General features: G+C 45.7%; 2 protein-coding genes and 4 long non-coding RNA genes across 9 annotated transcripts; 3 read left to right on the top strand and 3 right to left on the bottom strand.

The window, feature by feature from the left end:
* Nucleotides 1-67: 67 nt before the first annotated feature.
* On the bottom strand, nt 68-15,330 carry LOC148118427 (uncharacterized). Of its 2 annotated transcripts, XR_015735970.1 has the most exons (3): nt 14,771-15,330; nt 1,058-1,124; nt 68-263 (listed from the first exon to the last, which is right to left on the bottom strand). It is a non-coding gene; the product is annotated as an uncharacterized LOC148118427 (long non-coding RNA). The 2 variants fall into 2 exon arrangements; XR_015735969.1 differs by lacking the exon at nt 1,058-1,124.
* Nucleotides 15,331-25,972: 10,642 nt separating this feature from the next.
* On the top strand, nt 25,973-28,362 carry LOC148118426 (uncharacterized). The gene is made up of 3 exons (XR_015735901.1): nt 25,973-26,156; nt 27,879-27,945; nt 28,198-28,362. It is a non-coding gene; the product is annotated as an uncharacterized LOC148118426 (long non-coding RNA).
* A 17,583-nt stretch (nt 28,363-45,945) lies between these two features.
* On the top strand, nt 45,946-60,124 carry LOC148118425 (uncharacterized). Of its 3 annotated transcripts, XR_015735941.1 has the most exons (4): nt 45,946-46,077; nt 49,941-55,511; nt 55,897-56,092; nt 59,748-60,124. XR_015735941.1 is itself a non-coding variant. In XM_087900255.1 (3 exons), exons 2-3 carry the CDS (start codon nt 49,984-49,986, stop codon nt 55,928-55,930), a joined length of 5,562 nt encoding a protein of 1,853 aa, XP_087756381.1. In that variant the 5' UTR covers nt 45,946-46,077; nt 49,941-49,983; the 3' UTR covers nt 55,931-60,110. The 3 variants fall into 3 exon arrangements, 2 of the variants coding, with proteins under 2 accessions (XP_087756381.1, XP_087756382.1); XM_087900255.1 differs by having other exon boundaries at nt 55,897-60,110; XM_087900256.1 differs by lacking the exon at nt 45,946-46,077 and having other exon boundaries at nt 49,943-55,511; nt 55,897-60,111.
* Nucleotides 60,125-69,158: 9,034 nt separating this feature from the next.
* On the bottom strand, nt 69,159-89,421 carry LOC148118424 (NEDD4-binding protein 1-like). The gene is made up of 6 exons (XM_087900633.1): nt 89,392-89,421; nt 88,235-88,653; nt 78,006-78,136; nt 76,419-76,515; nt 71,723-71,830; nt 69,159-69,930 (listed from the first exon to the last, which is right to left on the bottom strand). The coding sequence occupies exons 1-6, from the start codon at nt 89,419-89,421 to the stop codon at nt 69,573-69,575; spliced, it is 1,143 nt and encodes a 380-aa protein (XP_087756759.1). The 3' UTR covers nt 69,159-69,572.
* A 10,121-nt stretch (nt 89,422-99,542) lies between these two features.
* Nucleotides 99,543-122,196, bottom strand: LOC148118423 (uncharacterized). Its single transcript, XR_015735979.1, has 4 exons — nt 121,903-122,196; nt 121,669-121,722; nt 101,989-102,117; nt 99,543-99,737 (listed from the first exon to the last, which is right to left on the bottom strand). It is a non-coding gene; the product is annotated as an uncharacterized LOC148118423 (long non-coding RNA).
* A 17,581-nt stretch (nt 122,197-139,777) lies between these two features.
* LOC148118422 (uncharacterized) lies at nt 139,778-142,420 on the top strand. The gene is made up of 3 exons (XR_015736024.1): nt 139,778-140,214; nt 141,937-142,003; nt 142,256-142,420. It is a non-coding gene; the product is annotated as an uncharacterized LOC148118422 (long non-coding RNA).
* The last annotated feature ends 1,255 nt before the right edge of the window (nt 142,421-143,675 follow it).

Genomic DNA, 143,675 nt, shown 5'->3' with positions numbered 1-143,675 from the left:
GTACAACACACACAGCACACCCAGTCCCTCAGTCAGCTCTCATTATTACAGAAATTGGGGAGTAATCTTTTTTTTAAAATATTTATTTATTTGCTCATTATGTATACAGTATTCTTTCTTCAGTCCAGAAGAGGGCACCAGGCCTCATTACAGATGGTTGTGAGCCACCATGTGGTTGCTGGGAATTGAACTCAGGACCTTTGGAAGAACAGGCAATGCTCTTAATCTCTGAGCCATCTCTCCAGCCTGGGAAGTAATCTTAACTGTAGGGAGGATAAGAAAGAAGGTGGAGGGATTAAACCTAGCTTGGTGTACACAGTCTCAAAATAAATAAACAAAAATTAGAAAGTGCTAAAGCTGTAGCCCAGTGCTGTGTGTTTGCCTAGTAAGCCAGTAATGGTCCTGGACTCCATCCCTGGCACGACACTTAATAAATACACAGGAGAATGAGTGTGCACTGATCATATGCCAGCAGGCCTTCTGCAGGAGCACCTGTCGAACCCAGTACCTGCTGAACATTGTAAGAATAGCTCCATGCTCCCATGGATACAGCTGAATATGGTATTGGGTTTTTTCTTTTTCTCTTTTGAGTGTGTGTGTGTCTTTCTCTGTTGTCCAAATTGGATTAGAATTCACTCACATAGCACAGGCTGGCCCAGAATTTACAGTAATCCTACTGCTTCAGTCTCTCCAATGCTGCTGCTGGGATTGCATGCCCACCTCTACCATGCCAGGTTTTATATTGTGCTCTTTTTATAACTAACCATAATAAGACCAATAATATTCTCCCAGAATAAGAATTTCCAGACCACACTTTCTCTCTATTGAGACTTGCTTCCTGAGGAAGGTCTAACAAAAGTAGAGCAACCTTGCCTGGGGGACCCAGTTCTGGAGTGACTGCCTTCTCACAGCCTCCCCACCCCCATCAAACCTGGTCCAGTTCTTAAGATTCCCACCAGCTCATGTTACACAATAGGAGGAATGATATCAAATATTATTATTTATCTTCACATATAGTCTAGGCTGGTCTTGAACTCCCTTTATAGTTCAGACTGACCTTGAACACTTGGCCTCCTGCCTCTGCCTCAAGTTCTGGAATTACAGGCTTGTATCACCAAGCACACCTTCAGAGTTTCAAAAAGACATTAATTAGTATGTGTGAGCATTTTGCCCACATAAATGCGTGTGTCTGGTGCAGTTAGAGGTCGGAAGGGAGTGTCAGATCCCCTGGAGCTGGAGTTACAGATGGTTGCAAACCACTGTGTCATACTGGGGCTCGAACTCAGGTCCTCTGTCACTCTTGTATCACTTGCTCTTAACTACTGAGCTATCTCTCCAGCCCCCATCTTCAGATCCTACTTTCAAATCTGATGCAAAAGATTAAAAGAATGCTTGCTGAGTGTTTGTTACATGTCAGGAAGGTAGGGAGCCATGGATCAGAAAATAACTCCAAGGCAGACCCAGTGGTGGAGGCACCAGGCAGCCACCACCAAGAGGAAGTGCCCAGAAGGGTCAGGAAGGGAAGGTGCTGTTCCTCAGGAGCAGGGAGGAATGGTCCTTGGTGTTTCTGCTTTGGCCCTGCAGTGCTAGACAAGCACTCTGCCACGGAGGGCATTCCGCACCCAACTCTGGTCTCTGTATTACTTTAATCACTGTCAGATTATTCTGCAGAGCCACAGATTGTCAGCACTGTTCAGCACCTCACATGGTTCTTAAGTCACTTCACTGATTTGCATTCAAATGCAAACTCCTGCCAGTAGGTGTTAGCCTGAGCCCAGGTCTCTGTGAAACCCACTAACCAGGGAGAAGGTTTACATTTTTAGGTGGTTAGGAAAAATTAGTCATGACACATGAAAATTACCTTAAGGGACAAATTTTCCTGCTCATTAGTAAAGTTTTACTTTGACACGGCCATGCCCACTCATTTGCATATTGTCCACACACTCTGGCATTTACTACAATAGCAGAGTGAAGTGCTGGCTTTCCTGGACCACACACCGCGCCTTAACTAAATATTTACTCTCTTGCTCTTTATAGAAAGCCCGCCACCCTCTGCTAGAGTAAACACATTGACACAAGCCTTTGAAACTTATCATTTGTCATAAATGGCTAGTAAACTAGAAAAGGCAAGTTTAAAACCAAAGTACAGGTCAGTAGTAACCAGAAAAGATAATTCCCAAAGGAAAGCAACACAGAGGTGCATCCTATAGCGAGGCCTTGGGAAACACTGTTGAGCTCCTCAGGGCAGCACTTTGGCTGGGTCAGCTTCTTTATATGGGCTGCTGAGAGCAGGAACTATCAGTAACAAAGCAGTTCCCCGACTAACGTGAACAAGGTTAAGGACTTTCCACACAGAGTGCTGTTCCATCCTCCAGACACTTGGCTTGACTGATGTAAGAAGGCTCAGAGGGCTGAAGCAGCTTCCTCAGAGTCACAGCAGTGGAAACAGACACCTTCAGGATATTTACCAGGTTTTGGAATCAACTTAAACCTAAGCCCGCCATAATTTGACATACCATGACACCTGTATGGCACCAAGCTGTAAAACCCATTCTCAATCTGTCCTAAAAACACTCCATTGGCCGGTCCTGGGCAGGAGAGTTGCACACACCGAGTCCTGCTGTATTGTGATTCATCTGTATGAGCTGAGCAGAAAAGATGTGGTGCCATCTAGGGACGCAGAAACAGATTTGCTTTCTCCTTCAATTAAAGAATTAAGTCTTGGGGAGTCCTGGCAAAACCATCTATGATAGTGGGGGAAAATGGAATCCCCTCTGAGGGTTCTTTGTTTAATTAATTAAAAAATATTAAGAATATAGACTCAAATGGAAGCTGAAGAACAGTTTATTAGTGGTTAAGAGGAAATCCCAAAAGCAAGCAAGCTCTTAGGGAAGCAGAGAAGAAGAAAGGAATGGAGAAGCTAAGCCAAAATGGAGGGCAGCTACATGGTTGCAGATGTCACACAGCCAGGAAAAGGGAGCTTGAGAAAGAACAAGGATGCCCACCCATACACCCATAACCACCATAACATACTCATTGGCCCAGTGCTCAACCCATCAAAGAGTAGAGCCTCCGAAGGGCTAGTTAGGGAGTTTAAAAACATGTGGGTTCTGGACAGCCTCATAAACAAAAAGAAGAAAGGGAATTGTCATGTTCTTCTGAATCAAAAGTCAGGAAGTCTGGCTGATCCAACTGAGCCTCCCAGAAATGCAAAAGAGCAGGGAAGTTATCCAAACAGTGGTGGCGGCACAAAAATATGCTTATTAATAAGACAGGCATGTGAGAGGAGGACCTGGGATTAAAACTTATGGGAAAATACTTTATTAAATTTGTGAGGATATGGGTTTAAGATCAAGCACAGCAGAACAGATGTATAGGGTGAAGGAAAGTTCAAAAAACCAAACGTTGTGAATCTCATTGACTGGGAATGGTGATGAGGTTCGGGGAAGAAATTGAGATGTGGCTTGTGAATGTTCTGTGGGTTGTTCATGAGTGTTCTGTGGGGTGTTCTTGAGTGTTTTCTGGGATGTTTGGGTAAAGAACTGGAGCAGCAGACAGGAGGCAACTGCGGAGTGGAAGTTGAGAGAATAGTATGCTTAGGGGTATCTTCTGCCTAGAGCAGATGTTTAAGTCACAGCAGGAGCCTTTGATGCTGAATGTCCTCCCATGGTATGTTAGAAATTCTTAGTGCCTAGCCTAGTGCTGCTGGGAGGTAGTGAAAGCTTTACCAAAAGGGCCTAGTTGAGGGTCTTTCGGTTATTGACATTGTGCTCTTGAAGGGCATGGCATAGGGCACCTCCTCTTGATCTCCATTACTTTCTGGCCATAAGAAGAGAGGCCTTACCCCCCTTCAGACACCTCTACTGTAGTGTGCTGACTCACTACAGACCCTGTGCTAAACGGATTGTAGACTGAAACATCCAAAACTGTGAGCAAAAAGGACCACAACATAGCCTGATGACACATCTCCCTGGACGGCTGTCCTGGCAGGCCCTCCCCTCACACCCATCTTCATCCTCCATCTGCCTGTCTCCCATAGGTATCCCTGAAAGGTCAAGGCTTAGCAGACATGTTAGCTCCTCTGTGAAGGTCTCCAGGTAGAAGTTTGTCCCATGGCCTCACAGTGCCAAGTTCAGATGGTTACCATGGTACCCACATCACTGTTTTCATGTTATTTTCTTCCATCACAGGACTTTCAGGATTAGGTACCAAACAGGACTGCACACTACATTGCTATGAGATAAGTGTTTGTGGACAAGTCATGATATCAGCATTGAAGATGGCCCTAAAAGAAAGGTATTTTGGCCAGAATTTACTTTTAAATACAGACTGTCTTTGTATTCCCTGTGTGTCCAGGGCATGGAGATCTTGCTTTGTAAGCTCAGTGGCCTCTGACTCACAGTTCTCTGCTCTCTACCTCTTGGATTTCGGGGTCATGATGTACAACACTACCTCCAGCCAGGGGACCAACTTTGAAGATGCTTTGTCATAGGATCTGAGCTCTAGCAGGGATGCCTGGTGGCCCTTGAGATCACACTCCGGTAACCACAGTTGCGCTAGCAATCAGAACCCCAGGGACACACTGCAGATGCCTGTCCTCTGCTCTTGCTCTGGTTTGAGCTGAGTCCCTCCCGGAAGCCATTTGCAGCTAATAGCATCACCAAGAGATGCCCTGTGTTTGCTTCAGTTCAGCAGGGGTTTTCTCAGCTGGCAAATCCTGCTGGGTTTTGCAGTCTCAATTTCGAGAAGCTCCTGGGAAGGCTCCTTGCCTCTCCTGTGACCTCTTCTGGCTTGGCTCAAGGTCTGTGGGAGGGAGGACTTCTGATTCTCATCTAAAGGCCAGGGAAGGCAGGAGTGGGGCTCACATCTGAAATCTTGTCTCTGCCTAAGTGGACGTTCTCAAACCATGTCCCCATACCACCTCCTCCCACAGACTGACATCATTGTCAGTGTCTCCACTTTGTAACAAATATTTTGAAAACTCCTTTATTTTTCTGAAGCCAAATGAGTACATAAGTGACCTAGTGTCGTGTGGCAGTTTGAAGGTAATTGGCCCCCATAAGCTCCTATGGAGTGGCACAATTAGGAGGTGTGACCTTGTTGAAGGAAAGTGTGTCACTGTGAGGGTAGACTGTGAGGCCTCAGAAATCAAGCTAAGCCCAGGATTTGACAGACTCCTTCTGTTTTTGCCTTCCCCAGCACCATGTCTGCCTGCACGTCACCATGTCCCACCATGATGATAATGAACAAAACCTTTGATCTCTAAGCCACCTCAGTGAAATGCTTTCCTTCAAAGAGCTGCTGTGGTCATGGTGTCTCGTCACAGCAATAGTAAGTAAGGCAAGAACTAAACCAGTTTTCCCTCTGAAATCACAATTAACACAAACGACTTCTGTAAGTCGCAAGGTGTGGGGCCTGGGATGAAGCCCAGTGGTAGAGCAAGGCCCTGGGGTCAATCTCCAACATGACAAGAAATGTGGGATTTGTTCTTCCTGTTTCCCTGAGCCCAGTCCGTTCTAGCACCATCCCATGTGGAGAGCTCAATACTTGATGCCCCTACCTCCTGCTACAGCTCATGGCCCCCGGGGAGACTCGTCTAGCAGTTTATTGTACAGAAGATGATGGAGAAGTGCCCAGGACGAGGCACATGTGAGGGACACACACCTTCCAGGCCCTGTGAAATGACCATCGGGAAAGGCTTCCATGTGCTGAGCCATCCCAACTCACCCTGTGATAGGTTTTTAAAGAACTTAATAACACTTATCTGTACATGTGTGGATAGGTTGTGTACATGTGTGTGGGGGTCAGAGGACCACTTGGAAGAGTTGGTTCTCTCTTCACCATGTGGGTCTCTGGGATTTGACTCAGACTTGGTGGCAGCAAGCACTTTACCCATCTTTGTGTGGGCTGACTGCTTACGTTGTTGGTCACTGGTGATCAATTGATTTTCAGCTCCTCCCCATCCTTCGAGGTTTCAAATCCTAAACCACCAACACGCTTAGCTCTTCCAGGTGACCCCTCCTACCGTAAAGGTGTATACAATAGCTCATAGCACAGGGCCAACTCACAGTCTAAAAGGCTCATCACTCTCCTTTACCATGGACAGACCAGGAAGTTGGAAGATAATCTATATATCATAGTATTACAGAAACATAAAAGAAATCCATAATAACATAACACAAAATAGCATGTTTTTAATATGTAAATGCCCTAAATCCCCAGTGGAATCAATGGAGTCAGGGTTTTTGTCTTGGTATGTTTATTCTAAATGTGTGTGTTCTTTTTTATATGATTTTTTTAAAAAAATTTACATGCTTTAGTATTTTGCCAAGGTTTCATGTTCCCTGGAACTGGAGTTACAAACAGTTGTGAGCTGTCATGTGGTTGCTGGGAATTGAACCTTGGTCCTCTGGAAGAGCAGTCAGTGCTCCTAACTGCTGAGTCATCTCTCCAGCTCCTGTTATGTCATCTTTCTTTTTATTTCTTTTTTTCTGTTATTTATTTTGTCCTTCTGTGGTAAGGTCTTGCTGTGGCACTCTGACTGGCATGGAACTTTCTGAATGCGTAGGCTGGCCCTGAGTCCCTGGTCCTGCTGCTTCAGGCGGCAAAGTCCTAGGATTATAACTGTATTCTCCACCCTGGCCTAGCTTCTTTTAAAAATATTTTTTAACTGGAAAATACAAGTTACTTATGTTTGTCTTATACAGTGTTTTCAAAACATATGTACACCTTGGCACTTCTAAATCTAGATAACTAACATGTATATTTCCTCAATTTCTTTTTGCTGTTGTTGCAACATAATTTTTTCTTTTACTTCTTTGAAGTGGGACCATGATCCATAGCTCAGGTTAGCTTTGAACTCTCAGGAACCCTTCTATCTCAGTCTGTGACCTGATGATAAGTCAGATATCATGAACTAAATCCAGTGTGGTGGTACATACCTATCATCCCAACACCTGAAAGGTAGAGGCAGGAAAATGAAGAATTTGAGGGCAGCTTTGGCTTAACAGCAAGTTCAAAACCAGCCTGGGCTATATAATGGACCCTGTATCAAAAACAAACAAACAAACAAACAGAAAACACCAAAAATTACCATAAACTATATTGCCGTCATTGTTCTAATGTTCTAAACTCTCATGGTGAAGTACTGAATCGGACACATTACAGTGGTCCTTTGCATCCATGGATTCTGCCTCTGAGAGGAACAGAGTGTCCTGGTGCAGGCCTATATTCCCAGTACTTGGGAGGGTGAGGCAGGGGGATCTTGAGTTCAGGGTGAGCCTGGAATACACCAGCAAGACCCTGTTTTAAAGAAAAATTTGGTGTTCATTTGTAACACAGAGTTACATAAAATGCATCATCAAACAGAGCTGTTAGGAAGAGCATAACCTGAGGTTGCAGAAGCAGGCAAAAGTGTGACCAGAAGAAATCTCTCCATAACCTGTAGGGCTGGAGGGCAGCTTGCAGAAGGGGTGCTGTCCCCAACCCTGATGTGGCAGAACCCAGACAAAAAGAGATCGCTGTGACAAGACAAAATCTGCCCCATTCCTTCCCCAGGGCGTTTTCAACCTCCTACTGATAAATAGCTTGCAGAGAAGCTGGGTCAGGGAGAGAAAGTACCCTAAGCCCTGAAGGCCGGCTCTCCAATACCTGTCCCCGACTTGTGCCATAAAATGAACCCCAGCTCAGTGCCTACCTCAGCCAACTCTGTCCTGTGGAACTCAGTGGTCCCTGTTTCCCCACGGCCTCTGGCAAACACCCAGGGGTCTACACAGTTCTTTCCAAAGCAGCTCTGATTTTATTTTGTTTTTTAAAAAATGGAGTAATCAACATTTGGGAAGCATTTACTGTGCACCAGGCCCTGCTTGTGTGGTGTTTATCTCTAGAGAGCACACCAAACCTCATGACCACCACCAAGTATCCCATCCCACAGATAATGAGAAGGCTGAAGGCTCTTCTGATTTCTCGCTCGAGCCTGAGACCCACCTGGCTCTTCCTGTCACACCACAGTGCACTCTCCTAAGCCTGGGGCCCACCTATCTCTGCCTCTTCACACCACAGTGCACTCTCCTGAGCCTGGAGCCCACCTGTCTCTGCCTCTTCACACCACAGTATTCTCTCCTGAGCCTGGGACCCACCTGCCTCAGCCTGTTCACACCACAGTGCCCTTTCCATGGGTGATTTCTTTGAAAAAGAATTGTGGTGGGAAAGCACAGCCTGAGGGAGGTCACCTCGGCAGGGCCTGACTCATTTGACCAGCAGAGTTTGGATAAGACCAGAGTAGTGTAACCTCCACAGAGTGGCCTGAAAGATTGGTCTACAAGAATAATTCAAACAATCAATCATTGCAAGAAAGAGCAAGAATACTGAAAAGCAAAAAAAAAAAAAAAAAAAAAAAAAGAAGAAGAATTTAAAAAACAAACTGTTGTGGACACTATCGGAATCCAAATGGAGGTCTCTCAGAAGACTAAAATCAGAACTACCTCATGACCCACTTCCTGGACATACACCTGAAAGAGCCTAAGCCTAGCACCTAGTCCTAATCAAATACCTCCATCTAACCCCTCCCCTCAGGACTCAGGGAATTTGTGGAAGAGGAGGCAGAAAGAGTGTAGGAGCCGGTGGGGATGGAAGACACCAGGGAAACAAACCTAGACAAAACAGGACCAACACTTAGGAACTCACAGGCTGTGGCAGCAAGCAAAGGGCCTGCATGGCGCTATGGCAGGTGGCGTCCTAGTCCTGAGAGGCCTCGTGGACACTGGCCCCTATCCCTAATCTAGATGTTATCTCCAACTGATAACTGCCATGAAGGAAAAGTTAGTTTTGTGGGCTGGAGAGATGGCTCAGCAGTTAAGAGCATTGCTCTTCTTCCAAAGGTCCTGAGTTCAATTCCCAGCAACCACATGGTGGCTCACAACCATCTGTAATGAGGTCTGGTGCCCTCTTCTGGCCTGCAGACATACACGCAGATAGAATATTATATACATAATAAATATATAAATATTTTTTAAAAAGTTAGTTTTGTCTGGTGGAGTCTCACTGGGTATAAAATCCACTCTTGGGGGCAGGCCCTATGCCTAGCAGTAGATGGCCAAGATAAAACAGACTCAGTGAGATTTTTGCAGGGTGTTCTTTGTCTCATAATGCTTTGCCTGGGCTTTTTCTTGGTGTTGTTTGAATTTACAGGTCTTTTAATTATATATTTTTGTTTCTGATTTTGTTTTTTAATGAGATTTCTGTGTGAAATGTGTCTCTGAACTGTTTCTTGTAGTTTCTCTTTGATGTTTTTGTTTGTTTGTTACTCTGGTTTGCTTGTTTATAATTTAACTTAACTATTTGTTTGAGACAGGAGCTCACCCTGTAGCTCTGGCTGTCCTGGAACTCACTCTGTAGAGCAGGCTGGCTTTGAACTCACAGAGATCTGCCTGCCTCTGCCTCTGCCTCTGCCTCTGGAGAGCTGGGATAAAAGGCATGGCTTTCTACTGTCCAGCTTGATATCACTTTCATAAATTTTTTAATTGATTTTTATTGAGCTCTACATTTTTCTCTGCTCCCCTCCAGTTCTCTCCACTCCCCTTCAACCCTCTCCCATGGTCCCCATGCTCCCAATTTCCTCAGGAGATCTTGTCTTTTTCTACTTCCCATGTAGATTAGAGTTATGTATGTCTCTCTTAGGATCCTCATTATTGTCTAGGTTCTCTGGAATTGTGATTTGTAGGCTGGTTTACTTTTCTCTATGTTTCAAAATGACCAAAGAGTGAGTACATGTGATGATTGTCTTTCTGGGTCTGGGTTACCTCACTCAAAATGATGTTTTCTAGCTCCATCCATTTTCCTGCAAATTTCAAGATGTCATTAATTTTCTTTGCTGTGTAGTACTCCATTGTGTAAGTGTACCACCATTTCCTTATCCATTCCTTGGTTGAGGGGCTTTTATGTCACTTTCATAAATTTTTTTCTTAATTGTGTGGTGGGGAGGTGAATGTGTCAAGGCTCCTGTGTGGAGGAGAGGGGACCATGTTGTGGAATTGGTTCTCCCTTTCACCACGGTGTTGTCTCTCAGGATCAAACTCAGGTCTCCAGGTTTGTGTGGCAAGCACTTTTCCATGCTGAGCCTTCTCCTGGGCCCATTATCTCTTTAATTTCCAGCCATCACAGTGGGAGGCCAGCTGATGTTTAATTATGCCCATTTATTTAGAAGGAGGCCCAAGATTGAAGAGTTCCTCCTCTCTCTGGGGCCTGCCAGGCACAATCAGCTCACTCCAAGCAAGTGGTTTCTCAGAACAGCCACTGGCTGTTGACTGAGACCTCTGGCTCCAGAAGACAGACAAGGATGTGGGCAGAGCCCCAGACAGCTGCCGGGGCTGGTTCTGCACAGCACTCTAGGGATTCCCTTCCATGGCGCCAATAAGCCTGCTTGGTCTCTTAGCAACGGTTGGTGGCCTCAACAATAAAGGGGTTTTGAGAGCCAGGATGGATAGTATTTCAGAGCTTCTACAGTCTTAGAAGAGATTACTCTTTTCTCTTGCCAGGAGATGCCCTTGAAACCAGGGTGGGCCTTGTGGAGCACAGGCAAGTGCTAGGCTTTGGAGCGCTCTCCACATCCCTGGCTTTAATGGACCTTGTTCAATCTCTAGGCCTGAGCTCTGAACACACAGAGACATTGTCTTCTCATGGTCCTCCTTCTCCAGCAAGAGGGCTCAGGCATTCCCTGAATTCTGATCCACCAAGGATGCTAGCGTGTGCCAAGTATCTACTATCCGGGATGGGGGGTTGACCTCAGAGCTTGGATGTGTCTGCAAAGTCATCCATCATCCAGGCTTAAAGGTCCCATTGCAGGACCTGTCACCCAAGATGAAATGTTTCCATCTTCTCCTGCCTCTGACCTGCCCGAAAGGAGCTGAGGCTTATGGGAAAGCAGACAGACTTCTTAGGATGGGTGTGTGTTGACTAGATGTTTGTCAACTTGACACAAGTTAGAGTCCTGTGGGAAGAAAACTTAACTGAGAAAATGTCTCCATAAGGTCAGCCTTGTAGCAAGCCTAGTGGGCATTCCGTGATCTCATGACTGATTTGGTCAGGCCTGGCCCATGAGAGCTGTGCAACCCTTGGGAAGGTGGCCCTGGTGTGCATAAGAGAGCAGGCTGAGCAAGCCATGGGGAGCAAGCCAGCAAGCAACATTTCTCCTTGGCTTCTGTATCAATTCCTGCCTCTGGGTTTCTGCCTGGAGTTTCTGCCCTGACTTCCCTTCTTGATCAGTGAGATAAAATAAACCCTCTTCTTGAATCGGGATCGGGAAAAGATGCTCTCTTACCTCCTAGGGGCTGACAATGCACAGGGAAAGTTGTAGTGATACTTTGTGTTTTAACAAATCAAGCTTGCATGAAGATCAGAGGACAGAGCTAAGCCTCTAGAGGCCAGGCAGTGCTGGCACACTTTTAATCCCAGGACTCAGGAGACAGAGAGAGGCAGATGGATGTCTGTTAGTTCAAGGCTACCCTGGGCTACATGAAAACAGTCCAGTCTATAAGAGAAACAGAGCTCACACAAAGGTGATTCTAGCACTTGGGATCCCACGCCTTTTATCCTAGCACTAGGGATGTGGAGACAGGACTGATATGGCTGGGCAGAGAGAGGAATATAAGGCAGGAGGAGACGGGATCAAGGCATTCAGTCAGGAAGTCTGAGGTGCAGTCTGAAGAGGGTAGAAAATACAAATTACCTTTGAAACCAAAGATCCCAGTGAGCCAGTGGAAACACTGTCCTTCCTTTTATCTTTTGTGAAAACACTTCTTTTTCTTCACTGCACAGCCCAGACTGGCCTTGAACTCCTGATCCTCCTGCCCTAGCCTTTTAAGTGTTGTGACAATACTTCTTTAACCTGGGAAAAAGGCTGCCTTCCTTGTTGTCCTTAGCAGGTAATGTGACAGACGTTTCAGAGTGTGCTGAGCAAGTCACAAGAAGCAAACCAGGAAGCAGCACTCCTCCATGGCCTCTGCTACATAGGTTCTTCCCCTGCTCGAGTTCCTGCCCCGACTTCTCTCAGCGATGAACTGTTAACTCTGCCTCAGTTAAAAACTGGTCATTCAGTGGTTGAGTTGGCATCACAGACCCTAAAGCCTGAGCAGAGCAATTAGCATGGCCCCTGGGCAGAGGTGACATGAAAAGTTCCACATTCTGTAAGGGAAACAACAGCTGGTCAGTCCAGAGTGACAGAGAACAAAGAAATAGCTCTGAATCTGTGGGAATGTGATCTTTTCTCCAGCAGTGCTGGTTGGCAGGGCCAGGTCCTCTGCCTGCTGTGCTCTGTCAGTTCTGAGAAGCACAGCACAGTCCCTTACACCTCCACAGAGTTCAGAGGGGTTCAGGTGTGGAGTTGGAATGGGGACAGATGTTCTGTGTCAGAGGTCATGGTGTGTTCCCACCATGCTGTATCCACATGTCCATGTTGTCAAGGGTTTCCTTCCCAGCCCCAGGAAACTTGGACACAATCCACTTAACAGTTTTACACTGGGTGGAGTGACAGAGGCAGGAGAATTGCCAGTTTAAGGTCAGCCTGGGCTCTGGAATGAGACACCGTTGTACCCCTTCTTTCCACCCAAGCCCTTCATGATCTGCCATTGGACAGCCAATAATGATAACTACCCATGGCCAATAAACATGTTTAAAAGCATGGACTAGAAGAGATAGGAATAGCACCACAGACTGGACACTCGGCATCACGTCCACGCTGCTGTTGTCACTCGGAGTGTTTGTATCACCGTGTTTGACAAGTGAACAGAAGGCTTGTTCGTCTTTGTAAATTAGAAGTTGGTTGCTCCAGGGCTGTGGCAGTCAGGGGCAGGAACAGAAGCTTCCATTAAGACTATTCCCAAACCTATACAAACATTTAACAGCCTTTACTATATTGATTGACTAGTTGATCTTGCAAAAGCACAGAATGACAGGTAGCCTTAGACATTTCCTTTATCTTCCTGATCTGAATCAGCTAGATTCCTCCATTATTTTCTTCACCTAATAGGACGGGACAGCCTCCGAGTTCCCAACAACCCCTGTCTAGGTTAGTTCCTCTGACTTCCTTTCTGAGCCTTTCATACCATATTGCAAAGGGGCTGTTTGAATAAAATGGTCCAAGGCAAGTGGTGAAGTGGGGGTGTGATTAGAAACTCCAGGGGAAAATGTGAATAAAAAGTCATTTAAACGATTTTCAGTCTCTACAGTGAAAGTATAAATAAAAAGATGCTGTTGATTAAATTTCAACCTTTAGAATCTATAGTTAGGGATAGAACTTGGTTGTAGAGCACTTGCCCATCAGGCGAATCTTTGTGAGTTCAAGGCCAGCCTGGTCTACAAAGTGAATTTCAGAACAGCCTCTAAATCTACACAGAGAAATCCTGTTTTGAAAGAGAAAAAAAAGATTTATTTTATGTGTATGAGTGTTTGTCCATATGTCTTGCACACTGCACATGCCTGGTGTCCTCAAAGGTCAGAAGAGAGCATCAGATCCTATGGATCTGGAGAGACAGACAGGTATGAACTACCATGTGGGTGCTCGAAATTGAACCCAGGTCCTCTCAAGAGCAGTCATTCCTCTTAAACATGGAGCCATCTCTCCAGCACCCAGCTTACAAGGTGACAAGCATCCTGTTTCTATCCCGTTCCTGCTTTCTGTCTAGTGTGTTTGAGTGATGTGGGGAGCAGCTTTTCTGTAATAGAAAGAAGATACCTATGCACGAAATAGCTAACCCACTAAGGACAGCAGAGACGAAAGAGAGAAAGCCTGAGTGCTTCTCCGAGGTTTCTGACAGCTGAACTAACAATAAAAGGACTTATTAAGTAACAGAAATAGCACCAGTGTAAACCCTGTGGTCAGGTTTCTGTAATTTGAGAGCAAAGCAATCACAAGTCCTGAAGTTACAAGCATAATGAAAAGAGGAAGCGAAAACAGGCATTTTATCCTGGGCCGGTTAGTGTTAGCAGCTTGACACAACCCAGGCATACCCCAGAAGAGGGGACCTCCACTAAGGAACTGCCTCCAGCAGATCTTCAGCAGGACTTGGGTGCTGTCTCATGCCCTCTGCATTCCTTGCAGAACCAGAACCTGACCCTTCCTCCCTGAGACTTCTTCTCTGCTTCCTGCTCCAGGACCGAGAGGGATCCCGTTCTGAGCCCACTCAACACTTGCCCGCAGCATCAGGCCCTCAGCATCAGGCTTTGAATCTGGAAGGCACAGACTCTCGGTGCAGATGCCATGCCTGAGACGCATGGGGCTCACAGTCTTACTTTTCACACTGGCCTACAGAATGAGGGGCCAAGAAGCAAGTGTCTGTGGGCAGCTGCCAGTGGGCAGGCTCATCTGTTCCTTTGCTAGCATCTGCCAAGAGCAGTTTCCCTTCCCTAGAGTTCAATCTTAGAACTGAAGCCAGGGGATTGTCCAGAGTCTGGTGCTCATCTCTGCCTTACCCTGGCATACAGTAAACCAAACACCCATACAAAACTTAAAAAAAAAAAAAAGGAGAACACCCAGTTCAGTTCAGGCCTGTCTTATATACCTTTTGTACAACACACACCTTGGCTTGCTAGCTGACAGTGGACTGGGCACTCGCACATCAATCATTAATAACGAATATGCCCAACAGACATGTCTACAGGGCAATCTGGAGGAGGCAACCCCTCCCTTGAGGCTCCCTTTTCCCAGGTGAGACCATTTTGTATGAAGTTGACAAATTAACCAGCACAATACCTCCCTTTCCCCCACAAGTCATACCTGATTCATCCCCGATCCTGCAGGACCAGGAAGGCATTGGTGGCTAGGTGGGCTCCTTTGGAGAAAGCAGCACCCATGGGTCAGGGTTGTTCTCTCAGGAGGACCATGTCTTGTTTGCCCAGACATCTCCCAGACATTTGGTCTGGGGTTTTCCAGGTGAATTTCCCACTGTCTCACTCTCTGAACACTGCACTGTCCCCAGCTCCACGGGGCAGGTGATGGGAAATCGCCCCACCTGATTCCTTGTCCTTTCAGGGACAGAAACACCTGCGTTCCACTCCGATTTCCTTCCATTCTGTAAGTGGAGACCAGGGACTCTCCAGTTAGGCTTCCCACCCCTCAGGACCCAGAAAACTGCTTCTTCCATCCCAACTGGCCAGGTGGGAGGTGGGTTGACTTCCAGAAACCCAGGTGTCTCCTGTGACCCTCCTATCTTAGTGCTGGCTTCTCATTATCCTTCCCTGTCATGGTGACTCAAGCGTGTCCCAGAATCAGCAGGGGTGGCTGTTCCAGCAGGGCCTCGTAATGCTGACTGTGAAGAATCAGGTGCCTCAACCCCACCTTCTCTAGCTTGGGTATTCTCAATGCTCTCAGCCTGCAGCTCTGGGACCATCACATGACACACGTGGATGATTAACTAGCACTTTGCTTCACCGAGAAATTAGACACGTTGTGTAAGAGCTCCTCGGGCTCTGCATTTCAGTGCGCATGAAACACATTCAGTTCTTGTTCACACTTGAACTTCCCGGAAGATACCTCGTCATGAATTTGCAGAATACTTCACATATAAAACTTGAAGCATTTGTGGTGCTAAGCATTTGAATAAGGATTCCTCAGCCCAAGTGTCCTTCCTCTTTTTCCTCTGGGATATTTGTGACCATCATATTGACTTAAGCAAATAGAATCAGCTAAGAACTATTTAGTGAGCACCTGCTATGTGTCGAGGACTCTTGCTTTCAGCTGTTCACCTACATTTGTGAGCAGAGATGAATAGAAAATGGATTTGTTCTTGTGGCCCTTGTTGCGCACCCTCCCCCACCCCGCTCCACACCTCTGTCAAAGAGGTTTCCAGTGGCCATAACCCTCTTTTATACAATGACTTTCACTGCTCCCCACTTTCTTAGGCTACAGTCCAAATTACATTGCATGAGTGAGCAGCTCTTCTTGATCATGTTGACTTTTGAGAGTGTCGTTTCTTCTGTGGCATCTCCTCCCCAAATGGTACCTGAGATTCCTGACTCCTCATCTGTGTCCTAGATGTGGCGGTGACAATAAGGAAGCTCTGTGCTGAGTAGGTGGACCCCATAGGTGCTCCAGGGAGCCAGCCAGCCAGAGTCCTTGGGGATTATGCCAAGGCATAAGGGGGTGTTAGTGTGTAGGTGAAGTAGGTATTCTGTCCCAGTCTGCAGCTCAGGTCAGAGGCAGGCAGAGGGCAGATGGTCCAGGGTGGGACTTGACACCCAATATCAAACATGCAAAAACCATTAAACATTCCCAGCACCTTTTGGCCTCTTGATCCATGCACAACCTTGTAGTATCTGCCTCTCCCCACTCCATTCTTGATCCACGCTCAGCCCGGCACGTCCACTTCCCTTTACAGGAGCCTGGTCAGGGGCCATAAGATGCTGCAGAGTAGGAGGCTGAAGCCTATGAAGTCTCGTGTGGAAGTGAGGGTGGGGTGCTTCCAGGAATAGCTGAGGTAAGGGTCCTCTGTGGGAGTGATGGAGACCAGTCCTCTACTAACATAAGCTTAGACTCCTATCTATCCATCTGTCTGTCTGTCTGTCTGTCTATCTATCTATCTATCTATCTATCTTTCTCCATAAGACAATCATTTCTCATTTTACATATCTATCCCAGTTCCCACTCTCTTCTCTCCTCCTGCTCACCCCACCTTTCCACCACCCCACCCCTAACCACTCCTCAGAGAGGATTAGTTTTCCCATGTGGAGTCAACATAGTGTGACACATCTCTCTGAGGCAGGACAAAGGCTCTCCCCTAAGCAAGGTATTCCTCCAAAAAGCATGTACTCCAGAAAGGTAATTCGAACACTAGGGATAAATCCTAGTCCCACTGCCAGTGGTCACACAGACTGTCCAAAGCATATGACTGTCACCCACATTCAGAGGGCCTAGCTTGCTTCCCCCATTATCACTCCATAGCCAGTAAGCTTCTACTTGCTCAGGTCAACAGTTTCTGTGGGTATCATGGTCTTGACCCCTTTGCTCTTTCCTCTCTATGACTGCACTCTGGGAGCTTGGCCCAGTGCTTAGCTGTGGATTTCTGCATCTGCTTCCATCAGTAGCTCGATGAAGATGTATGATGACAATTAAGGTAGTCATCAATCTGATTACAGGGGAAGGCCAGTTCAGGCACCCTCTCCACTATTGCTTAGGATCTTAGCTGGAATCATTCTTGTGGATTTCTGGGAATTTCTCTGGTGCCATGTGTCACAGTAGCCCCAAATAGGTCCCTCATTCAAGATTATTGTGGGAAGTTCTTCTATATAAGTGTTCTCTTTATTGGTTAATGAATAAAGCTGTTTTGACCAATGGCTCAGCAGAGTAAAGTCAGGCAGGAAATCTGAACAGAGATATAGAAAGAGAGTAGGTGGAGTCAAGGAGCTGCCATGTAGCTGCTGAAGGAGACAGACACCCTTTACCAGTAAGCCACACCTTTACCAGTAAGCCACAACCTTGTGGTGATGCACAGATTAAAAGAGATGGGTTAATTCAACGTGTAAGAGCTAACTAGAAATATGCCTGAGACTTGGGCAAGCAGTGTTGCAATTAATATAGTTTTGTGTGATTATTCAGGTCTAAGCAGTAGGGAAAAGAATGAGGAGCCTCCATCTAGACAAGCTATCTCTTTCATTGCTCTCCCTCTCTGTCCTTCCCCCAACTTTTCCATCCCTTTCCCTTATGTTATCCTCCTCCCTCCCCTTCTCCCCTGCCCCTGCCCTTCTGCTCTCCCTTCTACCCACTCCCCATGTTCCCATTTTTTTTTAGGAGATCTTGTCTATTTCCCAATCCCAGAAGGATCCATATATGTATCTCTTAGGGTTCTCCTTATTACATAGCTTTTCTGGGGTCATGGATTATAGGCTGGTTGTCCTTTGCTTTACATCTAATATTCACTTATGAGTGAGTACATAGTATAACCTGAAGATTTGAAAGGAAGAAAAAAGGATGGAGCTGGGCATGGTGGCTATGTTCATAATCCCAACATGAGGGAGGATGAGACAGATATATACTGAGTTCCAGGCCAGCCTACACTGCACACTAAGTTTCAGGCTACAGAGTGACTCCACAATAGGGGGGAAAATGGAGATGACTATATTATATGAAGAGGGACAATGGTACCAGGAAACAAAAAGTGAGAGCTGTCCCTCCTGTCTTCTAATCCTCTCTAGTCCTGAGATTAAAGTTATGCATCACTACTACCTGGTTTCTATGACAAGTTAGTGTGGCTCTGGGATTAAAGGTGTGTGTTATTGCTGCCTGGTCTGTAAGGCTGTCCAGTGTGGCTATTTTACATTTCTGATCCTCAGGCAATTTTTATTTATTAAAATACAAATGCAATGATACTACTTTCACCTTTTTTTCTAAAATAAAAAGAAGGCTATAATTAATATAGGAGAAAATATATACAATAAGTACAATAACTATATACAATATATACAGGCAATAAATACATCATGAACATCTAATTCATTTGCATTTGACAAATTCAGAGAAAATACTGTATATCTATCCTATCTTGAGGAGTCCATGTTCATGTACCTAATTTACTTTCTATCATAACTTGCTTTTGCATCAGGTAAACAAAGAAAACTATAGCTATCTAGTCTTCAGCTCCCTAAGAGACCCAAGAATGAAATAATATTAACTGAGTAAGCAGGAAGTGTAAGCAAGGAACTTCACAAAAAGTGTAATGACAGAAACAACTGGCTACCTGAACACTCACCCAAAGTTTCTCTGCAATGTTGGGGCACTCCATCTTCAGTATGCAAACCTAGTGTATCTGACAGATTTTTCTGTGAAGAGGACATTCTGAAGGGCTGTTCCTCCTTGTCTTGGCCATGTTTGACAGTCACATTCTTTTGTGTCTTGCTTGTCCAATTAGGACAGCGTATTGTCAGTAGTTGAGGCAAGGGTATTTTCTTACCCATTCTTTGTGGCTTACTTTTACCACAAAGAAAGCAATTCCCATTATCTTCTCTGAAGTATATTGGTACTGCCAGGACCTGGTATGTCTCATTGTCATAAAAAAGAAGAATCTAGGTTATTAAAACAATTAAATGCCATATTCTGTAGATCTCTGAAGTGTTTAAAGTTGACTTGTCTATCTACATATATCTTTGTTTCACCGTGAAAACATACCTAATGTGACTACAAGTTCAATAATACTAAGTGACTAACTACTAGCCTATATTTTCTCATGATCCTAAACAGTTAGTAATAATAATTTTCAAGTACTATAAATTAGCATTAAATTTTAAAATGCATAATAAATGTAAATTTTATAGGTACAATACCTTGAACAATATTAGAAATGTATGTATAGTATATTTTAACAAAATTAATCTCAAATTTGTATAAATATACAAAATTTGTATATAATATACAAAAGTTCAATCCAATGTAAAACATTTAAAACTAATAATTGCCTTTTAAAAGAAGACTTAATAATCTACTTTTTTATCAAATTGTGATTGTGTCTATATTCTCCCTTTTGCTTTTCAGAGTAGATTAAACAATCAACCCTTTTATCTTATTCTATCTATAATATCCATAATCCATTGAATGACCAAAAACCACCCACTGCACCTTCTGGCAATGTGGGCATGGTATTCTTAAAGTTACTTTCTGATTTCTGGGGGTGATAATATTGTTATGGGATCCTGGTAGAAAAATTTTGGTTAATTGTCAAGTCCTAAGAGGGGTAGTTGTATCCTTTTTTTGTCCAGTCTATGCATATTCGGAAAATGCAGGGCTTGTCTCAAGTCCTTGCTAGAGTACTCTGTGAGGCTGAATTATTTCATTTAGCTACTTCAAAATTGTTCTGAGCAGTTTGTAGTTTAAAGCTGATCATTAAGTGGTGCTGTCAGTTGAATGGCATATGAACCAGTCATATGAACCAAGTGGAATCATTGTGGAATCATCTTCTTCCTGGAGACGTCAAAAGTTACTGTAGGAGAATTTATTGTGAACTATGTAAAACTTGAACATTATTTATATCAAAATTGAAAGTTTGAATTTCAGTAGATATATATTCAAAGAAAGGGACCATAGATATGAAACTAGGTATGGGGTGAAGTAAAAGTTGTGAAAGCAGAATTTTGAAAGCCTTAGTCCCTAGAACTTTATCTTCCTTCTTTTCCATAGCAGATGGCTCCTGATATGAGACAGAAACTCTGAAGTTTTCTTCTAACAACAGGATCAGATTTAGAGGAGAGTCACCGTCCAACTCCAAAGCCAGCTTTGATTTTTAAGTGAGTTGCAACTACCATTGTATTGACAAGTAGGGAGATATGTAAGTCTAGGTAGTGAGATTTTACCCTGTTAAGGATATTGGTATCATAAATCAGAGTTCTCCTTGCTTGTTGACTCTTTCTGGATAGCCATCTTTTCTTCTTTAGGCCTCAGATGTCCAGGGTCTCTTGACTTTTGGAAGATGGGTATTTTCTTGAACAGACAAGAACAGAATCCTACTCCAACCCTTATGAGGTTTCCTTACAACCTGTGGATTGTCATCTCTGTGGATGAGCTGTCATTTCTCTTTCTCAAAAGGTTTCTTTTTTTCAAACTGAAGCTTGATTAATTTTGATGGTATCCATAGCTTTTCTTTTCTTATGGAAACAAGAGCAAAACTCCTTCCCCAGTATAGCACATCTCCTGGTTTCTATTCTGGGATCAACACATCCTTAAAATACTCTAATTGATTTAATTCAGAATCTTTTTCTATTCCCCTGTGTCTCTCTGCAGTCATTGTTCCTTTCTCATTAGCATTAAGAAAACTCAAGTTTAATAAAGCATTATACAGTCCATTTCTGGAAGTCTTTATCATCCCTTTCTGTTTGTTTAACATATCTTTTATAGTTTGATTTGCTCTTTCTATAACTGCCTGACCTGTAGGATTGTGTGGTATACCTGTAACATGCTTCGTATTATAATAAGGAAAAAGCCTTTTCCTTTTCTTAGAGACATATGCTGGAGCATTGTCTGCCTTTACATGTACAGGTATACCCATGATGGCCACAACTTCTAGTAAATGTGAGATTACAGAACCATTCTTTTCTGAACTCAAAGCAGTTGTCAATTGAAAACCTGAATAAGTATCAATGGTGTGGTGTACATATCTTACTTTTCCAAATTCTACAAAATGGAACACATTCTTCTACCATATTTCATACTTTGAGTACCCTTTAGGTGTTTCATTCCTTTGAGTACTGTTTTGGTGTTTGGTTGTATAAAGAACAAGTAGGATATCTCCTTATAGTTTCTTTGGCTTGTTGTCATGTAATGGAAAAGTCCTTTTTTTTAAACCTTTCAAATTGACATGATTTTTTTCGTAAACTTCTGAGGCCTTCAGCATATTTTCAATCAATAATTGATCAATTTTTGCATTACCTTGTGCTAGAGGACAGGGAAGACCCATATGGCATTGGATATGTGTTATGTATATGGGATGAAGACTATCCTGATTATATCTTGAACTTGAATAAATAATAAAGTTGTTTCTGTTTCTTCTGGTATCAATTCAGCAGTTTCAATATGCAAAAGAACTCTTTCTGCATATTGAGAATCAGTAACTATGTTGAGAGGATTTTAAAACCCCTTACTACCATTAGAATGGCATATAATTCTGACTTTTGGACAGAACCATAAGGGCTTTGTTTCACTTTACTTAAATCTTCTGATTTGTAACCTGACCTTCCTGTTATATTTGTATCAGTATAGTATGTAGGGGCTCTAGTTATTGGTTTTTCTCATACAATGTGAGAAAGGACCAAATTAGTTCTCTTTATAAGTCAAATTCTCTCACTTTTGGGATAGTTGTTATTAATCTCTCCCAAGAAATTAGTACAAGTTCTTTGCCAAGGTTCACTTTCTTCCAGTAATTTGTTAATTTCGTCATTAGTAAAAAACACTATAATTTCTGCTGTATCTCTACCTGCTAATTGATGAAGTCTCAATTTTCACTTTATAATTAATTCAGAGAATTTTTCCACCTAAGTTTTAAATTTTTTACTCAGTTAATGTGGTGAAAGACTCATTCTAAGATAATATCTTCTGTCTGTATTAAAGTTTTTGTAGGGGAATATTTGGAGGGAAATATGACCAGAGTGCATTTAAGATTCAGATCATATGATTCATATCTACCTTCTGTAATTCCTCTTGAATCAAAGTCAAGTCTCTCTTGGCTTCATCTGATAAATCCCTGGGGCTATTTCAGTATTAGTCACCATCTAAGTTTTGTTCAAATGAATTAGTTGATCAGGTTTTATCCCAGTAATGGGCTAAAGATTGGAAATGTCTCCTAGCGATGTTTGAAAGTCATTAGCACTCTGCAATTAGTCTCTCCTAATTTGCAATTTTTGTGTACTAATTTTCTAGAAATATATGTTATAACCTAGATAATTGACAGAATCTCTGTATTTTTCAGGAACATTTTGTAATTCTCAACAAGGTAAAACTTTCTTTTTTTAAAGATATATTAATTTATTATGTATACAGTGTTCTGTCTGTCTGTATGTTTGCTGGCCAGAAGAGGGCACCAGATCTCATTACAGATGGCTGTGAGCCACCATGTGGTTGCTGGGAATTGAACTCAAGACTTCTGGAAGAGCAGTCAGTGCTCTTAACCTCTGAGCCATCTCTCCAGCTCCCAAAACTTTCTTCTTCAAACATTTTTTTTTCTACATTTGAATCAAGTAGCAAAATGTCATCCATGCAATGTTAAATTAACTATAGATTCAGGAACTTGCTTGTATATTATTTCCAATGGCTGACTTAAAAATATTAGCACAGGGTGTGACTAATTAACATTCCTTGTGTCAGAACCTTCTATTGATATCTATTAGCAGGCTGAGAATTATTATAAGTAGGCGTTGTTAAGCCAATTTTTTCTCTGCCCTTTTCTGGTATAGGTATAGTGAAGAAACAATCTTTAAATCTATAACAGTAAGAGGTCATCCTTTAGAAAATAAGGAAAGCAAAGAAATTTCAGATTGCAGAGGGCCCACTGGTTGAATCACCTTAGTTACAGCATAAAAAAAATAGCATCTTAAATTTTCAGGCAAATGGATGGATCTAGAAAACATCATATTGAGTGAGATAAACCAGACCCAGAAAGACAAATATAAAATGTACTTATTATAAGTGACTTTTAGACATAAAGCAAAGCAAAACCAGGCTACAATTTACAATCCCAGACAACCTAGACAACAAAGAGAGACATACATGGATCAATCTGCATAGGAATTAGAAAAGGACAAGATATCTTGAGTAAACATGGAGCATGAGAATCAAGGGAAAGGGGAGGAGAGGAGAGGAGAGGAAAGGAGAGGACTGGAGAAAAATGTAAAGCTCAGTAATAAGAATTTAAAAAGTTTCTCATTCTTGACTCTTAACAAACCATTTCTTTAAAGGTATAATATGAATTATCAAACTGATAGAAGCTATGGCTAAGAACGTTTAAGTCCAGGTAGGTCATATACCTCTCCCAAAATTCCATCCACGAAAGAAACGAGAGGTTATTAAATTCTTGAATGGAGATATTATCTGGCATTATCTTAGAAGTGGATTACAAATTGAAAAACATTATAGTTAGCAGATGACTTGCCTCTGTTAAGATTCTGGTTTAGTTGAGAATTTTAAGGTGTAACAATGATGTGAGCCAGAAAAATCAGTGGAGTTTCTAAGCAGAGCTCAAAACCAAACTGAACAGAATTTTGTTAGACACAGGGAAGCCATGCAGCAGTTGCACATGGGTCACAGACGTCAGGAGAAACCCTGGTAGCCATATGGGAGGCATAGGCATGTGGGGATGGGGTGAAGCCATGGGACCGCAGGAGCCACAGGATGCTGTGGCGGGGAGGACTGCCAAGGTGTGGGAAGCTGTGTGGTGCCCTGTGGACTGGTGGCAAGGACTGGTGTGGCAGGAGAGGAAGCTAAGCTGGGGCAGATGGGAGCTGGGACGCTAGTGCTTCTCTGGAACCCAGGTGTCTGGGTCTGGGTTCCAGTTCTTGAGCTGGAATTCCAATCCCAGTTTTGGCCTGGACTGGTGGCTAAATGCCCTCAGGCAAACGGCTTTTTTGTAAATTCATGCCCCAAAAGTTAGGTGCCAAGTAAAGCACAATTAATAAAAACTCAGAGATAAAAATTGGGATTCAACCTGAAAGGTCAGAAAAGTAAATCATCCAGTCACTGGCTCTTACCTCTACCTCAGTCGGAAGTGGTGATCCTGCCTCCAGGAATCTGGAGATTCTCAGCTGAGACTAGAGCATCGCCTCCCCTTTGATAATCCTCTAGTTCTGGGATTAGGGGTGTGCACTACTACTGCCTAATTTCTATGGCAAACAAGTGTAGTTACTGGGATTAAAGGCATGTGCTATTGCTGCCTTGTCTGTAAGACTGGCAGTGTGGCTATTTTACTTTTCTGATCCTCAGGCAAATTTGATTTATTAAAATACGAAATGCCACTACAGCGAGAGACACACCGAGAGAATTGCTATATTGGAAATGGCACAGAGAGAGAGAGAGAGAGAGAGAGAGAGAGAGAGAGAGAGAGACTAGAGTAGTTGTGGTGTCAGAGAGGGGACATGTTTTAAGAACAGAAAGGGCCAGGCCAAACAGGCTACAGTGAATTCAGCCTTGTTGCTGAATGGGAGATGAGGCAGCTGAACAGAGGGGGTGCTGTAGAGTATAGGCTGCCTGCCTTCCTGCCTTGTCTCTGCTTTCTCATCAGTAGAAATGTGAGCAAGTAGCCTTGGAACCCTCCCAACAAAGCTAGAGCTATTGCATGGCCATGTCTGCTCTGCCACGATTGACTTTAGCCAGTGAATCAGCCAGGATACCGCCGCCCTTAAATTGCTTTGTTAGGAGTTTGGAGACAGCAACAAAGAAAGAAACTGGCACAGTGGGACCTGAGTCAGGGTGGGCAGATTCAGGCTAAGGGATCCCAGCTTTCTGCTCCTCTGGGCCCAGGATGCCCTGCGAAAGTCTACCCAGTTGTTATGGCTTGCCAGGTGTGTCTGTTTGTGTCTGAGCTTTGTGGCTATTTCCTGTTTCCTCCCTCCCTCCCTGTCAGCCCCTGTCAGCCTTCTTCCTCCCTTTTACTTCATGTTTAACCATGTAGAGATGTGGGGGCACATGCATGATGTGGGTGCATCCTCAGGACTATCAGTGGTGCTGGTAGGAGAGGATGGGGAGTAGGAAAGTAGTGGGGTCTGACATGGGTTCTGGGAACTGAATTCAGGTCCTCTGTGAGCACACACGCTCCTTGCCACTGAACCATTTCTCCAGTCAAAAGAACAAGAGTTTTTCTTTAAGGTACAAAACTAAAAACCTCTAGGGGCTGGAGAGACGGTTCAGTGATTAAGTGTGCTTGCCTCTCTTGTAGAGAACCAGGTTCAGTTTCCAGCACCCACATGGCTGCTCCCAACCACCTGTAACTCCAGTTCCAGGTAATCCAAAGCCATCTTCTGACCTCCTTGGGCACCAGACATATGCATGGTGTCCATATATATGTGCAGGCAAAACACTTATAAAATAAAATTTTAAAAATATAAAAAACTTCTAAGAAAAATAAATTAAAAATATCTAAACTATTGCTATTTCTGAAATGACAGTCTTTCTATGATCACTTGTTTTTACCAAAAAAATGTGCATTTTTTGAGGTTAATACTTTGTTTTTGTGGATTCATTTAGATTTGCAGAAGGTTTGCTGAGCTGGCATTGTTTCCCACGAGCCCTCCTGCATTCTCTTTCCTGTGCTCAACAATCGAGGCTACTAACCACCAATATCATACAGGTTTCTCCAAGGCCCTTCTGTTCTAGGGTGCTGACGTATGTCTAGACAGCGTGTGTCCTGCAGCTCCTCATTACTGCTGCCTGAAGGACACAGCCCTACCGTGTGTGTGTATGTGTGTGTGTGTGTGTGTGTGTGTGTGTGTGTGTTTTAAGTTGTTGTTTGAAACAGGGTCTTGATTTGAAATCCAGCATGGCCTTGAACTCTGTATTATCCTGACTTAGTCTCTGAGCTATCATGACCTTTCACCCTCTTTTACAGTTTTTTTTAATCAACTTTGATACAAGCAACAGTCATCTGGGAAGAGGGAACCTCACTTGAGAAAAATGCCCTCATCAGTTTGGCCTGTAGGTAAGTTTGTGAGGACATCTTCTTGATTAATCACTGATGTGGGAAGGTCCATCCCACGGCGGATGGTGCCACCCGTGGGCAGATAGCCCTGGGTTCTGTCAGAAAACAGGCTGAGAGAGCTGGGGAAGTAAGCAGAAAGTATGGCTTCTGCCTTAGTTCTTTAGCGCCTGCTCTGACTTCATGAGGAACTGTAATCTCTATGTTGAAATGAATGCATTTTGCCCCAAGTAGCTTTTGCTCATGGTGTTTATCCCAACACTAGGAAGCAACTAATACAACGTGCTTGTCTTGATGATCTTCCTCACCCTGGGAAAAGCTCCTGCATATCATTGACAAGGGCAGGGTTTCTCATCATTTTGCTGGGGTGGAACAAAACCTCCTCTCTCCAGAAAAAAGGAACCTAGTAGAGGGGACAACCCAGATCTAAGTTCCCCTGGAGAGAGGGCTTATCTGTCCTTCCCCTACCTACCAGACCTGGCAGTGTTTAAGGCGGCAGAGCTGCCAAGTTGGGGTCCCTGGGGTAGCCACCACCTTCAGGCTTCTTTCCTAAAAGGTTCAAATTCATAGCTAATCATGGCTGATTGATAACAATGTGCATTGCCCTCGGAGATGACAAAGGACCATTCTTCATGTCACAGTGCCTTATCGTACAGTGCTGGGCAGTGCCTGGGCCAGCGTCAGCAGCCCTGGGTGGCACCAACACCATGCCCATTCCACAGCCTAGGAAGTAATGAAACAGACTGACTCAGGTCCTGTCCCGATGCCATCACAAGCTCCCACTCTTACTATGGCCTGCCTTGCATTATCTTCTAGCCCCGAGTCTCCTGTGTACAAATGAGGAAATCAGAGCCCTAGAGGGCCTGCTGTCAGTCCTCTCTGAGGGGTTTTGATCAACTTGACACAGCCCAGAAGGACCTGGGAAGAGAGCTTTGATGAGGGATTGTCTAAATTGGGTTAGCCTGTGGCTATGCCGGTGAAAGCTGGTCTTAATTAAATTATCTGTTTGGAAAGACCCAGCTCACCAAGAGAGTCCTGACTGTATGCAGAAATCAAGCAGAGAATAGGTAAGCAAGCCAGCTAGCTGAGCAGGGAGCATGCATGCATTCGTTTCTCACTACTCTTAACTGTGGAAGTGATGTGACCAGCTGCGTCATGTTCCTGTCATTGTGACTCCTCACCATGGTGGACGACGGCCAGTTGAAATAAACCCTTTCTCTCCTAAGGTGCTTTGTTAGTATATATATATACACATGTGTGTGTGTGTGTGTGTGTGTGTGTGTGTGTGTGTGTGTGTGTGTATAATCATAGTAACAGAAATGAAATGGCAATAATGGTTCAGCATAGGTCAGTGATGGGTTACATGTGATGGGTAACCAGCTCAAGCAGATGGTAACCACATACAGGTCTGTATAGACAGAGCCTTTTCCCAGCACTGGGGCCCTGGACCCCAGTCCCTTAGCTTCCTGCAAACGTGTGGCCAGACCTCCCAGAGAAACATCAGCAGGGTGTGAGGACCACACAGCTCCTCACAGGGCACTGGACAGCCAATAGCTTGGAGCCTGCATGACGCAGGAGGCCAGGCACAGCAGAGGAGCCTGTAAAGTCACCAACTTCCCTTTTACAAGGAGGAGGCCCCAGTTCCCACTATGAAGCTCTTCTTTCTGTTTTGAGCTGTTCTACCTCTTGGCAAAGAGATTGACTAAGTCCTGCCTTTTCCTTCAGACTTAGTTCAGTGTCCTCGACCACACAGAATGGGAGGAGCTTCAACCACCTCTCTTGTGATGCTCAGGTGAGTGCCCTCTACCCACAAGCAGCCTCAAGATCAGTTCACCCACTATCCAGCTGTTGATGTGAAATCAGACATACCCCCATAGGCTCACATTCTGAACACTAGTTCTCCAGTAGTAAACACTATGGCTCCTCTATGGAACTTTAGGAGGCAGAAGTCGGTTGTCTTAATCAATGTTCCATTGCTGTGAAGAGACACCATGGCCACAGCAACTCTTATAATGGAAAATATTAAATTGGGGCTGGCTTCCAGGTTCATCATGACAGGAAGTATAGCGGCGTGTGGGCAGGCATGATGCTGGAGAGTAGCCGAGAGTTCTCTATCAAGATCTGCAGCCAGGAAGCAGAAAGAGATACTTCCTCCAACAAGGACACACCTTCTAATCCAATGGTTCTCAACGTTTGGACTGTGACCCCTTTGCAAGTAAGTGTAATATACACAAAAGTTAAAACAAATGAGAAAAGAGTGGCTGGGTGGTGGTGGCACATGCCTTTAATCCCAGCACTCAGGAGGCAGAGGCAGGTGGATCTCTGAGTTCAAGGCCAGCCTGGTCTACAGAGCAAGTTCCAAGACAGTCAGGACTGTTACATAGAGAAAATCTGTCTGAAATACATAAATGTGTGTGTGTGTGTGTGTGTGTGTGTGTGTGTGTGTGTGTATACACACACATATATATGTATGTATGTGTATAGATAGATAGATAGATAGATAGATAGATAGATAGATAGAGGCACCTAATTCCTGCTCCCTGTGATAAGAACAGCCTCTGCCACAAGCCCCTGCCCCTGTGAGCCAAACTGCCTTCTGGTGTCTCCTTTGCCATAACAATCAAAACTCCCCTTCCCTTAGGTTGTGCCTGCAGGCACTCTGCTCACAACACAGGACAGGAAGCAATGGGCCAGCCCAGCCCAGCCAGCCCACTGTCCCAGCCTGAGCTCTTCCACCCCCTTCCTTCCCTTTGCTGCTGTCCCACTCTTTGTGGCTTGCAATGTAGTTTCCTGAGAATTCAGCAAAGAATCGCTGCAGAGGAAGGTAGATGGTCATGCGTGTGCCACCACCCAGGGACTTGTATCCTTAGATGAATGGGAAATTGCAGGTCGGGCCTGGTACCCAATGTCTGTAACCCTGGAGGTAGGGAGGTGGAAGAAGGAGAATGAGCGGTTCGAGGTCAGCCTACTCTATATAATGAGTTCCAGGACAGCCAACTCTACATAGTGAGACCTCGTCTCAAAAATAAAATAAAATGCATGCAAAAGATTGGGAGATTTGGACATAAAGATTTTAGAGAGGGAAGATGCTCTGAGGCTGGTAAAAGGGGAGGAGAGAGGACAGTTCAGGAGAGCCGCTTAGAGCAGATCCCTGCCTTACTGGGACACCCTGTTCCTGCCCAGGGACACCCTGCAGACTCCAGCCACCACTGTCAAGCTTTTGGCCAGTGCTCAGGATGAAGAAGTAACAAAAGAAAGGATGAAGAATCATTGCTTTGTGGGGGCTCGCACCTTGGGTGGGGGCAGATAATGTCACGTGGTGGTGAGACCTCGGACTGAAGCAACAGGCCCCTGACTTTTGTCACCTCTGTCCAGTGAGTCCTTTCTGCCTCCCCAGGAAAGGCCTCTTCCACCCTAAACAGGACTCTGCTCACACCTGCTGTGCTCTGAATGGGGGTGGCTCCATGCAGGCACCAGGGAGATCTTGGAAGGAAGCTTCCTCCCCTCAGCTCTCCTGAACCCCTGAGCCTAGCAGCCCCTCTCTCTTCTCCAGCCACCTGCTCACCCCTCACAAGCCCTGCCTTCTGCAGCCTGTCTCCTGCCCTCTCAGGCTGCAGGGCCCTTTCCTCTCTGAGGCAGGGCCTCACATCTTGTCTCTTTCTTGATTTCTCTACCTGGCCCCACTTCTTTTTTCTTCTTTTTCCCCTTTCCTGGGAACGTTTTCAAATTAGAGGGAAGTCACACTACTAACGCAATGAGTACTTGGATGTCTTTCATCTGAACTCCCAGCTGTCAGTGCGCTGCCATTTTCCATATCCCGGTGTGTCTGCAGGTTGATGGACTTTATTTGAGGAGTCATTGGAGATTAGGTTAAAGCCTTGTGAGTCATCACCTCTCATTCCAGCTGTGTTTGCTAAGAACAGGACATTCTCGTACAAAGTTACCATTTAGATGTTAATGGCAGAGATTCATTGACACGCTATTCTTTATATAAAATACAGTCCTATTTTAATACCACAGTTGCCCCTATAATGTCCCCTTTGCATTCTTCTTTTCTGACCCAGGAGTCAGCCTAGGAATACACAGAGCTATGAATCAGCCCAGCTTCCTCCAGAGCCACTGCCCCCAGGCTGTCACTCACTGAGGTCCTGTCCTTGTTTCAATCACCAATCTGCTAGGCAGCTCCTGGCCCCTCCAGCCTTCTTTTGGCTCCTTTACTCCTTTTCTCCTTCCTGTGTTGGCACCAGTCCAGGAAAGAGCCTCTGGTTTATCTCCTTTCCCAGTGCCATGCCTACCAGAGTCTATGGGGAAACACCCTTGCCTGGATCTCAACTGTGGCTCCTCCCATCCCCTGCCCAGTTTCTGCTTTTGAGACCATTGTGTTACAAGATGCCCTCAAGGCTTCACTGTCATTCTGGAGAATCTATCTGCCTGGGTGCTGTCAGAATGCCTGGCTCACCATATACCCAGTGGAAGGAAGCATGTGTGTGGTACCCATTAGAGTTCATAGATCAGGATGATATGGGAAATCAGCTCCTGGATGTCCCTTCCCCAGTCTGATGCTCCCAGGTCTGATGGAGACCAGGCCTCAGATTAATAACACAAGGAGCCAGGCTGTCTGGGACTGCTGGACATACCTATGATGCCAGCACTTTGCCTGAGATCGATCCTACCCACCTTGTCCAGTCATTCCATGAACCTGAGCATCTCCCCTAAGTTTGGCCAGCTAATAACACTTCCCCCTAACTTGCTACACTAGAAGTGTCCCCCAAAGCTCTGCTGGGTTTGGGTGTCTGAGGCTTCTGTCAACCCATAGCAGGAAGGACCAACTGCCTGTGGAGCACTGTTGACATCAGATTCCTAAGTAACATCAGGGTCCCATTTAGCAGCAGAATGTTGAAAAGCAGGGCTGGTCATCAGCCAGCATCTAGTTGGAGGGGCGGGGCCACCACTCCCTTTCCAGGGTGATAGAATTACCTGGGCCTCTGAAGGCCTGCCCAGTTCCCAGAAGAAATCCCTTGGAAGGGGAGGGAAGTCACTTCTGCTGGCAGGGCAATATTGAGTTCTCCGAAGACCCATCCCTGCCTGCCTCTCAGGTTTTCCAAAACAATAGAATGGGTGCTTCTCAGACATGATGGCAGAGGGCGAGGGGGCGCTCTGCCTGCTTGTACTTAGAGTTGAGAGTAGAGCCTCCACCCAGCACAAAAGGCCAGGCAAACACAGCTGTCTGTCACTCACCAGCACACTGGGCACAGATGGACCAACCATTTGCCTACTAGGTCAGAGTGCAATGGAGCTACGGCCCACCCTGTGCCTCCCTGTCCTCAGACTCTAGAACAGTCCCTGCTCTCTGTTAGAGCGAGGCCAGCAGGATCCCTGTAGTCTCTAGGAAAAATGTCTATACCTAGCACCCACATGAGCAGCTTGCGAGGACAAGCAAGTGTCCGGGAAAAGCATATTGGATTTTGTTCCAAAAGGATGTATGGAAAGACAAGAAAAAGCACCCTTTGCCTGAAAGCAGAGCCTGGCGACTGAAGCTAAACAAAGCAAGCTCCACCTGGGCAGTGGCTGTCTGCCTGCTGCTGATGCAGTAACTGCCAGGCCAACCCAGCAGGGATGCTGCTGTGACTACAGGTTCATGCACAAGGAATCAAAAGAGCAGATATGGAGTAGATCTCAGGGACCAGACAGGTCACCTTCCCTCTACTGTTGGGGAAACTGAGGTCCCAACGCACTGGGACACATGACAAGATGATTTCGTGAGTCATGTAGGTTGGAGATTCTCCAGGCTGCAGAGGTCAGACCTGTGAGCTCCTTTAAGGTCAGGGGAAGTTGAGTGACATCTTCAGACAGAAGTCCTCAGAGAGGTGCTGACTGTGAGATGGCACCCATTGGTTGGACTTCACTGAGCAGCAAGCTAGGAGAAGGCAGACCTAGCACAAGGAGCCAGCTCCAGAAAGATGGGAAAATCTGGAACACCCTAGCCTAGCATGTGAAGGTAGCTAACCTGTGCATGGCAAGGGTCGAGGTATTCTTTCTTTGATAGCCCGTACAGTACTGCTCTGACGCAGAGATACTGTCTTCTTGTGACTTTCTTTGTCTAATCAGGAGTCTTACCAGGATAATTTGCTGGAAGGTAGGGCCCATATAAGGGGTGTGGGTGGCAAGGCCATGGTATCCTTGAATGACCCACAGGCACAAAGAGCCTTGACAAGTATCTTAGGGTTTCTATTGCTGTGAAGAGACAACATGACCATCGCAACTCTTATAAAGGAAACCATTTGATTGGGGGCTGGCTTACAGTTTCAGAGGTTTCGTCCATTATCATCATGATGGGACATGGCAGTGTGCAGACAAACATGGTGCTGGAGAAGGAGGTGAGAGTTCTACATCTTGATCCATAGGCAGCAGAAGCATCTGTGTCCCATTGTCCATATTTGAGTTTCTAAGACGTTACAGTCTACTCCCACAGTGATGCACTTCCTCCAACAGGGTCACACCTCCTAATAGTTCCATCCTCTGTGGGCTAAACACTCTAACACTTGAGTCTATGGGGGCCATACCTATTCAAAGCACAATAAATATTTAGAATGGTCCTCTCTACTCATGACAAATAGGGGCTCCAGACAATTGAATTTGATTTAGAAAAAGCAAGAAATGTGTCCACTGCAACCCTTTAACAGTCAAGACTCCTTGGGGGAGTCTAGGCTTGACAGACACTTTTACAAACATCCTTCAACAAATCACACAGTTTTTAGTTTTTAGGGGTTCTGGGGGGCAGCTTTTGCACATACACTCATGCTACCTCCATCACACCCCGCCTTTCTTGGTGCCTTCCTCATGCCAGTAAATGTCTCAGGCTCCTTTTTCTGTTCTCGGGCTATGTGGGGTGTGCTACTAGGAGGAAATCTATTTGGTTGGCTTCCATGGTATGGTCCACGTAGTCCAACCATGGCTGTCTCACCATGGAAACTCCAAGAATCTGGTAGTCATCATTTGCAAGGCTAGATGTCTCCTCTGTCCCAGGCTGGCATTTTGGAAGCCTGAAAAGGTTTATTCCAATCTTAGTGAAGGAATGCCATAGCAATAGGGTGTATGAACTTGACAGAAGGCGTGAAGGCATGCAGGCAAAGATCAGCTTCCTTCTTCCATCTTCTTTTCTATAGGCTGCCACCAGGAGGCGTGGCCCAGATTTAGAGTCTGTCTTTCAGTCTCAAATGATACACATTTAGGGTGAGTCTTCCCACTTCACACGATCCAATCAAGAGTGATCTCTCATAGGTGTGCCCAGATGCTGGGGCTTTAGATGATTCCAGATGGAGTCCAGTTGACAAGCAAGACGAGCCATCACAAACCCACCTCTTACCAGTTTGTCACAATTTCATCCCTTAATGTTAAGTTCAATTTCCAAATGTAAACAATATCCAGGGCCTAGTTATGCCAAACATGATATAACTATCAGACATACAGCTGGAAATGCAAGATATACCTTAGAATAGGTAGCAATGTATCTTGAGGGACATTCTATTAGTATCTCAGCTTAAATATGATAACTACCAGTATCATCTCAATTGATTCTACATTACAAGATAGAGACATGAAAGAAACAAAACACAAATATCTGCACAAACACATTTTTAATTTTGTTTTGTTCTGTTTTTTTGTTTTTTTCAGATGGGGTTTCTCTGTGTAGCCCTGGCTGTCCTGCCTCCCCAGGGCTGGGATTAAAGGCATGCACCATCAACATCTGGCACTAAACATTCTTAACAAAATATGACAGAAATGCTCATGTTAATTATAGTTCTCATTTCTGTAACTGGTCACATGGCCTTAGCTGATATAAGTAACTTACTCTCCTACCCATTCTGTGTTTCCTCCACCACAAATAAGAATTTAGGTAGGTCTTGGTTCTTCTCATGGAGGAGTGACCCATACCTTCATTCCTGAAGGGTCTGTGCCCTTTGTCATCCTGCCTGGATTAGGTTGTGGTCATTTCCCGTTGACTTTCATCACAGGACACGGTAGCACCGAGAGATGCCCTAGGGATCTCCTGCACTCCAGACATAATCTTCCTTTTCTCCATTGTGAAGAAGCAATCCAATTTCTCCTTGGTAATCTGTCATCCCTCCCAATGCTGTCTTCCCTTTCTTAGCATTTTGGCTAAGAACATCAAAGGCATCAGAAACCTAAAATGATAAGGGGGAAGTCTGAGCTCCCAAAACTTCTAAGCTACCAGAACTTAAGACCTCAGGAACAGGAAGCAAATAATTTTCTAGTGGGTAGTTAGGAGTGATAATGAGTGGAACAATTCCCATTTCCACCCCTGGGTTCCTGGACTCATGGATCCTGGCTATGGGAGAAAGCATAGGGTAGGAGTACTTTCTCCTCGGGGCTGCTAGCTCCCAAATAATGATACAGAGACTTATTATCAATATAATAATACTATATTATTTCAGCCCTAGCTTAGCCTTGTTCCTAAATAGTTCTTTTAATTTAAATTAACCTAACAAGGGAGCAACTACTGAGGGAGTAGGCCTGAGCCAGAAACATCTGCAGGACCAGGTCCAAACCAGGGACCTCTGCAGGAGGGGGCCCAGGCCAGGGACATCTATGGAAACAAGTCTGAGCCAGCTACCTCAGCCTGAGCAGGCCCCAGGCAGCAACCTCCACAGGAGCAGGTACAAGGGGCCACTATTGAGGAAACAACCCCAAACCAGAGTCCTATATCAGACTGGGCATGAGTCAGCAACCTCAGAGGTAGCAGGCCTGAGCTAGCAATATCTCCTTGAGCAGGCCAGAACCGGCTACCTCTTCCAGAGTAGGCCCAAGACAGCAACCTCAGCAGAAACAGCCCCAAGCAAACAATCTCCATGGGAGCAGACTCAAACAACCCCTGGTATTGCAGAGCCACCACTGAGTGACCTCCAGGAACACAGAGTGACCAACGGTTTGACTGGAACCATGGCCCTGACTGCAACACGAGGAGCAACAATTGGAGCCTTGGATTCACTGGCACCTGGAAGATTGGTCACCAGAGACACAGACAGCCCCAACTACACCAATCAGACGAAAAGATGGCTGGACAAGGTAAGAGCACACACCAGACCACACACCCAGCACTCAGTCAGGCTAAACTCCATGTCTTTTCCACTAGCATTATACTGAAACACTTCAATATCATTAAATATTCTTCCACACTGTAATTTTAAATACCCTCCTAGCACTTGGTTATGTGAATATATAATGATTCACTTCACGAATCTGCTATGGTCAAGTTCAAATTTTAAATCTTTGTCTTTTAAAAATCATACTAGGATTCAGGTGTGATGACACACTCCTGGAATCTCACACTTATGAGGCCTGAGCAGGATGATTTCAGGTTGTAGGGCAGCCTTGATTTGAGAGCGACATCTGTCTTCAAAACCACGAGCAGCCGCAGAGTGTCGAAGTCGTGCGGGAATTATGATCATTTTCACTAAAATTTTTATTAGAAACTTTCCTAGAAGAGGAATAAATCAAAGAGTACAATGTTGCACATCTTCAGATAAATACCACCCAATTATTTTCAGAAAGATGTGGCTGATGTATGTCTTTGCACCATATGACTGTGTTCTCAAACTCTGATTGCTACTAGAATTCATCAGAAAGCTTAAAAAATTATTGTGATAAAGTAGGTGAAACTGAACATTTATCAGTTTAAATACTTTTCAGCTCATAGCTCTTAGAGGCATTAAATAGAATCTTAATGCTGTGCAACCATCACCAATTCCATATCTAGAACTGATTCAGTGTCCCGTGCAGGAAATCTATGTCCGCAAAACAAAGAGAAGGATTAAAATTTTCTTCTAGTTTTCCCAAGCTCGATTTACCAGCTCTTTCTCTTTGGAGTATTCTCTTTTTGTTGCCTTGTTTTGTTTTATAATGCTTTTAAAGATTTGTTTTTATGTCATGTATGTGTGTATTTACATGTGTATATGTGTGTCTGTGTGTGATTTGTCAACACGGGACAGAGGAAGTCTTACAGGCAGTTATGAAACCATCTGTGTAAGAGAAGCAAGGGTTCTTAATTGCTGAATCATCTCTGCAGACCCTTGTTTTGAAACTTTTGAGTCAGGGTTTCATGTAGCTCAGGCTGGCCTGAATTTGCTATGTCGCTGAGGCTGGCCTTGAAATCCGTATCCTCCATCCACTCCTGAGTGCTGTGATTGTAGACGTGTGGCTTTGTGTGGCCTTTATGTTGTTCTTGGAAGTATGTGGTGTTCTCATTGGTTCTCCGAAGGGGGGCCATTCAGAGATGAGTCATTCTTGGTTATGTTTCTGGTTATCTGTGTCAAAGAACTCTGTTCACTGTACGTGTGTCTCATATACTACCACTAAAGCAGAAAGACATTTTCCTTAGTGAGGTGGTAGAGAAGCTGGCAGAGTCTGCCTGGAAGAAGGCAGTAGCCTACAAAGAAGCAGGTCTTTCTATTTCCACATGCTTGGCTGGACTATGTTAACTTTGCCTTCTCCATCACTGTTTTATTAGGTTCAGAAGTCTAAGTCTCGGGTATGCAGGGCTGGTTCTTGATGTTATGTGGTTTGCTTGGATCTTGCCTATGGCAGGACCCACAGGAAGGCTTATAGCAAAAGTCTCCAGAGAGCTTTTAGATCCTCTAGCTGGAGGAGGCTCAGGAGAAGGCAGGGGCATGGTATCTGAGGAAGTGGATACCAGGTAGAAATCAGGCTGCTGTTGGGAAGTGGAAATGAATTGGAGCCCAGCAAATGCTGGCATCCAGCACCTAAGAGCAAAGAACGGGAATTCAGTGGCATTCAGGCTCCTGAACCTTGTGTGTGTTGGTTAGTTGCTATATGGTGGTTTAATATTTTTCAAATGTTAAAATGGTAGCAGCCACTTCCTCCTGTCTTCCCCCTCCCTCTTCTGCCCTCTTTATTTCTCCCACCAAATATACACACCAAAATAATATTGCTTTGCAGAGATTGCATGTCTGAAGCGAATGAGCCTTTGTGTGGACAAAGGATCACAGCGTGCATCTCCAAACTTTTCACCTTCTGTTTACTGAGGTGCCAACAGACTGTGAACATGCCTTCAGCTGCCGTTGGTTGACTTTCCAGTGGCTGGACCTTTGCCCAATTGAAAGTCACACTGTAGAAACTTCTCTAGGCCATGCTGTGGGGGATCTGGGTGCTGAAGAAAGCATTCTGTGCAGGTGCTTTCTTTGTGCTGAATGCGTATGTATATATTGTTACATATACATATTAATATCTGGACGAAACAAATTCCAAGGTCACTTATTAAACTAGTTCATACACATGTCACAGGAAAGAGGGCAGCATTTGCCTGGGTGTGGTCTGTGGGCATTGAGGAATACGGATGTATTTGGACAGATATTTTCATGATCTGCCTTGCGAGTGCCCTGTCCTCCCTGCTATGTCGTTCGTGCTGGGGATGGGTGGAGCAGCAATAACTATACTAATGATAGAGGACTCCACCTGGGGAAGGTACTCGTGTGTGCCACAAGCTACATCTCCTTAGCCAGGTTCTAGTAGCTCCAGATTTGAATAGGACAGAGTACCAGACTGTTTCAGAGGCTATGAACTTAAATGTGGGTGAGGTGAAAATCTGGCTCCTCTCACACTCGTTTCCCTACGTGTCCCCTGGCTTCATTAGAAGTGCTCACTTTTTAGTCAGGCTGCTGGGCTGATAGAGGAAGCATCAGGGTGCTGCTTACCACCTGTCTGCTTGTTCCTTCTGGCTCCAGGGGACCCGATGGCGTCTCCAGACTGGGGACTTTGCAGTTCTATGTAATGCCTTGCCTACTCCATGTCCTTAGTATCTGCTGGCCTTGTGTCACCAGATAAGTGCAATCGTAGAAGTTTCTCAGGGTCTCAAGCTCTTGTAAGCTGTTATGCAGGTGCCCTGGAAAAGGCACTCTCTCGCTAGAGGCCCGCGCTCCACACTCCCGTGGAAAGCGACAAGCTTGACGCGAAGCACATGGGATGGACCGTCCCCTCTTTGTCCCACCCGAGTCCTCCATGCTCCAGCCACACGACCCTTTCCAAAGCTCATCCCCTCCGTGAGTGTTTCTCTCCACATAACATCTGCATCTCTGCCCGCTAACCCTAACACTTATGACTCCCGAGACTCATCTGCCACATCCTGACATCTCAGTAGATGGAGTCTCAGTGGCTGGAGGCTGAAGTCAGCACAGCTGCTGGGTGGTGGTGAGAGCCACAGAAGGAAGAAGCTACATAGCAACACTGGCGTAGAGCCTGCATGCTCAGCAGTGTGGTCCACTCGCTTGCTCATGAAGCTACTTGGGCATTTTCTTCATTGTTGTCGTTTGCTTAGTGAGAAGCAAGACTCAGGTAGTTTGAAAGATGCCCGATGATCACTCCTTCTTTTCTTCCCATTCTGTTACTTACTTTTGGCAGAGTTGTAACTTAAATTCTTTAATCATAAAAGTTCCAGGATAGCAAGGACTGTTTACAGAGAAACCCTCTCCTGAAAAAGCAAAGGAAGCTTGTGAGAGAGAGATGTCCGTTCACTGCTTGCTGGGCAAGCATGAATTCTGATTTCCTGTCTTCCTCCTCTTTGTTGGCAAACAGGAATGGTGACATATGCTTGGAATCCACCACTGGTAAAGCAGCCATCTGCTGATTACTGGGTCTCGCTGTCAATGGCACCAGCCTAGCAGATTCACCGAGACCTGATATTATTGAGTGACCTGTGTCAAAAAAAAAAAAAAACCAAGGTGAATGTAACCAGTCTAGCAGAAACCATGAGATCTGATATAAATGAGTGACCTGTGTCAAATAAACAAGGTGAATGTGTCTTAGGAACAAACAGGTTTTCCTGTGGCTTCCACATGCATATATACTAAAGGAATGTATATGTACACACAGACACAAGTACATCCACACACATGTAAGAAAAATCTCAGATACACACAGAGGGGGAGACTGAGAGAGTGGCAGAGAGGAGGGAGAGAGAATGGAGAGAGAGTCATAAAAGATCAATTGAACTTTTGTGGTCTGATTGGTGTGTTTCAAAATGTTTTGATTTTTGATTCGTTAAGTCAGGGCTACTGGCCTAGGCTGAATTTGAATGAAGGCCCTCTGTACCTCATGGTGACCTCAAACATTTCATTCTGCCTCTACTGCCAAGCGCTGACATTACATGGATTGACCTCCCCCTTCATTTCTCCAGTGCTACAAATCTGTATCAGATACTGTAGCGTGCTGGGGCACTACTCTATGACTAAGGTGATTCTGAAATCATTCTACAAATTTCATAGAGAGGGGTAGGACATGGAGGTCGTCTGGATTGCACTGTCCAACAACTGCTTTTAAATAATCACTCAGGCCTGGAGGTGGTGGCTCACACCTTTAATCCCAGCACTCAGGAGGCTGAGGCAAGCAGAGCTCCATGAGTGTGAGGCCAGTCCCAGCTTCAAGAGCTAGTTCCAGGACAGTTAGGAGTGTTACACAGAGATATCCTGTCTCAGAAAACAGATCATCATCATCCTCTTCATCATCACTCAGAAGGTCATACTGATTACAAAATTTTGGCCTATATCTCTGGCATATTATTAAGTAATGAATACATGTCACTCCTTTGATCTGCCTGCAGATGTCACAGTCTTGTCTGCATGCAGGGACAGATGCAGGTCAGGTGCAAGGCTTGAGAGCAGAGATCAGGTGACATGATCAATTAGAGCAAATGTAAGGCAACAACAAAAGATTCTATAAAAAACCCTGGACCCAGGAGGAGGGAACAGTTTCCTCTCAGTGTCCCCCCCTCCCTGTCTTCTTCATCTGGAGCTTGCTTTGCACTTGAACTTTCAGTCTCGGCATCTATAACTTGTGACTCTCCACTTCCTAAAAATTCCTGCGTTTCTAGGGTTTCACACACACATACACATACACATATGTTTGTATATTTATGTGGAATAAACGGGGATTTATTGTGTGGGATTCTGTGTGTGTGGGATTCTGTGTGTGTGTGTGTGTGTGTGTGTGTGTGTATATATATATATATATATATATATATATATATATATAGAGAGAGAGAGAGAGAGAGAGAGAGAGAGAGAGAGAGAGATTCATTCTGTAAGTTCTCTTACTGTGGAGAACGCTGACTAATGCAGATTTTGGCACCAGAAGTGCTTTTAGAGCAGCAGAAGGATAAGGGTGACTCTTTCAAGTATCTGGAATAGGCTTTCCCATTTGCCAACAGCTACAGCTAATGAATCCTCTCCTGGGAGCTCAGAGAGAACTGAGAGCCTATGGTGAGGACACAAACTTCCGGAGAAGAATGCCATCCATTCTCCTGATCACCAGTTGTGAACAGGAATGCATCTGGTGGCTCTGTATGGGAAACTTTGGACAGTTTGTGCAAGATAAGGAAAGTGATGATGCTGGTCAGTTGCTCTCAGCATCTCTGGGTAAATTAAGAAAGGATAGGAGCGAGCTTGGTTTTAACCAAGGTCTAGCTTCTCAGCACATGTTGAAGGACAACAATGGATTTAGTGATAAGATCGACAGGCTCCAGTATAAAAGGAAACAGTATAAAAGGTTCTAAGTGTGCTGTGGAAGAGAATCTTTCCAGCAGCCATAGACCTCAAGCTACAGAAAATCAAAGAGCAGCCCATATTAAAATGTCGGCTGAACTACAGCAAATATTCAAGTCCCAGCATCAGACAGTATAGCAGTTAGGCAAGGGTATTAATTGGTAAAGTATGGGATCCTGGGACTTGAGATGTGGATGTGTAGGAGGACTCTATTAGAGTTGAGAGTTGTGAACTCTCAGGCTCTCAAGGGTTAATCCCTCCTGAGGGGGTAATCGGTCCACCCTCATTCCCCCTTGAAATGTTATCATTGTCACCTGTGATTGAGGAAGTTCATTCTTCATTGTCTTCTAAACCAGCTGTGAAGGAAATGTCAGGCACCACATACTGAGGCCCCTCAGGGCCACCAATAGCTGCCTCTAGACCTATAACCTGACTTAAGGAACAGTAGGCTGGTAAGGGGAGGTGGAAAGTGTAGTTCATGACACTGGGCCCGTGATCATGGAATCTACTGGTCTCACAATGTTCTCCGCTATCCTGCAGGAGCTGACCTGATGAAAGATAGAATGGTCTTTTGAAGACATAGTTCCAGTGTCGATTAGATGGCAGCAGCATGGAGGGGAAGGGCAGGGTTTTCTAGAAGGTGCTATATGCTTTGAATCAGCATCCAGTATAGGGAACAGTTTCTCCTATAGACAGGATCCATAGGTCTAGGAGTCAAGGCAGGATGGAAAAGGCAATATGTACAATCATTATACCCTAGTGACTCCCTAGGAAAAAATTTCCTTCCTGTTCCCACAACCTTAAGTTTTGCTGATCTGGAAATGTTGGCATCATATTGGGGAGCACTCCTGCCAGGAGCCACAGCAAGCCTTCAATTGAGCTGGAAGCCCAGAATTCCCCTGGCCACTATGGACTTCTACTGACCTTAAAACAACAGGCTATAACTGGTTTCCTGCCCAAAAAGGTGAGAACAGATGTGTTTAATAGCCTGGTAACCTTTGGGCTACCTATGTGGCCGAGACTACACCAGCTCCTCACCCAGACCTTCCTCTCACTTGTTTTCTTAGTTAATCTATAGAATCCATCTTTATAGAAGATGGCATTTGTACCTAACACAGAGTTTTGATGTGGCCATGTTCTTTAGCTTTGCTGTGCACATGAGATTGAGTGAATTACCACCAGGAAACTTCACCAAATTGTGCTGTGCTTAAAAATGCCTCAAATAAACTACTTGACATCAGACTTGAAGTTTCAACCACCATCGGACTGTTACCCTGCTGCCCGTGGTGTTTGCAGAGATCCACACTACGTGGCTGCATTAAAATCATATCAGGTAGATCAGGCCCAAGGACATACCAGACACTCCAGGTTGTGGAAAGGGCACAACTCCCTCACATGGGCTTCATAAAATGATGCCCCCTCTGACTGCAGTGGCAGGAGGTGGGGCACAGCTTAGTGGTAGAGCCCTAGCCTGTCATGTGTGAGAACTTGGGTTCGATTCCTCATGATCCAAAATAGTAAAACCCTTTGACAGCAAACAAAAACACTGCAATGGCATGACGGCACACCACCTACCATCTGATGCTGTGTGTGCAAGAACTGAGGACTCCCTGTTCTGCTCTTTCCCTCACTACTGACAGAGCTTACTTGATGGACCTGGACCTGACTCACTACTGTTCCATGCTCCTTGACCCATTTCTTGCTGTGGACTTGGTTCAGACTTTTCATCTCACAGATGAATTCTGCATCTTCATTCTGAAACCTGATTCCAGGAGCAGTTCCACTGTATTCCTTCCTTACATTGTGGATCCACGTTCCCAGCACACTGTTGAAACCCTTGCTCTCTGAAATGGCTTTCTTTCCTTAACCTGTCTGTATGTGGAGAGATATGCAGCTGCATTTACAGTGTGATGTCTGATGGGAATTAATATTAGCAACTCAAAAGGAAATAAAGTCAGGTAGTGGGGTGCACACCTTTAATCCCAGCACTTGGCTGCCAGTGGCTGGCAGAACTCTGTGAGTTTGAGTCCAGCCTGGTCCACATAGCTAGTTCCAAAATAGCCAGGGCTGCATAGAGAGATTCTGTCTCAAAGTAAATAAATAAAAAGAAACAAAAAGTTTGGGAATCAAGAACCAAAATTTGCCTTGGCCAAACTGCCAAGGTAGGCAGACTTATACAAACTGCCATCATTAAAACTGCTCAGCCTTACAGCTTTAGTGTTATTCAATACATGCTGACATGGAGGAAAGATGCGAGCACATTCTGCTGTGAGAGGTCACAGGACTGACTGATGGGTCTCAGCAGAGTCTCCTCTTGGCCAGAACAAAGCCAAAATGAAGACACCAGGATGGAAGTGAGGGAAGAAGGACCTATCACCTGCAGCAGGAAGGAGAAGCAAGGCATCATCTCTACAGCCAGGCTCTCTCAAACCAAAGAACAGGTGTGAATTTATAGGGAGGCCGCACTTGTTCCTATGGGGAGCGTGCATTCCTGCACATGCTCAGTCTGTGCTACAAAGCTTTATCTGGAAATAAAAGGCCACCCATCATTGACACAGTGACTACCCTTGAAGGTTCAGACTCTGCGTGGCTACTAACAGTGTGAAGCCAGTGAAGCTTCATGAGACCTTGTTTCCAAACCAAAGTATAGGAGCTGGTTATATAGTTCCATCTGGAGAGGCTCTCAGCTTCCTGACTGTGGATGCAATGTGAGAGGCTGCCTTCAGCTCCCACTGCCATGGCAGACTCTACCCTCCAACCTCCTCAAGTCACTGTTGTCTCAGCAACAGGAAATAACTAACACACCACATTGCTGTGTTGAACATGGGGTTTCCGATGTTTCTGAAGATTTGGTGGCCGAGGACAACACCTTGTGTTATCGATCTCTCAGGTATAAAGAAACGTCAACATTAGCACCTCAGCTCTCATCCTAAAGGGAATAAGAGATGGTTTATTCTGGAGTCATTTAGAGTGAGCATGGCCCAGGAACACAAATTTAGGTTACCCAAAATTCCATGTTCCAATGTGGAAGCCTTTTCACAGGATTTGTGCAGTTTTACACAACAAAGACAATCGTAAGTCAAGGCAGCTTCAATACATTTGTGGGCACACCAGAGCGGCAGGTCCATCGAGAAGTGGGGAGTGGTATTCTACAGGCGAACAGGCGATCTGACAACATTCTTAGAGCTTTGATTTGGAGAAGCTAATGTTCTGCTAAGTTAATATCTTCAAGGAGGTTTTTATTTATTGTCATGAGGTGCTAGTTTCGATAGAGCGACAGCTGGGTGGTGGAGGCAGACACCTTTAATCCGAGCATTCAGGAAGCAGAGGAAGGTGGATCTACAGAGTTCCAGGCCAGCCTGGTCTACAGGGTGAATTCCAGGACAGCCCAGGATAGGCAACCAAACCCTGTGCGCTTTGAAAAGTCAAAAAAAAAAAAGAAAAGAAAAGGGAAGGAAGACAAGAAGAAACTTAGATACTGAGTGTGGCAAGGAGCTAGAACTAGCACAAGGTAAAGTAATTAGCCTCTGGACCTATCAAATTCAAACCTCTGCACAGTATTGAAATTCTACCTAGTCTGACTGGCTCTTCAGACACAGCACAGACTCCTTCCAGGAGCGTTGTTGTTGTTGTTGTTGTTCACAGCCAGACAGCATCTTTTCAGACATTTTTGTTCACACAAACTAAGTGAACTATTTTTTTCATAATGCAAAGTAAATTAAACGAGGTATGGGGAAGTATACCTGGAATAACAGCAGCACACAGGAGGTAGAGGCAGGAGGATTCCCATGAGTTCAGTGCCAGCTTTGGATATGATATACTTCTGATAGCCACATGCTGCAAACACATACACACATAGGAACTCACACACACATATACATAGGAACATATACATAGGAACAGACACACATGCACATAGCAACACACATACACATAGGAACATACATACATACACTAGGAACACACACAGAGTACTAAAAATAATAATTAAGTGAATTTAGAAAACAATGCCAGGCATGGAATCGCGCCTGCAGTATAAGGAGTTGGGAAACAAAGGCAGGAGGATCAAAGGTTCCAGGCTAGTTTTGTCTACGTGGTAAATCTGACACCAGCATGGGCTACATAAAACCCTGAACCCTCCCATTTTGTGGGGAGCAGAGTCGATGTTGACCTTTTTCCATGATTCAGAGTTGCAACAAGGGGTCTATCTTCCACCTTCTGAGTATTTGGACATGACCTGCTCTTCCTCCCCTATGAGTGCCCAGGTCTGTCTGTTCCGGGTTCTCCCTTAACAGCCTTCTCTCACCCGGTGTGTGCTTATGCTGCTGGGATAAGAAAGCATTGCTGAATCCAAAGCTGTGGAAATGTATTAAAATGTTTTGCTTTCCTTTTTTAGACAGGGTCTCATGGAGCTCATGTTGTTCTTAACAGATGTCTAGGGATGACCTTGAACTTCTGATCCTCCTGCCTTCACCCCCATATGGTAAGATTACCATGTGTGCCAACATGCCTGGCGTGCACTCCAAGTGCTAACCGGGCCCAGCCCTGCTGAGCTGATGGGATCAGGCTGTATGGTCATAGTCCAGGATGCCTGGAGTGTGATACAGGTAGAGAATAAAGCTCCCAGCTTGTAGAGGAGATAAGTACCAAGCAGTCACCTGATCTGCTTATTATATATTTCTCATTCTATAAAGGAGCAATGCAGAAGGTAAACCTAGGCCACCAGGCAACACAGTCAGCTCTCTACCCCTGAAATGTCAGTCACTAACATGATAGAAAACTAACTTGGAACTGTCACCCTCAACAGTTTAAGCTTTTAGGGATCTTGACTCAGGATGAACCAGGATTTGTGGTTTTGACACAGAAAAGAATTTCAGGAGTGGCCTAGATGGCAAGGATATTTCAATAGGCTCGAGGGTGAGGAGATGTCTATGCAGAGAAAGCAGTCGCCTGAGGCCCTGCTGCCAGTGCCACCAGTTGAGCCCACCACCCTGCTGTTCTGATCCTCTGCAAGCCTGAGTCAAATAACTTCTACCTCCCTTATACTGAGTCTTGGCATTGATGTGGGAGGAGCCATGAGCAAAGAACTCCAAAGCTATGCTGACTTCTGGTCAACTGTGATTGGCGCATGGCTCCGTGACCTCACAAGGAACCATTGTGATGTATGAGAGAGACCCACCTATATAATTAGGCACCAGCTGGGCCTAGACCTTGTTCTTAGGCTGCAGTGAAACCGTTGGTTGGGTGCAGAGAACTTTACTCTAGATTTTTTTTTATAGATTTTATAGATTTTGATTTTTATTGTGCGTCTTTGGAAGTGAACATCTGTGACCACCACTGACCTGAACATCGTGAGTGTGCCTCCCAGTGGGGGCGGGTTTGTGTCTGAATTTTGACTGACTTGGCTTAGATTTAGTTCGCACCTCCTTCAGTTTATTTCCTCATCAACCATTTTCTGTTATTCTCTACACATTCATCTTTGACATTTCATACATTGGTTTATTTCTTTACCTAACTTTTGTTAAGTTAGCTGTAAAAGATAAGGGATTTGATTCGGTAGTGCACTCGGAGCATCCCCACCTCCCTTGTTACTTTCCCCACCATTTCCCTGTGGTTATAAATCCCCTTATCACGTTAAGACTCTTCTCCTGTGCACCATGCCACTCATTAAACAGAACACGCTCTGGAAAGTCTCGAGGGATGACAGTTTTCTCATGGCCTCTCAGTGTCACAGACAGGCTATCATCCTTTGGGTGTTAAAAACTATGAGTTTAGGGGAAAGGAACTGAGTGTCCTGAGGGTGGAGAGGAAGAGGGCTGTAGTAGTTGGAGTCATCAGAGAATTTGAGGGTCTGAGTGAAAAGGACCTTGAAGAAGCCTGTGTTCACTATCTAGTCCATAGCCTGTCTCTAACCCAGGCTAGCCCAAAGCCGGCTGAGTCCACTCTTGTTGGTACTGCTGCTGTTATTAAAGTCCAAATGTCCTCAAGGTTTGTGTGGGAGAGGTTTCACACCTCCTCAATTCTCTGGATTTCTGGTCTCTAACACGGGGTGCTGTTCTGAACATTGTAATGCCCCATGGTGGTGGAACCCAGCAGGGGGTATTGAGTCATTAGAGGCAACAGGACATGACAAAGCCATGTAAGCAGCTGCTTCAGACCCATCTTCCCAAGTCCCCAGACATGGATTCCCTGTCCTCTGAGAGTCTGAGCCATAGCACATCCTATGGAGCAAATGTTGCTGCTTCTCAGGGAATTGGTCATGGCAGTGAGACAACCATGCAGTCCTGGGAGACAGAAGGTGAAGTGGGTTTTTTGGGGGGGGGTTGTAAATAGCTGTGATTGGTTCATTTCCCCCATGACCTCACTGGAGCCATTGTGAGGAGTTGCAGACTCTGCCCACATGAGGCCCTGGCTAGGGCTGGGGCTTCTCACTCTGCAGAGAAACTAGCTTGGTTAGGTGCAGAGTTGTTGAGCTCGTATATTGATTCATATAAACCTTGATATTACCGATCTACGAAAACAGACGCTATTCATTTGCTTTGACATCCAAACAGTGAGTTTGCTTCCCAGTTTTCTGGTTTTCATTTCTGTCGCTGAGGTGGTTCTTGACTTAATTTGTGCTTTTCATTCAGTTTCTCTTTACTAGTCCTGTATATCTATTCTTTAGCATGATTATTCCTTGACATTCCTTAAATTTAATACTTCTGGTTTTCAAAGTTTACTAGTATGGACAAGCTTTAAAGCCATCTCTTTCATCCCCGTGTGAAGATTTATCACATCTACCTGTGCCATCTTTTATCTCACAGATCCTTTGGAGCACTTAAATGCTCATCTACCCTGGTAGCTATCTTCCACACTTGCTATGTTACACCCCAACACCCTGCAAAAAAGACCAAAAACATGTCATGTGTACCATGAGGTACAGTCCATTTTATTACAGCATCCCAGTGTCGGGGAGGGCTAGCATCCTTTAGATGACCGTCTATATGAGTTTTAGATAAAGGAGCTGAAGGTGTGAAGTGTGGAGACGATGTCTGTAGTCATCAGAATACTTAGAGAACTTTAGCATCCTAGTGCAAAGGGCATTGGGGCACACCATGGGTTCATTCTCTAGTCCATACCCGCGTCCCTAGCAAAGGTCAGCACAGAGTTGCTGAGTCTGTCCACCTTGTTACTATATCACTTGTTACCTTGTTACTGTGATACCTGCTTACTATGTTCTTAAAGTCAAAGTGTCCTGCTCAGGTTTGATAGGAATGGTCTCACACCTTCTCATGTGTCTGAATGCCTGGGTTCTAGCAGGAGGTGCAGTTTGATCCAGTTTGGGGAAGTCATAAAAGCCTAGGACATCAGGAGGAATTGGGTGGCTGGATACACCAGGGACCTGCCAAAGTCATGTATCCAACTGCTTCAGACCTATCTTCCCAAGTCCCCAGCTCCTCATCTGCCACCCCTCCCTGTCCCCTGAGAGCCTGAGAGAGGGTTACCCTTTGTCATTTAAGCTGTATTTTGTTGGGGATTTGCTCACAGCCTTGACAAAAGTTATGTAGTCCCTGGAGCAGGGTAGAGAATCATCTTTTGGTCTTTTTGCTGTTACTGGTCCATTCCTTACTGTGACATCACAAAAGGCCTTTGCGAGAAGTTATCGAAATCTCATCCTATAAGGCCCTGCAGCAGACTGCGGTTTGTCTTGATGCTGCAGAGAAACTCTTGTTGGATAGAGAGCAGCCAGACTTCTACACTTGACCTCATAAACTGGAATCTCCTAATCTCTTGGACCTTGACATTGGGAGATTTCCTCTTTGTTGTCTGGATTTTGTGTTCAGTTGTTTTTGATACATACAATCAATGCTTTTTGTTGAGGCACAGATTTCTGCTTATGTGTTCATTTTGCTGAATTGTTCCATTTAAATATTTTTGCCACGTTTTACTTTAGTTTCATTTTTCTTATTTTAAACCTTATCTGTGTGAAATAAGGAATCCTCTGTAACACTTCTATAGATGTATACAATGACCTGGGATCCTTTTCATCTGCTCTGTGACATTACAGCTGCCCCTGGTGTGTGCCCCAAAGTCCCCCATTTCAATTAGGATTCGAGCTAATGATGCACAGCTCTAGTCACCATTTCTCTGGAACCAGAAAGGGGGTGGGGATTGCAGTACGAACATCATGTCTATTTTGTCTTCAGAGAACAACAAAAGTTGATGTTTTTGTGGCTAAGTATGGACCTCTTCACTTGATCTCCTTACATGCCTGTTAGATAGTTTCCCCATAGAATTGTCCTAGGATTCCCTGTTGAACTCTCTGTGAATAGGAAACATCCTAGCTGTCATGGATTGTTTGAATTTGTGTGAAGAAGCAAGGAATCTGATAACAGATGTACAAGTGAATGTTGGTCAAGGACACTGGGATACACTTAATCCTGTGTGTGTGTGTGTGTGTGTGTGTGTGTGTTGTGGTTGTTGTTGTTATGGGTTCAGCCTCAGGATTATACTGGCTTTCAAGACTATATTTGCAATGATCTTTCTTCGTGGCTTTTTGATGCTTCCCGAGGAGCAGTGGTCTCTGTTATATGGAAAGAGCCATCATGCACTCTGTTGGTCCTGAGATGTCCTTGCTAGCAGAAGTTGTGTTTCTCTTTCCATCTCATCCCTAAATTGATCCCTGTGAATGTTTTATAACATGTGGAATTGATCCTCATGCTCAGGGTGGAGTAGTTGGAAGGCAGCAAGTGCTATGTAGGTTTAATAACATCTTATCAACGTTAGTGTCTCTTATAATTCAAGAAATCTCTTGCTTACAGGAGTATCAACTGTTTAGAATCAGTTCACATCACACACACGCAGGGCTCCCTAGGTCCTACTTGTCCTTCCTTCATACTTTATGTCTTGTCTCACATTTCAAGAGTTTCAATCTTCTCTCTGGGTGATGCAGGTCAAGGGTTTGTCTGACTTCATCCTTTCAAATCACCAGATCCTTGTTTCTTTGGTCTCTGATTCAAACTCTAAGAGACCACTTATTTCGTCTCTGCTCTTTCTTATGCTTTCCCATAATTGCTTTGGGGTTTGGGTTGACATTTATTTTCTTTTTAACCTCTGACCCTAAGATGTATCATTAGGAGGTTTGAGGTAGCTAATTTTTTGATGATTTTCATGATTTAGACATTTAGAGCCATAAACTTCTCTAGACCTGCTTTTGTCTTTTTCCTTCTAGAATCTTGTGGTGGTCCCATCCCCCACCCGTCAGGGTGGGGGTCATGGACGAGGAAACGGAAAAACTGGGGCATAAGAGCTGGCCGGTTTTGTCGGCCTCACAGAATTTTTCTGAGGAGATGGAGAGTACTAACTCGAATGAAACTGATCTTTACAGTGAGTCAGAGGAGGACTACTTCTCCTGCATGGAGGATTTAGACATGGAGGATGACAGCGGAGAGGATGAGGTGCAGGAGAAGGGCAGCATCAACTTCCGGTCAGGCCTTACTCTGCTGTGTGCCCTGAGCCAGGGGGAAGACCACAAAGAAACTATGGGCCCTTGCAAAAGTCAATGTACAGATGTCGAAGACTGGGATGGTATTCCCCCAAGCCAAACTACAGTCCCTGATGTCACGATGGGTACTGGCACCAGCAGGGATACTAAAGACAGAACAGGCCATGGCCCAGGAGTGGCCATAGAAAGTGATGTAACCTATTGTGAGCCCCTGAGTCACAATGAAGACCCTCAGGTCACCAAGGGCCCTGGCCCCAGCATGGTTACTGAGTCCACCACAGGCCATGGCACAACAGAGGGCATAGGAATTGATGTAACTGATTGTGATCCCCTGAGCCACAATGAAGACCCTCAGGTCACCAAGGGCCCGGGCACCAGCAGGGATAATGAGTCCACCACAGGCCATGGCCCAAGCCGGGACATTGCAATTCATGTAACCTGTCGTGGTCCCCTGAGCCACAATGAAGACCCTCAGGTCACCAAGGGCCCTGGCCCCAGCATGGTTACTGAGTCCACCACAGGCCATGGCACAACAGAGGGCGTAGGAATTGAAGTAACTGATTGTGATCCCCTGAGCCACAATGAAGACTCTCAGGTCACCAAGGGCCCCGGCCCCAGCATGGTTACTGAGTCCACCACAGGCCATGGCACAACAGAGGGCATAGGAATTGATGTAACTGATTGTGATCCCCTGAGCCACAATGAAGGCCCTCAGGTCACCAAGGGCCCTGGCCCCAGCATGGTTACTGAGTCCACCACAGGCCAGAGCCCAAGAGAGGGCATAGGAATTGATGTAACTGATTGTGATCCCCTGAGCCACAATGAAGACCCTCAGGTCACCAAGGGCCCTGGCCCCAGCATGGTTACTCAGTCCACCACAGGCCATGGCACAACAGAGGGCATAGGAATTGATGTAACTGATTGTGATCCCCTGAGCCACAATGAAGACCCTCAGGTCACCAAGGGCCCTGGCCAGAGCATGGTTACTGAGTCCACCACAGGCCAGAGCCCAAGAGAGGGCATAGGAATTGATGTAACTGATTGTGATCCCCTGAGCCACAATGAAGACCCTCAGGTCACCAAGGGCCCTGGCCCCAGCATGGTTACTGAGTCCACCACAGGCCATGGCACAACAGAGGGCATAGGAATTGATGTAACTGATTGTGATCCCCTGAGCCACAATGAAGGCCCTCAGGTCACCAAGGGCCCTGGCCCCAGCATGGTTACTGAGTCCACCACAGGCCATGGCACAACAGAGGGCATAGGAATTGATGTAACTGATTGTGATCCCCTGAGCCACAATGAAGACCCTCAGGTCACCAAGGGCCCTGGCACCAGCAGGGATAATGAGTCCACCACAGGCCATGGCCCAAGCCAGGACATTGCAATTCATGTAACCTATCGTGGTCCACAGAGCCACAATAAAGACCCACAGTTCACCAAGGACCCTGGCCCCAGCATGGTTACTGAGTCCACCACAGGCCATGGCACAACAGAGGGCATAGGAATTGATGTAACTGATTGTGATCCCCTGAGCCACAATGAAGACCCTCAGGTCACCAAGGGCCCTGGCCCCAGCATGGTTACTGAGTCCACCACAGGCCATGGCACAACAGAGGGCATAGGAATTGATGTAACTGATTGTGATGCCCTAAGCCACAATGAAGGCCCTCAGGTCACCAAGGGCCCTGGCCCCAGCAGGGATACTGAGTCCACCACAGGCCAGAGCCCAAGAGAGGGCATAGGAATTGATGTAACAGATTGTGATCCCCTGAGCCACAATGAAGGCCCTCAGGTCACCAAGGGCCCTGGCCCCAGCATGGTTACTGAGTCCACCACAGGCCATGGCAAAACAGAGGGCATAGGAATTGATGTAACTGATTGTGATCCCCTGAGCCACAATGAAGACCCTCAGGTCACCAAGGGCCCTGGCAACAGCAGGGATAATGAGTCCACCACAGGCCATGGCCCAAGCCGGGCCATTGCAATTCATGTAACCTATCGTGGTCCCCTGAGCCACAATAAAGACCCTCAGGTCACCAAGGGCCCTGGCCCCAGCATGGTTACTGAGTCCACCACAGGCCATGGCAAAACAGAGGGCATAGGAATTGATGTAACTGATTGTGATCCCCTGAGCCACAATGAAGACCCTCAGGTCACCAAGGGCCCTGGCCCCAGCATGGTTACTGAGGCCACCACAGGCCAGAGCCCAAGAGAGGGCATAGGAATTGATGTAACTGATTGTGATACCCTGAGCCACAATGAAGACCCTCAGGTCACCAAGGGCCCTGGCGCAAGCAGGGATAATGAGTCCACCACAGGCCATGGCCCAAGCCGGGATATTGCAATTCATGTAACCTATCGTGGTCCCCTGAGCCACAATAAAGACCCTCAGGTCACCAAGGGCCCTGGCCCCAGCATGGTTACTGAGTCCACCACAGGCCATGGCACAACAGAGGGCATAGGAATTGATGTAACTGATTGTGATCCCCTGAGCCACAATGAAGACCCTCAGGTCACCAAGGGCCCTGGCCCCAGCATGGTTACTGAGTCCACCACAGGCCAGAGCCCAAGAGAGGGCATAGGAATTGATGTAACTGATTGTGATCCCCTGAGCCACAATGAAGACCCTCAGGTCACCAAGGGCCCTGGCCCCAGCAGGGATGCAGAGTCCACCACAGGCCAGAGCCCAAGAGAGGGCATAGGAATTGATGTAACTGATTGTGATCCCCTGAGCCACAATGAAGACACTCAGGTCACCAAGGGCCCTGGCCCCAGCAAGGTTACTGAGTCCACCACAGGCCATGGCACAACAGAGGGCATAGGAATTGATGTAACTGATTGTGATCCCCTGAGCCACAATGAAGACCCTCAGGTCACCAAGGGCCCTGGCCCCAGCATGGTTACTGAGTCCACCACAGGCCAGAGCCCAAGAGAGGGCATAGGAATTGATGTAACTGATTGTGATCCCCTGAGCCACAATGAAGACCCTCAGGTCACCAAGGGCCCTGGCCCCAGCATGGTTACTGAGTCCACCACAGGCCCTGGCACAACAGAGGGAATAGGAATTGATGTAACTGATTGTGATCCCCTGAGCCACAATGAAGACCCTCAGGTCACCAAGGGCCCTGGCCCCAGCATGGTTACTGAGTCCACCACAGGCCATGGCCCAGCAGAGGGCATAGGAATTGATGTAACTGATTGTGATCCCCTGAGCCACAATGAAGACCCTCAGGTCACCAAGGGCCCTGGCCCCAGCAGGGATGCAGAGTCCACCACAGGCCAGAGCCCAAGAGAGGGCATAGGAATTGATGTAACTGATTGTGATCCCGTGAGCCACAATGAAGACCCTCAGGTCACCAAGGGCCCTGGCCCCAGCATGGTTACTGAGTCCACCACAGGCCATGGCACAACAGAGGGCATAGGAATTGATGTAATTGATTGTGATCCCCTGAGCCACAATGAAGACCCTCAGGTCACCAAGGGCTCTGACCCCAGCAGGGATACAGAGTCCACCACAGACCAGAGCCCAAGAGAGGGCATAGGAATTGATGTAACTGATTGTGATCCCCTGAGCCACAATGAAGACCCTCAGGTCACCAAGGGCCCTGGCCCCAGCATGGTTACTGAGTCCACCACAGGCCAGAGCCCAAGAGAGGGCATAGGAATTGATGTAACTGATTGTGATCCCCTGAGCCACAATGAAGACCCTCAGGTCACCAAAGGCCTTGGCCCCAGCATGGTTACTGAGTCCACCACAGGCCATGGCCCAGCAGAGGGCATAGGAATTGATGTAACTGATTGTGATCACCTGAGCCACAATGAAGATCCACAGGTCACCAAGGGCCCTGGCCCCAGCATGGTTGCTGAGTCCACCACAGACCATGGCACAACGGAGGGCATAGGAATTGATGTAACTGATTGTGATCCCCTGAGACACAATGAAGGCCCTCAGGTCACCAAGGGCCCTGGCCCCAGCATGGTTACTGAGTCCACCACAGGCCATGGCACAACAGAGGGCATAGGAATTGATGTAACTGATTGTGATCCCCTGAGCCACAATGAAGACCCTCAGGTCACCAAGGGCCCTGGCCCCAGCATGGTTACTGAGTCCACCACAGGCCATGGCACAACAGAGGGCATAGGAATTGATGTAACTGATTGTGATCCCCTGAGCCACAATGAAGACACTCAGGTCACCAAGGGCCCTGGCCCCAGCATGGTTACTGAGTCCACCACAGGCCATGGCACAACAGAGGGCATAGGAATTGATGTAACTGATTGTGATCCCCTGAGCCACAATGAAGACCCTCAGGTCACCAAGGGCCCTGGCCCCAGCAGGGATACAGAGTCCACCACAGACCAGAGCCCAAGAGAGGGCATAGGAATTGATGTAACTGATTGTGATCCCCTGAGCCACAATGAAGACCCTCAGGTCACCAAGAGCCCTGGCCCCAGCATGGTTACTGAGTCCACCACAGGCCATGGCACAACAGAGGGCATAGGAATTGATCTAACTGATTGTGATCCCCTGAGCCACAATGAAGACCCTCAGGTCACCAAGGGCCCTGGCCCCAACATGGTTACTGAGTCCACCACAGGCCATGGCCCAGCAGAGGGAATAGGAATTGATGTAACTGATTGTGATCCCCTGAGCCACAATGAAGACCCTCAGGTCACCAAGGGCCCTGGCCCCAGCATGGTTACTGAGTCCACCACAGGCCATGGCACAACAGAGGGCATAGGAATTGATGTAACTGATTGTGATCCCCTGAGCCACAATGAAGACCCTCAGGTCACCAAGGGCCCTGGCCCCAGCATGGTTACTGAGTCCACCACAGGCCATGGCCCAAGAGAGGGCAATGGAGTTGATGTAACTTATTGTGATCCCCTGAGTCATAGTGAAGACCCCGACGTCACCAGGGGCACTGGCCTCAGCAGGGAGAATGAGGGCACCATAGGTGATGGCCCAAGCCAGGGCACAGAGAATGATGTAACATTTGGTGGTCCTGTGACCCCATGTCTATATCCCGAAGTCATCATTATCCCTGGCTCCCCCTGGGGGAGTGAGGAGTCCTTGGCCCCTCTCCTGAATCAGAGGGAGGAATATGAAGAATCCGTGGGCAGCCCGCCTAGCCCAAATGTGGACCGTGAAGACAACTTGCATGCTGGAAACCAGAACCCTGACAAGAAGAAGAAGAGATGGCGCCTTAAAGGGGTGAGGAGGCAAATTCATCGTCTCTGCTGCTGTTTCTTCTGTTGCCTCCTCACCCCAACGGAAGGAACCCCAACCCCCAGGTGAGGGACAGGGAGAGGTGGGAAATGGAGTCCCAATGAGCCCGGTTAGACAAGCCCAGTGATTTCTTGTGTATTAGATCTTAGCTTTTGCCAAGGATATGCTGCACCTGTTATAGGATACGAACCCTAATGTCTGTGACCCTAGAAGGAGCGTTCCCACTCTACCCCTTTATATGGATTTGGGGAAGTTGAGCCTGAAGCAGAGAAGCAGAGGATGCAACCAGGGGCAGCGGAGGGAAGGAGAGGGGTTTGGGCTTGGGGTAGGGAGATCAGGTTAGGCAAGAGGAATCACGTAGAGAGCTGTGGAACAACAGGCTAGCCCAGTGGTGAGTCCTGTCTATGTCAGAGTCACTAACAGAGTCCTTTGTTTGTGTCCCCTTTCAAGGTCTGAAGAACAGGCCTGGGGCCATGGTTCATAAACCATGGCTGCTGTTCGGCCTGGTGTGGCCTACCAGCCACAAGAGGGTACCAGGCCAGAACATTTAAGAGCTATGTGCCTGAACATCATGCCTTGTGACACAACATGGGACAAGCTCTCTACCCCTCCTCTCCCTGCAGTGGGAGCTGTTAGCTCCCACAAGGTAAGCTCATACTTGTCCCAGCGCTATGGCTGGACACAGAAGTCGGACACACGGGAACCCTATTTTAAAGAGTCAGCCATCCAACTTCTGCAATCTACGTTATGCAACTTCATGTTCCACACGACATGGGGTCTTCACCAAATCGTCCCCTAATTTTTGAAGATCCTTATGGATAACCAGCTGTAAAGAAGTCCACATCCAGGGCAGAGAGGAGGAGAGGGGTCTGTGGGACAAGGCAAGAGAGAAGAAAATCAGTAAGACAGTGAGGGGGACAGGGCATGACGCTGGGGAAGGGGAGGAGTCTGCCCATGGGAAATTCCAGTTCCAGCCACGCAGTTGAGAAGAAAGAGATGAGCAGGTAGGGCAAGGACAGGGACCTTGGGCGGGCTGATCGGGAGAAACTCCCTGGAGAAGAGAGATATGGGGTGCAGGGCATGGGTACTCAGGAGCAGAAGACCATGCCTCCCTAGGGGGTTCAAGCCAACCCCTTCCCAGGAGCCTCCTCTTTCTGCTCTATCCAACCACAGGCTGATCTGGTAGCATCTGCGTCCTTTTCTTCACAGCCTCCTGCCACCAGGGTCCATGCTGCCCTTCCCATGTTCCAGAAGTTTAGAAACTGTGGTTGTATTTTTATCCCATTGAATGATTCTTTCACTCTGATTGTCTAAAATTACAGGACTTTTCTGGCTACTGTGAAAAGGTAACTAGGACTTGAGAGGACTGTGGAACATCACTGCTGGACAAGGCCTGCATCCTTGGCCGGCTTTGTGTCCAGTGATGACATCCGGGGTCTAGATTGGGGAAAACAGTCACTGTCATGGAGCTACAAGGTATCAGCCAGTGTTATTGTGTACATTCTTGCTGAGTGAGGTGACTGCAGAATCCTCATGGTCACCATGCAGGTTGTGAACAGCTCTGTGTCAGCGAGAGCTTCCCAGCTGACAGGGAATCCAGGGTTCTTGTCTGAGGGGATTATTTGAATCAGTGGTTCTCAATATTCCTAATGCTGCAACCTTAATACAGTTCCTTATGTTGTGGAGACCCCCAAAAAACAGTTACCTTTGCTCCTGTTTCCGATCTTAGGTGAGCCTGTGAAAGGCTCATTCGATCCCTAAAGAGGTTGAGACCCACAGATTGAGAAGCGCTGAAGTGATGAATTAGTTTGAGTTCTCTGAATGTCTCTGTGTGGAAGATGAGTTTCTGAAGCCTGATCTTAACGGAATCCACCAATGAATCGGGCTTTATGTCTGCTGAGAATGCTGGCATTGGTCTTTCTGAATGTGGGTGTTGCATCAGCTTAGCAAACAGCAGTCTACTTCCTCAGCCACCGCTGAGCACAGCTTGCACACACAGTCTCTGTGGCAGCCTACATTGCCGAACTCTAGTGTTGATGGGGCAGTGGGTCAGCGGGTCATCCTGAGGAGGCCTTGACACTTGTCTCCCTGTGTCAAGAATCATTTGCAGATACCCTAGGACCTTTGAGATAGGACCTTGGTGCAGACAGATACCTATTCTAGCATTCACTTACTGAATTAGCCCATTCTGCTGACAAAACACTGTGGCCAAGGCCACTTAAGTGAGAAAGCATGTTATTTAAGGTTCCACAGTTGCAGAGGGGGACAGTACATGACCATCCTGATGGGAATCTAGCAATAGGCAGGCAGTCGTGACATTGGAGCTGGAGGTGATAGCTGACACTGATTCTCAAGCAACACCCCCACACACACACACAGAGAGAGAGAGAGAGAGAGAGAGAGAGAGAGAGAGAGAGAGAGAGAGAGAGAGAATTATTTGGAATGGTTTGGCTGTAGAATCCTTAAAGCTCTGTGACCCCTACTGACACTTCCTCCTTCCAGGCCATACCTCCTGTTCCATATCCAAACATGTCCATCCATGGGAGTCATTCTCATTCAAACTAAGCAATATATTATCCAGGATGGGGAGAGCAAACTCTTGGGTAGCATCTCCCTGAGCTCTGACTGTCACTGTCCCCACTCTTCTGCTCTCCTTGCTCTCTCAGAGAGCCGATGACACCACTGTCTCTCTTGAAAGTTACAAACCTGCATTTCCATAAAGATGTCGGGAAGACAGAAGAGACCCTTGCACTCAGCCAAATCCACAACAAAGTTTCTTTTGTGGAACCCCTCACCTAGAGGAGCCCTGTTTGCCTCTCTGCACCCAATTGGATGTTCGGGACCACCTCACACGGTCAGAATGGGCTAGATAGTTTCAGAAAAAGAACAAACAACAGGCACACCCCTCAATCCTCACTGGGAGACACAACATACAAAACCATCAGTGGTCTGCCTTATGTGACAACGGAAGTCTGACCACAGTGGCAGCCCGTCAACCAACCCATGCCACAGCCTCTCTGCCAACTTGCTGAAAGAGGTGGGGCATTCAGCGTTAGTGTCTTCCAGCCCCTGACTATCAGACACAGTAGTCAATGTGAACATAAGTCCTGGACCAGCGCAGGGCATCATGGAGTTTAGGGAGTGTCCTGTCAATCAGCTCCTGGTGTTGGGAAAGCCATCTAATCAAGCAAAGGATGATCTTCACAGCTTTCTCATGAGCCTTTGGAAAGCAGGGGGAATAGCAAACTCTGTGTGACTCTGACATCATGATCTGTCTCCTGTCGTGGTGAAGCTGAATGGGAGGCAGGTGGGCAGGTGGCCAGAGAATTCAGGCTGAGCACCATGGAAGGTGAGAATGGGACACACATGTCTGCTCAGCTCTCCTCAAGCAAAGGCTGTCTAGCCAGGGACAATGTGAAAGAAATCTGTCCCTGACAGACAAGGTTACAGAATCCATTAGGGACACCATCCAATAAAGCCAGGGCACTTCCTTTCAAGGTCTCGAAGGCACCAGCCTCATCTGCCCTTCGGTCTTCCCTCAGGAAAGCATGTGGTGGCTTCTCTGCCCCTTTCAGACAGCAAATCCACACCGCTCATCTTCACACAAGTCAAGAAATCATGTGGTTGCTTTTGTTTGGTTTTTGTTTTTTGACCAACCTTTCTGATTTCCCAAGCTGCTCACCATTGGCAGGAAATGCATAATACCCTTTGGTCTTCCTTAACTTGCAAGCACTCGTGAACACATCCAATCACAATCTCTTCTTGCTTTCCATACAGAGCTCCAACAGGGATTGACCACCACACAGGGTCAATTATTCATTTGTTCTGGCTCCTGAGAGATATCATGAGATGAGAACGTAGCCATCAAATTGTCCTCCTAGTGACAGGAATAACTCACTCCCCAAGTGCTCGCTCTTCAAACGTGAGGGCGTGGGCTCAGAACCAGCTGCCACATAAAAGCCTTGAAGGCCAGTGGGAGTGCATCATCCTACCTCTATGGAGGTGGAAGGGAGAAGTCCCCTTTTCATCCTTGTACAGGTGATCTAGAGTTACTGACAAGTCACAGGTTCAAGGAGAGTGTCTCAGGAAGCAAGGTAAGTATGACACTTGAGACCCTCCTACTCACATGGGAGTGGACACAGGCAGTGCTCCAGAAGACACATATGAACACACACACAAAAGATGGGAGGCATGAAGAAAAGGGAATAGAAACATGGGTGAAGGCTTCATCTTTCATAAGTGATTGTTCTTATGTGTGGGATCGATTTCTCAACCTGCGATAACTGTGATTTTGTCCACAGCATTCTAGCGAAAGGTTCCTGCATAACTGTGGTTTCAACTTCATTTTTGTCTGCTCGGATAACTCTGCTGAACATCACGGGTCACTTGAACCTATCAAGACCAGCGTGGTAACCTGTTGTAAGCTGCCTCTGTGGGACGGCAACAGAATGGCATCCCTAGCCATTTCCCGTGGTGTCATGGTAGTATGACACTGATAGTTTTCACTTGATGTTGGCACATCAGGACTATATTCCACTCCCAGAGGTGAAAGAATATTTCACAGGCCAGACACAGAATTTCCTGTGTACTATTTCATTATTCAATAAATAAATTCATGTTTATTATTTACTATATTAAATGTTGACTTGATTTTTATCCTGACCTGTGGGGCAATATTATACAGGCCATTATATACAGGCCATTGTATGGCAGCCAAACTTACAGGCCAGCTCATACCTGGCCACATGGAAGGTGGTCACATGACTTCCAGACAGGATGTCGCCATCCTAAAAAGATTAGGATATGCTAATATTGTTCTGATTCTTTCTTTGCCATTATGGAGATCACCTGGGAAGTGTTAATCCAGGCTACCTGAAGGAGCAACCATACTTGTGGAAGTGACTTTAGTCCCCCTACCTCGAAAAAGAACGCTAATGAACTTCCCCTCAGTTCACCTTTTGATAGAAAAGCTGTTTGGATAATAAACACGGGTGATCTTAAGGATTGAATGAATCCTGGGACTCCCTCCTGATATTGCCCTATGAGCTGTGTCTCAACTATTCCTACCCCTCCACACTGGCCCAGGGAGATAGTTTATGTTGGGGCTGGACCCCAACACTGATGTAAACCTATGGTATCCAATCCCAAGTGAATTGAAATATTGCAGCACAACTTCTCAGTCAGGATTTTCTAATCCTGTTTGATTTCACCGTGGCTGGTAGTTTTCAGAACTATTTCCCACAAAAACTTTGGCATTGACTCTTGAAGCAGTCCCGTGCTTCAGGGCACCTATGTCTTATTGGTAGCTGTGTCTGAAGCACACAAACATGTCACATCTGCAGCATGGCCACACCCGATGCTTCTTGACTGCATTGACGTGAGCAGTCCAGGAAGTAGCTAGGAAGGTCTTCTGTGCCGGGGTCACGTGGTCCCAGGGCTCTCACTGGTGGGAAGAAACCAGTTTCTGGGATGGCCAAATGAGAAGGAGGCCTTAAGGGATGTAAACCTAAAACCATATTGAAAAACATTTATAGGTCTAGAGAACAAAAACCAAACAACAATAGCAACAAAAAAAGAGGCCTGGGAAGGTGCCTTCAGCTTAGATGTCCCTGCTTCAGCTTGTCCAGCCGTCAGTACCAACCTGTCTCAGGAAATTCACACAAAAAGACAGCAGAGCAACTAGGGAAAACATAAAAACCAAAGCAAAGGAAGCACACTCATTAGGCAGAAGCAGGAGGATCTTTGTGAGTTCAAGATCTGTCGCATTCACAAAGAGAGTTCCAGAATAGCAAGGACTGTTTACAGAGAAACACTCTCCTGAAAAAGCAAAGGAAGCTTGAGAGAGAGGTGTCCGTTCACTGCTTGCTAGGCAGGCATGTATTCTGACTTCCTGTCTTCCCCCTCTCCGTTGGCAAACAGGAATGGTGACATATGCTTGGAATCCACCACTGGCAAGGCAACCATATGCTGATTACTGGGTCTCACTGTCAATGCCACCAGCCTAGAAGTATCACTGAGATCTGATATGGATGAGCGACCTGTGTCAAAAAAAAAAACAAGGTGAATATAACCAGTCTAGCAGAAACCATGAGATCTGATGTAAATGAGTGGCCTGTTTCAAATAAACAAGGTGAATGTGTCTTAGGAACAAACACTGAGGTTTTCCTGTGGCTTCCACATGCATATATGGAATATATGTGTACACACAGGAATGTATGTGTACACACAGACACAAGTGCATCCGTATACATGTAAGAAGAATCACAGATACACACACACACAGGCACACATATGGGGTGGTGGTGGGAGGAGAGAGGAAGGAGAGAGAATGGAAAAAGAATCATAAAGAATAAACTGAACTTTTGGGGACTGGTGTGTCTCCAAGTATTTGGATTTATGATTCTTTGAGACAGGGCTAGTGACCCATTCTGAAGCTCAATGAAGGCCCTACGTGTCCTCAAACATCTGCTCGTTCTGTTCTACTGCCAAGTGCTGACATTACAGGCATTGGCCTCCCTCTTCATCTGTCCAGTGCTACAAATCTGTATCAGACACTGAAGCATGCTGGGGCAACACTTCCTGACTAAGGTGATCCCGCAACCATTTTACAGATTTCATCGAGGGGTTGGAAACAGAGGTTTCTCTGGACTGCACCATCCAGTAGCAGCTTTGAATTAATCCCTAGGCTGAGAGGTGGTGGTGCAAACCTTTAATCCCAGCACTCAGGAGGCAGAGGGAGGCGGGTCTCTGTGAGTTAGAGGCCAGCCTGATCTACAAGTTACTTCCAGGACAGTTAGGACTGACTGTTACACAGAGAATCCCTGTCTCGAAATACAATCGATAATAGTAATAGTCACTCAGGTTATATTGATTACAAATTTTGGCCTATTGCTGAGGCTTATTACTAAATATCTCTTACAGTTAAATTAACCCATTTCGTTTAATCTATGTGTTGCCCTGTGGCCGTGGCTTTCCCTGTCTGCTTGTGTCTTGTGTCTTGGGTTCTGACCCCGTCTCACATGATTCTGCCCTTCTTTCTCCCTGTTTGGCTTTCCCACCTAGATTTATTCTGCCTTGTTAAAGGCCAAATCAGCTTTTTCATCAGCCAGCAGCATACAGAAGGGTTATCCCACAGCAAGACCTGGTGTCAGGAAGTGAAAGAAGGATCTCCTCTGGACTTAAAATTACTGTGGACGCTCGCCACTTATGTTGTGTAGCTTGGGCCCCTCTTAGCAGATATTCACACCGAGGGGTGTCAGAAACTGGAGCAACGGTATCACAGGAGGAGAAGTGTCAATGCACACCATGGTCACCTTCAATTCCCAAAGCTCAGAGAGACTAGCGACAGAGGCCCTGAAGGCCTCAGAAGAGACGGTCTCTGGCAGAAACGAAAAGGCTAGGAGACAGGCTGACTCCATGCAGCCAAACCTCTAGCATTTTGGTTATAGTTCTGACCAACAGGCAGAAGACTACATTGTTCTTCATGTTGGGTCATCATTGTTTTCAGAGCACAGACCACAGTCACATCAACATGGATAGACAGACACCATGGGGAATGGGATATGGACTTCCACCTTCTGAGGAACATCCAGCTCGTGAGAGCCACAGAGAGTGACAATCATGGCGAACATAGGGACTAAGAAACCGGAACTAGGGATTGCGTTGGGGGGATTCCTCGGTTGGCAGAGTACTTGTCAGACAACAGTGGGGACCTACATTTGTGTCCCAGCACCCGCATATAAAGTCAGCAGCACCAGCACGCAGTGGTGATCCCCACTCTTGAGAGTCTTAGGACAGAGTCTAGGAGAAGCGATGAGCCCCAGAGCTGGTGGGAGACAGCTTCTCTAAATTCGCACTGGAAGGCCATCGAGAAGAGAATCATGAAGTTGAATTCTGGATCCAAGAAGTACACCCAGAAAGGAAGACACGGGCAACTAGGGAAAGGCATCCTGACTTGTTGGGAAGTCAGGCTCTACCTGAAGCTGGGCTATGGGGAGGGGTGGTCTCCCCGCCAGATGCACCAATCCTGGGGCTCTCAGCACTGGTACAGCTGAGCTCTGCTCCACCCTCCAAAGGGAGCCTCCCAGCAGAGGTACATAGCACAAATTCCAATTATTCTTAAAAAACACAAAAAACAAAAAAAAAAAAATAAACCCACCCAGAGTCAGATACTAGGGCGTGAAGGCTGAAGAATCAGAGCAGTGTGCCAGCCACTAAAGAGACCTTTTACCTCGACCAAAGTTCAAACTGAAGGGGCGATCCTGTCCTCAGACTGTCTCTTCCCATCTTATATTCCTCTCTCCTCCCAGCCATATCCCTCCTGTGCTGGGATTAAAGGAGTGGGCTCACAAGTACTAGGATCACATTTGTGTGAGCTGTTTCTCTTTTAGACAGATTCAATCTTCTGTAGCCCAGAGTAGCCTTGAACTAACAGAGATCCCTCTGCCTTTGTCTCTCCCAGTTCTGGGATTAAAGGTGTGTGCTATCACTGCCTGACCTCTAGTAGCTTAGATCTGCACTCTGATTTTCAGGCAAGCTTTATTGGTTCAAACACAAACTAAGTATCCCTACAGAGGTATCCATTTCTTCTCAGCTCTGTCCCAAGATGTGACTTCTTCTCTGCGAAAGGGGAAAGGCCTGCAGGAAGGCGGCAGTCTCCTCTCCTTGGACGCCAGTGAAAAGTTGTTACTCACCTGCCCTGACAAGTGTTTTTGCTCAGCTTCCTCTTCTGCTTACTGCAGAACAGGGTCATCACGAGATGGTAGATAGGCAGTGCTGGCTGAGCGAGGGGAGGGCACCGAGCCTTCCACACACAGCAGCATCACGCTATCCCTCTACAGACATCAGCATCAAGCCTTCCAGAGGCTGGGTTTCCATTCTTCAGGCCACACAGCACTGGGTGTGTCAGAGCAGGGCCCACACACTCACCTGAGGGACGTTCTGACAGTCTCCTTCCTTCCAGGACCACCCCAGTGTTTTCTTTGGGTAGAAGGGTCTCAGGGCACAGATAAAGCAAAGGTATCCGGGGGGGGGGGAGTTGGTATTGGGGTTATTTTCTGTGGGTGCTTAACCCTTTTCAGAGGGTCCAAGTGACTTGCTGGTATAGCCCCTATAGATGGGGAAGCTGTGAACACAGAACCTTTTCAGCTCCTGTGGGCCACTCAGAAGGACCCTTCTTCCTGCCGCCTGTTCGGGGGATTGCAACTTGAGCCTGATCCAGGAGACAGACATGTGGCAGAGCTGTACAGGCCTGGTTCCTCTGCTGGGAGCAGTGACAGAGGAGGGGTCTGACCCAGGTCTGGGTTCCAGACTGCGCGGTTGAGCGCGGCTAGCTGGGAATCTGGAGAGAGATGGCAAGCAAAACCCTAGAAGCTACAGTGTGCAGCACAGAGCCCTGTGATTTGCAGCAAAAGCCACCAAACAGGAGGAGGCAGGAGGAGCAAGCCCAGCCCCTGGGATGCATCTCCGCACTGGCAGAAGGATTCTGGCTCAGCTGCTTCCCCAGAAGTACCATGAGTCTGAAAACTGGAAACCTGAGCTGCTTTTGGTTCTCAAAACCAGTGGAGCAAAGCATAGTGGGTCTCACCTGTAACTCCAACATTTGGAAGGCTGAGGCAGGAGGACTGCTGTGAATTCAAGGACAGCCTGGACTACAGGATAAAGAGTGTACAAAAGCAAACCACCAAATGTGCTTCCTCTCTCCTCTCACAGCAACAGTACTGGGTGCATCCCTCAGCACAGAACAGTGGAGGCAGCCTCCTTCTCTAGGGTGGAAGAGGGGTAGGGCAGCAGGAAACTCGGTGGGGGTGGGGCTCTCTCGAGCAGGACAGAGGGGCATGCTGACACCCAGACTAGGTGCTCATCCTGGCGGGCTCTTGGCACAAGTCTTTGGGACCTTCCTAAACATCAAGCTGGATGCCTGCTCTCCAAACTGCCAGGCTCTGCTAAGGACGGTGAGGTGCTTCACTCTGTATAGACACGTGATCTCACGGGACACATTAACATGAAACTGCTTCAGCATCAGGGCGCACTTCGAGAATACTGAGCCTCCTGACACCTGAGGAAGGTTTCCTTGACAATGTTTCTTCCCCATGGCAGAAAATGGTGCTAATTTTCTATGTGGGTGGATCCCACATAGCTCCCAGCACAATGGGCAACATCTCTGAGGAAGACTGGCGGGTGAGGTCTAAGCCAACTGTCTGCTTTGGACGGTTCCATCTGGTCAGGATTCCAGGTCTGGGCAAGTTGACCAGGATGGCATGTGCTGAAGGCCCTAGGGAAGGGGCGCAGAGTGAAGCAGGCAAGCTAAGCCTCCCCTACACCTGACAGAAGTGGGTCCCATCTCTGGAACACGGTCACCAAAGTTCCTCCAGTCAAGAAGGCACCGTCCTCCAGTTCACTCGAACAGACATTTATTGAGCACCTACCAAGTGCAAGGCACTGTTAGGTGCCACAAGAGATACAGAGTGACCATATGGTCCCTGCCCACGAGGAGCTCACAGTCTAGAGGGAGGCGACACAGTACACAGTTGGCTGCAGCTACACCTGCCAGAGTGGCAGGAGCCAGAAGTGAGACGCCAAGTGCTGTGGGGGTCACAGAATACCACTGAGCTGCTTCTGTTCAGGGCACAAAGACGATTCAGGACTGGGCCTTTGAGGAGGAAGGCTGTAGGGCAAAGGGCCATTTCTAGAAGAGAAATAAGCACGGACAGGGCCCCTGGGAACCCAGATCTGGGTGGCGGAGTGAGCATCGTGGCAGGGATAGACAGTGGATAGTCAAGTACGGCCATGGGGCAACAGCCATGGGCACTCGGCTCACAGGACGGGAACTCATGCTGTGGTGGCAGCTGTAGATCACTGAAGAGAAGGAGGAGGGAGGACACAATGGTCTCTTAGATGAACCTGAATGAGCTCCTGGAGTCTGGGAGAGGGGAGTTGTAAAGTGGCCTAGTGTTGAGGGACCCATGAGAGAACAGTGTCACGGGGGATTGTGGGAAGTGGGGGGCAGGAGGAAGCCAAAGGCCAAGAAGGATACAGGGAGCTTTCCGGGAATAGGTGAGAAGATGACAGAACTGAGGCCGAGCTTCTGAGGTTCTGGGAGTCACGATCCCATAGGCTTAGTGACAGGATTAGTGCCACCACTATGGACGGTGACATTAGGAAAGAGTGGTGACCTCCTACAGTCAGTGCAGCTTCTCAAAGTGCAGTTCCAGGCCAACAACTGGGAGCTAGTCAGGGTGTGTGGCACGGTAAAGCTTTCAGGTTTTCCTCTACCACAGAGCCCACACCTCAGGGTGTGCGTGATAACCTGCATTTTAGCACGGGCTGCCCTTTTCACTGGTGTCCTAGGGTGGCCCAGTTTTAGAACCACCTGTGGAGAAACTGCATTAAGAATTGGCCTTCAAGGAGAAGAAAGGAATGCAGAGCATCTAGAAGGAAAATGGAAGAAATATATAAAGCCAATGGCCTCACTGTCTATAGCTATTACATTAACAATGAAATGGCAACAAGTGATTTCCCAGGCTACTCTCATGTGGAGGGCAGGAGCCAAGTTTGCAAACTGGGGAGTGAAAAGGTGGGAAGGTAGAGTAAAGCATCAGCAACAAAATGCAGGGCATTTTCACCCCAGGGATCAAGGGTAACAAAAAGGGGGTAATGCCAGTGAACAGTGCAACTAATGGACCCAGCTGAGATGGCTCAGAATGCTGAGGATGGGGCAGCGGGCACAGGGTCTGCAGCCATTGCCCCTACCAGGGGGAGGGACTTGGTACTTGGCAGTGGCAAACAGGGGTGGAGTCTTCTTTTTTGCTTTACACATTCACAAGCCTGCGTAAACACAACTCCATCCTGTCTCACAGCAAACCCCAGTAACACAGCTGATCCTGCCAACCATGGTGCCACCACATTGGACCAGGACAGCGACTGCAACGCATGCACGCACACATGCACGCATGCGCACAGCAGCTGGAAGTCCATCAGCTACATTACTTATCCTTTCAACCTCTGTAAACATCAGATACCTTGACCAATGATCAAAATGACCACCTCACCCAAATGTCAGGATACGCAGGAGGCAGAGGCACTCCACATAGGGAGGAATGCCAAGACACTCCAAAGTTCACCGTGGAGGCACTGAGGGATGGAGGCTGAGCATCTACAAGCACCTAACAGCAACAGAGCTTGGGATGAGGCAGAGAAGCAGGTCGTGAGCTTCCTTCAGTGGCTGGATAACTGGGATTTAAATGCTACACCTAAAGGTGATGAATTTCACAGAGAGTTTAGAATTACAGTTCACATTATAATCTACACAGTCATTAATGCCTCTCGATTTCCTCCAACTTTTCTTCCCTCCTATATGGGGAAGGGGACACAGGCAGATATCTCAGAAACAATACTAAGAACAGAGAGGCCACACAACAAAGTCAATCTGCCTGTACAGTCCGGGAAAGCTCATGCTCCTTCCTCCCTGCAAGCATCAGGATGTGGCGACTGTGCTCCACAGAGCACCCTGACTCTCCTGGTTCCCGGGAATGCTGGACTGGGACTGAGCAGACCGGGAGGTCCTGGGGATGGCTCCACCTTGGCACCTTTACTGTGCTCAGAAGCTGGGGCACAAGGCTGTAGTGAGGCTACTCCTGGACCTTGCAAAGTCTGTTTTCTACTGTCACTGCCTGCAGGTCTCAAAAGCCCAAGTGACAGATGACAAATGATTCCCCAGCAGGTTACATCATCAATGAATTCAGGAGAATATGACTGAAGTACAACCGTGGCCACCTAGAAAGCTGTATCATCTCCTCAGGGATGCAAGGATCAAATGAAACCAAGATATATGCATGGTGACAGCATCCTGGGATCTACATAGTCCCTGCACCACAGAGAACCAACCAGCACCACATCCTCAGTTACTAACTGTGGGACCAGGAGAAAGACACAATCCACAGAGCAGTGGAATTGACCGTGAGGGCTGGGATACAGCACGGATGGAAAACACAGAGCCCTTAAAAGGTGTAGGTGAGAGTCAAGATGCTAAGAATGACCAGGAAATGTTTCACAGACACAGAATTCGAGCTACATTGAGAAGAGACAATACTGAGATAACTGGTTCTGAAAGACTCAGGAAGAGCGGCTAAGAGACCTCTAAAAGACAGAAGAGGCAAACAGCAGGGCTTTGAGACCCCTTCTGAAACTGCTAATGCTATTTATTGGCTTGGGTCATCCTTGAGAATAGAAAACTTTTTGGCAAAGCTGTACAAACTCCACATGGGGTTCTTCCCCATACTTGTGGGCTGTGGACTCATGCTGGCCACAGAAGGGAGTTCCTCAGCAGACTCTCCAACCCTACCTCACTCACCTTCTGAGGTGACAGCAGCTGTGGAATCAGATCAGGAACATGACAGCCTCAGCTGGGGAGGGCATTAGGGAGCTGCGCCAATCAGGGAGTATGCTGGGAATCAGTTCCCTTCTCTGTCCAGCGGAGAGGAAGAAGGATGGGGCTGAATGAACTGAGACTTGTCACCCTGCTCTTCTGAGTCTGACTTTGTCTTGTCACTGACTACAGCCAGGCACCAAGTGCCATCTAGTGGCTCCACTTCTCCACTCTCACGGGTGGCCTGCTGAGAAGACCCAGAAGAGTGGAGCAGGCCAGCTGCAAGGAGGAAGGCAGGGGAGCACACACCACGTGAGTGGACAGAAGAGATCACCTCAAGAAAATATACTTTAAGAGGGCTTGCCTTCCTTAAGGAAGCAATTCCTTTTTTTTTATTTTTTAATTTTATTTAGAAAGGCTAACCATATTCATTTGTCAATTTTTCTTCAGCTTTAAGGAAAATAGTTTAAAAAACATAAAGTTGTAAATACACTCAAGAGTAACTCCTATTAAACAGTTCTGAACAGGCAGAAAATGTACTTTCCTTTTACAGAAAATGTTCAATCTGTGATAGCAGCATAATTTATATATAGAAAAAAGCTGGCTTTGAAAATCCAGATTTTTGTATACATAAAACACATCCCTTCCTTTTCCTACTGAGAGCAGCACTGTGCACTCTGGAAAGCTTCTCCCCACTACGGAACTCCACAGTTGGCAGCTCCCTCTGGTCCCCATCAGCAGTGGGCTCTCAGCCCAGCCTTCAGTCCAATACCAGGGCAGAAAGGGCATTCAGGTCTTTCATGTATGGATGATCTACCAGGATCTGGTCGATCTTCAGTTTTTGCTCAGAGTCGGGGAAGATCTTCAGCAGGGCCGCCCTCAGCTCGCTGGTCTCTGCGGAAGATCTCTGTGCTGGTACGAGAAGGTTCTGCTGTATACTGGGAACGGTGGCCAGGGGTGTGAAGTGGGGCTGCTGAGGAAGCCAAGGGCCTGAAGAGACCCCCTGGTTCCGGGATGGAGGCTGGTGGCTGGTGTTGGCTACTTGGGTGTTGGGGCTCCGGAAGCCAGGATCAAACGTGCCCACATTTGGCAGGGCATTGAGTAGCGGCTGCATGTCTCTGCGGATGAAGTGACCATGGTGAGAGCGGCAGTGAGAAACCTGGGAAAGCGCGTACGTAACACAGAGGATCTAGATGCTAGCTAGTTCCATGTTTTCTGAAGGCCAGAGAGCCAAGGGGATGTGAAATCAGCCCCACAGAGTGGCTCACAGGGCACCCGGCACCATTTCCAGACCAATGAGGGAACAAACACCTCTGGGATGGACAGCCCCTCCCAGCCTGCTGTCTGAGAGCAGGCCATGGTTGTTGTTTCTGCAAGGTCCCTGCTCATCTGGAGGGTTTTATTCTAGGCAGTGTAGGCAGACTGGGGAGAGGAAACCCTCTGGGCAGGGGCAACTCCAAGAGGCTCCTGGAATCCCTGTCTCCAGTGAGGTCTGGGTGGGGCAAGTGTGCTCTGAATGCGTGTGCACATGGTGTTGTCTAAAAACTCCCACCAATTTCAGCTGTAGCTGAGAACTGGGGCTAACCATGCCATCAACGTCAGAAGCTTGACAGCCTGCAAAAGCTCCATTAACATTAGCGGCATCCCCTCATGAAGGAGTGACAGCTGGTGGCCACCAGGCACTTTGAAGATGACACTAGGTGAGAGGGAAAAGGACCAGCAGGGCTGACCCTGTCACCAGGCTACTGAAGGAGTGGAACAGGTAGCAAAGAAGTCACCTCTAGTTTGACCTGGGCCTCAGCTCAGCATGGGGCCCACACAACACACAGCCTCAAACATAGGCCTTGAGGCCTAAAACACCATGAGGATTTCCCATAGAAGAGGTGGGGTTGAGGGGTTGGACTGGGAAAGCATACAGCAGGCTGCCATGTCCTTGGACTGAGTCAAGGCCTTAACAGTGTGATAAAACCCAAAGGCTCCCAGAGAAATGATAACAAGGCCAGGACTCTCCAAGTGTGTCGGTCTCCACTGAAGAAGATCCCCGGGTGAAAATCAACCCACTGCAGTGCACCACCAAGTTCAAACTGATGATCTCAAAGGCTCAGGCTACAAATGACCAACTAGCAGCCTTGAAAGACGAGACAGAGTCTAAGTTCTCTGTTTATTGACCTAGACCAACCCCATGCAAAAACCTGACAGGAGATCCATAAAAACATAGCTCACTTTCGTTTTAAAACAAAGAAGGTCTGCCACTAGGTTAGCATGAAGGAGGCTGTGGTTAACAAGGTCACCTGGGAATTCTTAGCATAGAAATAACCTCTACTTCCCAGTGGCAGACAATAAAGCGAGCAGGTTTTCCCGTGCAGAGATGGTAAACAGTAGCTGTGGGCCCTCACCCTACTCCCCACAGCGGTTCCGAGCAGGACACAAGTTCACGGCAGCACCGGACACTCAAAAGAAACGACTGCAGAAAGTGCATGGGAAAGCATCCCACACAGAGATCCCGGGGAGCAGTGACCTGCAAGTTAGCACCACCTTGAAAACCTGCTTCTGCTGAGCCCCTCATGAATGTCTCTGTGCTCTTAGACTAAAATGAAAAGGAACCCCACACAGGGCAGGCCTAGACCCTGGCACATGAGGCAGCGGCAGAGGATCAGAGTTTGAGCTTAGCCTGCTGACTCAGAGGAAACAGTTCTAAGGCTGCCAGGCAGGCAAAACAACACTGAAAAAGACCACACAGAAGATCAGCCTTGGGCTGCTTCCTTGACTGGCTTCTATACCGGTCACACATCGCTAACCCAAGAAGACATTCAAGTGCCATTCTAGTTTTCAAGGACAGCATTTGTTGCAAAGCACAACATTTGGTTAAAATATAAAAGCTTTCACATACAAGGAAATACACAGACATACCTAAGAAAGCCCTCCTTGCGAAGAAATTCTTCTAGCCGAGGTCCGTTTCTTCCCAGGGGGTCATCGGGAACCATGAATATGTCCCCCACGAACGTGTACTGAAGCAGCCTACAACACAGAAAGTCACAGTGCTGACCATCAGTCCCCTTCACTGCTGAGGAAATGCAACATTCCTCAAAGGAGACACCCCACCTGGGGACGTCAGTGAACATTCCCAGTGCTATCTGCCTGGAGGGGAAGAAGCCCCACATGCAAGAGAAAGCGTCCTAACTTCTGTTGTGGACACAGTCATGCGAGAAGCTCCTCTCAGCTGCCCAAAAGTCTCATCCAGATGCCAGCCAGGTATTCTATTTTCTACCAGACGAAAAAACACAATTAAAGACCTTTTGCTTGGAACTCAGCAGGTGTGCCACAAAGTAAAACCAGAAAAAAAAAAAGGTTCAAACGCAAACCTCTGATTTAAAAGAGAAAACATCATACTTGGCAGAAAAAGCCAGGGTAGATCCGGCATTACTCATCCAGGACAGGGACCTGAGCCTGCTCAGCAGGAAAGTCTTGTCAGGAACACGGAACACCGTGGGGTTTAGAAATAAAGAACTAACTGGACAAGGTGATACATGCTTTTAATCCCCGCACTCGAGAGGCAGGAGACATGGAGCCTGTGACAGCTATATAGTAAGATACTCTCTCGAATAAATGAATAAATAAAATTAAATTAAACTTACAAAATCCTAGCATTTATGTCTGTGATGTACATTTTGGTATCCAAGTTGCTTCTGTGAGGTCTAAAAGCAGTGGGTTGGTTGAGCCTCCTTGTGTGCAGACTTGTGTCTAGCGCACACCAGTGTCTGAGAAGTTCAGCAACTCATCAACTGTGCCCACCAGGTCACACTTTCCTCCACCCATTACCAAGACCTTCTGAACAACACAGAGCTCAAAATGTCTCAAGTAACTGACTTTCATCCAAGAGTCTGCAGCCAAAGTTTCTCTTTCTTCTAAAAATTTAAAGTTACATTGTTTCCTTATTTGTGTGCCCACAACTTTGATTCTCTCTTTTCTGTGTGGTTCTGGAGACTTCCAAGTCCTCAGGCTTGGCACATCTCACCAGCCCAAGCTTTCAGAAACCCTGTTAGGATGTAGCAAGCTGTAAGTCTGAGACAAAGGTTGAATGAAATCTGAGAGACACGTGTGTCTAAATGTGTTGCTTACCCACACTGCCCTGCACATTCCCTATATGCTTCAGATCTACAGCAGATCTGCCTTATCCCTGAGCCACAGTACAGCAATCTCCCTTCTTGTGGGAAGCAGCTGCTCGAGTGTCAAGTCTTCTGTGGGCTCATGGAAGCCAGCATTCACCGCTGGTCAGCAGTTCACGACTGAACACGTTCACAGTGGCAGCAACAAGAAAAGCTGCACGCTAAACTCATGGAAAACACCAGCCATCAAAACTAGACTTGCCCGTGCCCGCAGTTAGGTGCCCCCTCCCTCGGCATATTGCTTTTGGGCTACGTTCCTGCTGGAGTCACAGTACCCAGAGCTGACACTTCAGACGGCATGAGGTCCCGACTTACAGGTGCTCCGAGGAGGCCCCCCTTCACCCTCTCCTGGGTCTACCATCTGGCAAGCAGCACAGACAAAATGCAAACAAGAAGCAAACACCAAACTCCTGATCAAAGCAAAGTAAGAAAAGGTTACCTTTTTGTAATAATTTCTCTCTAGGACACCAACTCAGTCACGAACTCTCTGAAGTTATCATTTGTTACAATTATACCCCCAGTTTTGTCCGCTAAGTGTAGCAGGAACCTATGGGTACAAGAGAGTTCAACATGAGCAGACAGCATGCCTCACTGAGAGAAGCTGGGCTATAGTGAAAGAAGAAAACAGCCGCTTTAAACAAGGTCGGATACAGAGAAGTTAGGTCCCGTCCACTGAAGACGGATAAAATGATAAGCATCTCTGGAATGATCAGTGGGATTATAAAGCACCTTTTTTTCATGCAGTCCAGTTCTACAAAAAAATGATTTCAACTGATTCCTACATTTTCTAGAACAGACCCACCAATAAACCGTGGTGACAATGCATGAAGACGTGAGCCGAGGACAAGCTAAAGGTAAGAGGCCTACGAGATACTTCAGCTGAGTTTACTTCAGTGTTAGCTGACAGTCAGCTCTGCAATTTTCTAAAGAACAATCACAAATTTCTGCTTTGCTTTAAGAAGACAACATCATTTTGGCCTAAATATAGATAGATTCCCTCGATTACAAAAGAACACGTGGTGACAAAGTGCCTTTTGTGATCTTAAAAAAGTTGTGGTGCTGGGATCAAACTAAGGGCCTGACAGGCGAGGCAAGCATAAGTGAGGGCACAGTAAAGAAACCAAGATGGCTGCTCCGTGGCTGGATGGCTGGGGGAAGTTTTTACAGTGTGGATAGGAGAGAGAGAACAGCCAGATGCATCTGGAAGAGTCCAGAGCAGAGAGGGAAAGCAGACTGGCTGTGGATCCTTCTCAAATATGTTTGGGGGGCAGGGGTCAGTGGAGACATGACAATAAAGAGAAGTTGGAAAGAATGAATATCGAGAGGGGCTTCGTTTGCCATTCCAAAGAGCGTGTTCTCCAGTTTGGAAGCATAGTGCAGGGGAGGGGGAATAGTGAGATTAGCAGGGGCTTGGATAGTCATAACACATACAAGTTACTAGGGATGGAGGAGCCTGGAGGTTAGTTTGGGGCTTGCTATGTAACCACAGGCACAGCCAAAGGAAGCGGCCCTTTCTGCTAGGCAGGAATGCTGCACGCGGGAGCCTTCATCTCTGACAGCACTCCTTCTACAGTCCAGCTTAAGCAGACTATATGACCATGACTGCCATTTTGGGGTCACCCTTGGGAGAACTGGGAATCCCTTTGGATTCTTAAAACTAAACTCGTAGCCCTATATGTGAGAGGGTCTTAACTCTCCTAGGTTGGCCTTGAACTAAAGATGACCCTGACCTTTTGGTGCTGGGACTCCGGGTAAGTTCCAGCACACAGGGTCTCATATACACACAGTGATGAAAAAGATTAAGAATAAGGAATAAAGAATTTTTTCGTTGCTGAAGATAACCCCTGTCTAAACCCTCTTAAAACATCGTGAGTAGCCAGGCACAGCAGTGCACATCTTTAATCCCAGCACTCGGGAGGCAGAGGCTGGCAGCTATCTGTGAGCTTGAGCACAGCCTGGTCTACATAGTGAGTTCCAGGACCAGTCAGGGCCACTGGTGAAAACTATCTAAACTACAAACAAAACAGAACAAAAGCTGTGAAAGGAATGGACGTGTTATTTCTTGAGCATGAACAAAGACAGTGAAACAAAAGCCCAGTCACTGGACTCTGAGGTGCAGAGGCCGCTCTTCTTCACGGTGGCAGTGACTCCTAGGCGGGACTAAAAACAACTTAACAGTTTCCCAACTCTTAGGAACTTGGGGAAGATGGATTTGTTTTTATTTTCACCACCACCCTCACTCCCCAACAGGAACTCACAAATTCCGGGCCAGCTTAGAATTCACTATGTAACTGAGCATGACTTCAAATCCCTGATCCTCCTGCTTCGACCTCTAAAATTCTGGGATTACAGGTTGGAGTCACCACACTTGGCTAAGGTCTTTGCTAATAAACATTTCAGTTCACTTCTAAAGGGCACGACGGCCAACGGTGCTCTGTGCTGTCAATAAAAGCAGATAGTGAGGCTTCCCACCAGGACACACAACTATGCTCTCTGAAACCCAGAGCAACAAAAACCCAGAGGAAGCTTCATCTGCATGCCTGTTCCTGGGTTCGAATCCCTTGGCTGTGAGAAAAAGCGGTGGATGTAGAGGCCTGAAGGCTTTTCCTGTGCCTACTGGCCGACTTGCTTTTCCACCCGAGCACTTCGGGGTTCCTGAGCCTGTGACCATGCGGACAAGAACTGCCCTTCCAGGACAGATTCCCAGGAAAGCTCCCAACCCGTGTGCTGCCCTCCCTCAGCTCTTCTCACACCGCTCTTTGACAGCACCTTGAATGCACCCCATCTAAGCCCATCTCTTTCCTATCGGTGAGGGAATGTCTGTAGAGCTCCTACATCACCTCTTTCCCATCCCACCACACAGCAGTGTGGGTAACACGTGAAGCACCGCCTTCAGTGGAAGGGGTGGGAATGCACAGAACAAAGCAGAGAAGGGGCAGACAGCCCAAGGGCAACAGACACCACGCTTGTCACTACCACGACAACACCAGAATAGAGTTGCGAAAACTACATATCACCGGGGAAGCTGGGAATCCAAAATCCTCCTTTTGGGAGGTGGGGATCTCACCAGGTGACCCTGGCTGGCCTGAAATGCAGAGATTCACTCAGATCTGTGATTTACATAGTGAGTTCTAGGGCAGGGCGGCATGGTGAAACTGTCTCAGGGAGGAAATAAAAGGAATAAAAAGGAAAACCAACTACATATATCTGCCTTTTCTCACTTCAGACATACTTTACTAAATTAAACAAAATCAAACTTAAAACAATGGTGTCTTCTGTGTCATTCCTAACCTCATAGAGTGTATAAGCTTAGTAGTGACTTTGATCACGAGTTTTAAAACTGAGCAAGCAGGTCCCTTCAGAGCGCACACCAGCCTGGTGGCAGGCAGCTGGCTCCTCACCACCCCACTCCCACCAGGGAAGGAAACAGCCCTTCATACCTGTCATCATGAGAAGCGATTCGTTCTCCAAAGACCATCCGGGCAGGAGTTAAAGATAATATTCCAAGCTCCTGGAGCTGGGTTAAGAAGTGCTGTTCTGTTTGTGGAAGAAGTTGATGTGTTCAGTAAAGGCCATCTTTCCCAGAAGTGTAAACAAATGGACGCAAACCCAAATACTTCACTTGGGGACTTGCAGAAAACCTCCTTTTCCTATTGACTCAATTTTACTAACTACCAGATCAAGTAGAAAAACAAAATAAATCAAGTAAGACTCATACTCAGACAAACCCTGCATAGGAACTGACTGGGTAGTTTTTAAACAAACAAACAATATTAATTTCCTCTTGAGACTAAACCATAAGCCTGTAATTAATTCACGCTGTCCTCAAGAACTCTTCCAAAGGTATACATGACAAGTAGAATACAGAAAGAGTCCCCTAAAGGTGGAAATGGGGAGGGGAAGAGCCCTCTGGAGGCAGAGGCAGCAGCAGGGATAAACCGCTTTGCTCTAGTCAAGAAAGGCTGGCACTCCAGTCTGAATGTAGCCTCCTCTCCCAATTAGTCTCAGTTGTCTGCACAAGCCTGACTGTCCCAGGTACACTAGTGACAAGATGGAGGGCTGATGCTCTTCTGTGGGAAAGAAAGCAGTCACAGGCAAGAGAAGCTGAGACCTAAGATTCCTGGGTTTGCATTTCCTACCAAAGTAGCTGCCAGTGACCTGAGCTGACCTGCCCACACGGGGGTTCCCTAGCTCGCAGCTGCCCAGTGGGCATGCACTAAGACTCTGCTAGGCAATGAGTGAATCTGCTCGCTCCTCCAGGACCTTCTGTTCTGACATCTCCCAGATAAAGGAAGCTGGGAACACTCCGGAGTGGAGTGGACTGGCGTCAGTACTTCACTTCCTGTTTCTGAACTGGACAAATGTCCCCCTCCCCCGTGTGCTATCTCTCCTTTCTAGGAGCCCTCGTGTGCTCTGCCTGCCACAGCCTTTCCCCCTGTTTGTCTATGATGACCCAGGACAGAAACAAACTTACGTTTCTCTGGAGTATTTTACAACATAGTAAGTCCAAACTTCCTATGTGGAGCCTGTAGGTTATGCACAAAGTACTACATGGCAAACAGAAGTGATTCCTAAGAAGCCATCAGACTATTGGAAAGACGTTATCTGAGGACAGAAAACTGGCTAAGTAACTATTTTAAAGAAAAATTACTTAAATATTCCGAATCGCAACCTAGTAGGGACACTTAACTTCTAACAGCAATGCTAGCCTTCCACCCTTCCTAACCACTCCCTTTTATACTACAACACTCCTCAATTGAGAGGAATGTCTATCCCAGGTCAGCCACAAAAATTCTACCGTGTAGCCAAGGGCGGCTCTGGTCCTCTACTCCTTCCTGAGTGCATTACAGGTGTGTACCATCAAACCGAGTTTTCAACTGATATTTTACCAGACAGAACCAATTTAGAATTTCGTCATTCAATCTGCTGCCCACGTGTGTGATTCTATTCTAAGTAACCTGTGCTGCAGTTTGAAGCCAGTTCATTGAATACCTAACCAGAAATATGGAAAAGTCACTGGGCCTCACCTGTGACATTAGGATCGCGCCTTGTTCTCCACTGTGGGACAAACACAGTGATGTTTCTGTTGCCAAGCTTCCAAAAATATTCAACTGCAATTGCTATCCCACGGCAACTGAAGAACTTTTTCAGACCATGGCTGGAAGAAAGCAAGAACGATTTCATTAGGTTAAGGCATATGGAAAGTCCACGTTTAGCACAGAGAACAATCATACAACAGAAACAGTCAGACACGCTTTTACTTTTCCAATGTGCTGTGCACTTTGCTGTGCTGCAGAGCCAAGTCAGACCTGCTGACTGAGTCCTTCCTGCATCTCAAGAGTCTTGGGTCTTTTCCTTGTACTTGACGAACTGGGTACGCTGTTTTGCTGGAGGGCGGCAGGCTTGCTGTAATGTCTGTTTATTATCACAGGGGTTTCCAGTATAGTCTACTTGGAAAACCACTACTGTTTCTAACGTCTGTCTAACCAATGGACTCTAAAATCCTTATCTTCTTTTTGTGAGATGTGGTCTCTGTAAGTCAATGAACTGACTTAAAGCATGTGATCCTCCTGACTCAGCCCCCTGAATTCTGACACACTGGCGTACACTGCACATCTAGCCTACTGTGACTCTGGAGTCAAGTCCTGGTGGGGCTGTGATGCTGTGTGGGGTGCTGCCTGTTTCCTGTGTTAGGGATGAGACCCAGGTCCTCACACGAGCTAGGCTAGCACTCTACCGCTGTGCTTCACTGCCAGCGTATGTCTAAGAACTTGTGAATTTTATCACAGAATTTGTGGCTCAGTAGCTGTGCTATGTGCCTGCCTATGGCTGAGGATGGGGATTAAAGATGTGACCCTGCTGTACTACCACAGCGCCCAATGTCACCGCTACCTCTGGAGGGTGGGTGGGTGCACCACACACTTTCCAGGGAACTGAAAAGGCCTGAGTTTATAACTTAAAAAGAACAATTTGAAAACAAGATTCAAAGGAAACTAACTAGAACCATGGGACCATACTGAATGAATCAGAAAGCAGGGAAAAGGAAAACATGTAAGAAACGGGCCAGAACCTCAATCTGCAAAGGTCACCATGGTCACTGTCTCACCACTCGATTCCACCACAGCAATGTGACAACAGCCACACACAGCTGTAGATGGCAAATATGGCTGAGTTCCTACTCACATGAGACAGAAATGGGGCTGTACTTAGCCCAGTGTGTGACTTCTTGCTCAGAAGGTACACAAAAAATGTAGCTCCTAAGTCTGGCAGTACATTTCAAAGTACAAAACCAGAACTGGATGGAGAGACGGCTCATACTTAAGAGCACTTGCTGCTCTTGCAAACGGGCGTGGGTTTGATTCTTAGCACCCATGTGGCAGCTCAAACCATCCGTAATTCTAGGGGATCAGAAGCCCTTTTCTGACCAGGCATGTATATGGCACACAGCACACACACACACACACACACACACACACACACACACACACACACAGAGAGAGACACAGGCAAAACACTCATACACATTTAAAAAAAATCAGCTGGCTATACGGCTCCACAGGCAAAAGTGCCACACATGGACCATGGTGTGTGTACTCCCCCAATACAAACACACATAAACAAGTAAGTAAGCAAACATGATTTTAAAAAAAACCAAATACATATTTTTGTTTCAGGCAGTCAAATAGAGGTGGGGGAGAGATGTCGTTCCCACACACATCCTCTGCTAGGACTGGCTTCCAGGTCCCCTCCACATTTGACAGATCAGAGAGAGCAGGTCATGGCAAACTTCCCATAAAACACATGCCAACCAGCTCTTGCTCTTGGATGGTCTTGTTACCCATCCTGGTTGCTAAGTGTCCTTGTGTTTCTTCCCTACCAGCCCCTCTGAGGGTTCAGTCTAGTCTCCTGTGAAGTCAGCCCATCCTGTCTCTCAGCTCCTACCTTCTACTTTGCAGTGTATCAGAGTTGCCTGTTGAGAGTGGGTGTGCTGGGGTGGAATCATTGCCCACACCTGGCCAAGGCCCTTCCAATATCCCATAGTATGATGCCAACCCTCTTTGCATTCCTGACCCTTGAGTGCAGGAAGGCTTGGATACACACAGCTAAGCTGTCAGGAGGTTGCAAAGAGTAGCCCACAAGTTCTCTTTGCTAGAGGATAAAGCCATTGCTTTTTCAGAGACCAATAAAGAGGAAACTATCAGCTGGCCAGTGGTGGCACATGCTTTAATCCCAGCACTCAAGAGGCAGAGGCAGAGGCAGAGGCAGAGGCAGAGGCAGAGGCAGGCCTAGGTCTCTGTGAGTTGTTCGAGGGTTTCTCTGTGGAGCTTTGGAGCCTGTCCTGGAACTCACTCTGTATACCAGGCTGGCCTTTGAACTCACAGAGATCCCCTGCCAGTTCGAACATGAAGATCCCAAATCAAGAGCACACACACACGCACACAGGATCCAGTGAACCTGCTTGCCCTCCTCTCCTTAAATCTTCTGCTGACCACACAGCAGGAATGGATGGGGACAGAGCTCCACTTGCGGTCAATGAAGAAAAGGAAGCCAAAGCAGATGGCAGGAATTCTGCTACCCTGGGTATCTAAGTTTAAAGCAACAGTAGAACAAATAGTTTGCTGTCAGAAGCACCAAGGCTGCACCAGTTCTCAGTGCTCTCTACAGAAGATCACAGCATTTTCACTCTGAAGACTCCACAGTTAAGCAGTGCTTCAAGGTTCTAGATATAGAGATTCATCTAGAAAAGAAAACTACAGAAAAAGGAAATGAGGGCTGGGGTGTGACCAATATAGCATATGTGTGTGATCTGAGTTGAAGTCTTAGCCCCAGGAAGGGGGGAAAAAAGAACCAAACTGTTGTTATAATGTTAGACAGTGCAGTGAGAGCTCTTCTTCTAAGCCCGATGAAGTGTGTTAATCCTTGCTGCCTCTGGTCTCTGCAATAGAGACAGAGTGGTGGACAGGGAAGTGCCAACTAGTGGCCTACCCTGACCTAGAGGACATACATTCACAGTGCACAGACTAATACCTTCTATTTTAGGGACTCCAAATAGACCCCAGCCTCACATGCAGGAAAACACTGAGCCTGGAGGGTAGGAGTGTCAGCTCTTCAGGGAGATCTGAACTCCTGCTCCAGGCCTCTGGAGACAAGTTAAATTACCCGGCTATTTTTCACATTCTAGCAGTCAGTCCACACGTTTCAAACAGAGGAGAGCTGGGTGACAACAGCTAGCTAGCAGTGGCTGTCAGGCCAGACAGGGGAGTGCAGGGAAATACTGTGGGAAGCCCTTTCTGCGTTAACCAGAAAAGCACAATTTCCTTCTATCTTCCACCTCATAAAATAGCCGTGGAACCTGCTACAGAGAGACGAGCAAGCACAGTGGACACATGTACAGTTCTGACAAGACAACGGGCAAACCCCATCGACACACAGTCACCAAAGGAGACTAGTCAGGTGCTCTCATGCTGGAGTTTCAGCCGCTACTGTGATGTCGGGCCAGAGACTGCAAACATTTCCACTGACTCATCACCTGACTCACAGTGATGACGGGAAACGACTGAAAACACATCCTCAGCAGCAGAAGGCAGGTGCTTCAGACCTGTTTGTGGTATCTATGAGCGTCAACCTCATGCTGAACCAAATAAACAGCAATCCAGGATGGGGGGTGGTGGTAGTGCTGCTTCAGGGTAGTTCACATCAATAGACCCAATTCCTGCAGGCCTTGGATTTCCTTCTAAATTCCTGCAAGCTGTGCCAAATGGGACAGGATTATTCAGCAGCTCTAATGTGTCCAGTAAGAAAAAGGTCTGAGCAGTCCAACCTCAACTCCTGTGGGAGCCGCAGACAGTCCTGGTGCTGAGGAGAAAGACATGGCCCCACAAGTCTAGGTGTGACCCTGGACAAGGCTCATGTCACTTCATGCCACGCAAGCTGTACCTAATTCTTGCTCCAAGAAACGAGTATGAAGATTGCAATAAATAATAATAATAATAATGATAATAACATGCCAGGCTAAGAGTGAAACTCAAGCAGAGCATTTGCCTAGTGTGTCTAAGAACCAAAGTTCAATTCTTACTGCCAAAAAACTTAGGAAATCCATGGTCTCAGTTAAAACGCAGTCTACACTGGTGACACGGAAGGCAAGCAGGCCATGAAGTCACAAGTGGTGACAAGAAGCCAGTAAGAAAGTCCTAGACTTCTCCTCAGCAGCTCTCTCTTCCGGGAAGCCCGCCATGTCCAGAGCCTGAGGCTGAGGGGTTGAGAGAACAGTCTACCTGCACTCACTCCCTGTGGAAGCAGATGGGCTGTGCCAGAGCCAGCATCAACACCTTTGGGACTTTCTGAGGGAAGTCCTCCGGGCACTCAGTCCCCGGCATCATGCAGCACAGAGGCATCTGATCTGAAGATGTCCCAACTCAGAGTCAAGTCCTACCCATACTGGCACTTTCTTCTCTCAGAAAAAGGGTTAACTTTGATTACTAACTGTGGTGGTTTGACTATAAATGACCCTCAGGGGTCTATAGGGAGGAGCACCACTTAGGAGGTGTGGCCAGGAAGTAGGTGCGGCCTTGTTGGAGGAGGTGTGTGACTAGGGGGATGGGCTTTGAGGGATCAGAAGTTGCAGCTAGTTTCTCGGCCTGCTTCCTGTAGATCAAGATGTACAACTCTCAGCTCCTCTAGCATGTCTGCCTGCACGTCAGGATGATAATGGACTGAACCTCTGAAATGTAAGCCAGCCCCAATGAAATGTTTTCCTTCAGAAGAGTCACTGTGATCAGAATGTCTCTCCACAGCAACAGAAACCCTAAGACACTCACATTCCAGGTGAACCTACATCTAACTAAGTGCGGCTGCGTCTTAGGGTAACATCCCTTTTCAAAGTGTTGCTCTTAAGCCCAAACATCAGTAAATTCAAAAGAAAGTTAAATCCTCTAGAAAGAATCAGTGTTCGAAGCTAGTGAGGAGCTGGAGAGCTGGCTCAGCGGCTGCAGCACCAGCTGCTCTTCCAGAAGTTGCAGTTCAGCTTCCAGCCCATGGCCAAGCAATTCATGGCCACCTGCAACCCCAGTGCCAGGGATCCAACAGCCTCTTCTGACCTCCACGGCACCAGCATGCATGTGCACAACCTCCCTGTACCCCTACCCATATACATTAATAAAACGAATGCCTAAAGTAATGAGGATCATAAGTCAGCAGTTAAGAGTACCTGCTGTTCTTAACTGAGTTCAGGTCCTAGCACCCATGTCAGGTGGTTCACAGCTGTCATTCCATGTAGTATACATACACAGACACAAACACAATCAATAAATAAACAATTAAAATATATAGTAATAAAAGCTTGCATGCTCATTTTAAGCGATAACACTATTTTTCAAAAGCAACAGTACTATATCCAAGAATGTTGGGAAATATGTAGTAGTGTTTTGGGTTGTCATGTGTCTAGGAAGCACACTATGGGCAAAGGAGAAGGGATCATATCTGTAACACACGCTGGCATGGTCAAACAGTACTGTACATTCTAATAGTGAGCGATACTAGTTACTACTCTAAAAAGTTGATGGATCAGCTGGCAAAGTGTGTGTTAAACAAGCATGAGGACTTGAGTTCAGATCCCCAGCACCCATGTAAAAAGTGATGTAAAAAGTGAAGGTGGGGGTGGGCACACACTTGTAATCCTAGTACTGCTCTAGAGAAATAGACAGGAGGAATCTCGGAGGTCCCCAGCAGCCAATCGAGCCGAACTGGAGGCAGCGTCAGGGAAAGAATAACTCAAAGACAACAACAAAACCGAAACAAAAAACCAAGGTGGAAAGCCATCGAGGACGATGCCCAATATTAACCTCTGCTCTCCATACGCGCACACACATACTCATGAACATATAGCATGCACACACAAATATCGCTAACATGCTCAGCCTTAGCTCATCTGTGTTCTGACTGCTTCAACATCACTCTGAGAAATCTTTGCACATATAGAAAGGTTTTTGCAAAAGAATTAGTATTCCTCAAAATCACGACATAAACTCTGTGTCCCCACTCAGCTTAAGAACTAACAAGGAGGACCTGGAGTCGGTCTTGTCCTACAGGTACCCAAACGGCTCTTACAGTTTTACTTAGATCAATCTATGCAGCTGTGGGGCATTTGCTGGGTTTCCCCCAACAGAGCTGCCAGAACCCAAAGTGATCATAAGAGGCAGCACTGTTGGAAATGAGGACACAGGTGCAATAGTTTTACTCCTGCCTTGACATTTCTCAACTTCTGATCCCCCAGCCTTGACCTTCCCAGGGCTGGGATTCAGGAAGAGGCCACCAAGTCCAGTTTAAGGGATAAAACCCAGGGCTTCATGAATGCTAGGCGAGCATTCTACCAACAGAGCTACACGTAGCCCCAGTGCAAACGGCCAAACTTCTAATATCTAAAATGGTGGCACTTTTTTTTTTAAATTTTGACAGCAAAATGTAAACAAATAATTTAAAAAAGAAAAAGAAAACCAAAACAATGCTCATGCTCGCAAAATCCACACTGCCAGGCACAGTAGCACACACCTTTAAAGCCTAGCACTGGGAAGGCACAGGGAGGAGGATCTTCCTGACTTGGGGGCCTGCCTGGGTTGACATAGCAGACCAGCAAGGGCTACATAGTAAGACTTTGCCTCAAAACAAACATGGCAGGTGTGGAGGCCCATGCCTACAATCCCGGCACTCAGGAAACAGATTGGATCTTTTGTGAGTTTAGGGCAGCCTGGTCAGTCATCACAGCAAGTAGCAGACTAGGCCTACATGGCGAGACCTTGTTCCAAAACAAAAGACACACACCAAAAGCTGTCAGGGCAGACTTCAAAGGTGGGTTGGAGGATGGCAAGCAAGCTGAAGATACCAGAGAAGACCAAACGGCCTGGCTTCCAGTCCTGCAGCTTACTGCTGTCAGCAGCCATGGTTCTGTGCTACCCTATGGCTGTGGACTTTCCATGAGCAAGCCAGGCACAGTGGCTGCTGGAGGCACCTCACCAAACACACCAAGTTCATGTGGGAGGTGTGTGGCTTTGCTCCCTACCAGCAGGGAGCTCTGGAGCTGCTCAGTGGAGCCAAGGACAAGCAGGTCCCAGAATTCCTCAAGAAAAGGACAGACGAACATACAGCCACACTAAAAGAAAGGGAGGGAGAGGAACTGAGCAAGAGTCCTCGCCACCATGAGGAAGGCGACTGCCAAGATATAAAGTCCCATCTTCTTCTGAGTAGGAAATACTTTCAGAAAGCATGGCGTGTATCTTAGACACACCCTGAAGTATTTCCGGATGACACATGCACCTGAGATCTCCTTTGAAGTACACAAGGGCTAGGGAGGGAACTCAGCAGTAGGGCATTGGCCTAAAGCTCAGAAGAGCCTGGTCTCCACCCCCAGCACCACAGGGACTATAAACAGAATAAAATAAAGAAAAATAAAATCCCATAAAAGTGGGATTAAAGCTGTAGGGTAAGAGTGCAGATGGAACAAGAGTGGTCATGAACTAGTAATTGTTGGGGCTAAGAAAACCCACGGAGAATTGCCATACTTTCTTGTTATATTTCTTTGTAAATTTTAATTTAAAAAAAAAACCTAGCAAAATAAATAACTCATTAAGTAAAGCTGACTCCAGTTCCCACATCAATAGAGGGAGGCTCACAACTGCCTGCAACACTGGCTCCAGAGGATCCAATGCATTTGTCTGGCCTCTTCCAAGGGGCACCTGCAAACATATGGAATGCGTTCACACAAATGCACAGCATATACATTTAAAAGAAAGAAGAAAGACAAGATATACAGTGGCTGCAAAGACAGCTCAGCAGTTAAGAGCATTTGCTACATTGCAGAGGACTTGGGTTCAGTTCCCAGCACCCTCACTGTGGCTCACAGCTGTAACTATAGTTCCGGGGATCCAGTTTCCTCTTCTGGCCTCCTTGGACAGCAGACATGCATGTGGTGGGCATATAAACATGCAGACAAAACTCTCATACACATAAAATAAACATATATGCCAATAATTTATTTTTCATGCCTATAACATAAGCACTAGGAGGATCGTGAGTCAGAATGTCGCCTCCCCAGCATCTCCAGATGAGAAGCCTACAGGGAGACAGCACAGGGCTGGAGCATGCACCCACCTCACATAAGGACCCTGTCCAAACGTGAGGACCAGAAAGAAAAAGCCAAAGGCATTCCTAAACCTTCAGGACATGAGTTGACCTTTCCGAATTCCTAGAAAGTGGTCATCCAGGCACTCAACAGAGAATATTATTCTCAGAATTTAACATCCGTAGGAGCTGGGAGTGATGGCTCAGCAGTTAAGAAAGGCTTGAATTCAGTTTCTAGCACCCATGTCAGGTGGCTCAAACTCACCTAGAACTCCAGCTCTAGAGGATCTGACACGCTTCTCTGGCCCCCACGGGTACTGTTTCCATGTTTACAAATTAACTTTCAGACACACACATACACTGAATTAAAAATAAAAATAAACCAGGTGCTGGTGGTGGCTATCGTCTTAAATCCCAGTACTCAGGAGGTAGTGGAAGGTGGTTCTCTGTGAGTTCAAGGCCAGCCTGGTCTACACAGCTAGATCTAGAACACCCAAGGATACACAGAGAAACCCTTTCTTTGAAAATCCAACACACGGGCGCGCGCGCACACACACACACACACACACACACACACACTCACTTTAAACTAATTAATTTTTAAAAAAGATTTTCTCGGGGAAGCTGAGGCAAGAAGTACTACAAATTAGTAGCTAGCCTGGGCTGTAAGAGAATGTCTCACAAACAAAAGACAGCAGCAGGCAGCAGCTCCATTCTTGTACTGGGAATCTAACACAGGTTTCAAAGTCTAGTTCATCTACAGTTGCACCAGATGTGCTAGAGTGACATGTAACGTGAAAATATAGTCTTTAGCTTCCCCTACCCACAGCAACAGGGTCAAGCAAGAGCTTAGAACTCCAGAAAATCAAATGCAAAACCCTTCCAACCAGCCAGGTAGTGGTTACACACACCTTTAACCCCAGCATTCAGGAGGCAGAGGCAGGCAGATCTCTGTGCATTCGAGAACAGCCTGGTCTACAGAGTAAGTTCACAGAGAAACACTGTCTCGAAAAACAAAAAAGAAAAAATCCAAAAAACGACACAACAACAAAAACTCTTCCCAAGCAGCTGGTCCTTCCCTGGCTTCCAAAGGCTCCAGATCCACTAGAACAGAATGCAGTCCTGAACGCGCACGTGCGCACACGCACACAGCTCTCAGATGCTGCTGAGAGAACTAGGTAAGAACAGAGTAGACTTACGTAATTGTAGCATTACTCCCATCTATAACAATATGCTTCAAATCAGCTTCCCTGGTTCATTTTTTAATTCCAGCTTGTACGGTGCTTTCAGGTTATCTCGAAATTTCTGAACCCCAGTGACTGAGGAATCCATAAGCTCAGAGGTTCCAGCCAATCGTGCATCGGTAGCTGAAGGTAACAGCTGGGGCAGCGGTGGAGGGGAATAGTTTGGCTTAGGCTGAGGAGAGCTACAGCAGCCAGAACGTTTCTCACAGGCAGCCTTCGCGTTTTGAGGAGCCGAGGATTCCGCTTGCTGTTGAAAGCCATTTTCAGGGACAGCTAGGCTTCTCTGGCGGCGCCTGTAGCTCCCCTCGAAATGAAGCTGACTTCCTTAGGACTGGAAGAGGCAACAGAGGGAGAGAGGCCATGGGTCTCAAGGTCTACATTACAACTGTAGTTCAGGATTGAGCCCCACATTTCGTTGTTTCTGTCCTACTGGCCCCACCTGCACTGCTATTCTGAGCGGCATCTGGACACACAGTGCAAGGTGCAAACTCTCTGTCTCCTTGGAGTCTCCTTTTCACTAAGTTGCATCTGGGAGCTTGGAGCAAGGACCCAACTATCCCGCAAAGGAAGTTGGGGGAGCAAGGCTCAGGCTTAAAGGCTGGAGCTGTCCGGGCGGGTGTCCGCGTGCTGGCTCCTGGCGAGGTAAACAAGGAAGGAGGCTGCCTCCTTCCCCTTGCTGGCTCCTGGCGAGGTAAACGAGGAAGGAGGCTGCCTTCTTCCCCCGCACGATGAAGGCGCAGGTCAGCGGAAAGCCGCCCGCCCGTCCGCCGCTGGCCCACTTGGCCGTTCACGCCTGGGCCCGCCCGGGGCGGCCGAGACAAAAGCTCAGCCCCGCCGCGAGGGCTCACCCGGTCCACCCCGGGCCGCGGCCGGCTCCTCCCTCCAGGCCGCCCGCTTACCTGTGGACGGAGAGCGCGCAGGCCCCGTCTAACGCGCCCGGTCCCCAGCTGCGTCCCCCGCCACCGTCGCGACCACGGGCCGCGCCTCCACTTCTTGAAGCGCCGACACCGACTTGACACCGGGGGCCGCCTACCACGAGAGCGCGCTCGCCGACCACGAGAGCGCGCCCGCCGAGCGGGAGCGGACGCGAGCGGAGAAGCCCTGGGCGGGGTTTCCCACGGCCGCGCATGCGCACTGGTGGCTGGGGCGGGCACACGTACCTGACTTTCGGAGTCGGGACGTTTCGGTTACCGGAGATGCACCACCAGTGTCCTTGCGAGGCGACCGTGCGGTTTCCCGACTTTCTGTGGGGCCGCCTAGGTTTCCGCCTCGACACTCTGCGGGCCCGTGGCCTGTAGTGGCCTCCAGGACCCCACTCCTGGAGGAGGAGGGCCGCGCCCCCGGAGGCTAGTTGAAAGCTGGCTAGTTAGAAGCAAGCATGGCTTTTCCTCTATATCCCCACTCTTCTAGGAAGCTCCTCGTTGGGGGCTGTCCATGTGCTGCTTTCAATTTAAAACAGAAAAAGGAGCCAGGCACTCGGGAAGCAGAAACAGGATCTTCACAAGTTTGGGGCCAGGTTGGTCTGTGTAGAAATTTGAAGGACTTCACGGTGGACCCTGAATCTAAAATTATTAAAAGAAAACCTCTTTTTCAGGGCTAGAGATGTATTCATGAGGAATGCTTGCCTAGGATGAGATCCCCAAATTGCAGGTGAAGGGGTGGGAGCCTTTCCATTTGATTCTGGTGTGGGCTGTGTGTGTAGGAGTCAGAGGGACATCTTGTGGGTTCTGGGGGTGCAACGCCAGTGGTGAGCCTTGGCAGAAGAGCCTCAGCTGAGCCATCTCCACAGTCCCCGTTACAGTTTTTTGATGGGTGCCTGGGTCTGACTAGGTTCCTGAGTGGATTTCCAGGGAAGAACTCTAGAAATGGAATGCTGTGTGAAAACAAAGTACTTTTTCTGTGGGACAAAAAAGACTCCTCCCCCTGAACCATCAGCACAAACACCGCCCCAGCCACCACCCGAACTTGTGCTCAAAGGCAGAATTTCCAGCTTCCCTCAGCATCTTTGTAGTCTGCTGCCTTGGTACTTGTGTTCTTGAGCTGATAGTTTTCTCACCGTGCCCTTCCTCTGGAACCACTGGCACATCCAGTTGAGAAAGTTAAGGTGTTTTTAGCCAAAAGTATCATTATATTAGTACAAATTTGTTGGTCCCCAAAGCCCAAAAGCCAGATAAAAGGTTTCCATTGTATAGATCCACAAAGATTTTAGATTTTCGTAGTGTTCTTGTTCATTTCAACAAATACATAATTACATAGGGAATGGTAAAATAATCTGTCATATGCTGTGCTTGGTCACAGAGCTTACCAAGCAGGAAGAATTCGTTCACTCTCCCATTCACTGAACAAATGATAGTCCCCGTGCTAGTCCTGAGAATACAGAGCCATTGCTGGGTACTTAGGACGTTTTATACTCTAGCAGGAGACATAAACATTAGTCTCCTACACGGACCATTACAGCTGTGAGGAAAACATCACCAAAGAAGGTGCCTAACTCTGGAATGTGTGTGTGCACAGGTGTCTGGCACAAGACTGAAGGACAAGGAATTAGCCAGATTGAAGGGAGGCTAGAAATTGTGGGGACACGGATGAAGCAGAAGAAAATGTCAGAAGACGACCCTGCTGCTGTCAACTGCTCCACTATGGGCTGAGGAAGGGAGAGCATAAGGCCCTGGGGTGCTGCAAAGCCAGTGGAGTTCAGAGATGCCGAACTTTGAGGACCAAGGTGTTCACTTGTGTTTCCTAAGGGACAGTACTTCTCGGCCTGGTGACAGAATGGTACGAGTCGATATGGGAGAGGCCAAAGAAGCAGAGAGAAGAAAAACCCAGGGAAAGTCGAGAGAAAATCCACAAAATGAAAGCCCACACCAGGAGGTGGCTACGGAGAAAGGTATCTTGGATGGGCCCCTGAAAAGAGTATCAAATGCTACTATACCCCAGTGCCAGACTCAGCGGGTTACTTCACCAGTCCCACAAAAACTCCCTGAAATAAGCCTGGCTGCCATGGTGCACGCCTTTAATCCCAGCACTCTGGAGGCAGAGGCAGGTGCCTGTATGAGAGTTCAAATCTAGCCTAGTCTACAAAGCAGGTTCCAAGACATCCGGAGCTACACAGGAAACCCTGTCTCGAAAAAAGCAGAAAGCTCCATGAAATAACTACCATTACTGTTCCCATTCTTGCTCTGCTAGAGCAAGTAAGCCACATGAAACCTAGAAGATGCTAGATGCCAGTCAGGATCCAGATCCAACACACTAGTGCACAGTGGGGCATGCTGGTAGATCCAGTGCTCGGGAGAATGAGATGAGTGCATCACCACTGAATACACTGTCTATTAAAAACTTAAACCCAGCTTCAGTGTCCTGACTGCCATTCCAAGGTTCCAGCAGAAAGCAAGAGGAATTCTTGTTTTTGTTTCTCAAGACACAGTTTCTCTGTGTAGCCCTGTCTGCCCTGGAACTCAGCCTGTTCACCAGGCTGACCTCAAACTGAGATCCACCTGCCTCTGCCTGGGATTAAAGGCGTGCACTCTGCACACACCTTCTTTAAATGGAAAGAGCTTGGAGTCCATGTAGAAAGCATGGAGTGAGGACCGAGAAGTCACAGAGGTCAGAAGTCCTTTGCCCCTTGAGGAAACCCCTGTGTGGCTATATGAAGGCAGATTTTCCAGAGTCATGGACAAACTCATTTTAAATTAACCAAAAATGGTTTGTTTTGGAATGGACATTTTGGGCTTTGTCGATTTCATGACTGTGTAACTAGATACTATAAAATGGAATTACAAAATATAAGTAATAATGGCACATGTCTGAGGCAAGAGTTCAAGTCAGCTTGAATATATTGTAAATTTCAGGTCAGCACAGAATGAAACATTGTCTCAAAGGCAGCAACAACAACAAAATGCCCACAACTCCAATCTCAACAAACTTCCAGAATAAGATGCAAGCCAGGTATGGTGTCTCAGTCATATGGCCCCAGTTTCTTCAGAGATGACATTGTCCAAGAGTAACCTAGTGAGTCTGTTTGCAAAAATGAGACAGATGTGGGATACCTTTAATCCTAGCACTCAGGAGGCAGAGGCAGACAAATCACTGTGTGCTCAAGGTCAGTCGGAGTTGTGTAGTGAGACCCTGTTTCAATAAATAAATTATAAAGACTACAGAAATATCTGAGACTCTCACTTAGTGGTAAGGCACTTGCCTAGAATTTTCCTTTCACTTTTTCAGAGAAACTTGCAATGCCTTTGTAAGAGAATTAGAGACAGTCTGGGAGTGAACTTTGCATTTTCACGGGTGTTGGGCCTGGGTTTGGAAGGTTACAGGCTTGGGAAAGAGAGAGCTAGCCCCTCTGGGGTGGGGCATAGTCCATCCCCAACCTCACCCTACTCCCATCTCTGAACACTGCAGCAAGGTGAACAAGAGAACCTGACATTGAAACAAAGTTGTCAACACAAAGACAGGCATCTCTATTCCTCACACCTCACCTCTCCTTTCTCCAAATAGCATTTGTCAATCTGATAATGATCGCATCTGTCTGGCCTGATACTGACAGATGGCTAAGAGCCTTGTAAATCACAGGAGTCTTGAAGTTGCCAGGTACCCAGGACAGAGTGTTCCCAGGGATACCAAAGGAAGGCCGGTCTCAAGATGTTGGCATTCTTACATCAGCACCCAGGTGCGGTCTTGCCTCCAGAATTCATTCACTCCTTTTCCTCTTGTTGCTTTCCCCTTTGTTTTAAGTCTCCTCTCATTCAGAAATCAAAATTCTCTCCTTCATTTTTCTGATTCCTTTTTATACAAAGCTAATCTCATCATATTAATCTCATCTCAGGGTTTTAATGGGATTTAGAAACCTGATTGGCTAAATCCAGGTGATAGGTATGGGTAGGATATGAGCCTCACATTCATAACGTTAATGTACCTCCCATTTTAAAGAAAAATAATGGCACATGGATGCTGGCATTTCCATAATACTGTAGGAAAGCACTGTTTTACTACTTGCCCTATTGGGGATCAAACCTAGAACCCCTTGCTCGCTACAGAAGGATTGTGTCAACTATGTTGTGGAATTGTAGTTAAGATGTGCTACATTCGTCTGTGTGGTGAAATATTTGTTTCATGATGCAACATCTTGTGTTGCATTCCCTTATGTTGCATTGGTTTAACTCTGTAAAGCTATGTTACTTTGCCTATCGGCAACACCTGATTGGTCAAATAGCTGCACGGCCAATAGCTAGGCAGGAGATAGAACTAAGCAAGGCAGAGAGAATAAACAAGAAAGAAGGAACAATAAGGAGAGGAGGATGTTGGGGGGGGGGGGCTGCCCTACAGCCAGACATGGAACAAGAATAAAAGGAAAGATATACAGAAAAAGAAAGGTAAAAAAACCAGAGACAAATGGTAGATGAGATAATTTTTAAAAAGCTGTTTAGAAATAAACCAAGGCTGGGCATTCATAAGAAGGAATAAGTCTCCATGTGATTATTTGGCAACTGGGTGTTGGGTCCTCTAAGAGCAAAGAGAAAGAAAAAAAACAGCTACACCACTAAACTGCATCTCTAGACCAGAAAGGATTTTGTAAACAATAATGCTGCAAATGATGGTATTTCAGGTCCTGTGCAGAAAATACTTCAGGATAAGAGTGTGTGAGGATCCTGTTGATTGGCAATCACATCTCCAATGGGATAGAAAACAGCTGTCCTGTACTGACCCCTTATAAGGGCTGCAGTGACAGAAATAACTCACTTTCCTCTTAGGAAAAAGGGGACATACAGGACTGTCCTTATCGGGGTGATTAATATAAGTGAGACATACAGCTCCTTGCATTGTCTCAACAAGAAGTCTTTGATGCGCGGATATTTTCTTAAATGAAGTAGAAACAAGTAGAATTAACAGAGTGGGTCTTGCATTGCTCACCTCCCTTTTCCCTGACAGTGTCTTGCTATAGAGCTCACACTGGTTTCCAATTGGCTGTCCTCCTGAGTGCTGGAATTCCAGGTGTGGATTACCACACCTGGCTTAAATTTCAAGTTCTCTAGGATTGCCTACAAACCTGACTAGACAGGCTGTAGAGAACTCTTAATCCCCCTAGAGCAAGGTCAGGGACACCCTGTGTTACAGGAGACTCTACATCAGGCAGGGAAAGCATAGACAAAGGTGAATTCAAGCTTCATGTGTGTATACAGCTCAGATATCCAAAACCTCATCCCTCTAATACGTGATAGCACACTAACTTTTAAAATGCCTAAGCCAGCATGACCCTCACCCCAACAGTGTGCAATGCCCCGTTCCAAAGCACAGATCTGACCTTGGTTTCATGTTTGCTGCTACACTCATTAACAACTTTCCAGGGTCTCTGCAGTCCCTCCATTTTTAGAACCCATTAAGTCTCTTCTCCATCAAGGCGCTATGGTTTACTGACTCAGTCTATGAGGAATAAATATATTACTGCTGTTTAAAGAAGCCCACTGACTGAGTGGCCTCTACCGTCAATGCACGGTGTCCTCTGCATGCACTAACAAGCAGTGTTTTTCAGACAGGGCATCCCACACCTTTCCTCCCAACATTTGAGAGACTGAGAAAGGAGAGTATCAAGCTGGAAGCCAGCCTGGGCTATATGGCAAGGCTACATTTAGCAAAAAAAACCAAAAATCCAAGCCAAATTGACCAACCAGTCAAGACTTTATATTGATGCCCTCAAGATGCTCTGTGGCTACAGCAGATCACAAGGATAACCGCCTGGTTAGGTCTGCTCCTGCCTCAGGAGAGCCACAGCCTGCTTATGTCTCCTACCTGCACTGTTTGTTTCCAGGCAATATAGTGTCTTTCGCCCTGGAAGACGCTTTCCCCCTTTCTCCGATTTTTGTTTTCAATTTTAAATTTGTATGCTTGTGTATGTGTGTAGTGTGTACTTGGCAAGCTGTCTGTGTGCAAGTCAAAGGACAACCTGCTGAAGTCAGTTCTCTCTCGTCATCATGTGGATTCCCGTCATCAGGAATTGATCTCAGATCCTCACATGTATGGCAAATGCTTTTCTCATTAAACCACCCCCGTGGTTGGATTTTTTGTTTTGTTTTGTTTTTGAGACAAGATTCCATTCCCTAACCCTGGCTGCCCTAGCTACACCATGTAGCTCAAGATGACCTCATAATTGGAGAAATCTTCCTGCCTCTGCCTCTCAAGTGCTAGAATTATACAGGAAAGGGCCCAGATATGGTATCTCTTTTTATGTATGGCTGCAGGTTCCCATTTATAGTCCTAGAGACATAATTATATTCCTCTCAACACTTGGCCTGCTGTTAGCCATACACAGAGCCTTTCTTGGCCTGAAACTGGGAAGCATCTTCCCTCCTAGATTCCTATCAGCTCTGCAAAGAGAAGCAGGTCCCAGGCATGTCAGACATGCCTAAAGCAGAACAGAAGCCATGCTTTCTATATCAGGCACACTTTCCCCTGCTCATTCACTGTCTGGAGTTTGAGAATTTATTAAGCAGCATGCAGGAAAAACTCTACCAGAGTGGCAAGTTGGAGGAAGGACTGAGGAATTCAAGAATGGAACTAACTGCAAAGAAATTCCTGAATGGTCAGAAGATGCGTGAGTCCAGGACTACAGATGACTGTCATTTCCAAATCATTCAGGGTCTTCAGGAAAAGAGTTATGTGTCAGCCCTACATTTTGCAAGAAGTTAGAAAATCATTTGCAGGGGACTGGAGAGATGATTCAGTGCTTTAGAGCTCTTGTTGCTCCGGTAGAGGATCCAGGTTTGATTCCCAGCATTTAAGTAGTGCCACCGATAACCCCCAATTCTAGGGGATCTGACATACTTTTCTGACCTGTGGAGGCATCAGGCATGCACATGGTGAATATACATACATGCAGGCAAAACACACACATATAAAATAGAATAAAAAATAAACTTAAAAAGAAAATCCGGGGCTGGAGAGATAGCTCAGTAGTTAAGAGCATTGACTGCTCTTCCCGAGGTCCTGAGTTCAATTTCCAGCAACAACATGGTGGCTCACAACTCTCTGTAATGAGATCTGGTGCCCTCTTCTGGCCTGCAGGCAGGATACTGTATACATAAATAAATAAATCTTTTAAAAAAATTATTTTGGTAAAAAAAGAAAATCCTTTGATGTGGGATTCCCCTCTGAATGCTGTGAATGTTTTAATAAAATTGGATCCTAAAGAAGCTGCTTTAGCCTATGGCAGGCCAGAATAGGGCTAGGAGGGAAAACTAAATTGAATGCAGAGAGAAAGAAGGCCAAGTCAGGGAGACGCCATGTAGCTGTCGAAGGAGAAAGATGCAGGAAACTTACTGGTAGGCCACACCCTCATGGTGATATATAGATGATTAGAAATGGGTTAATTTAAGATATAAGAGCTAGCTAGAAATATGCCTGAGCCATCGCCCAAACAGTGTTGTAATAAACATAGTTTTTGTGAGATTATTCGGGTCTGGGCAGCCAGAGAGCAAAAGGAAAATCTCTGTTTACAATCCTTTATGTTTTTATCATTTTGTCATTTTGGTGGTGCCAGGCAGGCAAGTGGTATTGACAATTACTTTCCAAATGTCTTGTTTTGGGGAGTGGAAGGGTAAAGTTGTCTCTGTTTTGAAATTTTTATTCTCTCATAATTTCACGTATATATGATATACTTTGATTATATATTCCCCTCCTATTATCTCCCCTCTGCCACCCAGCCCCTTCATCTTTCCACCAAGTCCTCCACCTGCAGGATATATATATTTTCAAGGTACATCATATTGGTTGGTTAGTGACTTAGTAACTTTCATACTGTTTTAATAAAATACCATTGTAACATGAAGGGGACTGCTTGTTGGGGTTTCTGTCCTGCCCGGTACCCCACAGCTGGCAAGCCCCAAGAAAAGCACACAGATCTCTATAAGTTATAAAACTGATTGGTCCATTAGCTCAGGCTACTTATTAGCTTCTGTAGCTTATATTAACCCATTATTCCTATCTATGTTAGCCACATGGCTTGGTACCTTTCTGAGCCAGGTAGATTACACCTTGCTTCTTCCCTGATCTGGGCAGGACTGCGTGGGAGGTTCCTGCTTCTGAGAACACTCCTGTTCTCATTTCCCCGCCTCTACTTCCTGTGTGGTCGACCCACGTATACTTTCAGCCTGGCCAATCAGCGTTTATTTAAAACATGATTGACAGAATGCAGACAATTCTCCCACACCATACCATCACCAACACAAACTCTTGAAGAGTTTATTTAGGGTTTATTATCCCAGAGGGCTAGAGTCAATGTCCGTGGATTAAAGGCAAGGCAGCAGGCAGCTGGAGCAGCTGAGAGAGCACATCTTGATCTATAAACAGTAGGCAGAGAGTATACTGGGGATAGGGGAAACTTCTGAAGCATCAGGCTTGCACCCAGTGAGACACCTGTTCAAGACCACAACACCTAACCCTTCCATAGCAAGTCTACCAACTGAGATTCAAGTAATCAGACACATGGACCTATGGAGCCATCCTCATTAAAACCACCATAATTGGTTTGTGGCCCATTTAACTAGGGTCCATCACATAAGCATAAGTGGGTAACTAGAGAAAGGGCAGCTTAGAGGTGGCTACACCAGCAGCCCTGAACTGCCCATAGCTTTCCAAAGAGGGGTGAGACCTTATGAACTTTTTCCCCATCCGTCATGAAATCTGGATGAACCTAATCTTGTGCTGTAGCTGCTCCTGCTCTGGGTTAATGAATATGACAGTCATTCATAGTCAAAGAGAGCTTTTGGTAGCATTCCTTTCATTCCTTTAGCTCTTGCTTTCTTTCATCCCTACCCACAATGTTACCTGCCCTTGAAGTGCAGGATTGCCATAGTAGGCCATTTAGAGCAGAGCACTCAAAGTCACCTACCTGCAGGACTGTGATTGGTCATGAATTAACCATTACCCATTCGAAACAGAAGTTTTTCTTGCCGCAAGTAGGAGGAACATTAATCACTAAAGCATAAAAATTTGGAAGGCAGTCTGACATCATGACCCAATAACAGTCATGTGACCTCTCCAGATAGGGAGATTTTGACCAAGTTTATAGTACCAGGCTCTTATGGAATAGGACTCAAATCCAATGGTTGGCTACAATCTTAGGATTTCTATTGCTGTGGGGAGACATCATGACTGTGGCAACATCTTTGAAGGAAAATATTTAATTGGGGGACTTACAGTTTCAGAGTGTTAGTTCATTATCATAATGGTGGGACATAGTGGCGTGCGGGCAGAATGATACTGGAGAAGGAGTGGAGAGTGGAGAAGAACTTCATCTTGATCCTGCAGGCAACAGGAAATGATCTGTCTCACTGGTGTTGTTTGAACATGAGAGAATTCAAAGCCCACCCCCACAGTGACATACGCCCTCCATCAAGGCCACACCTTCTATGAGTGACTCTCCCCTTGGGAACCATTTTCTTTTCAAACCATTACTGTTACCATGGAACAGTCATGCCAGTATTGCATCAGTGGGCACATCTTGCCTGGAAGGTTGGTGCTGTAGCTCATAGAGCTCACAGCTAGATGAGATTGTTGATGATTTTTCTCCCCTGACGATCTATATAGAATTATGAAAGCCAGACAGCAGGGAGGACACCTCTAGCTCAGCTCCAGCTTATTCTCTCCATATCCTGCAAAGTGTGTGGTATTGTGGCAGCTTTGATTGTAATTGGCACCCATAGCTCATAGGTAGGGGGACTATTAAGAGGTGTGACTTTGTTGGAGTAGGTATGGCCTTGTGCTTAAGGAAATGTGTCACTGTGGGGGGTAGATTTTGAGGTCTCCTATGCTCAAACTGTGCCCAGTGACACAGGTCACTTCCAGCTTCCTGTGGATCAAACCTTAGAACTCTCAGCTCCTTCTCTAGCACCATGTCTGCCTGCATGCTGCCATGTTCAGCCGTAATGATAACGGACTGAACCTCTGAAATTGTAAGCCACCCTGTTGCAGGATATTTGATCATACTGTGAAACTTCTAGATTGTGTTAATGAAGTTAACCTTGAATGGTGGTAAGGGACAAAGTCAGTGACTAGTCGTAGACAATACAGAGAACCTAGGATATGGGTAGAGTGGCACAGGAAGGAATAGGGAAGGACTTGGAGATTCGTGGTCTTTTTGTCCTTTCTTCTGGGGTCTAGGAAGTATGGGGAGAAAGCCAGCTGGTCTCCTCCACCACTTCTTTGATCTATCAGGTTTCATCCCAGTATCCAAATCCTGAGGCTTTATTGGTAGTAGGACAACTTAGATAAATGCAACACACCCCAATTAAATATTTTCCTTTTTAAGAGATGCTGTCACAGCAATAGGAAAATTAGGACAGGTATCTTTAGTACTAGGGTTTTATCTTTTACTTCTGGTGGGTAATCCATGAGCAGTGGAAACAGCTTATGTGGTTTATGGAGCTGGGTGTTGTTTATGGGGCCTCCTTAATCAATGACTCATAAGGAGGTAACCTATACACCACATTGGAACTTTTGTTTAATAACCTATGAATTTTGGAAGCTTTGTCTTTCCGTGAACTATTTCCTTTCAAATTCTGTTATTCATTATCTAATGACCCTTTCAGAGGGTCACCTAAGACCATTGGAAAACACGGATATTTTATGTTATGATTTATAATAGTAGTTAAACTACAATTATGAATTAGCAATGAAAATAATTTTATTGTTGGGGTCACAACATGAGGAACTAAATTAAAGGGCCATGTTAGGAAGGTCGAGAACCTCTATGTTACAGGCTTACACTTCCATGCATGGATTATGTGGGACAGAGAATGGTGTTTAGGGCTTTTGCATTCCAGACAAACTCTCTATTGACTGATCTATGTCCCTACTTCCTGCTTTCATTTGAATTATTTTAACCACATATAGTTGAGTCTCTATATCCATATTCTCTACATCATGGATTCTACAAACAAACAAGTTGTTTGTGAGTCGTTTCTGTAACCTTAGCCTCATTTTCCTTTGATCCATTTGGCATTGCCTCCTAAGTGCTGGGACTAAAGGTGTGCACTGCCACACCTAGCCTGGATGTTTCTCTAGTTACCTGATAAATATGTAAACACTGTTTACATGCATTTTCAATGTATTAGAGATTTAAAATTAGAGATGATTTCAAGTTTGTGGTACAACACACACAGCACACCCAGTCCCTCAGTCAGCTCTCATTACTACAGAAATTGGGGAGTAATCTTTTTTTTAAATATTTATTTATTTGCTCATTATGTATACAGTATTCTTTCTTCAGTCCAGAAGAGGGCACCAGGCCTCATTACAGATGGTTGTGAGCCACCATGTGGTTGCTGGGAATTGAACTCAGGACCTTTGGAAGAACAGGCAATGCTCTTAATCTCTGAGCCATCTCTCCAGCCCGGGAAGTAATCTTAACTGTAGGGAGGATAAGAAAGAAGGTGGAGGGATTAAACCTTGCTTGGTGTACACAGTCTCAAAATAAATAAACAAAAATTAGAAAGTGCTAAAGCTGTAGCCCAGTACTGTGTGTTTGCCTAGTAAGCCAGTAATGGTCCTGGACTCCATCCCTGGCACGACACTTAATAAATACACAGGAGAATGAGTGTGCACTGATCATATGCCAGCAGGCCTTCTGCAGGAGCACCTGTCGAACCCAGTACCTGCTGAACATTGTAAGAATAGCTCCATGCTCCCATGGATACAGCTGAATATGGTATTGGGTTTTTTCTTTTTCTCTTTTGAGTGTGTGTGTGTCTTTCTCTGTTGTCCAAATTGGATTAGAATCCACTCACATAGCACAGGCTGGCCCAGAATTTACAGTAATCCTACTGCTTCAGTCTCTCCAATGCTGCTGCTGGGATTGCATGCCCACCTCTACCATGCCAGGTTTTATATTGTGCTCTTTTTATAACTAACCATAATAAGACCAATAATATTCTCCCAGAATAAGAATTTCCAGACCACACTTTCTCTCTATTGAGACTTGCTTCCTGAGGAAGGTCTAACAAAAGTAGAGCAACCTTGCCTGGGGGACCCAGTTCTGGAGTGACTGCCTTCTCACAGCCTCCCCACCCCCATCAAACCTGGTCCAGTTCTTAAGATTCCCACCAGCTCATGTTACACAATAGGAGGAATGATATCAAATATTATTATTTATCTTCACATATGTCTAGGCCGGTCTTGAACTCCCTTTATAGTTCAGACTGACCTTGAACACTTGGCCTCCTGCCTCTGCCTCAAGTTCTGGAATTACAGGCTTGTATCACCAAGCACACCTTCAGAGTTTCAAAAAGACATTAATTAGTATGTGTGAGCATTTTGCCCACATAAATGCGTGTGTCTGGTGCAGTAAGAGGTCGGAAGGGAGTGTCAGATCCCCTGGAGCTGGAGTTACAGATGGTTGCAAACCACTGTGTCATGCTGGGGCTCGAACTCAGGTCCTCTGTCACTCTTGTATCACTTGCTCTTAACTACTGAGCTATCTCTCCAGCCCCCATCTTCAGATCCTACTTTCAATTCTGATGCAAAAGATTAAAAGAATGCTTGCTGAGTGTTTGTTACATGTCAGGAAGGTAGGGAGCCATGGGTCAGAAAATAACTCCAAGGCAGACCCAGTGGTGGAGGCACCAGGCAGCCACCACCAAGAGGAAGTGCCCAGAAGGGTCAGGAAGGGAAGGTGCTGTTCCTCAGGAGCAGGGAGGAATGGTCCTTGGTGTTTCTGCTTTGGCCCTGCAGTGCTAGACAAGCACTCTGCCATGGAGGGCATTCCGCACCCAACTCTGGTCTCTGTATTACTTTAATCACTGTCAGATTATTCTGCAGAGCCACAGATTGTCAGCACTGTTCAGCACCTCACATGGTTCTTAAGTCACTTCACTGATTTGCATTCAAATGCAAACTCCTGCCAGTAGGTGTTAGCCTGAGCCCAGGTCTCTGTGAAACCCACTAACCAGGGAGAAGGTTTACATTTTTAGGCAGTTAGGAAAAATTAGTCATGACACATGAAAATTACCTTAAGGGACAAATTCTCCTGCTCATTAGTAAAGTTTGACTGTGACGCGGCCACGCCCACTCATTTGCATACTGTCTTCTCACTCTGGAGGTTGCTACAGTAGCAGAGTGGAGTGCTGGTTTTCCTGGACCACACACCGCGCCTTAACTAAATATTTACTCTCTTGCTCTTTATAGAAAGCCCGCCACCCTCTGCTAGAGTAAACACATTGACACAAGCCTTTGAAACTTATCATTTGTCATAAATGGCTAGTAAACTAGAAAAGGTAAGTTTAAAACCAAAGCACAGGTCAGTAGTAACCAGAAAAGATAATTCCCAAAGGAAAGCAACACAGAGGTGCATCCTATAGCGAGGCCTTGGGAAACACTGTTGAGCTCCTCAGGGCAGCACTTTGGCTGGGTCAACTTCTTTATATGGGCTGCTGAGAGCAGGAACTATCAGTAACAAAACAGTTCCCCAACTAACGTGAACAAGGTTAAGGACTTTCCACACAGAATGCTGATCCATCCTCCAGACACTTGGCTTGACTGATGTAAAAAGGCTCAGAGGGCTGACACAGCTTCCTCAGAGTCACAGCAGTGGAAACAGACACCTCAGAGTATTTACCAGGTTTTGAAATCAACTTAAACCTGAGCCCACCATAATTTGACATACCGTGACACCTGTATGGCACCAAGCTGAAAAACCCATTCTCAATCTGTCCTCAAAACACTCCATTGGCAGGTCTTGGGCAGGAGAGTTGCACATACCGAGTCCTGCTGTATTGTGATTCATCTGTACGGGCTGAGCAGAAAAGATGTGATGCCATCTAGAGACGCAAGAACAGGTTTGCTTTCTCCTTCAGTTAAAGAATTAAATCTTGGGGAGTCCTGGTAAAACCATCTATGATAATGGGGGAAATGGGATCCCCTCTGAGGGTTCTTTGTTTAATTAATTAAAAAAATATTAAGAATATAGACTGAAATAGAAGCTGAAAACAGTTTATTAGTGGTTAAGAGGAAATCCCAAAAGCAAGCAAGCTCTTAGGGAAGCAGAGAAGAAGAAAGGAATGGAGACGCTAAGCCAAAATGGAGGGCAGCTACATGGTTGCAGGTGTCACACAGCCAGGAAAAGGGAGCTCGAGAAAGAACAAGGATGCTTACCCATACACCCGTAACCACCATAACATACTCATTGCCCCAGTGCTCAACCCATCACAGAGTGGAGCCTCTGAAGGGCTAGTTAGGGAGTTTAAAAATATGTGGGTTCTGGACAGCCTCATAAACAAAAAGAAGAAAGGGAATTGTCATGTTCTTCTGAATCAGAAGTCAGGAAGGCTGGCTGATCCAACTGAGCCTCCCAGAAAAGCAGAAGAGCAGGGAAATTATCCAAACAGTGGTGGCGGCACAAAAATGTGCTTATTTAATAAGACAGGCATGTGAGAGGAGGCCCTGGGATTCAAACTTACGGTAAAATACTTGCACTAAATGTGTGAGGATATGGGTTTAAGATCAAGCACAGCAGAACAGATGTATAGGGTGAGAGAAAGTTCAAAACACCAAAGGTTGTGAATCTCATTGACGGGAATGGTGATGAGGTTCCGGGAGGAAATTGAGATGTGGCTTGTGAGTGTTCTGTGGGTTGTTCATGAGTGTTCTGTGGGGTGTTCTTGAGTGTTTTCTGGGATGTTTGGGTAGAGAACTGGAGCAGCAGACAGGAGGCAACTGCAGAGTGGAAGTTGAGAGAATAGTATGCTTAGGGATATCTTCTGCCTAGAGCAGATGTTTAGGTCACAGCAGGAGCCTTTGATGCTGAGTGTCCTCCCATGGTATGTTTGAAATTCTTAGTGCCCAGCCTAGTGCTGCTGGAAGGTAGTGAAATCTTTACCAAAAGGACCTAGTTGAGGGTCTTTCGGTTATTGACATTGTGCTCTTGAAGGGCATGGCATAGGGCACCTCCTCTTGATCTCCATTACTTTCTGGCCATAAGAAGAGAGGCCTTACCCCTGCCCCCCCCCGGCCATAGACACATCTACTGTAGTGTGCTGACTCACCACAGACCCAGTGCTAAACAGATTGTAGACTGAAACATCCAAAACTGAGCAAAAAGGACCTTTTCTGTAGGTCCATAGTCTCAGGTATTTGCTATCAGAATGAAAAGCTTACCTGGAAACCAGTGAAAATTCCAAGGGAAAAGATAGGAGAGAAAATCCTATATTATCTATCTTATCTTTGTGTTTCTTAAGTTTTATACCTAATTTATCTTTTATCATAACTCAGGAAAACTTTAAATGTAATTCTTAGTCTTTAACTCCATCAAATAACTCAGAATGGAGTAATGTTACCTAAGATAGGGACATCTGGCTTTCTGGACAGTCAGATGTTCTGCAGTGTTGGGGCATCCAACTTTGGCCTACAGGGCTGGTATAACTGATGGGCAGTTTTGAGAAGCAGGGAATTTTGATGGAATGTCCTACCTTGTCATGGGAAAGTTTGGTCACTTTCTTTTGCATCCTGCTGTTTCATTTTGGATAGTGTCAGCAATTGGGGCAAGGGCGATTTGATGTGGGATTCCCCTCTGTATGCTGTAAATGCTAGTGGCTAATGAACGAAATTGCTTTGGACCTATTTACAGTACAGAATAGGGCAAGACAGAAATTCCAAGCAGATAGAGAAGAGAGCAGGTGGAATCAGGGAGAAGTCACATAGCTGCCACAGCAGACAAATACCTCTGCTGGAGCCTGCTGAAACTTTGCAGGTAGGATATGACCTTGTGGTGATGAACAGATTCATGGAGATGGATTAGTTTTGGATATAAGAACTAGCTAAAAATACGCTTCAGCTATTAGTCAAACAGTATTGCAAATAATATAGTTTCTGTGTGATTATTTTGGATCTGAGCAACTGGGAATGAATAAACAGCCCCTGACAACAACAGTTTCTTTACCCAAATGGCTAGATTTTGCAATTAAGTAAACAAACTCCATATGGCATTTCTTCAATGTCCATCATCCTCTTTTGAAGCAAATTGGGGCTGTCAGGAGCAGATGCATCTCACTGTCAAGAAAAGTCTTACATTATTTAAATTCTGTATGTCTTTGAAGTGTTTGAAGACTATATATATATATATATATATATATATATATATATCCATGAAAACATACCAAATATTACAAATTTGATTGTTATAAATGACTAATCACTAAACTGTATTTTTAAATTATACATTATATTTTTAATGAGCTATTTAAGAACAATACCCCAATCAAGAGTACAAACATACATACAGTATAAAAAATAACTTTAAATTGATATCAATAAACCAAAATCCATACCAATGCTAACTATTTTGAGATTAATAGTTTTTTGGATTAAAGCAGATTCAATAATCTACTTCTTTTTCCTATGATTCTTATATCAGCAATCACAGAATTTAGGAGACTGGGAAGGAAGGTCACAAGTTCAAGCCTGGTCTGCATTATGGAAAGAATGCTGTGCAGTGGTGGGGCATGCCTTTCATGCCAGTACTCAGGAGGCAGAGGCAGGTGGATCTCTGTGAGTTTGAGGCCAGCTCAGTCTACAGAGAGAATTCCAGGGCAGCCAGGGCTACACAGAGAAACCCTGTCTGTGGGTGGGAGTGGGGGCAGCTCCAGGCTGGCTTAGGCTATGTGACTAGACTGTCTAAAAAAAATGAACAGAAAACCTTAAACCAAACAACCCAAATCTCCTTCCATCAACTTACTTTGTCAATATTTTGTCACAGTGATTCAAAAAAGATTAGACAGCTGGTTGGTCAGATAAGTTGTCTTTCTCTCCCCCTTCTCTGTTTTTAGAGACAATCTAAAAAATTTTTTCAAAAAATTTTTTCCTGCTCTTCTGTGCTGGACCTTGTACTAATGCCCCCTTCTTATTCTTTGTGTGTGTGTGTCCTCTTTATTTTCAGATTGGTACAAGGAACACAATTTGGTCAGCATCACCTCAGTTTTGTTTTTATTATGTTTGCTTTTGGTTTTGAGATAAGAATTTCTTATATAGCCCAGGCTGGCCTAGAACAGCAACATCCCTGCCTTAGCTTCTGAGTATTGTGATCACAGGCATGCACCTTACATCTAGGTATTCCTTCTCTACACATCTTGTCTCTCTACCTGAATGGCAGGAGAATTGTGACTTCTGGGATTTGTTTCAGCACAGTGTTTTCCCTAAGAAAGAGAAAGTACTGGGTGGTGGTGATGCACACCTTTAATCCCAACACTTTGGAGGCAGAGGCAGGCAGATCTCTGTGAGTTTTAGGCAGCCTGGTCTACAAAGCTAGTTCCAGGACAACTAGGAATGTTACACAGAGAAACCCTGTTTTGATTTAAAAAACAAAACAAAACAAAGCAAAACAAAACAAAACAAAACAAAGAAGGAGGAGGCAAAAGGCAAGGAAGAGGAGGATGAAGAGGTGAAGGAGGAAAAAGAGGAGTTGGAGGATTGGGGAAAGGAGGAGGAGGAGAAGAGGGAGAAGGAAGAGGAGTAGGAGGAGAAGGAGAAGGAGAAAGAGAAGAAAGAAGAAGAAAGCTTGTAGGGAGGTCAACAGTTACATCCAACCAAAACTACAGATGGAGTTTGAAGTTAACCTGACTACTTGAGACTGTCTCAAATTCACAAACAAAGCATACAGTGAAGAACAGCCCTTGCCACCAACCCCTGACATGTAGTGCTGGAGGAAAGAACTGTCTAGGCAGGTCTGAAAGATTCATAGCAGTCCATTGCTAGCATAACAACATGCATTCAGGCCTGAGGCAATAAGGCTTTAAAAGCCCAGCATAGGTTAAAGTCTTGTTAAGAAAGATCTTCAGTTCAGCTCCATTTCTTTCAGTGCTGAAGCTTGAACTAGCATCTTGCATTTGCTAGGAAAGGCCCTACCACTGAATTCTACCCCAGCCCAGAACCCTCCAAATAATTCTTTATACAACTTTTTTACCTCATCATCCCATGCCCAGCCAGGCCCCAAGCTGGACAAATTGTTTCTTCTATGAGAATCAGTATTTGATACTAGAAATGTTGTGTCCCTTACTACAGGGCCTGAGAGTGGAGTTATCTCTGTCCTGTTGCTTCTGTTTCACCTGCCTAGAGGGCCACATGGGATTCATTTCTTTATAATAGATGTTCCTCCTTTTGAGGTTTACCTTACCTCGGTGCACACCAGTGTAATTCTTTGAAGCGATGTTTCTTATGGTCCTTTATTGACGTGCTGTTTTATACAGTAAACCAGGGACACTGTGAAACTGGGACTGGAGGGAGGTGGCTTAGTGGAGATCACAACCACACAGGACTGAGCATGAAGCAGCCCCTTTCCTCCATAAAAGAGTAAGAGGAAGTACGAGAAGGTTGGTGCTTCTAGTGTCCTCCGGGCTGTGCATCCACTGAGGATTAGGGCCGTGCATGATTGAGTCTAAGGCCAAGCTTGTCACCTTTAGATGTCATCTAGGGGAGCCTGCTGTCACAGAGGATGACTCTACCCTCTGGCCTATTTTAGAAATTTACTTTCAATAATCCAATTAAAAAAGTGGAGTACAGACCAATGTTGGAGGAGAGAGCTGCTTATGGTTCCCAGCTGCTCGGCAAGCTTGGTCCTGAAATACTCACACAGAAATTGTATTAATTAAATCACTGTTTGGCCCATTAGCTCTAACTTCTTATTGGCTATTCTCTTACATATTAATTTAACCCATTTCTATTAGTCTGTGTATTGCCACGTGACAGTGGCTTACAGGCAAAGTTTTGGCATGTCTGACACTGGCAGTGGCTCCATGTAACTTCAAAGTAACCAAGTCTGTTTTGACACTGCCCTTCTTTCTCCCAGCATACAGCCTAGCTTTCCCCGCCTAGTTCTATTCTTCCCTGCTAAAAGCTCAAAGCAGCTCTTTATTCATTAACCAATAAAAGTAACACATAGACAGAAGGACCTTCCACATCATTTCCCCTGTTCTGTTTAAACAAAAAGGAAGACTTTAACTTTAACATGGTAAAATTACATGTATCAAAACAGTTATCAAGCAAGTCTACATACATTTATTTAACTCTGTGACCCATTTAGAGTTCTTTTATGTTTGAATCTGTCCTTATTGCATTATTTTTAATTTTTTACTGTCTTGAAGAGCTTTTAAAATGGTAAGAAACTTGGTTGCAGCTGTTCTGGACACTGGCTCCACCTCTCTCCACCTTTAAACTAGTGGAGGTACCATTATTGTAACCTAAACTGTGAACTCTAAAATGTTCTAAATGAATCTAAAATGGCTGAAAGACACTTAAGAAACTGCTCAACATCCTTAGCCATCAGAGAAATGCAAATCAAAACAACTCTGAGATTCCATCTTTTTTTTTTTAAGATTTATTTATGATGTATACAGTGCTCAATATACCTTCGGGCCACAAGAGGGCACCATATCTCATCCTGGATGGTTGTGAAACACCATGTGATTGCTGGGAATTGAACTCAGGACCTTTGGAAGAGCAGCCAGTGCTCCCAAGCTCTGAGCCATCTCTCCAGCCCTGAGATTCCTTCTTATACTTATGAAAATGGCCAACATCAAAAACACTGATGACAACTTATGCTGAAGAGGATGTGGGGTACAGAGAACACTCCTGCATTGCTGGTGGGAGTGCAAACTGATACAGCTGCTTTAGATATCAATGTGGCGATTTCTCAGAAAGTTAGGCAACAACCTTTCTCAAGACCCAGCAATACCACTTTTGGGTACATACCCAAAGGATGCGCAATTGTACCATGAGGACATGTGCTCAACTCTGTTCTTAGCAGCTTTGTTTATCATAGCCAGAACCTCGTAACAACATAAATGTTCCTCAACCGAAGAATGGATAAGGAAAATGTGGTACATTTACACAATGGAGTATAACACAGCAGAAAAAAATATGACATCTTAAAATTTGTAGGCATATGGATTGTGTAAAGACCCACCATGATAGGGATCACAGCATTAACAGTGGAGGCCAGAATTACAGTCACACTTCAGTGGTCACCAATCTGAAGGTCACGAGGAGGAGATATTTAGCTTCAGTCAGTGAGCATCTCTACAGACACCAGATTGGAGTGACCCTTTGACTTAGAGTACCACTTCATGGACGATAGTGCACGTCCTGGAAAGGGCTATGAATCACCGCCGTAGCTTCCTGTTTGGAGGGTACAGGTGCCCTGCCTTTCTTTTTCATCTTTATTTTTCTGCAGAGTATGCATTCATAATACACTGAAAAATCTAGGAATCCACATCTTTTGGTACACATGCTCCGTGGATGGACCGTGATGGTCATTGTGACTGCATTTGTGTTCACCTAGGAGACACACCCTAAGCATGTCTGTGTGGGTGTCTAGAGGGGAGGAAATGATGGAGGAAGACCCACCCTGATTGTAGGCAGCAGCTTCCCATGGACTGAATACAAGGAATAAAAGTATAAATTAAATAGAATAACACACACACACAGAGAGAGAGAGAAAGAGAGAGAGAGAGAGAGAGAGAGAGAGAGAGAGAGAGAGAGAGAGAGAGAACAAATAAGGAAATTGGACAATAGTTGAAAACGTAAGAGTAAATCCCAGGGAGCAGATGGCTGAGGTCACTGTATTCTTGAGCAGCTGCTTCTCTGTGGTCCCCACCCCTCACTCTAGCAACCCTTGTCTCAGCTAATGACACCAGCAGGCTCTCCAGTCCATTTGGATGTTAACACAAAAAGTGTCTGGGTGAAGCACCAACCCCAGACCCCACTCCCCGTGGGCTGCTTTATTTCAAGAATAGAGAGCTAACAGTCGTGTGGTTGTAGACAGTCTACCACTGGGGAACATTTCTAAGAGGTCTTTCTGGTACTAGGGTTTGAGCACACAGCCTTGCATGTGCTGAGAAGTCCTATAGTAGTGACTTACACTCCACTCTCACTAGTAAATACTGATGGACAATAACGGGCAAAAAGCTTTCTGGTCACTTTTTAAGTTGTATGCACAGTTGCTTGTAAGTTATTCTCCAAAGTATTGTCAATACACTTACAGAGCGTGTGTCTCCTCCTGTCTACACTGCCATGCCAGCTGTCTTCACTGGCTGACTCAGTACACCTCCCTCTGAGCCTGTGAGTTTGGGCACAGAGGAGGAACGGGAAGTGGCCGAGATGTGGCACTGTTGTGCGTCAGTTCTCGTTGCGCCTGATGCCTGCTTCTGGATGCAGGTGTGTGGCCTGTCCTTGTCCTCAGCCCTCGCATCCCTTGTGCACCCTGGAATAGAGGACTGTGTTACAGGAGACCTTTGATCCCTGTGCCCCTGTGCCCCATCCAAGCCTCAGATCAGAGGCAATCCCAAAGCTTCCCGGATGGGGAGCAGTGGAGCCCCCCACTAGGAGAGCTCTACCTATAGAACTGGGAGGAGGGTTCCCACCAACAAGCTGTGTGTGAGGACAGTTGGAGCATTGGGTGATTACCGTAACAATCACTGGATAACTTCCCCAGAAATCATGGGCCACCCTGAGAAAGAGATGAGTTCCCAAAGTTTTCTGACTTATATTCTTATGTTCTTGTCGTGTAGTATCAAATAATATTTCCAGAGAAAGCAAAAACAAAGGCCCATATATGTGCAGAAGATTTGTAGGCAGACTTCTGGATGAGAAGTTCCTAGATGGAAAGTTGGAACGATGCAGATCCAGGACCAAACTATCTTTTGTCTCGCTCATAGCTGTTCATTACTGACCTCTTTGTCTGACCTAACATCCTTCTGTCATCAGTGAAGTCTTTGAGACCCACCTGCAGATACTAGCTCTGACAATCTCCAAAGCCAAGGATGCTATTAGATAGCTGAGATCCCACTTCACTTGTCCTCGTTACCTGCGGCACTCGTCCATCTTTTCAGCACTAATCACCGACTTGGAATTTTTTAATAACTAAGGAAAGCTCTTATGACCACCTTTTATGTCAGACTTACTATTTGAAGTGACCTGAACTAGGTTCCTGGGCCATAGTCACCCCTATTCAACTAGAATGAATGATCTCTTATTCTGTTTAAGGCGAGAGCTGCATTTCTGTCAACATAAGCAAAAGGTGCAGCAGAAGAAAAGCAACTTGAGAGCTAGGAAAGCAGGCATCTTTCCTCTGAGACACCGGGTTTGCCGGCAGAGAGCCTAGCTCGCTGTCACTCAGCAGGAGTGGTATTTCTCCAGAGCATTGAGAAGTCTGGGAGGCTCAGGATAATCCTGGAGTCTAGGGGAAGATCAGCCTGAGTCCACCCAGCACAGGCGAGCTTCCTGGGGGGGGGTCTCCAGAGCCTCTCCTGAAAGGGATTCCCAACCCATGATTCGCCCCCCCATGTTCCGTTCAGAGTGTCACAGCCCAAACAGCAAACACCCTCACCTGAGCGCGTCCATTCCAGTGTGTGGATCATATGGGTCATGACGTGTTTTCTGACCTTCTTCAGTTGCTCCTACAACATAGCCTGATGACATATCTCCCTGGACGGCTGTCCTGGCAGGCCCTTCCCTCACACCCATTTTCATCCTCCATCTGCCTGTCTCCCATAGGTATCCCTGAAAGGTCAAGGCTTAGCAGACATGTTAGCTCCTCTGTGAAGTTCTCCAGGTAGAACTTTGTCCCATGGCCTCACAGTGCCAAGTTCAGATGGTTACCATGGTACCCACATCACTGTTTTCATGTTATTTTCTTCCATCACAGGACTTTCAGGCTTAGGTACCAAACAGGACTGCACACTACTTTGCTATGAGATAAGTGTTTGTGGACAAGTCATGATATCAGCATTGAAGATGGCCCTAAAAGAAAGGGATTTTGGCCAGAATTTACTTTTAAATACAGACTGTCTTTGTATTCCCTGTGTGTCCAGGACATGGAGATCTTGGTTTGTAAGCTCAGTGGCCTCTGACTCACAGTTCTCTGCTCTCTACCTCTTGGATTTTGGGGTCACGATGTTCAACACTACCTCCAGCCAGGGGACCCACTTTGAAGATGCTTTGTCATAGGATCTGAGCTCTAGCAGGGATGCCTGGTGGCCCTTGAGATCACACTCCGTTAAACACAGTTGCGCTAGCAATCAGAACCCCAGGGACACACTGCAGACGCCTGCCCTCTGCTCTTGCTCTGGTTTGAGCTGAGTCCCTCCCGGAAGCCATTTGCAGCTAATAGCATCACCAAGAGACGCCCTGTGTTTGCTTCAGTTCAGCAGGGGTTTTCTCAGCTGGTAAATCCTTCTGGGTTTTGCAGTCTCAATTTCGAGAAGCTCCTGGGAAGGCTCCTTGCCTCTCCTGTGACCTCTTCTGGCTTGGCTCAAGGTCTGTGGGAGGGAGGACTTCTGATTCTCATCTAAAGGCCAGGGAAGGCAGGAGTGGGGCTCACATCTGAAATCTTGTCTCTGCCTAAGTGGACGTTCTCAAACCATGTCCCCATACCACCTCCTCCCACAGACTGACATCATTGTCAATGTCTCCACTTTGTAACAAATATTTTGAAAACTCCTTTATTTTTCTGAAGCCAAATGAGTACATAAGTGACCTAGTGTCGTGTGGCAGTTTGAAGGTAATTGGCCCCCATAAGCTCCTATGGAGTGGCACAATTAGGAGGTGTGACCTTGTTGAAGAAAAGTGTGTCACTGTGAGGGTAGACTGTGAGGCCTCAGAAATCAAGCTAAGCCCAGGATTTGACAGACTCCTTCTGTTTTTGCCTTCCCCAGCACCATGTCTGCCTGCACGTCACCATGTCCCACCATGATGATAATGGACAAAACCTTTGATGTCTAAGCCACCTCAGTGAAATGCTTTCCTTCAAAAGAGCTGCTGTGGTCATGGTGTCTCGTCACAGCAATAGTAAGTAAGACAAGAACTAAACCAGTTTTCCCTCTGAAGTCACAATTAACACAAATGACTTCTGTAAGTCGCAAGGTGTGGGGCATGGGATGAAGCCCAGTGGTAGAGCAAGGCCCTGGGGTCAATCTCCAACATGACAAGAAAGGTGGGATTCTTTCTTTCTGTTTCCCTGAGCCCAGTCCGTTCTAGCACCATCCCATGTGGAGAGCTCAATACTTGATGCCCCTACCTCCTGCTACAGCTCATGGCCCCCAGGGAGACTCGTCTAGCAGTTTATTGTACAGAAGATGATGGAGAAGTGCCCAGGATGAGGCACATGTGAGGGACACACACCTTCTAGGCCCTGTGAAATGACCATCGGGAAAGGCTTCCATGTGCTGAGCCATCCCAACTCACCCTGTGATAGGTTTTTAAAGAACTTAATAACACTTATCTGTACATGTGTGGATAGGTTGTGTACATGTGTGGGGGTCAGAGGACAACTTGGAAGAGTTGGTTCTCTCTTCACCGTGTGAGTCTCTGGGATTTGACTCAGACTTGGTGGCAGCAAGCACTTTACCCATCTTTGTGTGGGCTGACTGCTTATGTTGTTGGTCACTGGTGATCAATTGATTTTCAGCTCCTCCCCATCCTTCGAGGTTTCAAATCCTAAACCACCAACATGCTTAGCTCTTCCAGGTGACCCCTCCTACCGTAAAGGTGTATACAATAGCTCATAGCACAGGGCCAACTCACAGTCTAAAAGGCTCATCACTCTCCTTTACCATTGGCAGACCAGGAAGTTGGAAGACAATCTATATATCATAGTATTACAGAAACATAAAAGAAATCCATAATAACATAACACAAAATAGCATGTTTTTAATATGTAAATGCCCTAAGTCCACAGTGGAATCAATGGAGTCAGGGTTTTTGTCTTGGTATGTTTATTCTAAATGTGTGTGTTCTTTTTTATATGATTTTTTAAAAAAAATTTACATGCTTTAGTATTTTGCCAAGGTTTCATATTCCCTGGAACTGGAGTTACAAACAGTTGTGAGCTGTCATGTGGTTGCTGGGAATTGAACCTTGGTCCTCTGGAAGAGCAGTCAGTGCTCCTAACTGCTGAGTCATCTCTCCAGCTCCTGTTATGTCATTTTTCTTTTTATTTCTTTTCTTTCTGTTATTTATTTTGTCCCTCTGTGGTAAGGTCTTGCTGTGGCACTCTGACTGGCATGGAACTTTCTGAATGCGTAGGCTGGCCCTGAGTCCCTGGTCCTGCTGCTTCAGGCGGCAAAGTCCTAGGATTATAGTTGTATTCTCCCACCCTAGCCTACCTTCTTTTAAAAATAATTTTTAACTGGAAAATACAAGTTACTTATGTTTGTATTGTGCAGTGTTTTCAAAACATATGTACACCTTGGCACTTCTAAATCTAGATAACTAACATGTATATTTCCTCAATTTCTTTTTGCTGTTGTTGCAACATAATTTTTTTTTTTTTTACTTATTTGAAGTGGGACCATGATATATAGCTCGGGTTATCTTTGAACTCTTAGGAACCCTTCTATCTCAGTCTGTGACCTGATGATAAGTCAGATATCATGAACTAAATCCAGTGTGGTGGTACATACCTATCATCCCAACACCTGAAAGGTAGAGGCAGGAAAATGAAGAATTTGAGGGCAGCCGTGGCTTAACAGCAAGTTCTAAACCAGCCTGGGCTATATAATGGACTCTGTATCGAAAACAAACAAACAAACAGAAAACACCAAAAATTACCATAAACTATATTGCCGTCATTGTTCTAATGTTCTAAACTCTCATGGTGAAGTACTGAATCGGACACATTACAGTGGTCCTTTGCATCCATGGATTCTGCCTCCGAGAGGAGCAGAGTGTCCTGGTGCAGGCCTATATTCCCAGTACTTGGGAGGGTGAGGCAGGGGGATCTTGAGTTCAGGGTGAGCCTGGAATACACCAGCAAGACCCTGTTTTAAAGAAAAATTTGATGTTCATTTGTAACACAGAGTTACGTAAAATGCATCATCAAACATAGCTATTGAGAAGAGCATAACCTGAGGCTGCTAGAAGCAGGCAAAAGTGTGACCAGAAGAAATCTCTCCATAAACCTGTAGGGCTGGAGGGCAGCTCGCAGAAGGGATGCTGTCCCCAACCCTGATGTGGCAGAACCCAGACAAAAAGAGATCGCTGTGACAAGACAAAATCTGCCCCATTCCTTCCCCAGGGCGTTTTCAACCTCCTACTGATGAATAGCTTGCAGAGAAGCTGGGACAGGGAGAGAAAGTACCCTAAGCCCTGAAGGCCGGCTCTCCAACACCTGTCCCCAGCTTGTGCCATAAAATGAACCCCAGCTCAGTGCCTACCTCAGCCAACTCTGTCCTGTGGAACTCAGTGGTCCCTGTTTCCCCACGGCCTCTGGCAAACACCCAGGGGGTCTACACAGTTCTTTCCAAAGCATTTCTGATTTTATTTTGTTTTTTAAAAAATGGAGTAATCAACATTTGGGAAGCATTTACTGTGAACCAGGTCCTGCTTGTGTGGTGTTTATATCTAGAGAGCACACCAAACCTCATGACCACCACCAAGTATCCCATCCCACAGATAATGTGAAGGCTGAAGGCTCTTCTGATTTCTCGCTCTAGCCTGAGACCCACCTGGCTCTTCCTGTCACACCACAGTGTTCTCTCCTGAGCCTGGGGCCCACCTGTCTCTGCCTCTTCACACCATAGTGTTCTCTCCAGAGCCTGGGGCCCACCTGTCTCTGCCTCTTCACACCACAGTGTTCTCTCCTGAGCCTGGAGCCCACCTGCCTCTGCCTGTTCACACCACAGTGCACTCTCCTGAGCCTGGGACCCACCTGCCTCAGCCTGTTCACACCACAGTGCCCTTTCCATGGGTGATTTCTTTGAAAAAGAATTGTGGTGGGAAAGCACAGCCTGAGGGAAGTCACCTCAGCAGGGCCTGACTCATTTGACCAGCAGAGTTTGGATAAGACCAGAGTAGTGTAACCTTCATATAGTGGCCTGCCAGATTGTTCTACAAGAAAAATTCAAACAATCAATCATTACAAGAAAGAGGAAGAATACTAAAAACCAAAAAAAAAAAAAAAAGAAGAAGAAGAAGAAGAATTTAAAAACAAACTGTTTTGGACACTATAGGAATCCAAATGGAGGTCTCTCAGAAGACTAAATTTAGAACTACCTCATGACCGACTTCCTAGACACACACCTGAAAGAACCTAAGCCTAGCACCTAGTCCTAATCAAATGCCTCCATCTAATCCCTCCCCTCAGGACTCAGGGAATTTGTGGAAGAGGAGCCAGAAAGAGTGTAGGAGCCGGTGGGGATGGAGGACACCAGGGAAACAAACCTTCTAGACAAAACAGGACTAACACTTAGGAACTCACAGGCTGTGGCAGCAAGCAAAGGGCCTGCATGGCGCTATGGCAGGTGGCGTCCTAGTTCCGAGAGGCCACGTGGACACTAGCCCCTATCCCTAATCTAGACGTTATCTCCAACTGATAACTGCCATGAAGGAAAAGTTAGTTTTGTGGGCTGGAGAGATGGCTCAGCAGTTAAGAGCATTGCTCTTCTTCCAAAGGTCCTGAGTTCAATTCCCAGCAACCACATGGTGGCTCACAAGCATCTGTAATGAGGTCTGGTGCCCTCTTCTGGCCTGCAGACATACACGCAGATAGAATATTATATACATAATAAATATATAAATATTTTTTAAAAAGTTAGTTTTGTCTGGTGGAGTCTCACTGGGTACAAAATCCACTCTTGGGGGCAGGCCCTATGCCTAGCAGTAGATGGCCAAGATAAAACAGACTCAGCGAGAGTTTTGCAGGGTGTTCTTTGTCTCATAATGCTTTGCCTGGGCTTTTTCTTGTTGTTGTTTGAGCTTACAGGCCTTTTAATTATATATTTTTGTTTCTGATTTTGTTTTTTAATGAGATTTCTGTGTGAATGTGTGTCTCTGAACTGTTTCTTGTAGTTTCTCTTTGATGTTTTTGTTTGTTTGTTACTCTGGTTTGCTTGTTTATAATTTAACTTAACTATTTGTTTCAGACAGGAGCTCACCCTGTAGCTCTGGCTGTCCTGGAATTCACTCTGTAGAGCAGGTTGGCTTTGAACCTACAGAGATCTGCCAGCCTCTGCCTCTGCCTCTGCCTCTGCCTCTGCCTCTGGAGAGCTGGGATAAAAGGCATGGCTTTCTACTGTCCAGCTTGATATCACTTTCATAATTTTTTTAATTGATTTTTATTGAGCTCTACATTTTTCTCTGCTCCCCTCCAGTTCTCTCCACTCCCCTTCAACCCTCTCCCATGGTCCCCATGCTCCCAATTTCCTCAGGAGATCTTGTCTTTTTCTACTTCCCATGTAGATTAGAGTTATATATGTCTCTCTTAGGATCCTCATTGTTGTCTAGGTTCTCTGGAATTGTGATTTGTAGGCTGGTTTACTTTTCTCTATGTTTCAAAATGACTAAAGAGTGAGTACATGTGGTGATTGTCTTTCTGGGTCTAGGTTACCTCACTCAAAATGATGTTTTCTAGCTCCATCCATTTTCCTGCAAATTTCAAGATGTCATTAATTTTCTTTGCTGTGTAGTACTCCATTGTGTAAGTGTACCACCATTTCCTTATCCATTCCTTGGTTGAGGGGCTTTTATGTCACTTTCATAAATTTTTTTCTTAATTGTGTGGTGGGGAGGTGAATGTGTCAAGGCTCCTGTGTAGAGGAGAAGGGACCATGTTGTGGAATTGGTTCTCCCTTTCACCACGGTGTTGTCTGTCAAGATGAAACTCAGGTCTCCAGGTTTGTGTGGCAAGCACTTTTCCATGCTGAGCCTTCTCCTGGGCCCATTGTCTCTTTAATTTCCAGCCATCACAGTGGGAGGCCAGCTGATGTTTAATTATGCCCATTTATTTAGAAGGAGGCCCAAGATTGAAGAGTTCCTCCTCTCTCTGGGGCCTGCCAGGCACAATCAGCTCACTCCAAGCAAGTGGTTTCTCAGAACAGCCACTGGCTGTTGACTGAGACCTCTGGCTCCAGAAGACAGACAAGGATGTGGGCAGAGCCCCAGACAGCTGCCAGGGCTGGTTCTGCACAGCACTCTGGGGATTCCCTTCCATGGCGCCAGTAAACCTGCTTGGTCTCTTAGCAACGGTTGGTGGCCTCAACAATAAAGGGGTTTTGAGAGCCAGGATGGATAGTATTTCAGAGCTTCTACAGTCTTAGAAGAGATTAGTCTTTTCTCTTGCCAGAAGATGCCCTTGAAACCAGGGTGGGCCTTGTGGAGCACAGGCAAGTACTAGGCTTTGGAGTGCACTCCACATCCCTGGCTTTAATGGACCTTGTTCAATCTCTAGGCCTGAGCGCTGAACACACAGAGACATTGTGTTCTCATGGTCCTCCTTCTCCAGCAAGAGGGCTGGGTGAAGAATCTCAGGCATTCCCTGAATTCTGATCCACCAAGGATGCTAGCGTGTGCCAAGTATCTACTATCGGGGATGGGGGGTTGACCTCAGAGCTTGGATGTGTCTGCAAAGTCATCCATCGTCCAGGCTTAAAGGTCCCATTGCAGGGGCCTGTCACCCAAGATGAAAAGGTTCCATCTTCTCCTGCCTCTGACCTGCGCAAAAGGAGCTGAGGCTTATGGGAAAGCAGACAGACTTCTTAGGATGGGTGTGTGTTGACTAGATGTTTGTCAACTTGACACAAGTTAGAGTCCTGTGGGAAGAAAACTTAACTGAGAAAATGCCTCCATAAGGTCAGCCTTGTAGCAAGCCTAGTGGGCATTCCGTGATCTCATGACTGATTTGGTCAGGCCTGGCCCATGAGAGCTGTGCAACCCCTGGGAAGGTGGCCCTGGTGTGCATAAGAAAGCAGGCTGAGCAAGCCATGGGGAGCAAGCCAGCAAGCAACATTTCTCCTTGGCTTCTGTATCAATTCCTGCCTCTGGGTTTCTGCCTGGAGTTTCTGCCCTGACTTTCCTTCTTGATCAGTGAGATAAAATAAACCCTCTTCTTGAATCAGGATCGGGAAAAGATGCTCTCTTACCTCCTAGGGGCTGACAATGCACAGGGAAAGTTGTAGTGATACTTTGTGTTTTAACAAATCAAGCTTGCATGAAGATCAGAGCACAGAGCTAAGCCTCTAGATGCCAGGCAGTGCTGGCACACTTTTAATCCCAGGACTCAGGAGACAGAGGCAGATGGATGTTTGTTAGTTCAAGGCTACCCTGGGCTACATGAAAACAGTCCAGTCTATAAGAGAAACAGAGCTCACACAAAGGTGATTCTAGCACTTGGGATCCCACGTCTTTTATCCTAGCACTAGGGATGTGGAGACAGGACTGATATGGCTGGGCAGAGAGAGGAATATAAGGCAGGAGGAGATGGGATCAAGGCATTCAGTCAGGAAGTGTGAGGTGCAGTCTGAAGAGGGTAGAAAATACAAATTACCTTTGTAACCAAAGATCCCAGTGAGCCAGTGGAAACACTGTCCTTCCTTTTATCTTTTGTGAAAACACTTCTTTTTCTTCACTGCACAGCCCAGACTGGCCTTGAACTCCTGATCCTCCTGCCCTAGCCTTTTAAGTGTTGTGACAATACTTCTTTAACCTGGGAAAAAGGCTGCCTTCCTTGTTGTCCTTAGCAGGTAATGTGACAGACGTTTCAGAGTGTGCTGAGCAAGTCACAAGAAGCAAACCAGGAAGCAGCACTCCTCCATGGCCTCTGCTACATAGGTTCTTCCCCTGCTCGAGTTCCTGCCCCGACTTCTCTCAGCGATGGACTGTTAACTCTGCCTCAGTTAAAAACTGGTCATTCAGTGGTTGAGTTGGCATCACAGACCCTAAAGCCTGAGCAGAGCAATTAGCATGGCCCCTGGGCAGAGGTGACATGAAAAGTTCCACATTCTCTAAGGGAAACAACAACTGGTCCTTCCAGAGTGACAGAGAACAAGGAAGCTCTGAATCTGTGGGAATGTGATCCTTTCTCCAGCAGTGCTGGTTGGCAGGGCCGGGTCCTCTGCCTGCTGTGCTCTGTCAGTTCTGAGAAGCACAGCACAGTCCCTTACACCTCCACAGAGTTCAGAGGGGTTCAGGTGTGGAGTTGGAATGGGGACAGATGATCTGTGTCAGAAGTCATGGTGTGTCCCCACCATGCTGTATCCACATGTCCATGTTGTCAAGGGTTTCCTTCCCAGTCCCAGGAAACTTGGACACAATCCACTTAACAGTTTTACACTGGGTGGAGTGACAGAGGCAGGAGAATTGCCAGTTTAAGGTCAGCCTGGGCTCTGGAATGAGACACCGTTGTACCCCTTCTTTCCACTCAAGCCCTTCATGATCTGCCATTGGACAGCCAATAATGATAACTACCCATGGCCAATAAACATGTTTAAAAGCACGGACTGGAAGAGACAGGAATAGCACCACAGACTGGACACTCGGCATCACGTCCACGCTACCGCTGTCACTCAGAGTGTTTGAATCACCGTGTTTGACAAGTGAACAGAAGGCTTGTTCGTCTTCGTAAATTAGAAGTTGGTTGCTCCAGGGCTGTGGAAGTCAGGGGCAGGAACAGAAGCTTCCATTAAGACTATTCCCAAACCTATACAAACATTTAACAGCCTTGACTATATTGATTGACCAGTTGATCTTGCAAAAGCACAGAATGACAGGTAGCCTTAGACATTTCCTTTATCTTCCTGATCTGAATCAGCTAGATTCCTCTGTTATTTTCTTCACCTAATAGGACAGGACAGCCTCCCAGTTCCCAACAACCCCTGTCTAGGTTAGTTCCTCTGACTTCCTTTCTGAGCCTTTCATACCATATTGCAAAGGGGCTGTTTGAATAAAATGGTCCAAGGCAAGTGGTGAAGTGGGGGTGTGATTAGAAACTCCAGGGGAAAATGTGAATAAAAAGTCATTTAAATGATTTTCAGTCTCTACAGTGAAAGTATAAATAAAAAGATGCTGTTGGTTAAATTTCAACCTTTAGAATCTATAGTTAGGGATAGAACTTGGTTGTAGAGCACTTGCCCATCAGGCGAATCTTTGTGAGTTCAAGGCCAGCCTGGTCTACAAAGTGAATTCCAGAACAGCCTCTAAATCTACACAGAGAAATCCTGTTTTGAAAGAGAAAAAAAAGATTTATTTTATGTGTCTGAGTGTTTGTCCATATGTCTGTGCGCACCGCACATGCCTGGTGTCCTCAAAGGTCAGAAGAGAGCATCAGATCCTATGGATCTGGAGAGACAGACAGGTATGAACTACCATGTGGGTGCTCGAAATTGAACCCAGGTCCTCTCAAGAGCAGTCATTCCTCTTAAACATGGAGCCATCTCTCCAGCACCCAGCTTACAAGGCGACAAGCATCCTGTTTCTATCCCGTTCCTGCTTTCTGTCTAGTGTGTGTGAGTGATGTGGGGAGCAGCTTTTCTGTAATAGAAAGAAGATACCTATGCACGAAATAGCTAACCCACTAAGGACAGCAGAGACGAAAGAGAGAAAGCCTGAGTGCTTCTCCGAGGTTTCTGACAGCTGAACTAACAATAAAAGGACTTATTAAGTAACAGAAATAGCACCAGTGTAAACCCTGTGGTCAGGTTTCTGTAATTTGAGCGCAAAGCAATCACAAGTCCTGAAGTTGCAAGCATAATGAAAAGAGAAAGCTAAAACAGGCCTTTTATCCTGGGCCAGTTAGTGTTAGCAGCTTGATACAACCCAGGCATAGCCCAGAAGAGGGGACCTCCACTAAGGAACTGCCTCCAGCAGATCTTCAGCAGGACTTGGGTGCTGTCTCATGCCCTCTGCATTCCTTGCAGAACCAGAGCCTGACCCTTCCTCCCTGAGACTTCTTCTCTGCCTCCTGCTCCAGGACCGAGAGGGATCCCGTTCTGAGCCCACTCAACACTTTCCCGCAGCATTAGGCCCCTCAGCATCAGGCTTTGAATCTGAAAGGCACAGACTCTCGGTGCAGATGCCATGCCTGAGACGCATGGGGCTCGCAGTCTTACTTTTCACACTGACCTGCAGAATGAGGAGCCAGGAAGCAAGTGTCTGTGGGCAGCTGCCAGTGGGCAGGCTCTTCTGTTCCTTTGCTAGCATCTGCCAAGAGCAGTTTCCCTTCCCTAGAGTTCAATCTTAGAACTGAAGCCAGGGGCCTGTCCAGAGTCAGGTGCTCATCCCTGCCCTGCCCTGGCATACAGCAAACCAAACACCCATACAAAACTTAAAAAAAAAGGAGAACACCCAGTTCAGTTCAGGCCAGTCTTATATACCTTTTGTTCAACACACACCTTGGCTTGCTAGCTGACAGTGGACTGGGCACTCGCACATCAATCATTAATGACGAATATGCCCAACAGACGTGTCTACAGGGCAATCTGGAGGAGGCAACCCCTCCCTTGAGGCTTCCTTTTCCCAGGTGAGACCATTTTGTATAAAGTTGACAAATTAACCAGCACAACACCTCCCTTCCCCCCACAAGTCACACCTGATTCATCCCCGATTCTGCAGGACCAGGAAGGCATTGGTGGTAGGTGGGCTCCTGTGAAGAAAGCAGCACCCATGGGTCAGGGTTGTTCTCTCAGGAGGACCATGTCTTCTTTGCCCAGACATCTCCCAGACATTTGGTCTGGGGTTTTCCAGGTGAATTTCCCACTGTCTCACTCTCTGAACACTGCACTGTCCCCAGCTCCACGGGGCAGGTGATGGGAAATCGCCCCACCTGATTCCTTATCCTTTCAGGGACAGAAACACCTGCGTTCCACTCCGAATTCCTTCCGTTCTGTAAGTGGACACCAGGGACTCTCCAGTTATGCTTCCCACCCCTCAGGACCCAGAAAACTGCTTCTTCCATCCCAACTGGCCAGGTGGGAGGTGAGTTGACTTCCAGAAACCCAGGTGTCTCCTGTGACCCTCCTATCTTAGTTCTGGCTTCTCATTATCCTTCCCTGTCATGGGGACTCAAGCGTGTCCCAGAATCAGCAGGGGTGGCTGCTCCAGCAGGGCCTAGTAATGCTGACTAGTGAAGAATCAGGTGCCTCAACCCCACCTTCTCTAGCTCGGGTATTCTCAATGCTCCTAGTCTGCAGCTCTGGGACCATCACATGACACACTGGATGATTAACTAGCACTTTGCTTCACCGAGAAATTAGACACGTTGTGTAAGAGCCACCTTGGGCTCTGCATTTCAGTGCACATGAAACACATTCAGATCTTGTTCACACTTGAACTTCCCGGAAGATACCTCGTCATGAGTTTGCAGAATACTTCACATATAAAACTTGAAGCATTTGTGGTGCTAAGCATTTGAATAAGGATTCCTCAGCCCAATTGTCCTTCCTCTTTTTCCTCTGGGATATTTGTGACCATCATATTGACTTAAGCAAATAGAATCAGCTAAGAAATGTTTAGTGAGCACCTACTATGTGTCGAGGACTCTTGCTTTCAGCTGTTCACCTACATTTGGAAACAGAGATGAATAGAAAATGAATTTGTTCTTGTGGCCCTTGTTGCGCACCCTCCCCCACCCCACTCCACACCTCTGTCAAAGAGGTTTCCAATGGCCATAACCCTCTTTTATACAATGACTTTCACTGCTCCCCACTTTCTTAGGCTACAGTCCAAATTACATTGCATGAGTGAGCAGCTCTTCTTGATCATGCTGACTTTTGAGAGTGTCGTTTCTTCTGTGGCATCTCCTCCCCAAATGGTACCTGAGATTCCTGACTCCTCATCTGTGTCCTAGATGTGGCGGTGACAATAAGGAAGCTCTGTGCTGAGTGGGTGGACCCCATAGGTGCTCCAGGGAGCCAGCCAGCCAGAGTCCTTGGGGATTATGCCAAGGCATAAGGGGGTGTTAGTGTGTAGGTGAAGTAGGTATTCTGCCCCAGTCTGCAGCTCAGGTCAGAGGCAGGCAGAGGGCAGATGGTCCAGGGTGGGACTTGACACCCAATATCAAACATGCAAAAACCATTAAACATTCCCAGCACCTTTTGGCCTCTTGATCCATGCACAACCTTGTAGTATCTGCTTCTCCCCACTCCATTCTTGATCCACGCTCAGCCCGGCACGTCCACTTCCCTTTACAGGAGCCTGCTCAGGGGCCATAAGATGCTACAGAGTAGGAGGCTGGAGCCTATGAAGTCTCGTGTAGAAGTGAGGATGGGATGCTTCCAGGAATAGCTGAGGTAAGGGTCCTCTGTGGAAGTGATGGAGACCAGTCCTCTACTAACATAAGCTTAGACTCCTATCTATCCATCTGTCTGTCTGTCTATCTATCTATCTATCTAAGACAATCATTTCTCATTTTACATATCTATCCCAGTTCCCACTCTCTTCTCTCCTCCTGCTCACCCCACCTTTCCACCACCCCACCCCTAACCACTCCTCAGAGAGGATTAGTTTTCCCATGTGGAGTCAACATAGTGTGACACATCTCTCTGAGGCAGGACAAAGGCTCTCCCCTAAGCAAGGTATTCCTCCAAAAAGAATGTACTCCAGAAAGGCAATTCAAACACTAGGGATAAATCCTAGTCCCACTGCCAGTGGTCACACAGACTGTCCAAAGCATATGACTTTCACCCACATTCAGAGGGCCTAGCTTGCTTCCCCCACTATTACTCCATAGCCAGTAAGCTTCTACTTGCTCAGGTCAACAATTTCTGTGGGTATCATGGTCTTGACCCCTTTGCTCTTTCCTCTCTATGACTGGATCTGGGAGATGGCCCAGTGCTTAGCTGTGGATTTCTGCATCTGCTTCCATCAGTAGCTCGATGAAGATGTATGATGACAATTAAGGTAGTCATCAATCTGATTACAGGGGAAGGCCAGTTCAGGCACCCTCTCCACTATTGCTTAGGGTCTTAGCTGGAATCATTCTTGTGGATTTCTGGGAATTTCTCTGGTGCCATGTGTCACAGTAGCCCCCAAATAGGTCCCTCATTCAAGATTATTGTGGGAAGTTCTTCTGTATAAGTGTTCTCTTTATTGGTTAATGAATAAAGCTGTTTTGACCAATGGCTCAGCAGAGTAAAGTCAGGCAGGAAATCTGAACAGAGATATAGAAAGAGAGTAGGTGGAGTCAAGGAGCTGCCATGTAGCTGCTGAAGGAGACAGACACCTTTTACCAGTAAGCCACACCTTTACCAGTAAGACACAACCTTGTGGTGATGCACAGATTAAAAGAGATGGGTTAATTCAACGTGTAAGAGCTAACTAGAAATATGCCTGAGACTTGGGCAAGCAGTGTTGCAATTAATATAGTTTTGTGTGATTATTCAGGTCTAAGCAGTAGGGAAAAGAATGAGGAGTCTCCATCTAGACAAGCTATCTCTCTCATTGCTCTCCCTCTCTGTCCTTCCCCCAACTCTACCATCCCTTTCCCTTATGTTATCCTCCTCCCTCCCCTTCTCCCCTGCCCCTCCCCTTCTGCTCTCCCTTCTACCCACTCCCCATGTTCCCATCTTTTTTTTTTTAGGAGATCTTGTCTATTTCCCCATCCCAGAAGGATCCATATATGTCTCTCTTAGGGTTCTCCTTATTACATAGCTTCTCTGGGGTCATGGATTATAGGCTGGTTGTCCTTTGCTTTACATCTAATATTCACTTATGAGTGAGTACATAGTGTAACCTGAAGATTTGAAGGGAAGAAAAAAGGATGGAGCTGGGCATGGTGACTATGTTCATAATCCCAACATGAGGGAGGATGAGACAGATATATACTGAGTTCCAGGCCAGCCAACACTGCACACTGAGTTTCAGGCTACAGAGTGACTCCACAGTAGGGGGGGAAAAGGAGATGACTATATTATATGGAGAGGGACAATGGTACCAGGAAACAAAAAGTGAGAGCTGTCCCTCCCATCTTCTAATCCTCTCTAGTCCTGAGATTAAAGTTATGCATCACTACTACCTGGTTTCTATGACAAGTTAGTGTGGCTCTGGGATTAAAGGTGTGTGTTATTGCTGCCTGGTCTGTAAGGCTGTCCAGTGTGACTATTTTACATTTCTGATCCTCAGGCAATTTTTATTTATTAAAATACAAATGCAATGATACTACATTTCACCTTTTTTGTCTAAAATAAAAAGAAGGCTATAATTAATATAAGAGGAAATATATACAATAAGTACAATAACTATACACAATCTATACAGGCAATAAATACATCATCAATATCTAATTCATTTGCATTTGACAAATTCAGAGAAAATACTGTATATCTATCCTATCTCGAGGAGTCCATGTTCATGTACCTAATTTACTTTCTATCATAACTTGCTTTTGCATCAGGTAAACAAAGAAAACTATAGCTATCTAGTCTTCAGCTCCCTAAGAGACCCAAGAATGAAATAATATTAACTGAGTAAGCAGGAAGTGTAAGCAAGGAACTTCACAAAAAGTGTAATGACAGAAACAACTGGCTACCTGAACACTCACCCAAAGTTTCTCTGCAATGTTGGGGCACTCCATCTTTAGTATACAAGCCTAGTGTATCTGACAGATCTTTCTGTGAAGAGGACATTCTGAAGGGCTGCTCCTCCTTGTCTTGGCCATGTTTGACAGTCACATTCTTTTGTGAGCGTATTGTCAGTAGTTGAGGCAAGGGTATTTTCTTACCCATTCTTTGTGACTTACTTTTACCACAAAGAAAGCAATTCCAATTATCTTCTCTGAAGTATGTTGGTACTGCCTGGCATGTCTCATTGTCATAAAAAAGAAGAACCTAGATTATTAAAACAATAAAATGCCATATTCTGTAGATCTCTGAAGTGTTTAAAGTTGACTTGTCTATCTAAATATATCTTTGTTTCACCTTGAAAACATACCTAATGTGACTACAAGTTCAATAATACTAAGTGACTAACTACTAGCCTATATTTCCTCATGATCTTAAACAGTTGATAATAATAATTTTCAAGTACTATAAATTAGCATTAAATTTTAAAATGTATAATAAATATAAATTTTATAGGTACAATACCTTGAACAATATTAGAAATGTATGTATAGTATATTTTAACAAAATTAATCTCAAATTTGTATAAATATACAAAATTTGCATATAATATAAAAAAGTTCAATCCAATGTAAAACATTTAAAACTAATAATTGCCTTTTAAAAGAAGACTTAATAATCTACTTTTTTATCTGATTGTGTTTATATTCTCCCTTTTGCTTTTCAGAGCAGATTAAAAAATCAACCCTTTTATCTTATTCTATCTATAATATTCATAATCCATTGAATGACCAAAAACCACCCACTGCACCTTCTGGGAATGTGGACATGGTATTCTTAAAGTTACTTTCTGCTCTCTGGCGGTGACAGTATTTTTTTTAAGTAAATTTTATTAAATTATATAAGTTTCCATTTCCGCCCCTCTTCCCAACACCCTCCCACTCCCCCCACTCCCTCTCCTCCTCCCTCTTCATCCCTTAGGGCAGTCAGGGTTTCCTGCCTTGTGGGAAGTTCAAGTTCCTCCCCCCTCCCTCCAGGTCCAGGAAGGTGAGTATCCAAACAGACTGGATCCCCAAAATCCAGTATATGCAGAGGAAACAGGTCCCAGTATCATAGTCAATGGCTTTTCAGAAAGACTTCGGGCCAGCCACATTCAGAGAATCCGGCCAAATTCCGAGAATCTGGTTAGATCACGTCCTCGTTCAGTCCCAGTCCAACTTGCCTTGGTAAACTCTCATTAGATCCGTTCCCTTGTATCAGTGGGTGATAGCATCCCTCGCAGTACTGATTTCGTTTTTCATGTTCTTCTGCTCCTCATTTGGACCTCAGGGGGCTCAGTCCGGTGCTCCAATGTGGGTCTCCGACTGTATCGCCGTCCTTCGCCAGATGAAGGATCTATGGTGATAAGCAAAATATACATCAGTATGGTTATGGGCCACGGCCGATTCAGGCACCCTCTCCTCTGTCCAGAGAACAATCTGGGGGATCTCTCCTTGGACCTGGGATCCCATATATAATCAAGTCTCCTGTAAACCCTAAAATGACTCCCTTAGTTGAAATATATTCTTCCCTGATCCCATATTCATCCTTCCTCCCTCCCCACCCCATCCCAGGCCACCGAGCTTTCCCCATTCCTCCCCTACTCCCTTCTCTCTAACCCTCTCCCCTTCCATCAACCCTCCCACCCCTCCATGCACCCGAGGTTACCTGGGACTCTTGTCTATTTCCTACCTCCTGGTGGATAGCTAAATAATCTTCATCAGGTTCATCTTCTTATTTAGCTTCTCTAGGATCACGAATAATAGGCTCAAAGACCTTTAATTATGGTTAGAATCCACTTATGAGTGAATACATACCGTGTTCCTCTTTTTGGGTCTGGCTTACCTCACTCAGTAAAGCGTTTTCTATTTCCATCCATTTGCATGCAAAATTCAAGATGTCATTGTTTTTGACCGCTGAGTAAAACTCTAATGTGTATATGTTCTACACCTTTTTTAACCATTCTTCTATTGAGGGGCACCTAGGCTGTTTCCAGGTTCTGGCTATTACAAATAGTGCTGCTATGAACATAGTAGAACAAATGCTTTTGTAGTATGTTAGGGAATCTTTAGGGTATATTCCCAAGAGTGGAATTGCTGGGTCCTGAGGGAGGTTGACTCCCAGTTTCCTGAGAAACCGCCACACTGATTTCCACAGTGGCTGTACAAGTTTGCATTCCCACCAACAATGGATGAGTGTTCCCCTCACCCCACATCCTCTCCAGCATAGGCTATCGTTGGTGTTTTTGACTTTAGCTATTCTGACAGGTGCAAGATGGTATCTCAAAGTGGTTTTGATTTGCATTTCCCTGATCGCTAAGGAGGTTGAGCATGACCTTAAGTGTCTTCTGGCCATTAGAAGTTCATCTGTTGTGAATTCTCTGTTAAGTTCAGTACCCCATTTTTTAATTGGGTTAATTAGAGTTTTAGTGTCTAGTTTCTTGAGTTCTTTGTATATTTTGGAGATCAGACCTTTGTCTGATGAGGGGTTGGTGAAGATCTTCTCCCACTCAGGAGGCAGCCTTTTTGTCCTACTGACAGTGTCCTTTGCTTTACAGAAGCTTCTCAGTTTCAGTAGATCCCATTTTTTCATTGTTTCTCTTATTGTCTGTGCTACTGGGGTCCTACTTAGGAAGAGGCCTCCTGTGCCTAAATCTTGTAGACTACTTCCCACTTTCTCTTCTATCAGGTTCAAAGTGGACGGATTAATGTTGATGTCTTTAATCCATTTGGACTTGATTTTCGTGCATGGTGATAGATATGGATCTACTTTCATTTTTTTACAGGTTGACATCCAGTTATGCCAGCACCATTTGTTAAAGATGCTTTCCTTCTTCTATTGTATACCTTTAGCTCCCTTGTCAAAAATTAGGTGTTCATAAGTTTGTGGGTTAATATCTGGGTCTTCTATTCAATTCCATAGGTCGACTTCTCTGTTCTTATGCCAATACCAAGCTGTTTTCAATACTGTAGCTCTATAATAGAGTTTGAAGTCAGGGATGGTAATGCCTCCAGAAGTTCTTTTATTGTATAAGATTGTTTTGGCTATCCTGGGTTTTTTGTTTTGCCATGTAAACTTGATTATTGTTCTCTCAAGGTCTGTGAAGAAGTTTGATGGGATTTTGATGGGGATTGCATTGAATCTATAGATTGCTTTTGGTAGAATTGCCATTTTTACTATGTTGATTCTCCCAATCCAAGAGCAGGGGAGGTCTTTCCATTTTCTGGTATCCTCCTCAATTTCTTTCTTCAAAGACTTAAAGTTTTTGTCAAATAGGTCTTTCACTTCCTTGGTTAGAGTAACCCCAAGATATTTTATGCTATTTGTGGCTATCATGAAAGGTGATGCTTCTCTGATTTCCCTCTCTGCTTCTTTATCCTTTGTGTATAGGAGGGCCACTGATTTTTTGGAGTTGATCTTGTATCCTGCCACGTTACTAAAGGTGTTTATCAGCTGTAGGAGTTCTTTGGTAGAGTTTTTGGGGTCACTTATGTAAACTATCATATCGTCAGCAAATAACGAAAGTTTAACTTCATCCTTTCCAATACAAATCCCCTTGATCTCCTTATGTTGTCTTATTGCTATTGCTAGAACTTCAAGCACTATATTGAATAGGTATGGAGAGAGTTGACAGCCTTGTTGCGTTCCTGATTTTAGTGGAAAGGCTTTGAGTTTCTCTCCATTCAGTTTGATGTTAGCTGTCGGCTTGCTGTATATTGCTTTTATTATATTTAGGTATGATCCTTGTATCCCCAGTCTCTCCAACACCTTTATCATAAATGGGTGTTGAATTTTGTCAAATGCTTTTTCAGCATCTAGTGAGATGATCATATGGTTTTTTTCTTTCAGTTTATTTATATGATGGATTACATTGATAGATTTTCGTATGTTGAACCAGCCCTGCATCTCTGGAATGAAGCCGACTTGATCATAATGGATAATTTTTCTAATGTGCTCTTGGATTCGGTTTGCCAGTATTTTATTGAGAATTTTCGCGTCGATGTTCATGAGTGAGATTGGCCTGTAATTCTCTTTCTTGGTTGTGTCTTTGTGTGGTTTTGGTATTAGGGTAACTGTAGCTTCATAAAAGGAGTTAGGCAATGACTCTTCTGTTTCTATATTGTGGAATACGTTAAGGAGTATAGGTATTAGCTCTTCCTGGAAGTTCTGGTAGAATTCTGCATTGAAACCATCTGGTCCTGGGCTTTTTTTGGTAGGGAGATTTTTTATAACAGCTTCTAATTCTTCGCGACTAACAGGTCTATTTAGATTGTTCACCTGTTCTTGGTTAAACTTTGGTATATGGTACTTATCTAAAAACAAGTCCATTTCTTTTACATTTTCCAACTTTGTGGCATATAAACTTTCATAGTAAGATCTAATGATTCTCTGAATTTCCTCTGTGTCTGTGGTTATGTCCCCCTTTTCATTTCTGATCTTATTAATTTGCATGTTCTCTCTCTGCCGTTTGATTAATTTGGATAGGGGTTTGTCAATCTTGTTGATTTTCTCCAAGAACCAGCTTTTTGATTCATTGATTCTTTGGATTGTTTTCTCTGTTTCTATTTTGTTGATTTCAGCCCTCAGTTTGATTATTTCCAGTCTTCTAGACCTCCTGGGTGAATCAGCTTCTTTTTTTTCTAGATCTTTCAAGTGTGCTGTTAAGTCTCCAATGTGTGCTTTCTCCGCTTTCTTTAATTGGGCACTTAGTGCTATGAACTTTCCTCTTAGCACTGCTTTCATAGTGTCCCATAGGTTTGAGTATGTTGTGTCTTTGTTTTCATTAAATTCAAGGAAGAGTTTAATTTCTTTCTTTATTTCTTCCTTGACCCAGGGGTGATTTAGTAGTTGACTGTTCAGTTTCCATGAGTTTGTTGGCTTCCTGGGGGTGCATTGTTGTTGAATTCTAATTTTAGTCCATGGTGATCTGACAAGACACAGGTAGTTACTAATATTTTTTTGTATCTGTGGAAGTTTGCTTTGTTACCGAGTATGTGGTCAATTTTCGAGAAGGTTCCATGAGCTGCAGAGAAAAAGGTATATTCTTTCCTATTTGGGTGGAGTGTTCTATAGATGTCTGTTAAGTCCATTTGATTCAATACCTCCAATAGATCTCTCAATTCTCTGTTTGGTTTCTGTCTGATTGACCTGTCCATTGGTGAGAGAGGAGTGTTGAAGTCTCCTACTATTAGTGTGTGTGGTTTGATGACCGCCTTGAGTTCTAGAAGAGTTTCTTTTACATATGTGGGTGCCTTTATATTAGGAGCATAGATATTCAGAATTGAGACTTCCTCCTGATGAATTGTTCCAGTTATGAGTATGAAATGTCCATCTCCATTTCTTCTGATTGATTTTAGTTTGAAGTCGATTTTGTTAGATATTAGAATGGCCACGCCCGCTTGTTTCTTAGGTCCATTTGCTTGGAAAACCTTTTCCCAACCCTTTACTCTGAGTAGGTGTCTGTCTTTGTGGTTGAGGTGTGTTTCTTGTAAACAGCAGAATGTTGGATCCTGTTTTCGTATCCAATCTCTAAGTCTGTGCCTCTTTATAGGTGAATTGAGTCCATTGATATTAAGTGATATTAATGACCAGTGGTTGTTGACTCCGGTCATTTTTTTTTTTAAGTAGTAGAGTGTATGTGTTTTTCTTCTTTGATTTGTGCTTGTGAATGGTCGCTAGATGTTCGAGTTATTGTAGGCCGTGTTGGGAATGTTGGATTCCTTCGGTAGTGATTTACCTTCTAATATTCTCTGTAAGGCTGGATTAGTAGATACGTATTGTTTAAATTTGTTTTTATCCTGGAATATTTTGTTTTCTCCGTTGATAGTGAACAATAGCTTGGCTGGGTATAGTAGTCTGGGTTTGCATCCATGGTCTCTTAGTTTCTGCAGTACCTCTATCCAGGATCTTCTGGCTTTCATGGTTTCCATAGAGAAATCCGGTGTAAGCCTGATAGGTTTACCTTTATAAGTTACTTGACCTTTTTCCTTTGCAGCTCTTAAAATTTTTTCTTTAATATGTATGTTTTGTGTTTTGATTATTATATGGCGAGGGGATGCTTTTTTCTGATCCAGTCTATTCGGTGTTCTGTATGCTTCTTGAACCTTCATAGGAATATCGTTCTTTAGGTTGGGAAAGTTTTCTTCTATAATTTTGTTGAATATATTTTCTGGGCCTTTGATCTGCAGTTCTTCTCCTTCTTCAATCCCTATTATTCTTAGATTTGGTTTTTTTATTGTGTCCCAGTTTTCCTGAATGTTTTGTGAAGAGAATTTGTTGGATTTGCCGTTTTCTTTGACCAGAGCATTTATTTTCTCTATGGTATCTTCAGATTCTGAGATTCGTTCTTCTATCTCTTGTATTCTATTGGTTATGCTTGATTCTGTAGTCTCCGTTCGTTTACCTAGGTTTTCCATATCCAGCTGGTTCTCCGTTTGTGTTTTCTTCATTGCCTCCATTTCAGTTTTCAATTCTTGGACTGTTTCCTTTACTTGTTTGATTGTTTTTTCTTGGTTTCTCAGGGTCTCATTCACGGATTTACTTATTTCTTCAAACTTTTTGTTATATTTCTCATCTATTTCTATACTCAATTCTTCAAACTTTTTGTTATATTTCTCATCCAATTCTTTAAGGGAGTTATTCATATCCTGTTTAAGGGACTCTATTGCTTTCATAATGGCACTTTTTTCCACTTCTTCTGGGTTAAGGTGTTCAAGTCCTTCTGTTGTAGGGTCCTTGGGATCTGGTGTTTTCATGTTGTTTTTCAGATTGTTGGATGAGGTCTTGCCTTGGCGTCTGCCCATCTCTTACTTCAAATGTTCTCTATTGGAACTTCTGTTACCGGGTCAGGTTCCCTTCTTGGGCAGGGACTTCACTGACAGAATGCCCACCTTTCCTCAGGAAGGCTATTGAAGCACAGGCACTCCCTCTTTCCGGGATGCGCTTACAATGCAGGCTCAGCTTGCAAGGCAGCTGAGCTGGGGAAAATTTTATGGCCCCAGGGGGAAGGGAGAAATATAGGAATTCGTACCTGGATGGGAGCTGGGATGGCAGGCGGGAGGGGGTAGCCAGCACTGCAGGGCGACCTGGGCGACTGTGGGGTCGGGGAATGCCAAAGCTCCTCCTCACCAGGACCCTGTCAAGGCCCGAAGCAAACTCACCCCTCCGATGGCCCTCTGCTAGAAGTCAGGGCCCCTGCTGGTCAGGAATGTGGCTGAGCTGGCACCTGGTCCACCTGTCCTCAGGGAGGCCTTTAAGACCCAGGAACTGCCTGGAGCCGGGCTGTGCCTACAGCCCAGGCCCAGCTCGCAAGGCATCTGAGCTGGGGAAATTTTATGGCCCCAGGGGGAAGGGAGAAATATAGGAATTCGTACCTGGATGGGAGCTGGGATGGCAGGCGGGAGGGGGTAGCCAGCACTGCAGGGTGACCTGGGTGTCTATGGGGTCAGGGAACACCCAAGCTCCTCCTCACCGGGACCCTGCCAAGGCCCAAAGCAAACTCACCCCACCAATGGTCCTCTGCTAGAAGTCAGGGCCCCTGCTGGATGGGAGCTGGGATGGCAGGCAGGAGGGGGTAGCCAGCACTGCAGGGCAACCTGGGAGTCTATGGGGTCAGGGAACGCCCAAGCTCCTCCTCGCAGGGACCCTGCCACGGCCCGGCCTGAAGCAAGCTCACCCCACAGATGGCCCTCTGCTAGAAGTCAGGGCCCCCGCTGGTCAGGAATGTGGCTGAGCTGGCACCTGGTCCACCTGTCCTCAGGGAGGCCTTTAAGACCCAGGAACTGCCTCGAGCCCAGCTGCGCCTACAGCCAAGGCCCAGCTTGCAAGGCAGCTGAGCTGGGGAAATTTTTCTGGCGGTGACAGTATTGTTATGGGATCCTGGTAGAAAAATTTTGGTTAATTGTCAAGTCCTGAGAGGGGTAGTTGTATCCTTTTTTTGTCCAGTCTATGCATATTCGAAAAATGCAGGGCTTGTCTCAAGTCCTTGCTAGAGTACTCTGTGAGGCTGAATTATTTCATTTAGCTACTTCAAAATTGTTCTTAGCAGTTTGTAGTCTAAAGCTGATCATTAAGTGGTGCTGTCAGTTGAATGGCATATGAACCAGTCATATGAACCAGGTGGAATCATTGTGGAATCATCTTCTTCCTGGAGACGTCAAAAGTTACTGTAGGAGAATTTATTGTGAACTATGTAAAACTTGAACATTATTTATATCAAAATTGAAAGTTTGAATTTCAATAGATATATATTCAAAGAAAGGGACCATAGATATGAAACTAGGTATGGTGTGAAGTAAAAGTTTTGAAAGCAGAATTTTGAAAGCCCTAGTCCCTAGAACTTTATCTTCCTTCTTTTCCATAGCAGATGGCTCCTGATATGAGACAGAAACTCTGAAGTCTTCTAACAACATGATCAGATTTAGAGGAGAGTCACCGTCCAACTCCAAAGCCAGCTTTGATTTTTTAAGTGAGTTGCAACTACCATTGTATTGACAAGTAGGGAGATATGTAAGTCTAGGTAGTGAGATTTTACCCTCTTAAGGATATTGGTATCATAAATCAGAGTTCTCCTTGCTTGTTGACTCTTTCTGGATGGCCATCTTTTCTTTTTTAGGCTTCAGATGTCCAGGGTCTCTTGAGTTTTGGAAGTTGGGCATTTTCTTGAACAGACAAGAACAGAATCCTACTCCAACCCTTATGAGGTTTCCTTACAACCTGTGGATTGTCATCTCTGTGGATGAGCTGTCATTTCTCTTTCTCAAAAGGTTTCTTTTTTTCAAACTGAAGCTTGATTAATTTTGATGGTATCCATAGCTTTTCTTTTCTTATGGAAACAAGAGCAAAACTCCTTCCCCAGTATAGCACATCTCCTGGTTTCTATTCTGGGGTCAACACATCCTTGAAATACACTAATTGATTTAATTCAGAATCTTTTTCTATTTCCCTGTGTCTCTCTGCAGTCATTGTTCCTTTCTCATTAGCATTAAGAAAACTCAAGTTTAATAAAGCATTATACAGTCCATTTCTGGAAGTCTTTATCATCCCTTTCTGTTTGCTTAACATATCTTTTATAGTTTATTTGCTCTTTCTATAACTGCCTGACCTGTAGGATTGTGTGGTATACCTGTAACATGCTTCATATTATAATAAGGAAAAAGCCTTTTCATTTTCTTAGAGACATATGCTGGAGCATTGTCTGCCTTTACATATACAGGTATACCCATGATGGCCATAACTTCTAGTAAATGTGAGATTACAGAACCATTCTTTTCTGAACTCAAAGCAGTTGTCAATTGAAAACCTGAATAAGTATCAATGGTGTGGTGTACATATCTTACTTTTCCAAATTCTACAAAATGGAACACATTCTTCTGCCATATTTCATACTTTGAGTACCCTTTAGGTGTTTCATTCCTTTGAGTGCTGTTTTGGTGTTTGGTTGTATAAAGAACAAGTAGGATATCTCCTTATAGTTTCTTTGGCTTGTTGTCATGTAATGGAAAAGTCCTTTTTTTAAACCTTTCATATTGACATAATTATTTTGTAAATTTCTGAGGCCTTCAGCATATTTTCAATCAATAATTGATCAATGTTTGCATTACCTTGTGCTAGAGGACAGGGAAGACCCATATGGCACTGAATATTTGTTATGTATATGCGACGAACACTATTCCTGATTATATCTTGAACTTGAATAAATAATAAAGTTGTTTCTGTATCATCTGGTATCAATTCAGCAGTTTCAATATGCAAAAGAACTCTTTCTGCATATTGAGAATCAGTAACTATGTTGAGAAGATTTTAAAACCCCTTAGTACCATTAGAATGGCATATAATTCTGACTTTTGGACAGAACCATAAGGGCTTTGTTTCACTTTACTTAAATCTTCTGATTTGTAACCTGACCTTACTGTTATATTTGTATCAGTATAGTATGTAGGGGCTCTAGTTATTGGTTTTTCTCATACAATGTGAGAAAGGACCAAATTAGTTCTCTTTATAAGTCAAATTCTCTCACTTTTGGGATAGTTGTTATTATTCTCTCCCAAGAAATTAGTACAAGTTCTTTGCCAAGGTTCACTTTCTTCCAGTAATTTGTTAATTTCGTCATTAGTAAAAAACACTATAATTTCTGCTGTATCTCTACCTGCTAATTGATGAAGTCTCAATTTTCACTTTATAATTAATTCAGAGAATTTTTCCACCTAAGTTTTAAATTTTTTACTCAGTTAATGTGGTGAAAGATTCATTCTAAGATAATATCTTCTGTCTGTATTAAAGTTTTTGTAGGGGAATATTTGGAGGGAAATATAACCAGAGTGCATTTAAGATTCAGATCATATGATTCATATCTACCTTCTGTAATTCTTCTTGAATCAAAGTCAAATCTCTCTTGGCTTCATCTGATAAATCCCTGGGGCTATTTCAGTATTAGTCACCATCTAAGGTTTTGCTCAAATGAATTAGTCTATCAGGTTTTATCCCAGTAATGGGCTAAAGATTGGAAATGTCTCCTAGCGATGTTTGAAAGTCATTAGCACTCTGCAATTAGTCTCTCCTAATTTGCAATTTTTGTGTACTAATTTTCTAGAAATATATGTTATAACCTAGATAATTGACAGAATCTCTGTATTTTTCAGGAACATTTTGTAATTCTCAACAAGGTAAAACTTTCTTTTTTTAAAGATATATTAATTTATTATGTATACAGTGTTCTGTCTGTCTGTATGTTTGCTGGCCAGAAGAGGGCACCAGATCTCATTACAGATGGCTGTGAGCCACCATGTGGTTGCTGGGAATTGAACTCAAGACTTCTGGAAGAGCAGTCAGTGCCCCTAACCTCTGAGCCATCTCTCCAGCTCCCAAAACTTTCTTCTTCAAACATTTTTTTTCTACATTTGAATCAAGTAGCAAAATGTCATCCATGCAATGTTAAATTAACTATAGATTCAGGAACTTGCTTGTATATTATTTCCAATGGCTGACTTAAAAATATTAGCACAGGGTGTGACTAATTAACATTCCTTGTGTCAGAACCTTCTATTGATATCTATTAGCAGGCTGAGAATTATTATAAGTAGGCGTTGTTTTTTTTTAATATTTATTTATTATGTATACAATATTCTGTCTGTGTGTATGCCTGCAGACCAGAAGAGGGTACCAGACCCCATTACAGATGGTTGTGAGCCACCATGTGGTTGCTGGGAATTGAACTCAGGACCTTTGGGAGAGCAGGCAATGCTCTTAACCTCTGAGCCATCTCTCCAGCCCATAAGTAGGCGTTGTTAAGCTAATTTTTTCTCTGCCCTTTTCTGGTATAGGTATAGTGAAGAAACAATCTTTAAATCTATAACAGTAAGAGGTCATCCTTTAGAAAATAAGGAAAGCAAAGAAATTTCAGATTGCAGAGGGCCCACTGGTTGAATCACCTTAGTTACAGCATAATAAAAAATAGCATCTTAAATTTTCAGGCAAATGGATGGATCTAGAAAACATCATATTGAGTGAGATAAACCAGACCCAGAAAGACAAATATAAAATGTACTTATTATAAGTGACTTTAGACATAAAGCAAAGCAAAACCAGGCTACAATTTACAATCCCAGACAACCTAGACAACAAAGAGAGACATACATGAACCAATCTACATAGGAATTAGAAAAGGACAAGATCTCCTGAGTAAACATGGAGCATGAGAATCAAGGGAAAGGGGAGGAGAGGAGAGGAGAGGAAAGGAGAGGACTGGAGAAAAATGTAAAGCTCAGTAATAAGAATTTAAAAAGTTTCTCATTCTTGACTCTTAACAAACCATTTCTTTAAAGGTATAATATGAATTATCAAACTGATAGAAGCTATGGCTAAGAACGTTTAAGTCCAGGTAGGTCATATACCTCTCCCAAAATTCCATCCACGAAAGAAACGAGAGGTTATTAAATTCTTGAATGGAGATATTATCTGGCATTATCTTAGAAGTGGATTACAAATTGAAAAACATTATAGTTAGCAGATGACTTGCCTCTGTTAAGATTCTGGTTTAGTTGAGAATTTTAAGGTGTAACAATGATGTGAGCCAGAAAAATCAGTGGAGTTTCTAAGCAGAGCTCAAAACCAAACTGAACAGAATTTTGTTAGACACAGGGAAGCCATGCAGCAGTTGCACATGGGTCACAGACGTCAGGAGAAGCCCTGGTAGCCATATGGGAGCCACAGGCATGTGGGGATGGGGTGAAGCCATGGGACCGCAGGAGCCACAGGATGCTATGGTGGGGAGGACTGCCAAGGTGTGGGAAGCTGTGTGGCGCCCTGTGGGCTGGTGGCAAGGACTGGTGTGGCAGGAGAGGAAGCTAAGCTGGGGTGGATGGGAGCTGGGACGCTAGTGCTTCTCTGGAACCCAGGTGTCTGGGTCTGGGTTCCAGTTCCTAGAGCTGGAATTCCAATCCCAGTTTTGGCCTGGACTGGTGGCTAAAAGCCCTCAGGCAAACGGCTTTTTTGTAAATTCATGCCCCAAAAGTTAGGTGCCAAGTAAAGCACAATTAATAAAAACTCAGAGATAAAAATTGGGATTCAACCTGAAAAGTCAGAAAAGTAAATCATCCAGTCACTGGCTCTTACCTCTACCTCAGTCGGAAGTGGTGATCCTGCCTCCAGGAATCTCAGAATGAGATTCTCAGCTGAGACTAGAGCGTCGCCTCCCCTTTGATAATCCTCTAGTTCTGGGATTAGGGGTGTGCACTACTACTGCCTAATTTCTATGGCAAACTAGTGTAGTTACTGGGATTAAAGGCATGTGCTATTGCTGCCTTGTCTGTAAGACTGGCAGTGTGGCTATTTTACTTTTCTGATCCTCAGGCAAATTTGATTTATTAAAATACGAAATGCCACTACAGCGAGAGACACACAGAGAGAATTGCTATATTGGAAATGGCACAGAGAGAGAGAGAGAGAGAGAGAGAGAGAGAGACTAGAGTAGTTGTGGTGTCAGAGAGGGGACATGTTTTAAGAACAGAAAGGGCCAGGCCAAACAGGCTACAGTGAATTCAGCCTTGTTGCTGAATGGGAGATGAGGCAGCTGAACAGAGGGGGTGCTGTAGAGTATAGGCTGCCTGCCTTCCTGCCTTGTCTCTGCTTTCTCATCAGTAGAAATGTGAGCAAGTAGCCTTGGAACCCTCCCAACAAAGCTAGAGCTATTGCATGGCCATGTCTGCTCTGCCACGATTGACTTTAGCCAGTGAATCAGCCAGGATACCGCCGCCCTTAAATTGCTTTGTTAGGAGTTTGGAGACAGCAACAAAGAAAGAAACTGGCACAGTGGGACCTGAGTCAGGGTGGGCAGATTCAGGCTAAGGGATCCCAGCTTTCTGCTCCTCTGGGCCCAGGATGCCCTGCGAAAGTCTACCCAGTTGTTATGGCTTGCCAGGTGTGTCTGTTTGTGTCTGAGCTTTGTGGCTATTTCCTGTTTCCTCCCTCCCTCCCTGTCAGCCCCTGTCAGCCTTCTTCCTCCCTTTTACTTCATGTTTAACCATGTAGAGATGTGGGGGCACATGCATGATGTGGGTGCATCCTCAGGACTATCAGTGGTGCTGTTAGGAGAGGATGGGGAGCAGGAAAGTAGTGGGGTCTGACATGGGTTCTGGGAACTGAATTCAGGTCCTCTGTGAGCACACACGCTCCTTGACACTGAACCATTTCTCCAGTCAAAAGAACAAGAGTTTTTCTTTAAGGTACAAAACTAAAAACCTCTAGGGGCTGGAGAGACGGTTCAGTGATTAAGTGTGCTTGCCTCTCTTGTAGAGAACCAGGGTCAGTTTCCAGCACCCACAAGGCTGCTCCCAACCACCTGTAACTCCAGTTCCAGGTAATCCAAAGCCATCTTCTGACCTCCTTGGGCACCAGACATATGCATGGTGTCCATATATATGTGCAGGCAAAACACTTATAAAATAAAATTTTAAAAATATAAAAAACTTCTAAGAAAAATAAATTAAAAATATCTAAACTATTGCTATTTCTGAAATGACAGTCTTTCTATGATCACTTGTTTTTACCAAAAAAGTGTGCATTTTTTGAGGTTAATACTTTGTTTTTGTGGATTCATTTAGATTTGCAGAAGGTTTGCTGAGCTGGCATTGTTTCCCACGAGCCCTCCTGCATTCTCTTTCCTGTGCTCAACAATCGAGGCTACTAACCACCAATATCATACAGGTTTCTCCAAGGCCCTTCTGTTCTAGGGTGCTGACGTATGTCTAGACAGCGTGTGTCCTGCAGCTCCTCATTACTGCTGCCTGAAGGACACAGCCCTACCGTGTGTGTGTGTGTGTGTGTGTGTGTGTGTGTGTGTTTTAAGTTGTTGTTTGAAACAGGGTCTTGATTTGAAATCCAGCATGGCCTTGAACTCTGTATTATCCTGACTTAGTCTCTGAGCTATCATGACCTTTCACCCTCTTTTACAGTTTTTTTTAATCAACTTTGATACAAGCAACAGTCATCTGGGAAGAGGGAACCTCACTTGAGAAAAATGCCCTCATCAGTTTGGCCTGTAGGTAAGTTTGTGAGGACATCTTCTTGATTAATCACTGATGTGGGAAGGTCCATCCCACGGTGGATGGTGCCACCCGTGGGCAGATAGCCCTGGGTTCTGTCAGAAAACAGGCTGAGAGAGCTGGGGAAGTAAGCAGAAAGTATGGCTTCTGCCTTAGTTCTTTAGCGCCTGCTCTGACTTCATGAGGAACTGTAATCTCTATGTTGAAATGAATGCATTTTGCCCCAAGTAGCTTTTGCTCATGGTGTTTATCCCAACACTAGGAAGCAACTAATACAACGTGCTTGTTTTGATGATCTTCCTCACCCTGGGAAAAGCTCCTGCATATCATTGACAAGGGCAGGGTTTCTCATCATTTTGCTGGGGTGGAACAAAACCTCCTCTCTCCAGAAAAAAGGAACCTAGTAGAGGGGACAACCCAGATCTAAGTTCCCCTGGAGAGAGGGCTTATCTGTCCTTCCCCTACCTACCAGACCTGGCAGTGTTTAAGGCAGCAGAGCTGCCAAGTTGGGGTCCCTGGGGTAGCCACCACCTTCAGGCTTCTTTCCTAAAAGGTTCAAATTCATAGCTAATCATGGCTGATTGATAACAATGTGCATTGCCCTCGGAGATGACAAAGGACCATTCTTCATGTCACAGTGCCTTATCGTACAGTGCTGGGCAGTGCCTGGGCCAGCGTCAGCAGCCCTGGGTGGCACCAACACCATGCCCATTCCACAGCCTAGGAAGTAATGAAACAGACTGACTCAGGTCCTGTCCCGATGCCATCACAAGCTCCCACTCTTACTATGGCCTGCCTTGCATTATCTTCTAGCCCCGAGTCTCCTGTGTACAAATGAGGAAATCAGAGCCCTAGAGGGCCTGCTGTCAGTCCTCTCTGAGGGGTTTTGATCAACTTGACACAGCCCAGAAGGACCTGGGAAGAGAGCTTTGATGAGGGATTGTCTAAATTGGGTTAGCCTGTAGCTATGCCGGTGAAAGCTGGTCTTAATTAAATTATCTGTTTGGAAAGACCCAGCTCACCAAGAGAGTCCTGACTGTATGCAGAAATCAAGCAGAGAATAGGTAAGCAAGCCAGCTAGCTGAGCAGGGAGCATGCATGCATTCGTTTCTCACTACTCTTAACTGTGGAAGTGATGTGACCAGCTGCGTCATGTTCCTGTCATTGTGACTCCCCACCATGGTGGACGACGGCCAGTTGAAATAAACCCTTTCTCTCCTAAGGTGCTTTGTTAGTATATATATATATATGTGTGTGTGTGTGTGTGTGTGTGTGTGTGTGTGTGTGTGTGTGTGTGTATAATCATAGTAACAGAAATGAAATGGCAATAATGGTTCAGCATAGGTCAGTGATGGGTTACATGTGATGGGTAACCAGCTCAAGCAGATGGTAACCACATACAGGTCTGTATAGACAGAGCCTTTTCCCAGCACTGGGGCCCTGGACCCCAGTCCCTTAGCTTCCTGCAAACGTGTGGCCAGACCTCCCAGAGAAACATCAGCAGGGTGTGAGGACCACCCAGCTCCTCACAGGGCACTGGACAGCCAATAGCTTGGAGCCTGCATGACGCAGGAGGCCAGGCACAGCAGAGGTGCCTGTAAAGTCACCAACTTCCCTTTTACAAGGAGGAGGCCCCAGTTCCCACTATGAAGCTCTTCTTTCTGTTTTGAGCTGTTCTACCTCTTGGCAAAGAGATTGACTAAGTCCTGCCTTTTCCTTCAGACTTAGTTCAGTGTCCTCGACCACACAGAATGGGAGGAGCTTCAACCACCTCTCTTGTGATGCTCAGGTGAGTGCCCTCTACCCACAAGCAGCCTCAAGATCAGTTCACCCACTATCCAGCTGTTGATGTGAAATCTGACATACCCCCATAGACTCACATTCTGAACACTAGTTCTCCAGTAGTAAGCACTATGGCTCCTCTATGGAACTTTAGGAGGCAGAAGTCAGTTGTCTTAATCAATGTTCCATTGCTGTGAAGAGACACCATGGCCACAGCAACTCTTATAATGGAAAATATTAAATTGGGGCTGGCTTCCAGGTTCATCATGACAGGAAGTATAGCGGCATGTGGGCAGGCATGATGCTGGAGAGTAGCCGAGAGTTCTCTATCAAGATCTGCAGCCAGGAAGCAGAAAGAGATACTTCCTCCAACAAGGACACACCTTCTAATCCAATGGTTCTCAGCGTTTGGACTGTGACCCCTTTGCAAGTAAGTGTAATATACACAAAAGTTAAAACAAATGAGAAAAGAGTGGCTGGGTGGTGGTGGCACATGCCTTTAATCCCAGCACTCAGGAGGCAGAGGCAGGTGGATCTCTGAGTTCAAGGCCAGCCTGGTCTACAGAGCAAGTTCCAGGACAGTCAGGACTGTTACATAGAGAAAATCTGTCTGAAATACATAAATGTGTGTGTGTGTGTGTATGTGTGTATGTGTGTGTGTATACACACACATATATATGTATGTATGTGTATAGATAGATAGATAGATAGATAGATAGATAGATAGATAGATAGATAGAGGCACCTAATTCCTGCTCCCTGTGATAAGAACAGCCTCTGCCACAAGCCCCTGCCCCTGTGAGCCAAACTGCCTTCTGGTGTCTCCTTTGCCATAACAATCAAAACTCCCCTTCCCTTAGGTTGTGCCTGCAGGCACTCTGCTCACAACACAGGACAGGAAGCAATGGGCCAGCCCAGCCCAGCCAGCCCACTGTCCCAGCCTGAGCTCTTCCACCCCCTTCCTTCCCCTTGCTGCTGTCCCACTCTTTGTGGCTTGCAATGTAGTTTCCTGAGAATTCAGCAAAGAATCGCTGCAGAGGAAGGTAGATGGTCATGCGTGTGCCACCACCCAGGGACTTGTATCCTTAGATGAATGGGAAATTGCAGGTCGGGCCTGGTACCCAATGTCTGTAACCCTGGAGGTAGGGAGGTGGAAGAAGGAGAATGAGCGGTTCGAGGTCAGCCTACTCTATATAATGAGTTCCAGGACAGCCAACTCTACATAGTGAGACCTCGTCTCAAAAATAAAATAAAATGCATGCAAAAGATTGGGAGATTTGGACACAAAGATTTTAGAGAGGGAAGATGCTCTGAGGCTGGTAAAAGGGGAGGAGAGAGGACAGTTCAGGAGAGCCGCTTAGAGCAGATCCCTGCCTTACTGGGACACCCTGTTCCTGCCCAGGGACACCCTGCAGACTCCAGCCACCACTGTCAAGCCCTTGGCCAGTGCTCAGGATGAAGAAGTAACAAAAGAAGGGATGAAGAATCATTGCTTTGTGGGGGCTCGCACCTTGGGTGGGGGCAGATAATGTCACGTGGTGGTGAGACCTCAGACTGAAGCAACAGGCCCCTGACTTTTGTCACCTCTGTCCAGTGAGTCCTTTCTGCCTCCCCAGGAAAGGCCTCTTCCACCCTAAACAGGACTCTGCTCACACCTGCTGTGCTCTGAATGGGGGAGG

Source organism: Myodes glareolus, chromosome 22 (assembly GCF_982192425.1).
Source record: "Myodes glareolus chromosome 22, mMyoGla1.1, whole genome shotgun sequence".
Lineage (NCBI taxonomy): Eukaryota > Metazoa > Chordata > Mammalia > Rodentia > Cricetidae > Myodes > Myodes glareolus.
This window is presented reverse-complemented; position numbering and strand designations above follow the sequence as displayed.

Bases quoted from the DNA above. Each gene is read 5' to 3' on its own strand.
- LOC148118425 (XM_087900256.1), top strand. From the start codon at position 49,984: ATGGACGAGGAAACGGAAAAACTGGGGCATAAGAGCTGGCCGGTTTTG. The intron at 55,512-55,896 runs GTGAGGGACAGG...TCCCCTTTCAAG, and splicing joins GAAGGAACCCCAACCCCCAG to GTCTGAAGAACAGGCCTGGG.
- LOC148118424 (XM_087900633.1), bottom strand. From the start codon at position 89,421: ATGTGCCAGTGGTTCCAGAGGAAGGGCACG. The intron at 88,654-89,391 runs GTGAGAAAACTA...CTCCTCCTCCAG, and splicing joins GGTTCCAGAGGAAGGGCACG to GAGTGGGGTCCTGGAGGCCA. The intron at 69,931-71,722 runs GTATGTCTGTGT...CTTCATCCGCAG, and splicing joins CGCAAGGAGGGCTTTCTTAG to AGACATGCAGCCGCTACTCA.